This window comes from Nilaparvata lugens, chromosome 3 (assembly GCF_014356525.2).
Source record: "Nilaparvata lugens isolate BPH chromosome 3, ASM1435652v1, whole genome shotgun sequence".
NCBI lineage: Eukaryota > Metazoa > Arthropoda > Insecta > Hemiptera > Delphacidae > Nilaparvata > Nilaparvata lugens.
In genome coordinates this window covers 38,702,021-38,823,916 of record NC_052506.1, presented here as the reverse complement: position 1 = coordinate 38,823,916, position 121,896 = coordinate 38,702,021, and the positions used below count along the sequence as shown (strand labels likewise).

General features: G+C 35.3%; 3 protein-coding genes across 5 annotated transcripts; 2 read left to right on the top strand and 1 right to left on the bottom strand.

The window, feature by feature from the left end:
• Nucleotides 1-688: 688 nt before the first annotated feature.
• LOC111044731 (alpha-tocopherol transfer protein-like) lies at nt 689-54,805 on the top strand. 2 transcript variants are annotated; one of them, XM_022329946.2, is made up of 8 exons: nt 689-972; nt 22,342-22,884; nt 41,007-41,110; nt 41,995-42,148; nt 51,279-51,475; nt 52,926-53,036; nt 53,907-54,051; nt 54,532-54,805. In XM_022329946.2, the coding sequence occupies exons 2-8, from the start codon at nt 22,377-22,379 to the stop codon at nt 54,591-54,593; spliced, it is 1,281 nt and encodes a 426-aa protein (XP_022185638.2). In that variant the 5' UTR covers nt 689-972; nt 22,342-22,376; the 3' UTR covers nt 54,594-54,805. The 2 variants fall into 2 exon arrangements, with proteins under 2 accessions (XP_022185638.2, XP_022185637.2); XM_022329945.2 differs by lacking the exon at nt 689-972 and adding an exon at nt 11,161-11,278.
• Nucleotides 54,806-55,904: 1,099 nt separating this feature from the next.
• LOC111044730 lies at nt 55,905-75,283 on the bottom strand. 2 transcript variants are annotated; one of them, XM_022329941.2, is made up of 3 exons: nt 75,160-75,283; nt 67,552-67,636; nt 55,905-62,995 (listed from the first exon to the last, which is right to left on the bottom strand). In XM_022329941.2, exons 2-3 carry the CDS (start codon nt 67,607-67,609, stop codon nt 62,178-62,180), a joined length of 876 nt encoding a protein of 291 aa, XP_022185633.2. In that variant the 5' UTR covers nt 67,610-67,636; nt 75,160-75,283; the 3' UTR covers nt 55,905-62,177. The 2 variants fall into 2 exon arrangements, with proteins under 2 accessions (XP_022185633.2, XP_022185636.2); XM_022329944.2 differs by having other exon boundaries at nt 75,168-75,253.
• A 20,417-nt stretch (nt 75,284-95,700) lies between these two features.
• On the top strand, nt 95,701-98,451 carry LOC120350220. Its single transcript, XM_039422785.1, has 3 exons — nt 95,701-96,746; nt 96,803-97,041; nt 97,622-98,451. Exons 1-3 carry the CDS (start codon nt 95,701-95,703, stop codon nt 98,449-98,451), a joined length of 2,115 nt encoding a protein of 704 aa, XP_039278719.1.
• Nucleotides 98,452-121,896: the final 23,445 nt, after the last annotated feature.

Here is a 121,896-nt window from a genome sequence, read left to right as displayed (position 1 = left end):
ACTTTATATTATTAACTTCAGTAATAATATTCATTACTGAATTATAATATTTAGAATTAAAATGATGGATGGACTTCAAATAATATACTGTGAAAGGCTCAAGTGCACTATTAGCCTACCATCATTTCCTAACTTTTCGTGCCGTAGCGTATCTTTGTTGGATGTATATCACTCCTGAGGAAAGGTTTTAACAGTGAGCCGTGACAAATACAATAATACTATTGAAAATTCTCAATAGGTAGTCTAATAATAATTAATCATGTGGAAAATCAAATCCTAAAATTATTTATTCAAATGACTTTAAGTTTGTATAGACTTAAACAGAAAACATACGGTACATAGGTAGAATATATAGGTAGGAAATGAATGCTTTTAAAGGTGTACTATTATTGTTTGAAGTTGACTACCCTCATCACAAATTACCCCCTCTTTTTCCCCGGAAGTAGACAATGAAATGTAGGAATTCCTGAAGTCAACATCTATTTTACGATAGCGGCATTGCTGTGCAATTGGCTTGTCTACTACAATACTACTCATTGTCTATTGTATGAAGCAGGCCCGAGCTGAATACTGATTGAAAAAGTTGACATGTGCTCGGAAAAATGGAAAAGGAGAAGCAGGAATGCGAAGCGGAAAAAATGATTGTGCTGGCCTTAATTTCCTACGCTATGAGAACAAGTTTTGCTGTAAAACTAAGTAAACAGTGGCGAGCGAATCGCAGTTGGGCTAGGGCAGGCAAGCCAAGTTGCTTTCCCGGTCAGCGGTCTCCTCTTGTGAGTTGCGCTCTCATTGCGGCGGGTCAGTTGCCGCTTGCCGGTCTCATCTCTCCAGTCGTCTGTTGGAAGAGCTCGAACGCCTCCAGAGCAGGAGCAGCCTGTCAACTGTGTTAGTGAATAAGTTTCAAAAAGCTTCGAAAACTTTCAGTTTATAGTACTGCTGCAGTTGGGAATAGTGATTTGAGAAATTGAACCGGTGAGTTTCCTAGAATCTATTCATTCAATGATCTTATTCATTAGTAGTAATTATTTTTCGACCTGGTAGTAGATGAGATTGTTAGGCACCTAGATTCTGGTTTGCTAGTATTTATCACCCGGAGCTCCATTTTTTTTAATAACGAAAAAAATTTCAATCAATTAATTATTGGGTAAATTCTTCTTCTTTTTTGGCATTACAGTTCAGCGTGAGCTTGAGCCTCTTCAACTATCTGCCTCCATACCAAACGGTCAACTCCTGCCTTCTGTTCCCAACCTCTGACCTCCATCAATCTCATATATCTGCCTCTACTTCAACGATTCCTTGGTCTGCCTCTTTGCCCTCCACCCACCAATCTACCCTTATACATTTATTTGGGCATTCTTCGTTCAGCCATTCTTTCTAGGTGCCCAATCCATTGTAATCTCTAGGATATTATTTGGCGTACAATTTATTACGCGGTTTGTCCACTGCCTTCATTTACCTCCATCATTAATAGATTTCTTCTACAAACTTTCTTCCAAATATCCTGAGCTTGGATGCATCAGAGTTTGTGATAGGCCTTCTCCAGGTTTCCGCCCCATATGTTACTAATTGGATAAATTAATTTATCCAAAATTTACTTCACATAGATCGAAATTCCAATACAACACCAAATGAAACTTGAAGTGAAGATTTCAATTATTTAGAAATTTTTAACTAAGAAGTTCAATGAAATAGAATAAATTTTCCTCTCATAACAAGATTACAAGATTGAGGATAGAAATAGGAGCCTCCTTCATACGCCAATATTAGAGTAAAAATCAGACTATAGAATTATTCATCATAAATCAGCAAATCACAATTGATTACACAGATGTGTGGAGAAGCCAGTCTATTGCTGTATTTCCATAAGGTCTATAGTTTCAATCAGATACTCTACAAGACCTGTGGATGAGAATACTGCGTGAGGTCTACTGTTCGCAGAACTACTAGTTTAACAATATTCAACACTTCAATTTTAATAAATTGGATCAGATGATTTAATGAGAGATATATTATGTACTGGTCGTAGCCTACTATAGCATCAAATTATTTCTACCACTGAGGTGAAACAGCAAAATATGGAGAGAAATTTTCTTGAAATCATTTTTGAGAGAATACATTTTGAAAATTTAATTAGTACGGGTGGGAATTGATAGATTTAGAGATAACTTGATTACCGATCAATGTTCAAGATTTTTCTATTTTTCAAGATGTTAGTGATTAATAAATGTGAAATTGAAATAATTTCCACTTAGTTACTACTCTCTTGAACTCTTTTCCCACGATATCTAATAGATGGTAGATATAAAATTCAAGTTTCAAGACCTGGCATAACTTCAAAATAGAAAATATAGAAATAGAAAGATAGGAGTAGTCGTGATAAGAATGTAAGCCCATGGGATGTATTTATTCATGACCATGTTGAACCACCTATTTGCAGAGTTTGAACGATTCGCAGATATTTGCCAAAATAAAAGGTTATTCATCTCATCAACGGACGGTCTTTGAAAAAGTCAGAACTTGTTTTTACTCTTCATCCGTTTTAACCGGAATCTAGTTTCAACCAGTTCCAAATGAGTCCTGGAAATATATACGACATTCTTAAAGAGTTAACAGTTCACTTTTCGAATAATCATTGACTAAGATAACACAGTAAATTAAAAATAAAAAAATTAAATTCTGTAGCTCTGCTATTTTGATGAAGTACCGTACGGTAACCAACCAGAAAGGCCTGCAATGGGGAGATTCATTTCATCAAAATGATTGTGCATAGACGTCTACCATCAAATAAGTCGCTAATGAAGTTGTTTTTCACGGTACTTTTACTCTCTGAATTGAAGCTTAACGGTTTCCTCAATACCAATAATTACTCACAAATTCATATGAGTAAATTACGCCAGAGATGCATACATCCATTACACTATGATGTATTCCATTACTCCTATCTTACTACCTATACTAGTGATGAGGAGCTGCAAATTTCGTATTCTTGTGTAAATTTTCCATCGTGATGATGAAAGCTGGAAGTGTTTAGGTCTTCCACAGACCTACATTGACATTGAAATCTGAGGCACAATAGTTATAACATGAAGACAATAAAACTGGAACAGGTTAGGGGAATGGAATTGCGAAACTCCAATTCAATAAAACCTAAAAAATATTTCGTTGAAAATCCAAGAATTTTCACTTGATACTTTGCAAAAATGTACCGGTAACTGTATATAGTATATCTCAACAATGAATGAATGAATCATCATTATCTCCCTCGCGATAAAAATTCCTCATTGCAGAATAAGATACAAATTATCAAATAATTGCAAAATCTAAAGAGAAATTAATGCAGTTAAAAACATTATTGATGAGAGAATGAACTATCTATATAATAACATATTTTCAAACTATCTATACACTATACAAAAGCGAACTGGCATTGATTCATTCATTCACTCACTCACTCATTCATAATCAACAGAACTATAAATCTACTGGACAAATACGTTCAAACTTGGAACGTTTGTTCAGTTGATCTTCTAGAGGCGCACTAAGAACCGATTTGAACAAAAATTTAGATCTACATAAAATATTAAAATTTACGCCCAAAATCTGCGTTTTCTCAGCTTTTTCATGAACTAGTTGACAAAAAAAGTTCAAATTTGTACGCAGACTCAGCTGAGGAATAAACGTTGTATTAGAAGGGTTTTGAAATAACGCCTATTTTCCGCCCATGATCGGCGGCTTTTGAGCGTTTTTTAATCCTTCTCAAGAACAGTGGCGTAACCAGTCTGACTGCGCCTCAATGCTAGTATTCCTTTGCGCCCCTATGCGTAGACTCATTCACAACACCCCCCCCTCCAGAAAACCTCTCATATGACATTTGACATTACTTTGCAATTCCACACTCTTTGGATACCGTTTTGCTACACACGGCACTAGTCCAGTCAACAAAGGGTTATAGAGGGAAAAGTTTGGAAGACAGTTTTTGACCCGGCACTTCTTTTAAGGGTAGTAAGGAGGTAAATATATCAAAAGTCCCCTCCCCTGCGCTAAGGGGGTGAGGTTGGTTCAAAGGTACCATTTTTTGGTTTCTTGGAAACATCTCGAAAACTATGCATCTTATGGACATGACTATTTCATACAAAATTGAAGTTTACATAATTTTATACAACATTTACTTCTATCTCAAAACTTTTTCTATCTCTTTTACTTTTCGAGATATGGTATCTGCTCTCAAAGTTGAGAATTTTGAAAAAGCACATTTTCCTTCAATTTTTCGCTATTTTTGCTCTTATATCTTCTTGAATATTCATGGAAAAATCCATAATTTTGTGATTTTCCCAACAATTTGAGATATACGCACTTGAAAATGTAAAATTGTGTAAATAACAGCTTTCCATCCAATTTTTTGCTCTTTCAGGGCGTATAAATCTTCAACAATGCATCGTAAAAATGAATGCTTATCGTAGATTTGTAGAACATTGATTTCTCTTCAATTTGATGTATTACCTACTATTTCATATTTTTCTTTCATTGTTATAGCAGATTGAATGTAGTGGGTGAAATTTTCTTTCCTGTAACAATTGATCATTTGACAATGAAATTTGAGGGGAATGTCTGGTACAAAATTTTTGACTTTGAATGTCAGTGAAGACTAGTTGGGAGGTAAACATAGCAAAAATGCGCATCTCTAGCTCGTCTGTTGAAGTTGTGGAACTGCTAAGTTGACACTTGTTGCAGAGTTAGAAATTTAACCCCTACACATTGAATTTGCTATAGTAATGAAAGGAAAACATTAAATAGTGTAATAATACATCAAATTGAAGAGAAATCAATGTTCGACAAATCTACGATAATCATTAATTTTTACGAAACATTGTTGAAGATTTATACGCCCTGAAAGAGCAAAGAATGGATGAAAAGCTGTAATTTTAACAATTTCACACTTTCAAGAGCGTATATCTCGAAAACAGTTGAGAAAATCACAAAACTCTACGAAACAAAAATTGTAGAGAATTTATCAAGCTTCATTTTTGAATATTTAGTCATGTCGGTTGAACGCATTTTTTTCAAGATATAAACGTGTAAGCAAAACATTGAAAAATTCAACTCTTAAACCACCCTTACCCCCTTAGCACAGGGGGTAGGGACGGGGACTTGATAAGTTTATCTCCTCACTACATTAAACAGAACTGTGAGGTCTTCCAAACTTCTCCCTCTATAACTTACCCTTTTTTGAGCATTCATTGCCTGGACTAATAATTATACAATCTCTATCCAATTTGAGAAAGATTAGCCAAATAAATATAATTAGTCTAATTATAATAATTATTAAATATGGTATGGTATTATGGTCCATGCTATGGTATTGTTAGTATAACCAGCGATGAACTAAATCTATTGTTTCTCTATGGTATAACGAATACAACTCCGTGGCCAAATATATTAGATTAGATAGGTATGATAATAGGAATCACATTAGATAGACCAATAATTTAGATGAACTAAATATGGTTCCGGATACAACTCCGTGGCCAAATGTTTTAATAAACTACAAAGAGTTTTGCTTCAATTTTTTTTTGTAATAATTTTCTATAATATCAGTTTTTCACGCCCCCCCCCAGGCCTGCGCCCCAATGCACCGCATTGGTTGCATTGACGTTATTTACGCCACTGCTCAAGAACTAATTGGAAGATTATGTTCAAATTTGGTACAGAAGTTGAGTAAGAGTCTAGAAAATTTTGTTTCGATAGGACTTTAGAAATACGCCAACAAATAAACTTGAAAGTATAAACTCTAAAGCGTACACAGGTTTAGCTTGAGTGATGGCGGTTCTAAATTAGAGGATTTCATTTCTAAAGATTTCATATAGTTTTCAATACATTTTTCTACATTTCTCAAGTAAATTCATACTTATAAGTTCATACTCCACATCATTCCTGTTTCAAATTTCGAAGAACCATTACACTGAAATACTTACAATAATTCTCATAATATCTTTACCAAGTGTCTTATTAAGAAATAACTGAATATTTATTATTCTGATAAAAATAAAGATTTTCTTAAGCCTGCGCTGTATAAATCTAATGAAACTGGTGATAGAATCGAGTCTGAAAGTCTCATTTGACTTTATGACGAAAGGAAGCAAGCTCGAATGAAAAATGCAGGCAAGCGAAGCGATCCTACTTATCCTTTCTCTGGATAATCCACCCAGGGTGCCCAGCCCCCCCAAGGGCAATGGCGCATGCCCCCCCCCCCAATCCAAGTGAAATGCCCCCCCCCCCAAAGTATCCCAATTCCCAACCCTTTAGTTTCTAACATTAGTCAGTGTATGACAATAAAATTCACATCTTACATTCTAAACTTCTAATGGACATTATTTACCTTTGGTCTTGTGAGGAGTTCTTTCTGTTTTCATATATTGTAAAAATATATACCATCGTTTCTTATCTCTTTTAAAATAGAAATAAAGTATCTTTTTGATATCATTTTTGATACTAGCAGTGCACCCGTTCTTGTCCGGGAGGACTAGAAAGTACTACATTACATCAGGAAAACTATATGACAAATATTTTAATAGGATATTGAAAGATTAGTAAGGGAGGCTTTGCTTTTTAAATGTTAAGGTTACTTATAAAAAGTTGAATAAAAATATCATTGATAATTCTTTATTGCAAAAGAATATTGCATAGCAATTTTGGTACCTAAACATTCATACAAATTTGGAACGATTTTATTCATACAATATAATAATAAAAGGGCGTATAAGCTCATACGCCTTTTTTACGCAGAATGCTCTATTCGATCCACCATTTTATTGTGAATCCAATGAGACCAGATTTTTTAAAATATCTTGAAAATTGACGATGGTAGACCTGTTTTAAGATGGCTATGACAGCTGATATTCGAGTTGAGGTTCCGGTTATCTTTTTAATAAAATTAAACTAATATTAAAATAATATTATGTAATCTCATTTTTCTAATATTGTGTACTACTATGTTTGATATGTAGGCCTATTTGGTCATGGAAAGCATCAAAATAATATGTCATCTCATTTGTTTTATATTATTATTATTATATTCTAAATAATTATTATTCCTATACTTGATAATGGTTTATCACTTACTTTGATTATTTTGTAATGTAAAATGTATTTTTAAATAGATGGAAGTCAAGTTTGAGGAGAGACTCTTGATTTTTTTATGATAGGTAGCTAAAAAGAATTTTCAGTTCTGGTATTCAGTATACATTTGTTGATCATCATATATTTCAAATAATTATTGGTAGCAATAAAGGTAAATTACTTTGATCATAACCATGTTTACTTTGATTTTTTAAAACCTTTCTTGATCAAAAATGCGTTCTGGCTAAGAAGGGCGTATAAACTACCATATCTTTTTCACTTATTACAGAAGACTGATTTGTCTAATTTACTTTTAAACTCATTGAATAACTTATGAAATAGTTATAATACCTATTTTCATTAATATTACAGGGATAATAATTACAATAGCAAAAGGACACAAGAATAAAATCTTCTTTTGGCGTTTTCTCAAAACAAGGATTTTGCTTATACGCCCATTTTACGTAGACCGCCTCTATTTAATGTCGGCAAGTTTAGGTATTCTAAATATCAGGTATTTCACCGGATCTCGAAAACGGCTCTAACGATTCTCACGAAATTTAGAACATAGTAGGTTTATAATATAAAAATTCGATTGCACTAGGTTTCATCCCTGGGGAAACTCGCTGAAGGACATTAAAAGAATTTATTAATTCTAATCCTGATTAATTCCATTAGAACCAATCAGATAAGCTATCTTTTTGAGATGGTCTTCTGTGATTTGGTTCTCGTGAAATTTATCAGGATTATAATTTAACATGCTTTTGTGAGAGAAATTTTTGCATTCCTCTGGGAATCAATCTCAATCCACTGTGATTAGATAGAACCTTTCTGTATGAACTATGAATATTTATTATAATTTCTTCTTTCGTAATAATTTTTATATGCTTTTGTAGGTACTCCAGAGCGGAGCTCGGTGCCCCGATATTTATCATAAATTGGAACAGGTTGTCACTGATGTTGTGTTGTTGGTAGTATTTACTTTTTAACATTACAGGAGTAAATAACACAAGTCGAACAAAATGTATCTTTAAATGGTTTGGTTTTTGAATAAAGATATCATCTGAACAAGTACATTTTGTAAATTCTATCTATTAATACCAAATATCGGGGCACTGAGCTTTGCTCGTTATTTATTCATTGATAAACAGAACTCAATTCTTTAAAATGATTGGGGAAGGACTAACAGGCACAGACCAAAACTTTTCCTTCCCCGAATTTTGATTTATACACTATAAAATTTATAGTTGGAATATTTAATATTCCAAAAAGTAGTCGATGTTGTGATGAATTTTCTCCTCTTTTCACTCCCATAAATTATACTCCTTTTTTCAATACCGTTCAAAAATTACAGCCAATTGAATGATTATCTTTATTTTCTAATTTTTCTTGCGATTTTACTGTTATTAAAGAGTCTCTAAAATGAGTACAATACATGACAGAAACTTGCGATTGGTCTTAAATGAGAGACAATTTCATGCTCTATAAGCTGAGTTGCCTTAAATTGATCTTGGATTACTGTTTATATCGAAAAACTGTCGAGACTGTGAAAATGAGAAAAATATCGCAAATTTCTTGATTTTTGAAACAAACGAATCTTACTTCACGATTATATTTTTACAAAAATCATTCACTTCCCATAAAAGAGGAGATTCTTTTCTTCAAATCAAGACCAAGTATCATTTTGAGTTACCGAGACACACATTTTTGAATATAGAAATCGGTCATTTTTCTATGCATTGAAATATGAGCTGAAATACACTAAAGGAGGAATTTCCTTTTTTTTAACAAATTTTAGTGACATGATACATGATTTTTAACCGCCTTGACGTGCTGATATGAACGAGCTGTAGTACGATAAGATGTGATCATTCAGTCAAAAGTTATAAGTGATTTAAGTTTTGATCCTGGACGTATCCTTATGTGTGCCCCCCACTAGGAAATACTGAAATCTAAAAAGTGATTCTCATAGAACATACCCTCGTAAGGTGATTTCAGCCGAAATGTGTTTCTTTTTTGTTAGGAAGGCCATGAAAAGGTATTATAATGAAAATTTGAATTTTGGCTGTAGGACATGATTTTCTATTTTTGGGTGTATTCCCCCTCCCACCACTACTAAATTCAAAAATACCTAAGGAATTCTGTTCAGAATTAATATTGTTAATTCACGTGATGTGTGGCTTTCTATCATTACTAGAAAAAGATCCTAGTTGTATAGAGTGGAAGTGGTAGGTTTGCATAATTTTGGAAACCCCTTAAAAAAATACCCCTTTTTTTGAAAACTCTTAGCTCCGGAATCAAAAATCGTAGAGTCCTGCACGACCACTCAATTTATTGAAAATTTTATTATGTTTAATATTTTTGAGAATGCTCTTTTCGAAAAGTTCTCAATATTAAATGGAAAACTTGAAAAAAGTCCGAAATTTTGGGTTTTTTGGGAGTTTTGGGGGTGAAGCCGCCCTCTGGCGTGTCAGCAAATTTCAGATTAGAATTCAGCGCCCCAAAATACATATAGAACCGTCGCGAAAAATTCTTTCGGGCTGTTTCCTGAAAAACGATTATTTGACTGGGCTATTATACAAAACAGAAAAAAGTAATGAAGCATTACAATAATTACTTGATTACTGTGTGGTTGTGGTGAATAGGGTTTACATTTGAAAGATTGAAATCGGCTTCATTTGATATTTTTCACAAATTTTTGACAAGAGAAGTTTTTTCTTCTGTCAAATTCACTAGAGTTTGCGATGTTGTTTATAATTGCATTCCCATTTCAGAGACATTAATATCATCATGAAACGCCTACGAGATTAAAATAATTATTAGATTGAAATGTACATTACAATTTAGCTTATCATTGTGCTTTTAAGAAAATTAAGTTGCAACAGCAAGGAAACTCAAACAAAGGACCATTGAAAATTAATTAAGCAAAGGAATCAGAATAATAGTGGATGTTGAAGTTAAAATTTATTTTTGTCAAAGATTTACCTTCAAACTCATAGGCTTAGAATTACTAAAATTCCTGCATACAAAATATTATCAATTCTATTTTTCATGCTTTATATTGAGCTACACTTAGCAAAATATAACATTGTAAAGGTGGGAAAAAGTATTAAAATTAACTACATTAGGATAATATCTCTATTTAATACCTTGATTTTTTAGCCATGATTCAAAATGTTTACATAAAATATAAAAAAATCATGCCCCCCCAAAAATGTTGATGGCGCAAATTGCGCCATGCCCCCCCTTGCGGGCACCCCTGAATCCACCTGGGGTTCAAGGGTGCAGCCCTCTGGCTAGACGGAGCGAAGCGAGCCTATCGTCTAGTGTCTTAATTAAAATAATTTTCCTAGAGAGTAAAACGACAGCATTTTGACACGGAAAATAGAACTATATAATTAACATGGAAAATTAATAGTAATTATGGTTACCATAATTAAAATTCTGAGTTATGAATACTAGAAGACGTGTATCAATTGAGGCTATCCAAAAATATCACAAATTAGATTCAGCTGTCACCGATCAAGAAAGATTCATACATACCAGATAACTCTTAAGAAATACTTCATCACCAAGTTCTTCGTTTGCAATAAAATTTATGTATTATAAATGTGATGGATTGTCGTCCTTTACTTTCATACCAGTGCGTTAGTAAAACTGAATATTAATAGATCAACCATTTCATATTAATTATTAGAGGAGCATCTTTTAACTTCCCGATAATAAAAAAAATCTGGTAGAAAAATTAGAATAATCTTCCTGTAGTTCGTGCTTGGTGCTTCCAATGATTATATAAAGAAACTACATGAGAACAGTGACCATGAAGCTCGCGAAAAACATATTACATTTTTTAAATTGGTGTACTTAATCTATCTAGAGAATATATTAAGATATTCATTATCATGAGTCCGCACAGACTGTATAGGTACCATCAATAAAGTATTGCATGAAACAATTTCATGCGTCGGCAGTGACTCATTGATGCGATGTGGTAAACTCTGAGAAACGTAATTGCATGTGACATGCGCAGTCTGAAGTATTTTTGGAATCAACTATTGTTACGCAGAGAGTCACCAGCATTTTGCAGGGAAACTTCGACACGGAACAGTATGAATATTTGTCGTGATCACTTCTTGTCTCTGCTGATACTCCTTTATGAGAGGTAACATGTTCAGATAAGATATTATTCTTCATTGAAAGATCGTAGCGAAGTTCCAGTTTAAACTTGATTTGGTAAACTTATTTGATAAACTTGGTATGTTTCACGCACGATAACTAAAGGTACGCTTCAACCAATGAGCTTCAAATTTTAAACACATACTCTTGGAACCATTCTATAGATCAAGTTTGGTTGCCAAAGAAATTGACTCACTTATTCGTCCTTTCTCAAGGATATCACAAGATACTATTGAAAGTATACATGAAAAAATAGTCGTAAATTATCATTAAAAGAGACATGTTTTGTAACCAGATTTCAATCAGATATTGATTGACATGGGGTATTGAAGGAATTATAATAGAGACTTGAACGTGAACAGCATTATGATCATTGCTTTCATCTATATAAATTAAAATTATAAGAATCAAAAGCAATAAGTACCTGTACTGCGTTTTGTGATATTCTATTCTTTACAAAGTTGAAAAAACAAAACATATTGAATCCAACCAATTATGATAATATTTACTACCGTACCGTTTTCAATTATGAATAAAAAGAGCTTTGGGGAGCCAACAGAAATGTAATTTAGGTTGAATATTCACAGACTCAGAAAATACTCAAGTTATTTCTTGAAGTAAATAGCGTTCGACTTTTCTAAAATATTCAAGCTAAATATTTCACTTTGAATAAGCTATTCATAATTACTCATATTTAATCATTTTGGTGTGTTTTAAATGGATAAACAATCATAGTTTAATATTTATCGTTATTCAAACAAAATATCATTTTATTATTAGAGATTCATGCATAATCTAAATACATATAATCAAAACTTTATGTTGCATGTATTCGAAACTGTGACTCAGTTGACATTTTTCTCTAGGACCAACTAAACTAAAAATAGCTTGTGAATATCCTGAAATTTGATGATAGCGAGTTTTTGAACACAGGAGTAGGCGTGTAGGCCTACTCACTATACGCAGGAACCAGATATAGATGATAATGAATTTTCCCACATAAAAAAATGTAAAAACAAATCAACATTTCAAATAATTAATAAAGGCCTGCGTAATAATTGATGGGTTGCTAGTGAAGCAGCATTCTCATTCCTAGTTCTAATTAAGAATAGAAGGCCTTAATTGAAGTCTTAATTGTTGGATTTGACTCATACTTTTCTAAAATGACCATGAAATACCACGACTCAAATAACTTTCACGTTTTTTCAAATTTTCCCATCTCGTGATTCTGTGATGTGGTGATGACAATCAACGTAATTACTCAGTGACAGTGGGTAGAAAAATACATAGATTATATTATGAATATTGTGAGTGACTACCTAGAATAAGAAATAGATATTCATTTCGAAATACTATCCATCAGAAAATAAGGATTTTGACATCCGCACAATTGGAAAGATACGTACAACTTGAATTAAAGTCAGACTAAAATCACAAAATTTGTAATGTTTCATTTCATGAATAATGAAAATCTGGTGTGGCGCACTCACACAACTTCCCTTCCGTTATGAAAATTGATCACTTGACGCTAGTGTTCAAGCGCATCTCGAGTCTACTTATAAACAAAGTTCTGAGCCAGCTGTTGACAGGACAATAACGCTGGAGACATACGAGGTCTGCTATCTCTTCATAGTGAATCATTTAATAGAATCAACAGTTGCCAACAGTTTGCAATTGGATAATCACATTTTCTCGAATTTCGTGCTTATTTTAAATTTTAGGTGGAAATGCTATTCAACATTAATTGTAGAGATTTTCATGCTCAATCTTTTCCACTCAAAATTTTTTGTTTAAATTGTATCTGAAGTCTGATAATTGGGAATCCAAAATCAAACTTTGCAATGATGGGGCGGAACTCCTGGAATTTTTACAGATATGGGACTTGTGGCAGTTGATAGAGCTTATCAATGACTATTTCAGGTATAAATTTAATCGAAATCGTTGGAGCTGTTTTCGAGAAAATCGCGAAAAACCCATGTTTTTGACAACATTTTCGCCATTTTAGCCGCCATCTTGAATTGCATTTGATCGAAATTGTTCGTGTCGGATCCTTATATTGTAAGGACCTTAAGTTCCAAATTTCAAGTCATTCCGTTGATTGGGAGATGAGATATCGTGTACACAGACACGCACATACACTCATACACACACACACACACACACACACACACACACACACACACACACACACACACACCACACACACACACCACACACCACACACACACACACACACACACACACACACACACACACACACACACACACATAAAGACCAATACCCAAAAACCACTTTTTCGGACTCAGGGGACCTTGAAACGTATAGAAATTTAGAAATTGGGGTACCTTAATTTTTTCGGTAAGCAATACTTTCCTTACCTATGGTAATAGGGCAAGGAGAGTAAAAAATCCATACACCTAGTCAGATGTAGGCCTACAGAAAGAAGAGAAAATCACAAATTTATAAATTTGTGATTTGACGCCTTTGACGTCAGCAGCATATAAACTTTTGGGAGACGTCTGGGAGGTCTGGTGGAATACCCCTCCGGTAAAATGTGATGGGGGTCCGGGAGCCCCTTGAAAAATGGAATAATTAATAAGCAACTAAACATACAAATCTATACTGGCTTAAACGTATGTTTTTTAAATTACTATGAATTACTGAAAATTGTGGAATCGTATTACAGCATTATACGTTTTGTATAGCGACAAAATGATAACTTTATTATTATAGGCCCAAAATAGTCTATTGAAGATGGGATATGTGACTGCATGGTGTTAAACTTCCCTTGGAGTTGAATGATGGCTGCTATGTATATGATATACATCACATATGCGGTATGTGATGTTACGAATGTTAAAACCTATAAACTAATACTTTTTCTCTTAATCTATGTAGGCTTACTAATGATGTCTGATAAAATGTTACACAATAAATTGAATTGGAAAGAATTTTCATGCGATCGCCCTCCTCTCCTAAAATATGTATTTGCCAGAATAACTCTCCTTTGATAGAATCTCTTCTCCTAACTGTAGTTTATCGGAGAAATAATGTTGGAAACCCCTATAACTTCACATCCGAAACGAAGGAGAAGGAGAGTCAAACCTCAATTCAAGGGGTTCCTGAATAATACATTATTGCATGGCGTCAAATACATAGGTGACCCAACAAACATTAGATTGAACCATAGAACGTTGTTTTTGGCGTATAGTTCTTATAAGCTTCACAATATCTTTGCATGCAATATATAAAATAAAAAAGTATAAATGGAAAAAATCAAAGTACGATGGAAGTGGTGTTCAAGGGGTATACCTATACCTAATACCTATACTTAGTATAGTATTAGGTTATTCTTGTAAACAAGCTGTCTTAGCTTGTAAACACCACTTCCATCGTACTTTGATTTTTTCCATTTATACTTTTTTATTTTATATATTGCATGCAACGATATTGTGAAGCTTATAATAACTATACGCCAAAAACAAGTAGACAGCTTGTTTACAAGCTATATCTACTCTGCCAATTCATGCTGTCACATTTTGTGGCCCTTCAGGTATAACAGGGGAAGGGGCTCATTCTTTTATGAGAAACAAGAAAGATTTTGATTCAATATATGCAAAATAGCTGAAATTTTAGGCATGACTAGGGAAACGTTTGATTATATGTAGCACTCTCTACTCGAACTATATGAACTTCTCTATAAATTACTGAACTGGAAACTACGTAATTGATGAAAAAAGATATATCATTTTCAATTGAAACCTTGAGAGCCTGAATATCTCACTGTTATACGAACTGCTCACATCATTTCACTACACACTCTGCTTAAAGACGTTGACCTTGAGAGGCGTCTGCTACTCTTGCAACATGGTGCCCCTACTCTTGCAACATGGTGCCCCTACTCTTGCAACATGGTGCCCCTACTCTTGCAACATGGTGCCCCTACTCTTGCAACATGGTGCCCCTACTCTTGCAACATGGTGCCCCTACTCTTGCAACATGGTGCCCCTACTCTTGCAACATGGTGCCCCTACTCTTGCAACATGGTGCCACCTGCCAAAATAATACAGATCTGATGCGGTAAGAAATTATTTTCGAAAAGATTTATATCCAGAAAGAGAAATTATGAAATTGAGGGGACCGAAATTCATTGCTTTACTACTAATTATAAAGGATTTTTCAAGGTACCAAGCTTCCACTACGAAATACAGAGAATTACGAACTATAGAGGTCCGAATTACGAATTATGAAGTTTATGTTCCTTTTCTTAATGATTAGTCGTGTCGGTTGAACGTGTTGTTCCCAAGATATAGGCGTGGGAGAAAAAAGCTGAAAAGTTCAACTTTTAAACCATCCCCATCCCTTTAGCACATGGGGTAGGGATGGGGACATTTGATATGTTATCTACCCAACTATCCCCAACAAAAGTGCAAGGTCAAAAATTGTGTTCAAAACATTCCCCAAATTCCTTTGTTAATTAGTATATTATTGATTAGTCTAAGACTGGAGATTTCACCCTCAACACTGAAGCTACTGCAACAGTCGTAGGGAAATTCGTAAAAATGTGAAAGCTATATTATGAAAATCGAGCCTCAAATTTTGACATTCAATAGGTTTTTTATGTGTGCACCGAATTTGATGATTGTTATTAGTTGTGTTTATTATGTTCAGGAACTGGTTTATGGCCTATCAAATTCCTTCAAAGTTTACATGTAATCCTTATGGAAGAAGATTTGTGAGCTAGCCACACACAGTAATAAAAATCAGCTGTAATAATAATTGTGTCATCCAACAGCCGTCGGTAGATCTGCTTTTCTATTTTCTTTTTACTGATTCACAAAATTCTAATTCTAATTCTAAATTCTAACGACGACCAAACTTGGGCCGTAGAATTCGAAATGCCATACATTTAGAATAAGCACGGGAAAATAAGCAGCAAGGAGATATACCATTCGATTTCCCAGCAAGCTGCATTCAACTATATCTAAAAATGCAGACTGCTAAACAACTAACTAAGCATATAGGAAGTATAAATTGAGATATAAAATGTTAATACTGATTGTTGGATAATTTTCATAAGAATATAGTGCATCAGATTAAGCTAAGGCTAAGCACACCTGAGGAGGCGCGGCTTGGTGATACAAAGTGTTGATCTTATGGAGATTGCCACCGTTCCACGCCATGCCCGATTCAGTGTGTGTGTGTGTGAGTTCTTCCATCCAAACCAATAAGCAAGAAGCATCTATATTCAAAATGCTGCAGCGCGACTTCTCAGGAGTGTATCGAGCTAAAGTTTGTCATGAGATGCATTAACTATTTGGCGGTACGAAGTTCGCCGGGCCAGCTGGTGATACATAAAATTGAAGAGAACGTAATGCTCTATAAGCTTATAATCAGCAGAGATTTTCAAAAAAAAAAAACTATAAGAGCCAAAATAGAAAAAATTGAGTGAACGTGTTTTTTTTAAGTCACTCCTTCAAGAGCGGTTATCTCGAAAACCATAAACGATATAGAAGCAGTTGTGGATTTGATATAGTAGGAAATTATGTAAGCTTTTGTATAGAAGCAGTTTTGTATAGAACAGTCATGTTCTTAGAATGCGTAGTTTTCAAGTTATATACGAGAAACCAAAAAATGGTCCCTTTGAACCACTCCCACCCCCTCAGCAAAGTGGATAGGAGTGAGGGCTTTTGATATGTTTACCTCCTTACTACCCTAAACAGAACGGCGGGGTCAAAAGTTGTCTTCCAATCTTTTCCCTCTATAACCCTTTGTTGACAGGACTATAATACGGTATAGGTTGTGTGTAGTCTCTGTAAAGTCAAAGAGGACTAAGCGCTATCTGCCTTTGAATGAAGGAAGCTCTGTCCGATATCTCAAATGATGACAGTAAATCGTTCATTTCAAATATTTTGTTTGTCAGTGATTCCATGCATCGGCCTCCTGACCTCATGATCTGAGCTACTTTGGATCAAGTTTGGGATAGGATATACAAGCATATATTTTTCTTATAAAATTCATCTTCAAGATATAATCACAATATGGTTGGAAGCCACTGAGATCTCCAACTCATTCAATCAATACTTTCCGTCTGTAGGGAGCAATTGGCATGAGCTATATACATCCATCTGACCCTCCAGAAGTGAGGGATTTTGACCATTTCATTAATGCTGATTTTGAGTTGTGCCCTGTAAGTGAGCTTGAGATTATCAATATTTTAAGAAGCATGAAAGGCTTCACCAGGCTGGGGCTCTATACTTACCAGGCTTTTAAAGGACAATATGCAGGGACTTCTCTCCAATTAAACATATTACAAACCTTAGCCTAACTACAGATTCATTTGTAGATGTTTATTAAATTGCGAAGGTCATTCCAATTCATAAACCTGGCTCGAAATCAGTCATTAGTAATTTCAGACCCATTTCCCTTCTTATTTCACTTGCTTATGTTCTAGAAAAAATCCCTTAAAATACTAGTAAATACAAGTAAGCACTAGTGTAAATAATAATAACATAATCACAAGCAGTCAGTACGGTTTTAGGAGTTGCAAAAATACCACCAATGCCATTCCAAACTTCATTGCAAACGATTTCAAGTTTGTTATATGTAATTTTCTGTCTATTCATTTCTCATTACTTTTATCTAAATTTTCTTGTATTCTATGTGAATAAATAATTTGATTTGATTTCGCTTTTATATACTCGTAGAATAATGATAGGAATTCACCTTTTTATTTGTCACAAAAGACGAAGGATTGAGTCAATTTCATTGGTCAACAAACCTGCAGAATGGTTGTAAAAAAATAGTTCGAAAATTTAAAGTTGATCGTTCAAAGCATTTGATAACCGTTGACAAACACATTTAACTAATGCCAAAATCTTGTAGTCCAACTTCATCTTAATTAGCTACTGCAGTTCAATCTTGTTTCTCAAATTATTCGAAATTAGCTGGCCCGGCGAACTTCTTACCGCCAAATAATAGTTAATGCATCTCATGACAAACTCTAGCTTAATACACACCTGAGGAGGCGCGATGCGGCATTTTGCATTCAGGTGCTTTTTGCTTATTTGTTTGGATGGAAGAACTCACACACACTGAATCGGGCATAGCGTGGAACGGTTTGATAAGAAAATCTCCGTAAGATCAACACTTTGTATCACTAAGCCGCGCCTCCTCAGGTGTGCTTAGCCTTAGCTTAATCTGATGCACTATATTTTTATAAAATTATCCAACAATCAGTATTTACATTTATATCTTAATATACATATACTTCCTATATGCTTAGTTAGTTGTTTAGCAGTTTGCATTTTTAGATATAGTTGAATGCAGCTTGCTGGGAAATTGAATGGTATATCTCCTTGCTGCTGATTTTCCCGTACATATTCTAAATTTACAGCATTTCGAGTTCTACGACCCAAGTTTGGTCGTCGTTCTTACCGCGGCATTATTATTAGAATTAGAATTTTGTGAATCAGTAGAAAGAAAATGAAATAGCAGATCTACCGACGGCATAGCCACCTCTAATACAAGGCCCCGGCCTACGATATTGCAACGTCGCAGTGTAGGCCTAGAATCTAATACATGATTGGTGAAAAAGATTTAAAAAAATACCAGCTGATCTTTTTCACCAATCATGTATTAGATTCTAGGCCTACGCTGCGACGTTGCAATATCGTAGGCCGGTGCCTTGTATTAGAGGTGTCTATGCCGACAGCTGTTCGATGCCGCAATTATTATAACAGCTGATTTTTATTTCTGTGTATTTCTGCTTTGTAGATCTGCTTATTTTCCTGTGCTTATTCTAAATTTATAGCATTTCGAATTTTACGGCCCAAGTTTGGTCGTCGTACGTACCGCAGCATTATTATTAGAATTGGAATTTTGTGAATCAGTAGAAAGAAAATAGAAAAGCTGATCTACCGACGGCTGTTGGATGACACAATTTATTATTATAACAGCTGATTTTTATTTCTGTGTGTGACCAGCTCACAAATCTTCTCCCATAAGGATTACATGCAAACTTTGAAGGACAGTAGGAAAGAGTCCTGAAGTCGGATTATAAATTTGATAGGCCATAAACCTGGTCCTGAACATAACGAACACAACTAAAAATCATCAAATTCGGTGCAAACATTAAAAAGTTATTGAATGTCAAATTTTGAGGCTCCATTTTTATTTATATAGATAGATTTCCCTTGATATGAACGCTCAAAATGATTCCACATTATGATTTCTGAATTTTTCCAATTTCATGTCATTCTCTTCATGACTCTTCAGATACTCTTATCATGGTTTCAATTTTTACTAAACTTTCTCTCTATTTTCTATTAAGTTCTCTATTTTGGTTACTGAATTATTTTTTATTTTACATAATTTTCCTCATAATTATTCAGGAACTCTTCATAGTTTCAATTTACATTGCAAGGTCATGTGTCACTGTAAATTTGCTCACTGCCGTCAATTCGGAAATTGTTGACATTTCGCATGTCGATGGCAATAAAATCGACATTACAAGCCACCAATGCAAACAAGGCAGCTGCTATACTCCAATCAATTGGATCCTATTCGAAAATTAATTTGAAAACGTGACGAAAATTTTCATAATAGTTTGTCGATTTATGACGTTTATCTGCCATTGTTTCAGCTGTCAGCATTGTTTGAATGGGAAGCATTGATGCTATTTCACAAGTAATTCTGACAGTTTGGAGTGAATCTCACTTCAGTCACACAATACTGAAATTCAAGTTAACGCCACCTGTAATCCAGTTCTGTCAATGCCTACTATTACTTCGGTAATAGAAGGTATTGGTTCTGTTCTATATCTTTTGAAAACTTCTTGTTTGAATACTTTTCGGATTGAACATTTTATTGCGTTTCAATTTGAGAAACAAGCGTCTGTACTTAAGTATAAAATGCAGGACATCTCCTGAATACTCACCACAGTAGTTCATCGACAAGTCTCCGAAGTTCTCTAACTGATCGAGAAGTTATAGCACCGATGAGTACAGATATCCTGAATTAAGCCTGTGTAGCTATTGTTGGGTGGGTGTGATATCATACTTGACGGAATATTTTCTGTAGTATTTATTTTATTTAATTTTGAGGTAAGTGTGAATAAATATTAATCATACTCAACAGTGAGTGTTTCCTTCCTGGAAAAGTTTCTTGAAATACAAGAGAAATAATTTTGTTGAGCAGAAAATAATTTTGAAACAGAAGACTTGAATCTCATAAAATAATATGAAACCGGGATAAAATGGATAGCCTTTTAACAATAATATCAATTCCATTAAAATAGAAGATATTTCACAAAATATTTATAGATTGACAAAATTATTTACGAATATTAACAATACAAGATATTCTACAAAATATTCATAAGAGATTGCAAATATTAATATTATTGAGTGAATCCTTCTTCAAATATTGTTATTGCTGAATATTTGAGGCATTTTCATGTGTAATTATTCATTGCTTTACCTTTCTGATCAGCCCAGATACAAAATGTTTAATATAATGTATAGTTGAACTGTACATTTTTGTGATCATTATAAGAAGTGTTTACATGATCTCGTTTGGACTATTTTCATCAAAATTGGGGAGAAAACAGATTTGGGTTTATCCTGTTGATTCTCTTCCAATCATTGATTTGAGGTTGTGATTGTGGAATAAAATGAATAAATAAATAAAAAATAAATATACCGCTCAATTTGAGATTTGCACGAGTATAGTCTAAATAGTCAATTGGATTTTTTCAGACTTGAAAAATGATATTTTTTCCGATGTATGTGAGTAAAATGACTCAATCACATAGATTTCCATTTGAGCCACACTTTTATATCGAGTGTGTGGATATATATAGCCTATACGATGTGAAGTCTATTCCTGTTAATAAGTTTCGACGAGCATAGAAACATAATTATTCTCAATCGGGCCCATTATTTGTAATATATATATCTTAAAATCCAAGGCTATTTAAGAATCATGACTTTTTTATTGAAATCGTTGAATTTCATTTCTATTATAATAAAACAACACTGATAAACAATAATCTACACTATAATAAAGGAAAGAACTGGCTTATACACGTACGGGATAGGAAATTCACAAATGACCCATCATCACGTCTGAAGTACTGGATTGATTAACTTGAAATTTTGCATATAGACCCTTAATTCACCAAGGATGATTATCTGCCTATTTTTAATTCTTCAAGTTCTCGTTCTGTCAAGTTTTCAATTTGCCATTCTTCCAGTTTGTTATACATGTTATCTTGCTTGAGAGCAAGAAGTGTATACACTTCTATCTATATAATCCTCTCTTCCCATATCTACATTACATACAGAGTTGGTGAAAAGTCTGGAATAAGCTGAATATTTCTTTCAAAAAGGGAACTTGACGATAGGTCTGATCAGGAATCCTATTCGAATAGAAATAACTACTTTTCTGTCGTATCAAGATTTTGGTCCGCGATCTTGGAACCGTCATTTTGAATCCAACTAATTTTTTTTTAAATTGGCAGGTGGGCATCTGATAATTGATTTCGATACAGATTTTCAAGGGAAAATGAATGGTGAAAACCGCAGATAGGGAAATTCACGAATTACAAATTATGGAAATTTTCAGTTTATTTCAATTATTCAAACTTCAACTATCACATATTGATTCCTGATTCACTGAGTATCGTTATAGGCCTATTTTCAATTTTTCAATATTTCAGAAGGTCATGTTTTTAATATCAGACCCATGCACGGGTTACCTGCTACTCTATGATAATTATAATAAAATGAAGATTATTAATCTGCCGAGGATGGTTCTAGGCCTATTTCAAACTTCAATATTCCACTCTGTCTGGTTTCCAGTCTGTCAAGTTAAATTAGACACTCGCGGAGCACGGGTTACCTGCTAGTCTTCAATGAATTAATGTGGTGGTGGAACATAAAATCAAGTAATTCATCACAATTGAAAACTTTAGATAATCCCACTTGAACTCAATATTTTTTGAATTCAATTTTCTTAATTACTCATTAAGATCCTTCCAATTACAGGTGATCTTTCAATACCGAGCGCACAGACAACACTAATGATGGGAAGCAGAGCGGAAACTGACGTGTTGACAACAGACGGCTTCATCAGGGAGCCGCTGTCGTGGGCATACAACAAGGACGACATATGCAGCAGCAGCAGCAGCGACAATGCAGCGATGCATACGCGCCGAGCATCCGAGGGCATTCTGATCGACGGCGACGCTGAAGACAAGAAGTGGCTGCAGTCACCGCCGCGGAGGTGCAGTCTGGGCTCTGGTGGGAGGGGGGGTGACGCGGTCTGGGCCCACGAGGGGGGGAGTGCCGGGCCGCACCGGAGGGGCTACATCGTGTTCGGCGACCAGGCCAGCTGTCAGTTGCACTTCTGCAGCGAAACCGACATGAAGACCGAAACCGGCAACTGGATTCAGCTGGGCCAGCAGGTGCTCAAACTCGAGGACCAGGCCCAGGTGCCTGAGCACATCGAGCACAAGGCCCATGAGGAGCTTGGCGAAACACCCGAAGTCAGGAAGGAATCGCTGCATCAGCTCAAGTGCATGCTCGACAGTGAGTACCACTGGGTTTCGACCCTTCAATACATTTTAAATACAGTAAAATGCACTCTAAATTCAGCACAGTGTATTTAATTACTGTAATGCACAGTAAATACCAAAGGAACTCCTTGTTTTTATCAATTTTAGATTGTTGAATCTATAAATGAATAAATAAATAACACATTAATTTATCTTGAGTTTTGAATATTTTTGAACAGCACACTCGTGCATAAGACTCAACAAGCTCAGTATTGGTAGTACCCCTACACAACGAATTTCTCTCTTGGTCCCTTGAGATGCATAACAATCTATCGAATATAACACATACTTATTTGTTGTTATTATTACTCATGATATCATATTATAGATTAAATCACGTTTTCTGAAGCCTCTAATGCCTCTAAGCCTCTGAACCTCTGAAGACTCTAAACTGATGTATAATGATAGCCCATACCCTGATATTTATTTATAAAGAACTCAATAAACATTTAGGAGAATTGAACACATTAATCCAGCTTTGTTGTGTAATGGAATGTCAGTAAAGGAGACTCTCATTGATGAGGATTCTTGGTTCTTACCATTAATTGGAATAAGCTCTGAAATGTTGGGGAGAAGAATGGGTGTAGGATAGAATAGAGCAAGAGCAGGGTGGATTGGGCTGCAGTAGATATTATTCGATATTTATTTAATACATTTCAAATTGGCAGGTCTGACAAGACCATTGGCAAACGCAAATGATAAGGAATGAGAGGGTGACTAAGGAGTGGAAAGGGTGCATTGAAGTAGACTGAAGGAGAGTTGAAGTCTAGATTGGGAGATTGATGGCAAGTGCAGAATGAAATTTATTGAGTCCGAACAAACCCTAATAATATTCCACTCTCCACTGCGCTGGATCCAGCTACATTTGGATCACTAAAATACCCAAATAGGGAGGGAAAACTTATAACTTTTAATTTTCAATGTAAAGGTTAATTAAAGGAAAATAATGAGCTTGTGAAAAATTGGTTCAATTTTATTTTAAAGAAAACAAGATGAAATAGTGAAAATACAGACCAGAGAATTCCTGTCATTCCGGTTGCATACCTTTTTCCTTCACTCTCAGTCTTCTGAACCTAAACGAAGCAGATGAACAAGATATTTAGTAAACAAGTTTTAAGCGCGACGACTCTCAACTTGAAACTTGCGAGACTAATACCATAGAGAAACGATAGCATAAGTTCACGCTAAGTTTAGCATAAACTTACGCTATTGTTTATCTATGCTAATACACAGACATTTGTATAAAATCACCACTGTTGGTTTGTAGAAGATGAGAGTTAACAAATAGTCAATTTTGTGTAAAAATAAGAGCCCAATGGTGACGAAATTGAATCACTCATATTGTTGTAGACATACTGCTTCTATTTAACTTGTTACGGTTTGTCTCCATTCTATTAAATCTCTGTGATTCAATTTTTGACATACGGTAGTCATAAGAAGAGATAAAGATGAAGATTATCTATTCATTCATTAGATATAAATATATTTTATTCTATGCTGAATATTATTGAACGGGTAGTTTATGGTAATGCTTCCCGGAAATATTATTCCGTGAATCTGAAAAAACGACATGATGCAGGTAGGCCACACATCTTTAATTCAGTAGAACTGAAAATATTCATGGATTTAGAAGACAAGGCCATGCGTACCAATGTGCTTAGCTTGTTCCTTGATAAGTTACGCCACTTATGGGCTCTTGCTTTGCCTGCCTGCCTTGCTAGGACCGACCACCTGTCACTAATACAATGTCATCCTCTAATCGAAATCTCTGCCTCATTACATCTCTTGATGTTTTCTCTTTGTTCGCTCCACACATACGCGAATGCTCCATCTGTTGTTATCTAACATTCTTATCACGTTCCACCCACTAGGATATCCCATCATAACTGCTAATGAATTCTTCCCACTACTTCACATATATTTTTGTTCCAGTTAATATATTGTTTTAATAAATATTAAAATATGGAATCCAAGTGAATCTATTACAGAGGCCTGAGCTCTTGAGAACAAAATGCTCTTCATTATGCTGTCAATTGTTCTAAAAAATGCTGAGTCATTTCAAAAAATGAATTTTTGAATACGAGAATGTCTACATTACAATATTTCTTATACTAATCGTTAATAATTATTGTGTAGGTGCTTTGTACACCTTATTCAGACCTGGAAACTAATCTATTTCCAACAACAATCTATTGTTTTATACCTCTAAAACTATGTAAGGTCGATCTTTTATAAGATAGGATGGGCAATAACCAGTTCAGATTGAAAAAACTCTGCACAATAAGAAGTTTGTAAAAATTAAAATACAGATGAAAACCGGCTTAGAAAAGTTATATCCAATTCTATAATTACAATACTCAGATTAATCAATTCTATAATTAGATCTCAGTAGAAAAATTCAGAAAGTTTCATTTTCACATTATTTTTTTTAAATGCCACCATTTGGATAGAATAATATATTATTAGAACCTTTACGTGGGTATGATAATATAAGAAATGATTCAACTATTAACTATTGAGTGTTCATACTTTTTTCAAGTAAAAATAATCTCCCAGCCTCAAAAGATTTGGGATGTGTTAAAAAATAGAATGAAAAGAAACCATCAATATAGGCTATAATGTTGCATTTTTAATTTTGAATAATTGAATTTGATCATTGAATCTCCAGCAATAGCTCTCACGAATGAATGCCGAAAATATTCGTAAAAGTCTATCAACTCCTTCCACACCTGAAATCCACATGGTCTGTGAAGCAAGAGTAGTATGTTAATAAATTACATTGTAATAGATTTCTTTTTGTTGAACTCCGGAGTATTTGCATCATATCCATATTTGAATCAAGAAACCAGTTCACTAGTTGACCAGTAGGCACTATCAAATATGACAAACAAATATGTATTAATTGAACAGTATCTTTACTCTATGGTTCTATTATTTTCAACTATATCTGTTCTCAGATACAGTACTACTTGTACTTTTGTATAATAGGTATACTAGCTATGGTATACCGGCTACTGGTATAGGTATCTGAAGCTATGGAAACAAAGCAGCATAAAGAGCAGTTTCTATTGATATTAAGCACCTATTCCGTGAACTACTCTCTCAGAGTAAATTGGCAGAGTATTGCAACACACTCATCGGAATAATTGAGTATAATTCAAACGAAGAGAGAAAGTAACAGTGAATGCAGTAGAGTATACCATTATGACAAATCTGAAAACTCTGACTTACATTTCCCTGGAACATAACTTTTCAAATGAAGAGGAACATGAAGAGAAGAAATAGAGATAAGAGAAGAATATTTCATATATAATATGTGTCTTAATATTTTAATAACAGAAATACGCTCTAGATTGATTTTGAGTGGCAGTAATAATCCTTTTCTGTTTATTCTCCACTGAACATTGTATAACGATTATAATTACTGTAGACATAAAGTTGACATTTTAAAAATGTGAAATAATATTACGATTGAACCCCTATTGTAGCGCACACCTGTACTTTACCCATGTACATGTACCTGCACATTACCAGAGAAATACGCCCTATCCACTAAATAGGTACCAATCATTTTCAAGTGATCCAAAGTAAGGTTAAAAATGAACTCATTTTGTATGTTTGATTTAATATTGTCATTGAGCTCGATGGAGAGATGCTGAGCAGCAACTCTGTTTTTCTACTTTTGTTCACTTGCCATATTATCTACCATGGTTGAAATCTTGAAATGTCATAGTTGCAGTGTTGACTCATCGTGCCATATCTATTAACATTGTTAACATAGAATCTATTAACATTGTTATCTGTAACATAGTAGACATAGAATGTATACTATTGGCTTATCATTCAATATTCATTCAAAGCAAAATCACGTCCACTCACAAACAAATAATCCATAAAACCTGATATCTCAAAGTATTTTTCAGATATCAAAATCTACATCTTTTTTGTATGAGATTTAACTTCATATGGTATTTTTCCTATGTTCTGATCACTCAAATATTAGTTTAACATTTTCAATGACCTAATTGTCACAAAGGATCCACACAAATCTCTCTAAATCGATTTTAATCTTAGTATATCATTTATAGTTTTGTTTTATTTTTTGTTTTAGTTCAGTAGGTAGTTTTTGAGTCACATTTTGTAGGTTGTAGTGAGTATTCATAATGTAACAGCTCTTCATAGTATTTACTTCCAATAAATCTAATGTTATTGATAGTAACAAACATCACCTGTTAAATATCGACAGCAACAGAGAGGAAGTCTGCAAATACGAGGTAACCTTAAGCACTAATAATGATTTGTTTTCGTTCTAACAAATATTTGCGTTTGAAGTAGGATGAGCTGCGCATACCGGTCGGTAGTTCGTCTTCGTACCACTTCCCATTGCTTTACTACGTAGATCGTAGACGTACAGCATTCTAAATCCAAAATTAGAAATGATGTATTCTCATGTTGATATACCAGACGCATTTCAAACGGGTTTACATTATTTTATTGCCATTTTCCATTAGCACTTCTGGTTTATTCAGGAGTAAAAATAAAAAGGCTTACTTTTCAAGGGTTTCAACAGTATCTCACTTTATCTAATCCAAAGTTTTCCCCATTTTTTGTCATAATAAAAAATATTTTAAAGATTTCAATTTATTCCAACTAATGTTTCAATGCAATATGAATTCTCGCTGAATGAAAATCAGAATGATTCAATACAACGTCATCATGATTCAGTTGCTCCGAACTGATATTCATTATATCATAATCCATGGATCTATATCACAGAGAAAAGATGGCATAAGATGGCATCTTTCACCTATGCCTGTATAAAACAAAAATCATAATGCATGTTCATTTCATTAGTTAGAAAATAAACTTGTTGACCGATTTGCCCAATTAATACATGCAACGCCTACAGGCTACAAGAACAACTTATAATGTTTAAAAAGCATGCCCACTTTTAGAGCATCACATAAATTTGCATTTCATGAAATATAGTCTTATATATAATAATTACATTGTAGGCCACTTCCATAGGGAAATTATGACGGATTGAATATCGACGAGTCACCTTGGCTTTTTGAACCATTCATTAGTATAAAACAAAAAAGGGTGTAAAAATGAAGAAAATTTCATTTCAATGAGATTTCGAATTATAGATGTAGCCTACTGTATTCCTTAAACAATATCAAAGTTTGTTTTGGTGTCTCTGTCTATTTGCACTAACAATAATCTATTGGACTGTGCAGTATACTCCTCGAGAAGAATGGATTTGATTGTCTCTAAACATTTTTCTGTGCTTGTCATAAACTAGTACCCAGATCCGTTGAAAATCTGGAGCTTTAATGATTAATCACTACTAACCTAATTTCTTATCATTAAACGATAGAATGACAGAGCTGAATGCCGATTAATAAACAATCAAATTTATTTGTCAAGGTCACGCGTAAGCAGAGCGTGCAAAACGTAACTTGGAAAATAATAATATCATATGGAGAGACAGTATCAATGGACAGTAGAAAAAAAGACTGGAATTATGATGACCGTACATCGTCACAAGGAACAAAAGTTGAAGAGCAAATTCATTTCACTTTTTTAATGGATCCTTTCTAGTCTGTTGCAATCTATACATTAGGCTACTGTACCGGCGACTGATGCTTTATCATTGCATCATTTGAATAGTAAATTCAGATAAATCAAGTACAGTACTAAGAGAAAATTTCTCTTTTCAGTAATGAATGGAATACTACATGGAATAATGAATCTTCATCGATCATTGAAAAATGACATCAATTTATTTTAATAATAAAAAGGCTTACTTTTAAAGGGTTTCAACAGTAGTACCTCACTTATCTATTCCACAGATTTCCCCATTTTTTGTCTAAATGAATAAATATTTTGAATATTTCAATCCATTCCAACTGATGTTTCATTATAATATGAATTCTCACTGTCCACTTTTAGAGCATAACAGTAGATAATTATCTATTAGTACCTAGATATCGCACTTTTTCACGAAAAATAATAAACTTCAGAGAGGAGAGTAGCCTATCTAATTTTCTCCTTTCGCCATTTTCTAGTAAATTGTGACCAGGAGATTTTTGAATTCAAATATTATACTATAAAAACATTATAGATTATACATTTCAGGCAGAAAATATGATGAAATACTCGCATATTATTACATTAGAAAAAAAACAATTAAAGACATAAGATCTTCTCAATGAAGAAAGAGTTATTGTGCATGGTATTGCCAGACCGTTGATTGTTCATCTTCTGAGCTATGATCATTTTCGCTCTTGCAAAAATAATATAAAGCTCATTGATCCTATCAACATCCTGGTTTCAAGCACTATCAGAATTCGAATTGGCATTTTCAAAGCGTTCTTAGCATATAAATTGATTCCAAGTTCCTTTCATGGGCCTCCTCTTTGCTTCTCCTTTTCAAGGTTGAGACAACTATGCAGAGAGATAACTTGACAATAGTATATTTTCTTATGAGACAATACATTCATTGAATCTTTAGATACTTGATAATATAAGTTGATTCTTGTAAGATTTTCGACTAGATTTTCCATATTTTGATCCTGTTGTCATTCCCCGTATTTAATAAAATATTACGGTAATCTCTACATACATATGTAAAAGTATTTCTTGAAGGGATATTGTGAAATTGAAAATGGATTTTCAGTTATTGATTTATTGGAATGTTCCCCATTATCATGAACTAGTGAATATTGAAAGCTATTTATATATAAGTTTTAATGAATTTGAATGGCGAGAGAAGAACGTGATTGAGGGCCAACAAATGTCTGTCAGTAATCTGTGGTCATTAAAGTGTAATTCAACGATTACAGAATCTTTGTTATCAACATGATTCAGCTTGATAGCAGGTGACTGAGCACTTTTTTGAGAATATTATGTTTTTGAAAAGGATGGCTTAAGCATAAATCATTCAATATCCGACAGATCTTTTGAGCAAATCACATGTCATGTTAAACCATCTGATCGTGCATGATTGTACTTTCATATATGCAGCATCCTGATCGTCAATGTCCTTCGTCTAACCCAATCCTGGTTTAACGGAGACATTTCCTTTCTGTTAGAGGCAAAAAAGTAATGGATCTATTTTAATGAATCAACTTGAACTTAATGTTTTTGCCAGCAAGGAAGGACATTTTCAACTCACTTGAATTGTAAAGTAGCTCGTCGAAGAAGTAGATAAAGTCAAATTCTCTCAATGACTTCTTAACCACAGTCATGACAATTACTTTTTTATTTTATTGTTAGGAGGAAAAAGTTTTCAATAGTAGACTGGAATTGTGTTCTGTCTGCTTAAGACCTTCAATCCTCACCCACAGTTCAACCCACATTTGGATTGAAAGAAAATTGATTATAAACTGAACGATGAGGGAAGAAAAATGAAATATAGACCCAACTCATAGCAAGAAGGATGATTGAGTAAAAGTAGCCAATGGGAGTCGTGAACGGAAATGTCTTGTCAAATAATACAAGCAAATCAAGCTTATTCATTCGAATCTGTAATCAAACTTGATGAGGATTTTGATTAGGAAACTTTAAAAAATAATATGAACCACTCTCCAATAAGCAATAGCCCACGTTGACTGTTCGTTCGTTACTTAACATTATTTCCTAGAAAGCACAAAACACTGTAATAATGATCATCATGTTCTTGAAAGACGCCAACTTTACGATCATGATTTGCTGAGAACAATGATAAATTTATGTATGTTTTATGAGTTTGTATTCCACGCAATTATTTCGTAACCAATGTTCAACGACCTATCTCAAACGGAAACCTTTTTAAATCAATCGTAATTCACTTTGCACACTCATTTTTACAGTCACTGTATTTTTGAATTTCTCTTGAAAAATTTTCAACATGGAATCCTTGCTTAAAATGTGGATAGGTGCAAATTGCTTGGGTGTAGAGTTTCTTGTTGAAATTCCTTTTATAATTAATGCGACATTGAAATGCAAACACAGATAAACAGGAATTGATTGCAATTAAAAGCTTGATTTCAGCTTTTGGAATATCCTTCCTATCTGACATACTTGTATAAGACCAATTTTTTCTGTGACTTCATTGTAAAATGTTACGCAGGCTACCGGTACCGGATTACGTTAATTTATTACCGTGTATAAAATGTTGATAGGTTGCGATGAAGATATTTTTCTAAAGAATATCTTTTTCATATTTTTACTTTGATCATCCAACTACAACTCAGAACTCACCCATCATTCTCAAGTTGCTGATCTCCCCAAGGTCATAGGATTATAGCAGATGAAGATAGCAATGTCGATAGCAATATTCCAAGTGCTCAAAGAAGATTTTGAAGGTGAACCTAAAATTTTTAGTGAATTCATTCCAATGAATAGATCATTACTGGCAGAAATTATCAAAAAAATGCGAATAAATTACACTCCACCCGTTTTTTCGATTCCATTGTGCTTATTTTTCTATCGAATACTTCAATGACTACATTCGTAATCCATGCATAATTTTACTCATAACCACCTTTATTCAATGACTCGACTTTCAATCTATTTCAGCAACAATGAAACATGTATTGGGAGAATAGGCCGTTTGATAATAGAATTGATGAATATGCATTTTTCTGATAACTCAATCCAGAATTTACATACAATGTTTTCTAGTTGCCGGTATTAGTCTATGAGAAGTTTGTTACAAAATGTTTATAATACTTTGCAATCTTACAATATTATGTGACAATGACCTTACTGAGGGAAGAATGGTTTCACAATATTACTCCCTAGCCGGAATTGTTTTCAAACGTCGATCAAATGAGAAATGAGATAGACTTGATTACTCTCAGGATGTACATCCTTTATTATCATTAGAAGAGTCAATGACTGCAAGATTTGAATTGTGTCAATATGATAGGATTATTAGTAAGAAATACTGTATCTGAAAACGTTTTACAGCAACTAAGAACACTTGAAAATGGATCACAAAATCTTTAAAAAAAGAAGAGAATAGGTAGATGAACACTATATAACCAGAGAAAACTAACTTATACTTAGATTGTTGTATTCTATGCTGTAAGGTAAAGATATACATTCTGAATGCATTTTAAACTTGTGGAATAGATTTCAACATCTTAACAATGCGTCCTGAAATAGCATATCCTGAAGATTTTCAATCATGTAAAAGTAGAAGACATGATTATGATTGAACGGAGGGAGACATCGCCTAAGTGAAAAGCAGATTGATTGAAGAAGGCCTTGTCTGTCGAGTGAGTTTTATTGCCTTATTCAATTGGAGCCACAATGACAAAAGATGCCCGACCTTATGTCATGGATCAATTTTCATTACATCAATTTGTTCAATTGAAACTTACAAGTACGGTGGTGAGTGTACCAAATTCCTCTCCTCAATCATCCACGGAAATCCTAGCGACGTCCACGATACGGTAAGATAAATCCGACCTTTACAAATCCAAATTCAACCCTCAGAACTATTTTCCAACGATTTACCTTGCTTGTTAATCAGCTTGTATTGTATTTCTTGCAATTGAATTTACAATTCCATTACGAATCCAAGTTATTGGATTAACTCTTGGTTTAACTTTTTCACAACGTAAAAATATAAATATACTTAACAAGGAAAATATACTCAGCACCTTGTTTTTTCAAGTTTTACCGGTAGTAGGCCTACTGCATGTCAATACATTTCTCCATCGCATAGAAGATATCGAGTTTTTGTTTTCATTACTATTAACGATTCAAGGTTGAATCTATATATTTGCTAGCTAATGAACACACCTATGTGCGAATGTTCGTTCGGTATGATTGTTTATTACCTCATGAGTATAAATATAATATAGAGAAAGAGAATTTCAACCAGAATCTTGATCTTTTTTAGAGAGTAAAGTATCTTTGCAGGTCATCAAAGCTGCATTCAAAAAAAAAAAAATTTCCAAAAAAATGAATTGAGAAAAATAATATTGTTTCTCAGTTTTCATAACTTATCAGCAGATATCCCTCTCAATCTTTTTCAAAAGGCATTTTTTCTGCTATCTATGTTACGATAAATATTGTTATCTGTCTACCTATGAATTCATCACAGTCGTGGACTGGAGAGTTGATCCGTGGATCGATTTAGATACCCCCTCCGCTTACGCTACTATGCGTAGCAATAACTTTTGATCATCCAGATGATTTTTATCCAGCTATTCCAGTTAACCAGCCAGCATGTCGTTAATTTCATAATTATATTCAATAATATAACCAATAGGGACTTGAGGGTTGAAACTAATATGTGGTTAGTGTTCATGGTGAGGTAAAAACTTTCAAATGGCGAATTCAAATCTGCCAAAGTTTGCATCTTGCAATTCTCAAGTGAAGATTCACAATACTTGTCACATGTTGGCAGAGAAATATATTGTACTACACCCCTTTTAATGGGCACACTATATAGTCCCTCATCACACAGACGAATAGAAATGTTAATGGAGGAAAGTCTACTGATAATGTACAGACCAACTTTATTAACTGTGGATCAAAACGGAATAATATTAGAACAAATTCGCCACTCTCGAGTTCCCCCAATAGAGGGTAGAAGAGGCAATGTTGTGGGGCACTTGATGGATATGTCACATCGATACTGTAAAACCTCTTGGAAGGTCGAAATCATATTCTGTCGGATCCAAGTGGTATTCTGTGAAAAAACCGGGAGTCCAGTTGTGTTTCATGCAGTTGATTACGTTGCTGAATGATCATTTTGTAAGGATTAAACTTTGGTAAAGTTGGAGGTGGACTCTGATTGAGGGGTGCATTTGGATTGTGATCAGTGGAGGAGGAAGATGGAGAGGTGAAGGAGAAGAAGAAGAAGAAGAAGGAGGAGGAGGAGTGAAGTTCACAATTCACATTTGTCGGCAGCCAGTTGAGATCACTTTTATTAACGAATTTCCCCCACAGCTTGACATTGTTAGCTGCTTCATTCCAGGTTGGATTCACACCACTGCAAGCCACCAAGTCCCTCAGTTCGAGGTTCGAGAAAATCATCTCCAGAATCTCGCGAAGCAGCCATCCTGCAGCCGAAACCATGTGTGAATTTCTAGAAAAATAATGTTGAAAAAAGAGTGAATCTCCAGGTCACTTTGATTCAAGAATACAAACTCCAAACTGAAGTTTATAATTATAGTTTCAGATTTAAAAAAATGTTGAACATTATTTTCAAGCTTTATCATTGATTCATGTGCTAAAGATGTGTAAGTAACTGTGGTGATAAGAATAGTGTTAGTGTTAATATCATCAAAGCGAGCGATTTATTTATGTATTTATGTATGTTCAACGGATCTCGAAAACGGCTCTAACGATTTTGATGAAATTTGCAATATAGGAGATACTTGGTTTAAAAATTCGATTGCACATGGTCTCATTCCTGGATAAACTCGCTGAAGGACATCAAAAGGATAATAATTATTCATCCTTGGAAAAACAGCTGAGACTTTCGTCGTCTGTCGGTAATGGAAGATGCGAGTGCATGTGTGAGAATGAGACAGAATTATGTTCAGCTGTTGAACTATTGCATTCAATGATCAGTTGATCTCTCGAGAAATATTATCTGGTGAGAACTAATCGACATTATCAACATACATGATTCTTTGACATGGCCAACGATATAATTTTCATTCAAGATCTATTATTTTTTATTTATATTAACAAATATTGTAGCAAACATAGTATATCATTCTAAATTAAAGTACCTATATCAAAATTTTCATAGTTAATCATTATTTTACAGTTTTAAGTGATTAGTGAGTGTTATTTTGTTATTCAATTTGGTTTGTAAAAAATCTGAATTCTAACTTTTATGATTTCAAATGTTTGGACTGAAAATTGGACTTGGGCTCAACTCACACTTACGCGACTCAGGTCGAGAAGAGACTCGACTCTAGTCGAGAACATATGTTTTCAAATGATGACGTCGCGGGGACTAGAATCGACTGGTCTGAGTGTCACCATTTGGAAACACATGCTCTCGACTAGAGTCGAGTCTCTTCTCGACCTGAGTCGCGTAAGTGTAAGTTGGGCCTTAGATTCAAAAGTGTATAGAACATAACCTATTTTTTGGACTACCGTATTTATAGTGTATAGTTTACATCAAAATTCGGGGAAGAAACAGTTTTGGACTGTGCCTGTTGGTCCTTGCCCAATCAATTGAAAGAGTTATTGTGTTCTTTGTATCAATAAATTAATATTATAAACTATGCTTTTTTGCTTCTATGCTTTTGTACTCCGGAACGAAGCTTGGTGCCCCGATATTAAGAGTAATACAAGAAAGCATTCTCTAATCTCTTCAAAAGTGTCAAAAACATTTTCAGTAAATTAGTGTGAGAGAATTTTTTAATTTAATTTATTTTAGTCTAATTTTGTAACATGATAACAAGCAATAGATGAATACAAAGTTGATAAACTTTTCTCATAGATTAGCATAGGTACTATTAGATTATAAAAAACGTCGTATTTTCTTACATATAGGAAGGATTGGGCTTATTCGAAAGAAAATATCAGTAATTCGAGTATCCTCGGCTTCCAGCCGGTTCACCTGGTCTAAAAAATTGAAACAACTCATTGTTTACAAAAAAAAAACACAATTTCCTCAAACTAATTATCAAAGTTGCAAAATCGAATACCGATATAGCCCTCTACCTTACTGAATTAGCATCAGTTTATTCAGGATGAAACTGCAAAAGCTGAATAGAAGCCAAATGACCAATTAGAGCTGTTGCGATTGCCTTTTGAAACGCCCAAACTGAAGGAAACTGTTATTAGGTTCAAGGCTGCTTGATGATCGAATATTATTTAGCATGAATAAAGATTGTTGAAAGTGTTGCTTTTTTTCTAATAGGATTGTTGCTGGCAAGTGACCTGATGTCTGATGTTCACATGTAATCTAGTTTTCCATTGAACAGATGGAAAGTAATTTAGCAGTCAATCCAGCGCTTGTTTACCTTGTCTTGGTTCCAAGCTTATGTTATCACTTTCCATTCTTTCCATTGCAATCCATCCATGTCCGAGTGAACAACATTACTGCTAGGTTGAACTTTCAGTCTACCTACCTACCTAACTACTTATACTACACTACACTATTCTTTGATTTTTCTAAGAAAATCAGTTCTACTGGTCTCTCTACCAACATATCTTCATTTCCTTCCTCATCAGTGACTTATTTCACATTCCTTGATAGTCTCACGTTTAGCTGCATGCAGGTAACTGCGCGACAAACTCGCGTTTCTCAAACAAGGATTCGTCGTGTTCGGTGATCAAAATCAAAGCGCGAGATGGTCACGATCCATTGTTGTCGGCGAGAGATTGATTTATTCTTATCTCTTTTTAGAATCTCAGAATAAATATTTCAATCCTGAATTTCTGAAATCTCAGTTTCCTCTTCTTAATATTTCTCTTACTACTATTCATCACTCTTGACAAGTGTATATCAGTTTTAGCAATCAATGATATATTATCTTGACTTTGAAAATTTAATGACATGAATAGATTGGCGGAATTTAATTTTTGCGTGTTTAGTCTTTCAAATAAATATTCTCCAATAGATTCTCTTCCAGTTTTCATGAGGGAATTTACAGTTAGTGTATGTGATGAAATTGACTTAGTAGTGAGACAGATTTCTCCATAATTTACTTTTCCTAATAATTTTCTATTGCCCCTATCTTCCCCTTAACACACACACATTCCGTATTCATACTTTGATAATTGAACATAATTAGGATGTACAATAGCTTCTAAAGTGCTATACTGCTACAGGTGATACACAAAAGCTGTAGTATGCTAATTTGAACGAACATTGAAAGTTATACTTTTTAAAGGCAAACAGGGTTTAAAATTCCAAAAAAATATCGCTAAAGAGTACAAACTCCATCTTGGTAACTTGAATGTTGAATAAGGAAATGACCTTAATCTTATTTATTGGTTGAAACATTACAGTGAATTATCTGAAATCATAAAAGCTAAAATGACAACATTTTGAGATGGGATTTTTTGTTCAGACTATAAGAGCAATTTTTGAGGTTGGTACCGGTACCTACAGCTTACTGCATTTAAATACTTATCAGTATTATCGTGATACTTTATTGTACTTTATCAGTCGCGACCTGAAAACTCTGACATTAGACCTGAGCCAGCCAGCTCACTCGATATAATTATTATTCAAATACTTGAACTTGCAACCTGTTCAGCCATGACGGCAGCTGAAGAAAAAACTCAATTTTCGTGTATGTTGGTTGGCTGACGGTGTTGTTGTTGTGTAAATGTAGAGGCACACATAATTGCCAAGGTCATTTGCTTGCTTTGAGAGCAGCTTTCGAAATGAGCCTATTTCCGGTAGAAAGGATAAAGGTTAAGCTGTTTTTTAAAAAAACTTGACTGATTGAATCAATGCTTACAAGAAATCAATATGGAAGATTCTTTTGGAATTATCCCATAATTTGAAACATAAAATACTATATAATATAGAGATGTTAATGCATGAGAATATTTTCTCCTGTTAGATTTATTTAGATTATAGGCTTCTTGATATAACTGCAACTTCTACTAATAAGTCTCAAGAATGAGGCTCTTCTTAATATACTTAATCTTAAAATTCAATAGAATACCAAAGACCAGAACTGAGTTTTGAGAAATTATTTTCAGAAAAACATACCATAAAAAGAGATTTTTTGAAAAGCCTACTAAATAATGAGCATACATAAAATACTATGGTAAATGAAGAATAAATTAATAGCTAAATAGCCATTCAATTATCTTCCCAAAAATAATAAAAATATTCCAAGGTAGCGGCTCATCGGCCATATTATTCATGAAGTATCCATTATTATATAGTTGTATTTTGTGAAAACTATACTAAGGCTATGTCAGCTTTCCAAAAATCTAAATTTCCAGTTCGGTGATACACGAATTTTCCTCCGTATCAATGATAGCTTGCAAATGTATTTGGGCGGTCAATGTTTTGAATCGACGTTTCGAGCACAATCGAGAAGTTGAGAGAAGAGGTGGTAATTTGTTGGCGCTCTCAGCTCTCTCCTTTCTCCACATTCATCTGCCAACTGCTCTCTGCTCTCTGCTCTCTTCTCCGGAAGTGAAATCGAAAGTAACCACTACTATACTACACTGTCACTGTATCTCTCGCAACGCACTCTTTTCAATTTTCATATTCTGGACGTCCGATCTGCTGTTGCTCTTATGTAACACAAAACACAGAGAGAAAGAGAGAGATATACCTGTCAGGCTTGCACTATTTGACAACACCGCTTTTTTACAACAGATAAATATTCTGGATTACATTGATCATCCATTGTACCTTTTTCCTTTGTATGCTTTTGTATACATGTATTCAAGCGTAATCCATTCATATGCCACTGATAATCAATTATTATGTCACCTATTCCCTCAAGTAACACAATGTAACAATTTAATGCGATTACAAAAAATGGATTAGCTTACATACGGTACAGCGGTAGAGAAAGTTTTGAGTCTGTAGTGCCTTGAATACCAAGTTTGACAAAAATGAGTAAATTTACCAGCGTTTATATATCCCATTTTTTATTGTTATTTTGTATAATATAATTTCTGATATTTCTAATTTTTCTGCCATTGTTTTCAATCTCCAAAGCAAATCATTAGTAACAATGTGACAACATAATGCATCACTGATAGCAAGCTAATGAGATGTAGGCTACTTTTGATTAGAGAGATGAAGTTCAATATAATTAGAGATGATATAAAGAGATGATATAGAGATTAGAGATGATATAAAGTCAGTCATGCAAGGCCTTTAAATAAACTATATTTGTATGAAAAACTTATTCATTTTTTCCACTTCATAGTATTTTTGTTTGTTGGATTCATGAAACATATATTAAGTAAGCGTGACGGATATTCAATAAGTGCATAAGTAAAATAAATACATATCTATATGATCCCATGCATATGGGCCTACTCTTGATGACTGTCAGTGGAATACGATTTCAGAAGAAGCCAACAGAAAATATTACTTTTGTAGAAAGATCAATTGATTTTCTAATGAATATACTCGTATTGAGTTGGAATATTGAGCAAGTGGTAGGCTACCTATTTGTCCAAGTTGCAGTTGTTGTGACCTTGAGCTGAACTGTGACCCTTTGGCAGGGGCAGTGACTCCAGCCTGGCCTGGCAGTGGTCTCGTGAGTGGCAACTGGTTTATCCTGATCTCGATCAATCGGTTACCTTCACATCAATTGGTGTTTTTTGTAACAATTCAGTACAAGGCTTTCATCTCCCATTTATTATTCTTCGAAATTGGACATAAGTGACGAAATTAAAAATTATCAAATTCAGAGTGCAAGGGAAGGTGAATGGAAAATTGATTTTCTTCATTTCGAGATGGATTTGGAAGAAATAACTCAATGTCTGATATTTTAAATATAAGCAGTGACAATTTTTTGCTCGGATTGGCCAACTTAATTTGAATAAAAATTGGTTTGTCGTTTGTGAGAAGATTAGAATAAACTCCAAGAAAAACTATAAGCTGACAGCGCTGTGGCCATTCAAATGTGAGACATATTGATGCTGTTATAATTTCATAATACTTATAGTCGTATCTGTTCTTCACATCACAATAATTAGGCCTACCGTATTCAATACTAGATTGAAATTATATTATTATATATGAGTTGAATGAAAACGAAAGATTCCCAAATTCAATTTCTTCTTCTTCTTCTGAACCCATGGTAATTGAAATACCAGCAAAATTAATTAATATTTGCGACTGTTGTAACAGAAGATTGTACAGATGGTAATTTCAGTACAGTAACTGAAATGAGTGTACCAACCTTTTAATATGAATTGATGATATTCTTTTATATGAGACCATTAGAATCATAGCTCATCTGAAATATGGATGGAAAATTTATTAGAAAGTTTTAGAACTAGAAGCTCATGCAGCATTAATATCTAATATTTTACATTTCTTGATAATTCTCACAGATTAAGCAAAGGTACTAAATCAAATTAAAGATACGGTATTCTTATGTCTCTGCATACTGGCTACAATAATATTGAAGATTACAACTTATTTCAAATATTCTTCCATTTAAATTATTTCCAGGTATTATAATAATGTTAGTTTACCTATGTTAGATGCTGAATTGGAGGATAACTGTTCAATGCATTAAAACTAGTCGTCTCTCTTTTTAGGTAGGTAATTAGGCGTGGTAGAAAGTTTATGAAACAACGCTCTTATGTCGGGGAAAGGCATTCTTACTGCGAGGATAATGACACTATATTATTTGGGTTTTTACTCCTTTTGTCTTCTAAAACTATGTTTTTTAGTAAAATATAAAAACGATAGTATCAGTACAAAGCATAGTATCTAACAACAATATCAAGTCCAATGCGTCTATTTTAAACAGTGATTTCATATTATAATTTTATTATGATGTCTTTGTCTGTATGCGATTATTTGTAGTGTAAAATTTTCTATCTTTTTATTCCATCACCACTTATCAGGCTAAAAAGCCTGAATATTTCAAATTGTGTGTGCTAATTATTAACTGAACCCACGTTTCACAATAACTGAATGAATCATAATAGATATTGATACCGTAATAAATTATTGCAAATTATGTAAACTTATTCAATCCATCAAATGTGTGATTTTTTATTCTGTGAAAGTAGAATATATTATAATGATTGGTTTGTGTATTTCAGAGACATATAAATAATCCTAAATCATACATGACAGGGATAATATGTATGTGGTGAATAAGTTCCTGCTGGAACAATAGATTATTGATTCCGGGAATATCATAGTAGGCTACACTCATTTTTTGGGGTTTATTCTATTTAACCAGCCTTCTCCTCCTTCCCACTTCCACCTCTCTTCATCCTTCACGACACCTCATCCTCACCACACTTTTTCCATTCATCATTGTCCAGGCTACATTTCTGCCTAATTAAAAAAAAATTATTTATAACTAGAGGTACAATTTATTGGGGTAGGTCTATGCGAGAAAGTATTGATCAGTTTTCAAATTGAGTCTAATTATTGAATATCTTTTTCAGAGGAAAGAGAAGAACATGGACTGATCTCTCCCTCGGACAATGATTTGATTCTCCTTTCTTATCTGAGAGCTGCACATTTCAACCTGGATGGCGCATACAAAAAGGTCATTGCAATGTTTTACATTCATTCACAAGTTGAAAATATCTCTACAATATTTACAAAAAAACTTGAATACTACAAAAAATAAAATAAAATATTATTGCTCCAGCTCCAAAGCCCGATTTTAAATATTAGACTACAAGAAAAATATAAAAATAAACTACAAAATAATATTAAATAAATGTGCAAATGTGTGTGAATAGATTGGAATCGATGTTAATGTTTTACAGACTGAACTATAAACTATTTAAGAGTTGTTGAAATATGGATTTGAAATTGTGGTAGTGAAATTACAAACTTTACTGACAATTCACACAATAATTAAGTAATATTTAATTAGCACGAGTTTTTGAATATTGCTACCTACTGTGTTCCTGAGTGTTACTTCAAGTCCGCTTATTAAGAATGTCTGTATGCACATTCAACCCTGTTAAATTCATTCAGATGGAATATAATAAAATTTCTATTCCCATATATCATTGCCGAATGATCATGGCTACAGCTCAAGAAATTATTCATAGAAATATTATTAATTATTTATAAAAAAATATATCAAATAAAGAAAAATTTGAATGATATATTCCATCCTTATCCAGTAACACAATCTATACACCGTGCAAATGTGTGAGAAGAGCAATATAAGTTAACTCTTTTTTATTGAAACCTCTTCAACTTTGTTTTATTTTTGGTCAATACTGTAGCCATCTAGTTCAAAGACTAATGAGCTAATTTTTTCTATCACTTCTTCAAGTGGAATGACAGATTGGTAGCAACAAGGCTACATGAATTGATTTTTTTAGAAAGCAATATCATTAAAGGATTGGTGATTATTATTGTTTGAAAAAAATTACTGAAACATACTCAAGGAATATTGATAATTGTTTTCAGATGACAGATTACTACAGATTCAAGCAGAAGCACTTGGATTATTGTGGGAACCTCTTGCCGCAGAATGAGTGCAGAGCGTTCCAAAACAATCTGCTGACTGTTCTCCCCAACAGAGACAAGCACGGAAGGAGGATACTAGTTGTGCAGGCTGGAAGTAATTATCTCATTTTTTATCCATTAATCCTAATCATTTTCATCCATTACTGTTATCCTATTATATTGAGCGAGCAATTTCTGTATTTATATATCTGGTTATTTTTATATATGGCTATTTTTATACCTGGTTATTTATGTTTAACAGATCTCGAAAAAGGCTCTAAAGATTTTCACGAAATTTGGAACATAGTAGGTTTATAATATAAAGATTCGATTGCACTAGGTCTCATCCTTGAGAAAACTCGCTGAACGACATTAAAAGGATAATTTATCCTTGGCTGGAACAGCTGTGTATAGTAAAAAAGTGAGTAGGCTACCGTATGTGAAAAATCAAAATATCGCATCCCCGAAATTCATAAGATGACGTATAGCCAGCTGTGAAATTTAAACATGATCATTTTAGAGAACTGTGTTCTGTTTATCAATAAATAAAAATCTGGTGTGGCGCACTCACACAACTTTCCTTGCCGTTATGAAAATTTATCACCTGACGCTAGAGTTCCCGCGCATCTAAAGTCTACTATTCAAAGATCCAAGCCAGCTGGTGACAGGACAATAAGGATGGAGACACACGAAGTTTGCTATCTCTTCATAGTGAATGATTTAATAGAATCAACAGTTGCCAACAGTTTGTAATTGAAATAATAACATTCTCTCGAATTTCGAGCTTATTTTCAATTTTAGGTGAAAATGTTACTGACCATTAATTGAAGAGAATTTCATGCTCAATATTTTCCACTTGGAATTTCTTGTTTAAATTGTATCTAAAGCCTGATAATTGGGAATCTAAAATCAAACTTTGCATAGATGGGGCGGAGCTCCTGAAATTTTTACAGATATGGGATTTGTGGCAGTTGATATAGCTTATCAATGACTATTCTAGGTATAAACTTTTTCAAAATCGTTGGAGCCGTTTTCGAGAAAATCGCGAAAAACCCTGTTTTTGACAACATTTTCACCATTTTATCCGCCATCTTGAATTGCATCAGATCGAAATTGTTCGTGTCGGATCCTTATATTATAAGGACCTTAAGTTCCAAATTTCAAGTCATTCCGTTAATTGGGAGATGAGATATCGTGTACACACACACACACACACACACATACAGACCAATACCCAAAAACCACTTTTTTGGACTCAGGGGACCTTGAAACGTATAGAAATTTGGAAATTGGGGTACCTTAATTTTTTTCGGAAAGTAATACTTTCCTTACCTATGGTAATAGGGCAAGGAAAGTAAAAATAACGAGCGAAGCTCGGTGCCCCGATATTTAACATGACGCATTCAAAATGAATTTTCATTTTAAACTTTACCTTTTTAACTTTAACTTTATCTGTTTTCATCAATACTGTTCCATAGACCACGATTATCACTTTCACTTTTTCCATAAAAATATTATATTATTATAATATCAATTATTATTAGCCTATATGATTAATTTTTCATTCCAATTTTGCTATTATTATTGTTAAGGTTATTTAAAATTCATTTCCATTTTATTTTAATTTCTATCAATTATTACTTATTCCAATTAATATCAATTTCTAATTTATCACCTATTATGATCTAATTTGGAGTAAGTTACTGCTTTTGTTATTTTGATTATTGAAAATGTAATTCTAAAATGTTATGCAATATTATGTTGCAATTTATTGGCTTTAGCCTGGCTAATTTTTTTTTTGAAATTTGAAATTGAAATTTATTCATAACACTGACAATTTACAAACAAAAATGAATGAACTTTGTACTTATGAACTTATGTACTATGTACTCATGTACTGAATGAACTTACAATAATTTGAAAAATAAAAGGCTAAATTACATAATAAAATATTATCTTCTAATTCTATTTATATGAATGAAAATAGTTAAAAACTAACAAAAACATTATGTACCGTAACGTCAGAGTTATGATTAAGGTACTTCATGAGCTATTAGCTGAATTGAAGTTACCTACTCTGAAAATTAAACTATTTGACCTTTGCAAGAGACAGAAGCCATGAAAAAAATTTTAACAGAAAATCTTTGTCTATTTACAGATAACGAATTGAAAGGAGTGAACATTACAGAAGTTATTTATAGAAACCAAAAAGAATAATACAATTTTACGAAAAAAATTAAGAAGAATTTGAGAATGCATACATTTATATAATAATATATGAACTAAAGTAATAATATATTAATAAAAAAATATATTTATAAAAATCCTGAGACAGAAAAATTGTTGATTAAACCCTAGGAAGCAATAGTAGAAATTCCCAAAAGAATGAAAAAAATAATTCATGTGAAAGAGAACTCCTCAATCTCATCAAAATCTAAACTGAATAGAATGTGCTTTAATTTCTTCAAAAATGTTACCAGTGAGCCTGTGGATGTAATATGTAGAGGTAACTTATTAAAGGAATGTTGAGCACTGTAATCGTAAAACCGTTTGAAGGCTTCACATGAATGGTTTGCAAGAACAACCAAATTTCTGTCTCTCAATCTGTTTGAGAAAACTAAAGCATTCCCTGTTATCTGACCACTTCTTAAAAAGAATATTCTCAAGACCCTGAAAATATATAAATGTCTTAAAGGCAATATATCCAAGGCCTGGAAGTAAAGAAATGAATGAGCTCTCCTATGTAATGATGTCATCACTCTAATTAATCTTTTTTGTGCAATAAGTATTGAGTTGAAATTTGATTTATATGCACCCCCCACCAACAGCTTAGCCCATATTGAAGCTTGCTATTCGCAATAGCGAAATAAACAGATCTTAGAATTTTTCTAGGGCAAATGAATGTCAAATAATAGAATTTATGAAGCATCATATTCATGTGCTTTTTGAGTGATTGGATGTGAACCTTCCAATTGCAGTTCTCATCACGCTCTCAACCAAGATATTATATATTTTGCATCTGATCTATCTTCACACAAGATGTACAGAATTCATTATGATTAGATCACATTTGAATAGTACGGGAACCTGCAGGATGGGCTTTGATCTCAAAGAGAAACGAACAAATTTGGTTTTAGAACCAAATTTTTATCCAATCTAGGTCACTTTGCATCTTAGAAGTTGCCCTATCAATTTCTTTTTCACAACACAGCAGAGCCGTATCATCCGCTAAACAAGTTACTGTTATTTATTTATTTATATACACTAGGAATAAAATTGGTCCCAATACCGAGCCCTGGGCTACCCCACAATAAGGGATGGTCAAATGAGAGCTCAGAACATTCTTAACCCGAACACACTGGCTTCTGCCCACCAAGAAACTTTTTAACCAGTTTAAAGCAATGTATAAAGAATGTAGCCGAGACAAGGTTTAGCTTGCAAGTCGCGCTTTATTCAGATCACACAGATACACACAATACAATAAGATATAGATGGCACTATTTCAAGTAGGCGGCAAAATACAAATTTCTCCAACACTCCTCCTTGATTTAAATTTTTTATTATCAAAAGAAAAAAGTAAAATCATCAGATTATACATCAAATAATAATATATGGAATGAATACAAAAAACAAATAAAATCACACAATAATATTCATACCATTTCTCATTTTGGAAAATTTCTCATATGACAGAGCTTTAGTTAGAATGTCACTCAGATTTTCTTCACTTTTTTACATACTTAATTATTAATATACCTTTACAATCAAGCATCTGATATTTGTTGAGCACTTTCTTTATGAATTTTGTTTGAGACAGTTTCAAACCATTAACGCTCCTCCTGAATTCTATGCCTAGAAATTGTGATATTTCCCCCACATGTTTAGCATTGAATTTTTCTTGCAAATTTATAATTACATTTTCGGAATTACCAGCAATCAAAATGTCGTCAACATAAACTAACATATTTACATCATCAGCAATATACAAACAATAATCATAATCAGAACGTTTGAAACCAAGTTTATTAGCAAAGTTATTAAATTCATCATTCCAACATTTGGGCGATTCCCTGAGTCCATACAGTGCTCTATTCAATTTCAAGACTTTACTTTTGTCATAATTAGTTCCTTCTGGTGGCAGAATATAAACTTCAGTATTGAGTTTTCCATTCAGAAAAGCAGATGGAATATCCATTTGAATGATATTTTGTTTTCTTAATAATGCTACATTTAAAAACATCCTAATACAACTCATTTTAGCAACAGGAGCATAAATATTATTTCCCTTATCCTCAACTTGAAATCCCTTAGCTACTAATCTGGCCTTTCTAATCCCATTATCCTTATTCCTAAAAACCCATTTCGTTTCTATGGCTTTCTTTCCTTCTGGCAATTCTACTGGTGTCCAAGTATTCAACTTTTGTAATCCATCAATTTCTTTATCAATTGCTTCTTTCCATTCTTTCTGTTTGATTGCTTCTGTGAACGTCATAGGTACTTCATCTGACTCTACATACAAAGCAATCACTTCATTACACTCAGTTAAATACCGATTTGGTTTTCTTAAGAGTTCTCTCGGTCTTAGATTCAGATTATTTTCTTCCACTTCTTCCTCACAATCTTGTTGATTCATATTAGAATTTTTATCATTTATGTGATTTCCAGTACACAAGTCTTCTTCATTATTCTCCGTTTGTTCTTGATTTCTGTTTACATCATCATTACATAGTTCTCTCTCATAATCTTGTAATGTCCTTTCTCGATTTCTTTCTACATTTTCAGTACATGATTCTTTCTCACTATTTTGTGAAATTTGTTCTCGATATAAACCAATACTCACTTTTGAATCAAAATTGTCACTTTCAGGGGATTTATTTTCATTGAAAAGTGCATCTCTAGTAACTACTATTGATTTACTTACAATGTCCATTAACCTGTAATTATTTGAGTTCCCATCATAGCCTACTAGAATCATTTTCTTTGATTTAGAATCCAGTTTCTTTCTTCTACAATCCGGTGTCAATGCATAGGCTTCTGAACCAAATATTTTCAAGTGTTTCAATGACGGTTTTTTACCTGTCCATACCTCAAAAGGAGTAGAGTTTGGTGTTTGACATGTCCCTGATCTATTCAATATGTATACACTTGTATTTACAGCTTCTGCCCACAGATTCTTAGGCAAATTTCTAGACAATAACATACACCGAGTCATTTCCATAATTGTTTTATTATCCCTTTCAACCCTGGCATTTTGCTGTGGAGTATACCTAGCTGTTCTTTCAATTTCAATACCATTTGCATGCAAATAATTTTCGAACATTTTACTGACATATTCTGTTCCATTGTCTGTATGCAAATACTTGGGTGTACGACCATACATGCCCAATCAGCAAAATCAACTTGAATCGAAATCAAAACAAGCTCGTTTTGTCAAACGTGAGGGCTTGATTCAAGATTTCATTCGCATGCGTTTTGCTCGAAATGAGTTGAATTCAAGAGTCCGTTTATACATCGTTCAAGCCAGTTTCGAGATCGAAATGCAGGCTCTAATCAGGCTGGTGCTGCGAGCTAAAATCAAGATCGCGTTGCGTGCTCGATTCAGGCCCGAGATGCACGGTCGAATCAGGAATGAGATGCAGTCTTGACTCAGGCTCGAAACGCATGCTGGATGCAATCCGTCCATTCAAGGCCACCTGGCACACCTTTCACGAAATTCAAGCTCGATTCTATTGTGATTCTAGATCAATTAGAGTCGGATTCAAGCTGGATGTTTAGAGTAAATCAATCCTGATTCAAGGCCAGTGCAATCCAATATTAATGCTTAATCATAATTCAAATCTCATCCAGAATTTGAAATAAATCTGTAATTCTTATTATTCATGATTCAATTATTCTTCCAAACTAATGCTCCAATCTTACTATTGCCTTAATACTCTATTTCTATACTCAGTGGACATCCATACATTCTATATAATTATAGATGAAATCTATATATAATATATAGATTATATAATATATATATATATTATAGATTTCATTAATATATAGATTATATAGATGAAATCTATATATAATATATAGATTATATAATATATAGACTATATAATATATATATATATAGATTTCATCTACATATAGAATCTATGGATGTCCACTGAGTATAGAAATAGAGTATTAAGGCAATAGTAAGATTGGAGCATTAGTTTGGAAGAATAATTGAATCATGAATAATAAGAATTACAGATTTATTTCAAATTCTGGATGAAATTTGAATTATGATTAAGCATTTATATTGGATTGCACTGAATCAGATTATTAATATACATTTTATATTTTTAATATTATTCAAATTGAAATATTCTTTAAAATTCTCCTGTGAATGGCAAATTACTTATTCATTCTCTCCTGTCAGGGCAGTCTATAAACTGTCTCTGTAGTTGTATTGATTGAGTCGAGATCGACCTCTGCTAACCAATAAGGGATGGTCAAATGAGAGCTCAGAACATTCTTAACCCGAACACACTGGCTTCTGCCCACCAAGAAACTTTTGAACCAGTTTAAAGCAATGCCTCTTATTCCAGCCTCCCTCAATCTATGCAAAAGAATGTTATGGTCCACAGAGTCAAAAGCCTTATTTATATCAATGAACAGGCCCAAGACATTCAAGTTTTTGTTTAGCCCATTGAAAATTCCTGAACAGAAAGATGACAATGCATCCTCTGTACATTTCTTCTCAATAAAGCCATATTGGTTCTCACTCAGAAAATTATTGAAATTGAATTCTTGTTTTAACTATTTTTTCTATAATTTTTGAGAACACAGATAATAGTGAAATAGACCTATAATATTATTAAAATCCATACAATCACCTTTTTTAAATAATAGGATGACTACCACCGTCTTCAAGCATGCGGGAAATTCACCACTTTCAAAAATTAGATTGATCAAATGAGCTAGCACAGGACTTATGAATTCACAGGAAAGTTTAACGTTAAACGCTGATATACCGTCAATTCAAGATGCTTTATTTTGATTCAATTGAGAAATTATTCGTTTTAACTCATCTACACAAGTTGGGAAAAAGAAAAAGGAGTTTTGCACAGAAAGTGGAGGAAACATTTTATTATATCAGAAGGGTTCAAATTACTCATTGATTTGATCGATAAGCTTTTCTACAATTGTGACGAAAAATTTATTAAACTCCTCAGCCACTTTAAGCGGTTGCTGAACAGTCAAATGTGGATTGTCAAATGACCCAATTGAATCAAGGGCATTTTTCTCATTATTCGCTGTACCCAAAACTTTATTAATTGTATCCCATTGTTTTCGTAGGTTATTTTTATTAATATCAAACAAATTATGATAGTAGGCCCTATTGGTTTTCCTAATTGCCATATCCTGTTTCAATTTAAATGTAAAAATATCAAATTCTCTTTTCAATCTATAATTTAGTGGATTTTTCTTTACTTTTTTATATACGGTACAACCGACTTCTATGATGATGTCTCTTACATCTTTTACGTCTCTTACTCAACCGTCATCCAGGGTTTCAAAATCTTGACATTTATTTTATTTACTATACTCAATGGTGGCTTTATTTACTATTTCATGAAAAGTTTTAAAAAATATATCAAATCCATTAGACACATTCATTGTATTGAAAACTTCAGTCCAAACTGCATTTTTCAACAGATTAGAAAGCAATAAGTCCTATCAATAGTTTTAGTTTTATGATTTGCATAATAAAATGGTTTGACATTTGATAGAAAATAACTTGAATCTAAAAGGCAGATAGTTGCATCATGATCACTACGACCAGAAGATAATACATGGGCCTCAGATAATATATTGTCTCTTGACCTGAGATAGATATGATCTATACATCGATTACCACGAGTGGGAGCATTTAATAGTTGCGTGAAACCGTGGCTACTCATTAAAGTCTGGTACGGTACCGTATTCGTCTACAATTCGCGAAGATTCAAGTAAGCATAAATTTATATCGCCTATTAGCATTAAATTTTTATCATTGAATGAAGGTAAAACATCGTTAAGCTGCTCAATAAAAGTTGACACAGATACTGAATGAAGACGATAAACAGCGATAACAGAGAATTTGCGACCAGAGCCGAGATCGAGAGTAACCTTGATTGCATCGGTTAATTTGTCTTGATAAATGAATGATCCATCATCAAAAACAAAATAAAAAAATAATATTTTTAATTTTCTTTTGTATTTTATTTAATCGAATGATGAAAGATTTTTTATTTTGATTAGGCCTACGCAGTAATTATGAAAAATTCCATGAATGCAATAGGCTATATGGAATATATTTTGTGAGTATATATACAAACTCATATATGTATAATTAAATAATATTATTGAACAAAGAATGAAGCTCGAAAATACCTAATGTGTACCGAATTTGATTTTGATTTGTAGCCTCCAGTAATAATCTAACTTCAATCTATTGGATTATTATGGAGTTTAATAGTGCCTTAGCCATTAGTGATCAGGATACACGTTGCTGCCCAATTGCCCCAGGGCAATCATATCACAGTAACACCCCAGAAGCTCTGTATTATTTTTTTTTTATTATGGTTGATATTATGTTATTGTTTCCTTGTCCACGTTTACGATAAAGTTGTAAATAGAACAATGATTCTTATAAACAATAAATCTTGCTTCATCACACCATTCAATTAGAATGAGTCAATTTATCAATTCCATATTCATATCAGCTAGGTACTTTGATTGCTTCGGGAGTCTTTAGAATGATTGATAAGATTCAATAACTATTATTTTTAATATTAGAGAGTAGTTCATCATAATAGTTTTGGTGGAAAAGTATAATGAATTTATTGCTCTTCATTTTTGTTTTCCATCACGAACTGCTTACTATTAAATCACTTTTTGTTAGTAAAAACCTATTTTTTGTTAATCGATGACAAAAAAGTGAATTAATGTTTTATTGAATATTTTAATTGATTATTATGAATATTATTAATCGTTGAAAATTTGATGTGGTAGTGGCATCCACCAGTTTCCAGCTGCAAATAATGCCCAATTGATTTTAAGACTAGTGCAAAATATTGATAAGATAAATTTTGCTTTCGCATTTTGGAAGTACGACCCTTGAGTCTTGACCTACTCAAGATTAGAATTGTGTATCTCTCATTACCGAACTGGTATTGTTCTACTTTCAAATAAACAATGATTTACTCAGTCGGTTGATTATTTTGCAGAGACATGGGATCCAAGCGCATGCAGTGTGAAAGAGTTGGTGAGAGGAGTGATGATGATAGTGAAGGCAGCCATTTTGGAGCCGGTCACTCAGATATCGGGAGCCATCGTCATAATAGACGTCAAGGAGCTGGGCTACACACAAATGAAACACCTCATCTCCTTATCTTTGGCTGAGATGCTTGTTCATTGGGTTCAGGTAAGCATTATTATAATAGATAAGTTCTAAATTAGCCAACTATCAATATGGTGAGTGTATTACCTACTCAAGATATCCTCTGATTGATATGAAATTTGAAGAGAAATCATGGGGTTTTAAACAATTTTCCTTGAATCAGAAGTGGGCGTTTGTGGAAACAACATGAATCTAGAATTTGGTACAGTATTGATTTAAAATACCAGGGAAATACTTCCACTTTATCAAAAGGCTTTATTCCTATGTATTTGATTGATGAAAAATACAATAGTCAATATTATTTATGATATTATTAAAACAACACAAATGTTTATTAACAAAATTAAATCTAGAATATTAAAATTTGAAATTTGGCTTTATCTAAAACTGACTGTAAATATTCGGTTGAATAGCAACGAATATGCCTCGAATAATTAATGTATAAAATAATTAATGCCTCGAATTCAGTACCGAACTCATTTGAAGTAATCAGGAAAGTACCTTTTTATTTTTTAGAGAGACAACTAGGCCTACTGTATTAATTAGCAATTGATTTTGTAATTTAAATAGCCTACCGTACGATTAATTGTTTATAGTAATACAGTGACGCAGGGAAACTGGAAATTTTGATTGTTACAGTTCGCAGAACTTTAGAGTCGGGAGCTCGAAATTTTGCACAATTGATGTGAACGCATTAACATTTTTTAGTAATCATGTACCATTGCTCATTTGACTGGTGGAGAACATGCTATAGCGGTGATAGTAAAAATGGTGATGCAAATACTGCACAGAGAATATTTTTACAGCATTAGCACATTATTTTGACGTTATGAACGTATTCCTGTGGGGATATCTTAGGGCAAGGTGCACCGTACACTCCTCTATAGATATATCAATTGAAGGAAAACATTAAAAAAGGTGGAAAACGGTATAATTTAAGCTAGTAGTGATCTGAGCAGTTCAACATATTTAAAAACTCAATACACACCTGTAATTATTGGATTAAGGGTTTCTTTTCTCGTTTCTTTTTATGAGGGATAATAGGGATTCAGGGTTTCTTTTCTCTATTCTTAAGGAATCCTTTCCTTTCATTTTCCTTTTTCCTTTGTCCTGGTACCCCCAGAAGAAGGAAATTTATTATAGAAAATATAATGAAAAATACACTTTTAAAAAGAGATCTTACAAACAAAACAAATGAAGAATAATAAAAAAAACAAGAATGACAAAAGATAAGAAAAATTCCTTTTCAGTGGAAAATTTCAAAAATTATAAACCGGACGAAATATAAATTCTCCAAAACCTTCTAAAGAAGGTTTGACTGGAGGAGTCAAGTTTTACATTATATTAAAAAAACCATAGAAATAGTACATTGATATAATCAATAATAATATAATAATAATAATAATTTAGGCATTTATTATTGGATATTTATTTATTGGAATTTTATGAAATCGAAAACACTTGTTATTTTCAGGATTGCTTCCCCACAAGATTGAAGGCAATTCACGTTGTGAATATCAACGCTTTGTTTGGGATGGTCTTGAATGTGTTCAAGAAATTTTTAAATGAGAAGTTCCAGAAGAGGGTATGTTGAGAATATTTCATTAACATGCTTTGTATAGTTTAATACAGTACATTGGTTCATGATATTTGCTTGCTGAATTCTAAATGAATAGGAAAGTGTCCCTCAATGGAACCAGATAAAATAATGTGCTCACTCTCTTTGTGAAATACTCGAAAATATTGAAATAATAATACAGTATTCAAATAATAATAAAATATTAAAATGATACTCTCTTTGTGAAATACTCGAAAATATTCAAATGAAATACTCTCTCAAGTATTACTTGGGACTCTTGGGAGGTCAACCAGAAGTTGACCTGTTGAAACAGACTTGGCAGTAGTCTCTCTAATTACTGATCTAAGATTTAAAAACATCGAATATAGGCCTACTGGGCAGGGCATTTTCTAACAATTGCATAACCAGTGATTATAAATATATTTCTAATAACTGAGAACAGTGACTATAAATATACTTCTAATAACTGGAAAGTGAATTTTATAAGAAGAGAGGATGATGGGTGGCAACTAGAGACTCGTTTGGGCTCGATGACTTTGATATTTTTTTTCTTAGTCTGCGATAGGGAATAGCCTATTCATATTTATAATAATTCTTTTTAATCAATTTATTGTGCCAACTATTCCTATACTCTGTACTGAACACATCTACTAAAAAACTTTCGAGTTTTTTCCAAACATAAGCATTTGATTCAGCATTTATTTCTATTTAATATGTGACGTTCTTATAAAAACAAAAATTTATCACAGGACATGAATTGGAATTTTCATAACTTGTAAAATGAAAATTCCCAATTCAGCAGTTATTCGATAATAAAATTTATTTAATATAGTAACTGATGTTAAATGCCCTGAATCCTGAATGAATTTGTTATAGGTTATTGTACATAACAAGCCAGACACACTGGGTATTGAGAAGGATCTGCTACCTAAGGAGTTAGGAGGAACGATATTGGAACTACCAGAAAATCACGGAATGCTCCTCCACAAGCTGCTATGCATGTACCAGGATAAATATGAACGTGAGTGGTTTGAAACATATACTTCAATCAATAAAAACCCCCATTATCAAATATAAATTAATGAGTTAAATTGAATGTATTGAATTAATTAGAATTATTTTGTGAATTGATTTAAAATTTGGTCAATTAAAATAGTACCGCACTCAAGAGTTAATGTAGTAGTCAACTTATAAGGTATTGATTTATGCAAAAATGGTAGCCTACAATTGCTACGCATCTTCATCAAAACTACATTTCTGATAAAATCTAGGCTGAATATTACAATAACGCAACACTACACTTGACATCCAATTTCTTTGATTTGATCATTCTATTCAATTAACAACGGTGTTTTGGTTAATTATTGTCCTAATAAAATTCATAATATAATTGCTGTAACTCTACATAACTGTATTGCTATTGTAAAAAATAATTCAATTTCGAGAAGTCAAATAAATTTTTTTATCGTTATAAACATATATATTGTTTATTAATTTACAGAGGTGAGCAAATGTGGATACCCAAAAGATTCAGAGAAGAAGGAGAGGAGAGGATGGTTCTGAGGTTGGCAGATCGTGACATTGAGGAGTTCATCTATAAGAAATGCAACCACTATGACAGTCATAGGTTAGGATGAGAGGCCATTGTAATTATCGCATCATTGAATGTCTAGTATGTAATTTTTGTGTGTAAATGTAATATTTTGTACATAATTATAGAGATGATGAATTATGTATTATTTTGTAAATTAAATATGATGAATATTCATACTCAGCGAATTGCATTTTAAACCGAATTTATTCTCTATAAAACTCGCTCTAAATCTTTTACTGAAAAGTATAGTAAATACAGTGTCTCACGAAAGGTGCAACAGGAAAATTTCTATATGAGATTTGCAAAAAAATGATTAGTAAAATTTTCTTATATCAAACTTTGTTATAAGTCTCTCTTTTGAGATAGTTATATAGATTTTTCAATACTTGTGAAAAACGGCAATAACTGGAGAACTATCAGTTAAAATCTCATTCTAAGGATATGTTTGGAAAGAATGAGAAATTTACAATATTCATATAGTTTATTCCATTGATTGACGTTTTAAAACTTTTTATGAGCGTTCAAACTGTTTGAAATTTGGCTTTGAACTCGAACAATGTACTTTTTCAACTTTAAGCGCAAATAAATGTTCGAAAACGTCAAACAAAGGAACATATGATATATTATTGTAAATTTCTTCCTCTCTCCAAACATATCCTTAGAATTAGATTATGACTAAAAAAAATATATATATATATAACTTATATCTCGAAAACTAAGGTCAATCAATATAAGAAAATTTTACTGAACATTTTTTATAGCAAATTCCATTTAGAATCTATGGTGTTTGGCTGTAGCACTCTTCGTGAGTCATCCTGTATATTTCACACACATTAAATAATCTAGTTGCAACTACAGTAACTATATAGCTACGGTTATAGTTACTGTAGTTGCAACTAGAAATTTGATGAGTCAAGTGCTGCCTAATTGTTAGGCTTGTGTCGCCGTGCCGTGTGCTATTCGCACCGCACCGGTATCAAACAGTGCACAGCACACACCGGTGAGAATCGCGGCACATTTTTCAAGCTGCCGCGACAGCCGCCGCCGTTCAATTTGATGCGCTTGCAGGTAGTCAATCATTCATAAATAAGAGCGACGATCCATAATATGTGTGTTGCATCAACACGGTACTATCATATTGAATCTAATCATAGCTAATAAGCTATGTTGCCTACTTAATTTCTTGCAACTTAAAAACAAAATTTCTGAAATTTTAATTTCAGCTCAAAATGCTGAATAGATAAAAATGATTTACATGGATTAATTGATACATATAAAAATTACAATGGAAAGAATCAACACACTTTATTATTTAGCTTTACATTCTATTAAAATACATATTATAAAAAAACTACAATGTATTCTAGCGCACAATATAAAATGTCTCCTTTTCTTATTTTTTTCAAGATATTATTGTATATTATTTGAGGAATCATCTGCATTCAACTCAAGTGTATTTCTGGGATATGAATGAAAAATATCTTTAAAAACTACATAAGATAACAAATTGATAAAATTATTAAAAACTTATCCATTATTTCTAACATTAAAAAATCGCCATTTCATATTGTAAGATTCATTTTTTCAATATACTAATTCTTATAACATTATATTCACTGAAAAATCTATCTTTTACTCCTTTGATTTGTGATAGGTAACTTTGAAAGGATAACTCTCAATGAGCTCTATGAGAACAAATAAATCTGATGGTTTCTTGATCCATTCCGAGCTGCTTTGTATTAACACACTTTTCTTATGTATTTGAACACGACATGCAGTCAATTTATTAAGTAAATAATTAAAAACTTTTACTTACTGACTGAACTACTGTTGCTACTGTCTAGGATGGTGGCTTTATAAATTTCAAACTGTTAAATAAAGCAGAACAGTTTGAAATTTATAAAGCCACCAGCAACAGTAGTTCAGTCAGTAAGTAAAAGTTTTTAATTATTTACTTAATAAATTGACTGCATGTCGTGTTCAAATACATAAAAAAGTGTGAGAACAAATAAGCGGATAACACTCTTTATCATAAGTTTTCTTTAAAAATAATATTTTCATTTCCGATTGATGCATTCTATAATTTTATAAGTAATATTGAAGTAATATATATATTAAAAAAATTCTATTCCACTCATTTTTTATGCATTAACATCAGATGTAGTGATTTCAAATTCGATTATTCAATGGTATTCCAAGGCAAATCAGAAAATGATACGCTGATTCAAATTCTTAAAACCTCAAAGCAGCACTAATAAAGCTCTCGTTACGTCTTTGGTTGTAGAGCTGTATAACATTAACAGAGGTCACAATTTGAAAGTCAAATAATTCTATATTATATAAAACTAAGTATAACATCAACCAGTAGCCTAATGCAAATTTATTATCACCATACTTAATGATATCCAAGGAATGCAACATACTTATAAGATATAAGACACATTTGACGCTCTTAAATTTTCAATATTCCATTACCAATTCTAAGATGAATTATTCTAACTCATAAGTAATATTGAAGTATATATTACAAAATTTAGATTAACAAGAATAAATATAGCTCCCGAATTCATAACATAATGCATTACTTATTATTAGATGAAATTCTTGATGAATAAAGACAAATTTCAACTCATTAATATTACATTAGTAGAAGAGGCCAGGGGAAAAAAGATGAGGGTCCAATTTTTGTCGGTTTTGAAATAGAGGTTATTTCTTATAGACTTGATCCTGTAGAATCTGATAGGCTATCCATTTCAGGCAAGAAAGATGAGAGTACAAAGTTATTGTAGTCTGAAGTTTTGCAGGTCTGGGGAAGAAAGATGAGGGCGCCAGTGAATGTGGGAAAAACAGATGAGGGTCCAAGAGCGTCCATTGGCTGCCATATGACCACTCTGTTGCTTGTACAGCTGATTTCAGTGTTCGTTGCTGCTGTTGAGGTTATGTGTTGCCTGAAATGGAACTATTAGCATTGTGTTCTCAGTGATCTAGTGTTATTTTACCCTTAGCTTTGAAGTTCTATTAATTTGATAGCATTATAGTGGTGAAAATGTCAGATGATGAAACAGTGAGTAAACCTGCTAGCTGCAAGAAACGCAAATCATTCGGTAGGATGACTGATGTTGCAAAGAAATTGTGTTTAAGTAGTCATGAGACCGGCGAAGACTGTCATTGCAAGAAACTCAAGTGTTTTGAAAGTGTTACCCCTGATATCAGAAGAACTTTAATATCAGACTTTAATCAGATTAAAACTTATGTCAGTGTATCTTTGTGGACTTATTGCATGCAAACCAGTTACAAGACATCGTCCCAGAAAACGATGCTGACTTTCATTCCTATTCTTATACCTACAAGGTAAGAGCCTTAAAGAACAATGATCTTTGTGAAATACCTGTATGCTACAAGGCTTTTTTATCCCTTCATGGGATCACTGCTAAAAGAGTGCAGACCCTACAAGAAGCACTCAAAACTACCGGTAAGGCTCCCCTTGATAAACGTGGTAAACACGAGAACAGGCCCAAAAAAATTCTTGAAGAAGTAGCTGATTTGGTTTTCGAGCACATCAAGTCATTTCAAGCAAGACAATCGCACTACAGCTTAGCAAAATCCAAGAAGCTGTACTTGCCCGACGATCTTAATGTCAAAAAAATGTACAATATGTACAAGGAAAAGTTTCCAGATCACAAAGTTTCATATGAGAAATACAGAGAAATATTCAATTCGAAATTCAACATATCTTTTGGATACCCTCGCAGTGATACCTGTAGTTTTTGTGACGAAGTATCGGTTCAAATTGATGCATTAAATAACAAAATTAAAAAAAACCAATCCAGATTTGAATGAGTACAAGGAGTTGAGTGATGAATTAGAGTCCCTGCAAACAAAAAAGGAGGTACACTTACGCGAAGCAAAAACTTTCTATGATCGGAAAAGAGCTGCTAGACAAGAAGCACAAAAGAACCCTCAAAAAGAAGCTATTGCAATGGATTTTGAAAAAACCTCCCAGTTCCTAATATTCAAACTAATGATGTGTATTATCGTCGACAGTTATCTTTTTACATGTTTAACGTACATGTGTTGTCCACCGCAGAAGCAGTGTTTTACACATATCCTGAAGTTTGTGGAAAAAGGGGTCAGACGATGTGTCATCTGTACTTTTTGACTTTATCTTCAACCACTTAGACCCTCAAGTAGAAGAGCTCACCATTTTCTGCGACTCGTGTGGGGGACAAAATAAAAACTACACAATTTTTCGATTAATTCACTACATTGTACATTTCATAAAAAGACTAAAATCAATAAAACTCGTGTTTCCTGTTCGGGGACATTCGTACTTAGAGTGCGACAGAAACATGGGGTTAATCAATCAAAAAACTCGAGTGGAGCTACCTAGTGAATGGAATAGTGTCGTGGAAAGTGCTAGGGCCAAACCATCACCGTTCAAGGTTGTCTCTTGTGATGATCAGAAAATGTTCAAAGCTTGGAGTAAGTTCCTTTCTGATATCTATGTTAAAAAGTGCCCTTTCAAAAGTCGCCCAGTCAGAGAGTGTGGTAATTGATGCAAAACGCAAGAGACTGTCATTGAAGGAAGGACTTTTTCATCTTGCAGGGCAATTGTATTTTAGTAAACTGCCCATTTCCGCAGCAAAGTTCAAACACTTACAGCATTTAAAAATATTTTGCTCTGGAGCTGCACAAGAGTATTTCAATAGTCTGCCACATTATTAATTATTTTTCAAATTTATGGCCTATTTCCTTATATACATGAATAATATGTAATACATTTCGACAACTTGTTTCACAAGCACATTGAATTTTTTTGGACCCTCACCTTTTCTCCCCGGAACAAAATATGGACCCTCATCTTTTTTACATACAATGTTCAGTACAAAATATGGACCCTCATCTTTTTTACATACAATGTTCGGTAGTAAGTATTGTAAAATATTAAATCAACCTAATAAATTAGTATTAAAAACCATAAAGTGTAGTTGCACTAGTTAAGCAATATGCATTTTATAGCTTGGCAGTGGAGCTGTATTGATTTTTTTATTGTGCAATCAACACAGAGTCTTGAAAGTTAATATTCCATTTTTCTCAAAATGAGTTCGATTGGACATTCATCTTTTTTCCCCTGGGCTCTTTTTATTAAATTTAAAAAGCTTATATTTTTTTATTTAAAATTTATTATATTAATGATAGTTTTATTTCTGTTTTTATGTTTTTTAAGATTAAGTAATATAGTAGAAAAATAGGATAGAAGGAATAACTAGGATAAATAGAATAACAAAATAGGCAAGAGGCGCCTTTCTGAAAACTAGAGCACAGCCATTTCATCCAGCTACAAGATGTGGCAAGATACTAGTACATCAGATGAATAAAGAGCTTATAATATAATTTATAAAAAATAAAAATGTTTACTCTCTCACATAAACCACATAATATTACTTTAAAGCACAAAATATATAAATTTGATTCAGATAAACTGATTAAGAATTTATAATGTTGGTTGTTGAAATTAATTCTACATGTAGGAAATGAAATTAGTAATAGCCCGTCAATAATATTGTACAAATTGTGGTAGAAATTGTTATACTATTGGAGGTCATTTACATGAGTTTTCCAAGTTGTATATATTAATGTGGAAAATGTTAAGTTTTTACATATTCCTTTCTGTTCATTTTATTTACTTGAATATTTTTTCCTTTTCCACTCAGTTAATCACAATAATATTTTATTTCCACATAAGTTATCTGAAATTATTATCTAGTTAGACATTTATTTATCATATCGATAAATTTAGAAGTAAGCAATTGAAATGGAAAAACGGATTAAAAAGTTTATAGTCACAAAAGTAGTATCAGATCTTTTGTAGGGAAAATAAAATAATGTATTTTACGTAAATTAGTGATAATAGGTTTGGGTTTTAAAATAAATAAATTTGGAAATTATGGAAAAAGATATAACTACAAATTAGAAACAGTTCTGCATTACTGTATCTTTATATGAAAAACATTTTTAAAGAATAATATGATATAAGCTGGAAAAATACTGTATTGTAAATTTATAATTTGTCTTAATAAAAACAAGCTTCGGAAATATTATATACCTCCCAAAATGCATAAAATAGTGAATTCAGGTATTTAGTCTCTAAATAAGGCACAACAGCAGCAAAAGATTGATACAGTTTCTTCTACCATTAGCCCTAATCTATATTAAAATCAGATATATATACAGATATAAAATATTATTCACGGAATTTAATAAAATTTAGTTGGCTTGGAAATAATTCCAAAACAAAACAAAACTCGACTTTGGAAAAGTTATATTGAATATCTAATGATGAATTATGAAGATTATGGATGAATGAAATGAAATAAATAGGGGGAAATCTATAGGTTCAACTATCAAAAATGATTACGATCTTTTGGATCTTAATGACATTTTATCGCAAAGAATAATTTCAATAATGTACAATGTAGATCTATTCCTTTATAGATACGATAGAATGAAGTGAAAACCTCTTAGTTTCCATCTCAGAGGAAATACGAGAGACGACAAGGATGAAGCATAGCAGCAGGAATGCCTGAAGTCTAGACAACTTAGCAAAGCCATCACATTGTAAGGCATATCAAGTGGTTCATAACTGAATGGCGAAGGAAAACACATAATCAAAAATAATAATAATAATAATAATAATAATAATAATAGAGGAACTTGATTATCAACTAAAACATATGTTGACCTTAATTGTTTAGAATAAATTTGCACTGTTAGCTTACATTTCTAACTAATGTTAATAACAATTCTATCGATCTATCTAGTAAACATAGCTAAAATTAAATCAGGTTCATCGTAAAGATTGAAGTCTACTTTACAATCTTCAAATGGGATTAATAGAATATTTTTAAAACAAAATTATAAGGAATTCAAAAAACTAAAGATAGGAGCATGACAATATACAGAGTTGGTTTAAATTATGGAAACAGCTTAGTATGAGATATCGATTTTCGGTTTTCGCCATTAATTTTCTCTTTAAATTCTGTACCAAAATCATGCATAATACACATACATATTGAAAAAAATTTAGTTTGATTCAAAATGGCAAATCCAAGATGGCAGACAAAAATTGGGAAGCGACAAAAAGTATTTTTTTCACAATTCCTCAATGAAACCTACTGCCAAAGTCATTATCCTTGTTAAAGAAATAGTAAGCTGTTTCCATAATTTTCACCAATTCTGTATAATATAATAATGATACCCATCAACAACAACCAAAATAATATAACAACAATATCTAGTACCTATAAGAATGTGTAGATATGTTATATAGCATAAATAAATACATATTTGGCTCTCTATATGATGATATTATTAAGATAATAAACTGATTAAATTATCAAAAATACGGTCTAATTGAACTTTGGAAGTTCTGTTTTATAATTTGGTAGGTTAATAAATAAATTATGCAGTTTCTTACGAATTATAACTTGAGAAAAAGTGGAGCATTAGCTTTGACAATTAAAAATTGATGAGGAAAAAAATATATGACCGCCTCAATCGCTGTGATCATCGAGTACATCTCTAAGGCAAGATGGTCGGATTTCACTGTACCCACTCCCTCTCCTAATTAGAAACGCTTCCCTCAATGTTCTGTGTTTCCATTTTTTCATTAAAATGAAGAAGGCACCAATCATAACAGCCGATGAAAGTACAGTGGCGACAATCCATACATTTGTGGAGTGGTTAGCACTGCCTGACCCATGATTTGCAATTTTGACACTGTTAGCTTTCAAGTTGTAGATGGGATGCAATGACCTGTCAGATTCAGTCTCCGGTTTTCCTGTTTCCGGATGCTGACTTTCAAGGCGGGGTTCAGCATCTCGTTCAGTTTCAATTGTTGCTTTTGGATGAGTAGGCATACTGCTAGCCGGGTGGGAGTCAACTACAATCAAATGGTGGTCTTCACGGACTTCCTTCACAGCATCACCGTCATGATGTTCATTGGTTGTTTTTGATTTTGTTTCAAGGTGGCTGGTATCATTATGCTGAACTTGTCGATCGGCATCTTTTGTAGTTGTTGATGGGTTTAAAGCTGGGCTTGCTACAGTTTCCCTAGACCTAACTGTTTCAGGCGGTGACATTTTCTTACCGCAGCATCTTACCAGACATCTATCATCAAACGGAGCGTCACAAACGCACAACTTACAAAACATTTCATCACTCAGACCCAAATTGGTGGAAAGTCCATGAGGTGATACAGTTTCCAGCGATGAGTTACCATTCAAAGCATCTTTTTGCGCGTTCAAATTTGTAGTTTCATTATGTTCATTGTGAATAGCTTCCTGCTTTTGAAGCTGATCGCCTGGCAAACCTAAATAAATAACAGATTTCGAATTAGTTATGAAATATTATTTGGACCAGTTGTAGATGAACAGAAAACAAAATACGCCAATATAATTGTAGGGGAATTACAGAATAGATTAATGAACGTTACTGTGATACATCACATGATGTGCATATTCCATCGTTATTAGGACACAATCAAGAAAGAGACGATTATTGAGAAGTAAAATAATTATAATCTTGGTATGACAATAAAAAATATATTTGAAATTTCAACCAAGTGGTAAGACAGGCATTACCCACAAAACTCCTTCATAGATTTTTAAAAATCTGATTTATTATTCCCATGCAATTACCAAATAGATTCAAATAAAATCATACTAAATGCAAACGCAAACAGTAGCAAACGGATAAATGCAGAAAAACGGAGGACAATTCCCTTCCCAGGTAGAATGAAATAAAAATTATCAAGTATTCATTTGAAATGTTTAATTTATTCATCACAACACGATGTTTCGATTATTAATAGCCATTTTCGAGTGGATATTTTGTCAGTAATTTTTGATGTGGAACTACCGCAGCATGTTGGCTGACATTTCTCATCAAAAGGAGAACGGAGTGTTTGATTCCCACTTAAAAATGGCTACAACAGTCGAGACATGTCGTGGTGAATAAATAAAAAAATTTAAAATGGTGCTAGAGCCTGGATGAATTGGAAGTAAATGACTGGAATACTTTGTGATAAAAGAATGAATGAAAAACTTAGGAGGAAAATCTATAAAACAGTCGTGCGGCCCACGTTGACATACGGAGCAGAGACCTGGGCAGTTAAAAAAGCCCATGAACACAGACTGGAGGTCACTGAGATTAAGATGATGGGGTGAAGTTGAGGCGTTAGAAGGGATAGAATCCGAAATGAAATAATAAGAAACAGAAATATCAAAGAAAATACAAGAAATCGACTGCAGTGGTACGGACATGTGGAGGGAAGGGAGGACGATTATGTGGGAAAAAATATCTAAGTAGTCGATCTTTTTTCCCCACATAATCGAGTCGAAAGACACAAGGAAGAGGGGAAGACCCACCTAGGAAGAAATGGGAGAATTGTATCGTTCAAGATCTTGCAGAGAAGGGACTAACACCAAACAAAGCCCATGACCGAGACTCCTGGAAACGACTGGCCTGAACGCCGACCCCACCTGAGTGGGAAAAGGCTGATAATAAGTAACAGAAGAAAAAAGGGTACTAGAGAATTTTTATTTCATACATTTTAGCAGCCCTAAAAGGAATGAAGGAAGAGATTCATTAATTTAATAGTCTTAACAGAGGGCTATAAATGAAGATTCAACAATCAAAGCCCTTTATGGAGAGGTAATTTTGAAATAATCAAGGAGAGATAAGAATATCGTAAGAGTCTAAATCCGAGAATATACTGATATAAAATACTAATAGAGTTTGATTATAGTAATATTTGAATCTCATTAATGAAATTTCAACAATGAACATAATATAATCAAGAATTTAGTTTAAGATGAAATGGATTATAGTAAGTTATGTTCAATTTAATATTTTTTAATTGGAAGGTAAATGATAGTTTTATTCTAATGAGCTATGAAATCAATCTCAAAGTATTAATTTCATATTAGGACGTTTAGAAATAATGAAAAACAACACTTTTCAAATGAAAGGCGACATAAAAATGTTCTTTCAAATGTTATAGTAACAAAAAAAGTATATTATTAGGCTAACGAGAACATTAAAAATCTCATAGTTGTCAGTTTGCAAGTTTTCGAAATGAATGAATGTCCAATATACGATAACACTAATTCTACTCACTACATCTGCTCATTCTCTGTTATCATTTGACCTCTCTATGTATAAATCTTATAAAACCTTATCAATGCAACCTAGAATGGAAAATAACTAGATGGTAATCATTTTAACAAAATACCATAAACTTTGATCCACTTGTATTATTAAATATTAATTTTATGTTGGATCAGTCATTTGTGTGTATTCAACCTTAGTTTAGTCCCTAACTAATCTTGTTCACGATTTTTTCATATTTCTCATTATAAACATACAGGATGGGTGAAAAGTCCGAGAATGGCTTCATATCTCATACACAAAGGTAATTTGATGGTGGGTGTGATTGGGGATCCTACTCAAATTGAAAATACTACTTTACTATGACTTCAAAAAACTGGTCCGACATCTTGGATCCGCCATAATATAGTATGATACTTTCTTTTTTTAATAGGAAGGTGGTCATACGATACATGATTTCGATAAAAAATGAATAGTGGAAACCGCACATCGATATCTCAAACCGTCCAAAAGATATTCACATTATTAATCAATAATATTCAAAGCAGAAAGGAGAGAAAAAAGTATGACTTCAAAAATCTGGTCCGCCATATTGAATGCAACTTTATTTTTTTAAATGGGATGTTTGTCATGCAATACATGATTTCGATACGAAATTTCAAAAAAAAAAAAATGAATGGTGAAGACCGCACATCGAAATCTCAAACAGTTCAGAAGATATTCACATTATTAATCAATACCACTTATGTATTTCATTTCTGATATGCATGATATTGATTAATAATGTGAATATCTTCTGGACGGTTTGAGATATCGATGTGCGGTTTCCACTATTCATTTTTTATCGAAATCAAGTATCGTATTAAAAATCTTCCTATTAAAAAAAGAAAGTAGCATACTATATGGTGGATCCAAGATGGGCGAGAAAGGCTTATCTGAATTGATGTGCTCGATTATATAAATTATCATGTATTCTATAAACAGATTCATAGATCATGAGAGAAAACAATTATGTGAAGTCATATGGAATATTCTAAATCTATTTCAACTATAGAGCAGCTTACAAAATATCAGCGGCATTTTGAGCGCGTTCTCTAGCCCGTGGGCATATACAGGGTGGGTGAAAAGTCCGAGAACGGCTTCATATCTCATACACAAAGGTAATTTGATGGTGGGTGTGATTGGGGATCCTACTTAAATTGAAAATACTACTTTACTATGACTTCAAAAATCTGGTCCGCCATCTTGGATCCGCCATATTGAATGCAACTTCCTTTTTTTAATAGGAAGGTGGTCATACGATACATTATTTCGATAAAAAATGAATAGTGGAAACCGCACATCGAAATCCCAAACCGTTCAGAAGATATTCACATTATTAATCAATACTATTCAAAGCAGAAAGGAGAGAAAAAAGTATGAGAACGGCTTAGTATCTCATAAAAGATTGTGATTCCAAGGTGGATGTGGTTGGGGATCCTTCTGAAATTGAAAATACTACTTTACTATGACTTCAAAAATCTGGTCCGCCATATTGAATGCAACTTTATTTTTTTAAATGGGATGTTTGTCATGCAATACATGATTTCGATACGAAATTTCAAAAAAAAAAAAAATGAATGGTGAAAACCGCACATCGAAATCTCAAACCGTTCAGAAGATATTCACATTATTAATCAATACCACTTATGTATTTCATTTCTGATATGCATGATATTGATTAATAATGTGAATATCTTCTGGACGGTTTGAGATATCGATGTGCGGTTTCCACTATTCATTTTTTATCGAAATTTTGTATCGAAATCATGTATCGCATGACCACCTTCCTATTAAAAAATAAAGTTGCATTCAATATGGCGGATCCAAGATGGTGGGACCATATTTTTAAAGTTATAGTAAAGTAGTATTTTCAATTTGAGTAGGATCCCCTATCACACCCACCATCAAATTACCTTTGTGTATGAGATAAATGAAGCCGTTCTCGGACTTTTTTCTCTCCTTTCTGCTTTGAATAGTATTGATTAATAATGTGAATATCTTCTAAACGGTTTGAGATATCGATATGCGGTTTTCGCCATTCTTTTTTTATTGAAATTTCGTATCGAAATCATGTATCTCATGACCACCTTCCTATTTAAAAAAATAAAGTTGCATTCAATATGGTGGACCAGATTTTCGAAGTCATAGTAAAGTAGTAGGGTACTGTATTTTCAATTTGAGTAGGATCCCCAATCACACCCACCGGCAAATAACCTTTGTGTATGAGATATTAAGCCGTTCTCGGACTTTTCACCCACCCACGCCCACGGGCTAGGGAACGTGCTCAAAATGCCGCTGATATTTTGTAAGCTGTTCTATAGTTGAAATAGATTTAGAATATTCCATATGACTTCACATAATTGTTTTCTCTCATGATCTATGAATCTGTTTATAGAATACATGATAATTTATATAATCGAGCACATCAATTCAGATAAGCCTTTCTCGCCCATAAAGGATGAAGTCCAACAAACTCGATCTGTATAGCCTAATGGTTCAAAGAATTGTGATGCAAATTTGATTAGTTGATTGATGAAAGCAATCGATAGTTGTCGTCGAACATACATACAAACTCATAAGTAGACATCAACTCGAGCCTCAAGTCAACGAAGGAACTCGATACGCTCGTTTAATAAGCTTTAACAAGTAGGAACTCCCTACGTTAGATCAATTGACTACAAAAAATATCCTTGAAACATAATTAATTGTACTCACCTTCGCTGAGCAATGCCGTGCATATAAAAACACACAGTGTTAATAGTGTATCCTTCATATTTTTTAATATCGTCAGTGGAATCACCTGAAAAAAATATAAAAGATATGTGCACTTATGGGATTGCCAAAAGTTAAATTATGGGATTGCCAAAAGTGAAGCTGAGCAGCCTCGTTCATATATAATAACCCTTCAAAATGGATCAGAGTTGAGTAGAGATAGATGGCATCATATATAGATGGCATCTCATCCATACTTCTGATACTGCAAAATCAAATGGAGATGAACAACATGCTCAAGATATGCCAAGCAACTGCCACAGAAAGCTTTATAGACTTAACTTTTAAAAAAATTACTAGTAGTTCTGCAAACAGTAGACCTCGCTCATGAATACAACTTTCAATCTAATGAGAAAGGCCAGTACAGTAAGTACAGTATATTGTGAAGATTTAGCCATGTTATCTATTATTTTCTCCATTGAAAGTGCTAGAGACACTGTTTGCAGGGACACTGGACTTATCAAGGAGGTACCTTTATATCGTCTCCATATTCACAATATAAACATATATTACAACTTTTCTAATAATTAATTATAAGCAATCGGTCAACTGACGGAAAAATGGAATATGCAGTAGGCAATTTAGATGATGAATCGTCTCACAGACGATGGTGAGATGGAAAATGATTCTAAATAAGATGGGTTTGTTGGTGACAATGACAGGAGGTTGCAATGCTGTTTTTCATGAAAAGTGGATTCAATGTTATGGCTTGTTATGCCTATGCAGAATGTTAATGCTCACAAATTGGTTTCCGATCTCATACCAAAAGGAAAACAAAAGACTTGACACTGTAGAGCGACACAAAAATGCACAAAAAATGCATACAATACAATAATTATTGTACCTGAAAAACTGAAAATTCAGTTAAAAAAATAACTAAAATAATAAGTGATAGTTATGAATAGAAGAAGTTTGAGATTACTAAAATAGTTGTTGATTTATTAGTTGATTAATTTTTATGATTATAAAAATTTTCCACAACTAAAATAGTTGAGTTATCTGTAACATAGATAATAATAGTTATTTATGTATTGATTTTTACTTTCCTTGCCCTATTACCATAGGTAAGGAAAGTATTGCTTTCCGAAAAAATTAAGGTACCCCAATTTCTGAATTTCTATACGTTTGAAGGTCCCCTGAGTCCAAAAAAGTGGTTTTTGGGTATTGGTCTGTATGTGTGTGTGTGTGTGTGTGTGTGTGTGTGTGTGTGTGTGTGTGTGTGTGTGTGTGTGTGTGTGTGTGTGTGTGTGTATGAGTGTATGTGCGTCTGTGTAAACGATATCTCCTCTCCCAATTAACGGAATGACTTGGAATTTGGAACTTAAGGTCCTTCCCCTATAAGGATCCGACACAAACAATTTCGATCAAATGCAATTCAAGATGGCGGCTGAAATGGCGAAAATGTTGTCAAAAACAGGGTTTTTCGCGATTCTCTCAAAAACGGCTCCAACGATTTCGATTAAATTTATACCAAAAATAGTAATTGATAAGCTCTATCAACTGCCACAAGTCCCATATCTGTAAAAATTCCAGGACCTCCGTCTCATCTATGCAAAGTTTGACTTTAGATTCTCAATTATCAGGCTTCAAATACAATTTAAACAAGAAAAATTAAGTGAAAAAGATTGAGCATTAGAATCTCTACAATTAATGTTCAGTGACATTTTCACCTAAAATTGAAAATAAGCACGAAATTCAAGAAAATGTTATTATTTCAATTGCAAACTGTTGGCAACTGTTGATTCGATTAATTGATTCACTATGAAGAGATAGCAGACGTCGTATGTCTCCAGCGTTATTGTCCTGTCACCAGCTGGCTCAAATCTTCGTTTATAAGTAGACTTGAGATGCGCGTGCACACTTGCGTCAGGTGATCAATTTTCATAACGGCAAGGAAAGTTGTGTGAGTGCGCCACACCAGATTTTTAAAAAATAATTTATCCAATTAATTTGATAAATCAATTTAATAATAATAATAAGATGATTCAATTTAATTATTCTATATAGTCATAATGATATATTATTAGAATAAGATAAAACAATTAGTATTGTCTGCAAAAAAAATCAGGTCAGAACGAGATTTGAACCTGGGTCCCACAATGAGATAAAATACGCTCTAACCACCTTGGACACCAAGCTCTGATAACAATGATTGCGAAAAAGTAGGAACATTAGTTCCTGTATCTTCAAAGATACGAAAAAGTAACTTTTGAGGTTAATCTACGGTTTTTTAAATATTACAAAAAAACCGGAGGTCTTACCAAAAATTGTTACACATACGTTTCTGCGCCTTGTTTCAAAGAACTTGAATACCAAATTTCATCCAAATCAGACAATAACTGCGACTGTAACTGCGTTACAAACAGACAAAAGCCGATCGAGTTGAAACTAAGACATCAGCTTCGCTTCGGTCAAATATTCAAAATGGCGACCATTTTAATTTTTTATGCCAAATTTTACGAAAACCGTTCACTTTACAGAAAATTTTCAAGAGATAAAAAAGGTAGCAAATTCTATCAAGATTTCAAGGATACCTTATTTATTAAGACTGGTCGAAGAATAAGAAATTAATTCTTTTCGTACTGCATGCATGACCATGAACAAACAAGATCAACTGAAAAACATTGTAAAATCAGCTGGATGGCCATATGGAGCCATACCGAGTTTCAGAGCTCCATCTTAAATACAATTGGAATTGAAAATTTAATATTGATGTTTAAATGGTGCAAAGTGGTCATGCATGCAGTACGAAATAATTAATTTCTTTTTTATTCTTCGACCAGTCTTAATAAATAATGTATCCTTGAAATCTTGATAAAATTTGCTAGCATTTTTTTCTCTTGTAATTTTTTTGTAAAGTTAACAGTTTTTGTGAAATTTGCAATAAAAAATTTAAAACGGCCATTTTGAAAATTCGCATCGAAAATTTTCTATTTTATTTTTTAAAGTTGAGTCTTTATATAATAGATATTCATTCCAAATTTCAGATCAATAGAACATTTCGTTCTTGAGATAAGAAGTGAAAAGACAAAATAGCAGCTATAAGGATAACCGCTGAGTCTTGGACACTTCAAATACGACATTTGTTGTCTCCTACCATCCAGGAATGTTCGACACTACTTCTGAAACACTCTGTATATTGTTTTCAGAGTACATTTTCCTTTGTGTAAATATTGTAAAATTTTATGATTTTCTAAGTCATCAAAACAGCTGTTCTACAGGTAAAACAAAAATATCTTGACTATGTGCTCTTTTGAATTTATAAACTGCTCTACCCAAAGACCTTAAAGAGATGCATCTTTGAGGTCTTTGGCTCTACCTACCTACCTCATGCACGAGATACATTTCTCAAGGATGGGGTGGACCCCCTGTTAGTTCCCCAGGAAGGATACTCATGCCAGTTGATAGAGCCGATAAATAACTATACAGGGTGTGAATTTAAAAAAAAATTGGTCAAGTTATTTTTGAGAAAATCGTGATAGAAATTATTTAACAAAATCCATTTTTCTCAAGAATATTACGGAGCTCCTGCAATTTTCCCAGAAATGAGACTTGTCAGTTGATAGGGTTTATAAATATTTCTATCAACGGTATAAATTTGAAGAAAATCGTTAGAGCCGTTTTTGAGAAAACCGTGAAAACATAGTTTTTTAGTCATTTTCCGCCATTTTGAATTGAATTTTATTGAATTAATTATTCTCATGGTATAAGGACCTTAAGTTTAAAATTTCAAGTCAATCGGTTAATTAGGAATGGAGTTATCGTGTTCACAGACATACACACACACAGACCAACGCCCAAAATCATGTTTTTGGACTCAGGGGACCTTGAAACGTATTAGAAAACTTGAAAACAGGGTACCTTAATTTTTTTTTGGAAAGCAATACTTTCCTTACTTATGGTAATAGGGCAAGGAAAGTAATAAGAAAATATTTTTTAATAACGTGTAACTTTTTAATAAGTCAATTATTAATGGTAAAATTTATTGGATTTTGAATAGGATAAATTTCTCTACAAACTGACTGTATTGCAAGATTTTTATAGTGAATTTTTCAAAGATATATTAAAGTAAAGTGAAATGTGTAGTTGTAGGATGCGAATTGCTTGCTACTACAAGGTGAGGCTGAACCGACTATAGCAATATATTTCGATTGTGCGATAGCATCAGTACGCTGCTGACAGTGCTTTCTATTTACATTTTTAGAATAATCAACACACTGTAAAAAATAGAATGGACGTGAGACTTATCTCCGATACTTACTCCTACAACACTAGAGGCATTGCTATTCAGCCGCATAGCATAGGAGGAAGCTTTTTGAGGGTAAGCCTAGTTATTCAGGCTGCAAATTTTATAAGCTCCCTATACATTTAAAGCGTGAATCCACCAGCATTCCTCTTAATATATTTAAAGCCAACCTTCAAAAATATCTGAATGACAAAGCCTAGTACACGGTGCAGGAGTATTTGGAGAATACTTGAGGGAATTAGTCGATTTTAGTAGGCTGTATTAAATATACATTTTATATTTGTATTAATTTGGCGACGTTCAACTGTGTGCTAGTAAGTGCACTGTGTTGAATGAAAAAAAAAAGCATCAGTTGTGTGATAGAGTTGCAAATCTATTACTAATCTAGAAAGAGTTGCAAATCTAGTCGCATGATCTATTTTTGTTTATTAATAACATGGTCTATATCAGTGCGTAAATTTCTTTAAATTATTGTTTACCTGTTGTTTCACGGCGTTTTCAACTTGGATGAGATTCAGATACAAACATTTCTCACTTGACCTACCTGAATTATTATAAATGATCCGTGCGTGAGTTTTGTGAGTGCCAACTCCATAAACACCATTCTTTACACATTTTATTCTTCAATAGATCAACACGATTTTACGTGAATTATCACGTACAAAACAGTTGTTTATCTGAACCCACCACCAGGTCTATCATTATTGTCACTGCTCTGTCTTTTACTGCAAAACTATTCTGTGAATTACAACTTTGAACTTTGATCGTTATTTATCTATAACCCCGAATTTTCATTTTACTTTCTCGTACCAATTTTTGTGAATGATCTAACTCCCTTACCTTTCTCGGTCGATTATACAGCCTACTGACCTACTTTCTTAGTCATACAGCTCTGTTTCTTCTCCCCGCCAACACTTTTCCTTTTCCTTACTCATTTATTTCTTTTAGGAGCTTAGGGCTCTCTTAGGTTTTGTTTTTCCTGTGCAATTCCATTTCCCTCAGAAATAATCTCTTAAAGCTACAAGTGTAATTCCTGGTTACTTAGTTCGACAGTGAACAACGACAACACTCCTATCCGAGGATTACAAGATTCGTTTCCTTCCCAAAAGCGTACTAGGACCAATAATATGAAAACCATTTTTTAGATAATTCCAACGAGGATCATACTAATAAGATAGCTGACGACTACTGTATTGAGAATGAATCTGACAAAGTTTATTACAGACAACGCCGCTACTGTCAGTACGTGAGGTTTGTGAGATGCAATGCATGCTTAACAAACTTTTCCAACTATTTATCAATAAATTCGAAACTTGGAAAATTCAAGTGAAAATCATATATCAAATTTACAATGAAATGAAAGTTGAGATCTCTTTTGTTAGAGGAAAATGTTGAGTTGAAAAGTCGTTTAGCTCTACCAAAGTCTGACAACACAGTTGGAAAACATTTTATTCACTGTAGATGCAAACCAGCTGAAATCAACAAAAGTATTTGAAGATAATTTGAGAAACTCTTTCCTTTTTGTACAACCAGGTGTGATGTCATTGTACAATACAGAGGACTTCAACGAGGTGCCCCATCTCCCAGACAAGATGAATGCTATTCATCGTATTACTGAAGAAAGCAGGTCAACTGTAGTTCGTTCGTCCAGAAGGAAAAACTTTAGACCACTGACTCCCAACATCATTGATCCTAATCATACCAAACACCAGTTGCCTTATCCCAATAAATCAAACATGTCAGCAGCAGATGAAAATTGAGAGAACTATCTAGCAAGGCAAAGATTGGATGCAGGAAGAACACACCATGGCGTGTTACGAACCAAACTAAATCTATTTGTGAGTCGTTTTGCACATAACTCTACAACACAAGCACATGAAGAGTTGTTGAGAGAGTCAGTTGGTTTGACTTTTGCCTCCTGCACAAAGCTCAAGTCCAAGTTTCATTAGTGTTATAGCTCATTTCATATTCTGGTTTGGGCTCAGTGTTTTCCAGAGAATCAAGTTCAATTATTTGGTCAGAGAGAGTATAATACTTGAACTGTTCAGTTCAAGATGTTTCGGGATGAACGAATGATTAGAAGTTGCGATGAAATAAATAGTTACTAAAGTTAAAATAATGGTTATTTCGTAAAGGAATTTGAAAATAATTCCCTGAATTATTTATTTTTTTAACGCCCCACAAGTACCTTTTCGTGGATCATTATATTTTGATATTTATAGTATTTTATTAGGTATTGAAAAATGTATGTGTATTTTCATGCAATAAATTTGAATTTCTGCCGCATCCTGTATTTTGCTTAAATGACTAACGTAATGTTTTTGTATGATAGGATTTTATAAATGTGTCGTTCTAAGATTCCATGAAATGATAAATATAAGTTAATCTCTGTTGTGTCATATTAAAATAAGTAAATACTTATGTAAATCACCCAGTAATTTGCATAGGAAGAGATGAGAATGATAAATTGTGGATTTGACACGGTTATGTATGATTTTTCATATGAATAGTCAAGTCGGTTTCAAGGTCTAGCTTGCACTATGTCTTTGCCTGGAGTATGTTTTATAAAATTGAGCTGACGGTAACAAATGCTCAAACTAGCGCTAGGTATTTACTACAGACTTGTAAATCTATGCTTGTCCTGTTTGTGCAAATTTTAGTGTCAGCAGTTCAAAATAATTTCCTGAATCTGGCTCCTGGAGGTGTAGAGATTCGGATACATCATTTCGTTTTAGCTCATTATGTGTACAAAAACGTCTTCAGCCTATATTATAATCACTTAGTTTATAATACATTTTTGCTTTCAAGTTTAATTAAATAAGCTACCGGTTGGCCTATTTTTGTGTTTCTTAAGAAAACAAACAAGCCACCATACTAGACTTCAACATCGTCTAAAAATGACAGGATAATACTGTACGAAATAAGTCTGAGTTCATATCAACACCTACAAGACTAAACACATTTAAACAGGTTCGTTACCGTACAGGTTAATAGGGAAAATATAGAAATCTTCAATAGAAAGAATTAGAGCTCCAAGTGACTAAATAATAATTGGAATGATTCCCTCACTTGCTGGAACGAATAAATATAATAATAAAATTTTGTAATCTTTTCAAAAGCTTGATCACAAAAGAATAAACAACAAACCAAGAATTTCTAAGTAAACACAGTCATCAACCTTGGACACATGGCATTCCATGTTTCTATAGCCTAATATAAAATGGGGCCATCAATTGAATAAAATAGTAAAATGACGTAAGCAGTCTTAGAATTTCAAAAAGTACAAAATAAAAAAAGTTACAAACCTTTATACCTCAAATCAAATCCCGTAAAAAGTCACATGAAGAGCAAAACAAAACCCTCGACATTGATTGTGTTCATGGGAGGTTGCGGTGCATGTACGGTTTCGGCGAAGTGAGCAGTAACCAGTAACTGGTGCTCCCACCGAACGAAAATCATTCACCGTTTTTCGCGCGCACTTTTGAAATTAAGCGTTTACAGAGCGGTGTTGACAAAATAATAAAGGTGTTATCAGTATAATCGTTTCAGTTATTATTTGTTATTATTGTATCAATAATAATTATTAATTTATAATTTGAAAAAAAAAATTATTATACAAGCTTGTCCAAGCCAATATTATTTTTTATGTAGGTTGCAACAGACTTTATCAAAAATGTAATGCTGGCCACATCAGTTGAATATTACTATTACTTTCCTTGCCCTATCACCATAGGTAAGGAAAGTATTGTTTTCCGGAAAAAATTGAGGTACCCCAATTTCTAAATTTTTATACGTTTCAAGGTCCCCTGAGTCCGAAAAAGTGGTTTTTGGGTATTGGTCTGTATGTGTGTGTGTATGAGTGTATGTGCGTCTGTGTACACGATATCTCATCTCCCAATTAACAGAATGACTTGAAATTTGGAACGTGAGGTCCTTACAATATAAGAATCCGACACGAACAATTTCGATCGAATGCGATTCAAGATGGCGGCTAAAATGACAAAAATGTTGTCAAAAACAGGGTTTTTCGCGATTTTCTCGAAAACGTCTCCAACGATTTTGATTAAAGTTATACCTGAAATAGATATCGATAGGCTCTATCAACTGCCACAAGTCTCATATCTGTAAAAATTCCAGGACCTCCGTCCCATCTATGCAAAGTTTGATTTTAGATTCTTAATTATCAGGCTTCAAATACAATTTAAACAAGAAAAATTAAGTGAAAAAGATTGAGCATGAGAATCTCTACAATTAATGTCCAGTAACATTTTCACCTAAAATTAAAAATAAGCTCGAAATTCGAGAAAATGTGATTATCCAATTGCAAAGTGTTGGCAACTGTTGATTCTATATCAAATGATTCACTATGAAGAGATTGCAGACCTCGTGGGTCTCCAGCGTTATTGCCCTGTCACCAGCTGGATCAAATCTTTGAACAGTAGACTTGAGATGCGCGGGAACACTAGCGTCAGGTGATCAATTATCATAACGGCAAGAAAAGTTGTGTGAGTGCATCACACCAGATTTTTTTAGACAATGTTATCTTATTACAACAAAGCTGAAGTATTGATTAGTTCTTATAGAAGCACTAGGCTAATCATTTTTTCCCTTATAAAGTTTTTCTATTAATTAATGATGGCTCGTGCTGTCATTAATGAAAATTTGACTACTTTTTCTATGTAATTAGTGTTGATGAATAACACGTTTTATGGAATATTAGCAAAATGTTGATAATTGAAGTTTCTTAATTCTTGTCTACTATCCAGATCTATCTGGATAGATCGTGGCCTAGGAATAATTCAACAAAATATAGTATTCCGACTAATGGATAACATAAATACATCTTAGTATAGTAGAATAGTCGATAAAGCTAAAAAATAATAAATTTACCATCCAATAATGAATGAATTTCTTGCTTTTCGACTATTCTGTAAATTATTCCATCAATGGAATAAAATTCTTCGTACGCCTCATCCTTTTCTAGTTGACCGAGCAAAGTGAGGTCTAAGATTCAAGTTGACGGTTTGGCATTTCTCTTAATGTTTATATGTTGCGCATTTACGGCGAAATGCGGTAATAGATTTTCATGAAATTTGACAGGTATGTTCCTTTTTGAATTGTGTGTCGACTCATATAAAAGGTTTTTGGAAATTTTGCATTTAAAGGATAATATAAAAGGAAAAAGGAGCCTCCTTCATACACCAATATAAGAGTAAAAATCAGACTATAGACTTATTCATCATAAATCAGCTAACAAGAGTGATTACACAGATGTGTGGAGAAGCCAGTCTATTGCTGTATTTCCATAAGGTCTATAGTTTCAATCAGGTACTTGTGGATGAGGATACTGTGTGAGGTCTACTGTTCACAGAGCTACTAGTCTATAGATTTTGGATGTGAAGATTTTGTGTGTGTAACCTGACATAACAGCAGACAACCACCGCTTTAACTCTCGACCAATAAGAAGCATTGATCCTGGTACCGGTTTTGTGGAACATACTTTTTGAGCGGTGCAAGTGAGCATGTACGCGGTGCAAGTGAGCATGTACGCGGTGCAAGTGTGCATGCACCACTCCACTCTGTTCCAAGATGGCGAACGGTACCTCAACTGTCAAAAGCTTCCACCGAACGCATTCCCGTGTCCTTGATCGAAGTCGTACATGTACCGCAGCCTCCCATGAACACAATCAATGATTGCCTTTTTCACAGAGAAGAGCAGAGGACGCGTTTTTACGAGTGGAGCAACTCCTCTCTGTTGGCACTGGCAGCCAATTTCAGTTCAGTGCACACTCTTGTGAGTATCGAGAGCGTCTCACTGTCGAGCGACGTCAATTAGTACTCAGAAATTTTCGCGGCTTGGGCAACTTGGCCATTAATCGTGATAGGAAAGTTCTGATTTCGAATTTTCAAAGTTTTTTGTGATACCGGATGTCAGAAATTATTATAAAAATCACAATAATTGAAGGGATCAATTATTCATTGGCAGTTATAAATGAATTAATTAGTTAATAACTAAAATATCGAGATAAAACAAATGAAGAGGAAATAGTACAGAATTTGAAAAAATACCTTTTACTTCTTTTTAAAATACAATAAACCTCAAAATATTATAAAACCATTAAAATCATTTGAAAGCACTTACTCCCATCTCCAGGTGAAAATTCAAAATGAATAAAAATCAGTGTTGACTTAGTATTCAAATCATTAAACATTAAAAACCTTATATTATGTTTTTATAATTAACAAATTGATAGACATTGTTTTGATAATCTTGAATTAGTCAATACTGATTCAAATTCATTTTATTTTGACATTAAATAATACAGATTATTAAAATAAATATTCTAACTTAAGTTAATGACACTACCAGCATAGCCTACAACTTGTGCGCTGGCAGTGAGTTCGAACAACTAGGTACTGCAAACAAGTCAATAGAATGAGAATAGAGCTCATTTGAACCACTGAAATGAATGAAATCACGGAGACTAGGTCACATCTCAATCTTTACAAATGACAAGACAAAGTAACAAAATTACAAGCAAATGATGAATTCAAAAAGATATGACATCTTATATTATGATGTTTATTTATTTGGAATTTGTACCTGAAAACGAGACAGAAAAAAGTCCCAAAATGTATAGTGCTTTAAATTATCAATTGTCAATATTGTTCCTATAATAATTCAAAGAAATATATTGTTTATTGAAAAATGGTACAGTACTATTTCCAATTCTATATATATTAATTTACAGTATATATTTTATATATATATATATTATATATATATATATATATATAATATATATATATATATATTAAAACAGGAGACACAAGACATAAATAGATTGAAAACACTTAAAAACTTACATTAGAAATGGGGGAAATTTTCGGAAACTGAGTTTCCTTCCTCAACCTAGCAGACTACAGTTTGAAATGGTCGTGTGACCACAGAGTACGCATGGAGAGTCAATTGTAGCAGAAGACACCACAGATTATTGCATGGTGCAGATGGATGGAGAGAAAAAGGGTACAGATTCAGGGGACATTATGGGGTATTTAGGGGGCGGTTACAAACGGGATATTTGAGATTTGAGTGGGTTATGAATAAGGAAAGGTGTAGCTTATGTATTGATAGAAAAGAGGAGATTTAAAATTAAAATCAAAAAAGAATTAGACTAAAATTTATTGGAGAAAGGAATTGTACAATTGAACTTGAATGAGATTTATTTTTCATTTTTATTGAACATTTGATATATATTTGAATCTCCTCTTTTCTATCAATTCATAAGTTTTCAATCTATTTATGTCTTGTATCTCCTGTTTTAATTTTTATATATTATATATATATAGACTGAGTAAGAACATATTGCAAATCATTGTGCGATAGTACATTGAGCAGTCAAGACCATGATGCTCTGCTTTGGAGGTAATACATCTGTATTGAAAAGTGACTTTTACCCACCTCTTGATACAACCACTGGTGAATGGGAAGTTGGTCTCATCAGCTTCACCAGCTGTAATTCAATACCAAATGTTGAGGCAGGCTACAACAATACACTGCACTACTATGCACCAAAACTGTCAAATTATATTGTGGAGAAATCAGCGACAACTGACCTGGCACTGACACATCAGGAGCTAACATCAGTTGACAATTCAAATATGATAAATCATTGGTATGGTTATGCACTTAATCACAGAGGAAAGAAACACTACACTATGCTTATTCCGTGACTTAATGTTGGAACCAGAGGTAATAGATGGAAGATTGGAGTGGAAGAAGAAGAGAAGAAAAAAGAGGATATTGCATTCAAAGTGATGCCAGATACGAGTGCTGAATTTGGGTCAGATCTCCAGCATATATCATTACCAGAGGACAGTTTTGTATTTCAAACTATTGCCACTCTGTTTAGAGCGAGGTTACATAACCGAGGCATACAGTTCTCATTGGCTGTCGATCCATCGACCTTGAAATGTTCAGTTCTGAGCAATGCCAAGTTAGATTTCAGCCCAGCCAATTCAATAGGACATTTGTTGGGATTTAGTGATAAACAAGTTGTAAAAGCCAACAAGGAGGCTAAAGGCGATTTTACAGTACAAATCAATAGACCTAATGTACTGCATATGAAGTGTAACATTGTGGGTAGACCCTATTCGAATGGGGTCAAGGATCACGTGATCTACAAGTTTTACCCAGATGTTGATCCAGGGTATAAAATGATTGTAACTGTGCAGAATACATCTATTTACCTGTGGACGTTTTTAACTGTGCAGAATGCATCTATTTACCTGTGGACATCAAGCAGATTGGTAACATTACATTGGAGGTTGTTGATCAGAACATTACTCTGCATATATTACTATATATTAATATTACTCTGCATTTGAGACAGCGTAAGTGAGATGGTGCTATTATTCTCAAAGTGGAATCAGGGATTGGATGTGGAGGCAGCAATGTCTCCCATGGAGGGCAGTCCAGAACCTAGAAAAAAAGATAAAAGGAGTGCAAATGTAGAATGTGTCATTTGACATTCAACCTCTGTGAGGTTAACATCGAGGAGCATTAACTATCTGAGGGAAAGAGGCTGTCAAGTGAGACAACATTAGCAATGGGAGTTTTGGATGTGATAAGGAATGGACCTTCATTGGACACCAGTATCATTGGCTATGAGTACCACTCTCATGCCCCCTATACCACAAGCTTCAATGCCAACAATGAATTGAGGATACCAATCCAGCAACAGGACATTTACACACTGCCATCCAAGAGCTATCTACATCTGGAGTATACAGTGCTTGGAGCTGCCAATGCTGCTGTGGCTGGAACACCGTGTGTGTCTGGATTCTTTGCCGATCGGTTTTCAGAGATACGTTATGAAATCAATGGTGTGGAGGTGGACAGCATACGTAATCTGGGTATCACCAGTATGATGAAGAATGCTATGACTACAGCAAGATGGAAGCAGCCAGCTACAAGTTCAGCTCAACCACTGGTTTTGCCAATTTTGCTGCAGATGGTACAAAAATGGATGTACCTCTACGATACCTGCTGGGCTCTGCCAAAGACTATAGACAGATTCTGTTGAATGTGAAACAAGAGCTGGTGTTGAGATATAGCCCTAATTTCAATGACTGTGTGAGTGTTGCCGGTGCTAATGTTATAATCACAAAGCTTTTGTGGAGAATGCCATATTTAGAAGTGGCTGATGATGTAAGAATGTGTCTGCTACAGATTGTGCAGAATGACACACCAATCAGTATACCATTTTGACATTGGGAATTGTACGAGTACCCAACCTTGCCACAAACTACAAAACATACATGGACTGTCAAGTCAACAACTCAGCATGAGAAGCCACGCTACATTGTAGTTTGCCTGCAGACTGCAAGACGAGGTGTAGCAGCAGCTAACAGTTCAAATTTGACAAGTGTAGTATGAAGGATTTTGGAGTGTTTTTAAACATCAAATACTACCCATATGAGAGCATTGATGGCAATGATAATTGTGTCTACAACATGTATGCAGCTTTCAATGGAGTCTACAATCATGATAATGCTCGCTCAAGTAAACCTCTGCTTAAGACAGGAGCTATAAGCACTGATAATATAATGTTGTTTGCTTTCGATTGCTCCTGCCAAAATGAATCACTCAAAATTGGAAGTGTCGATGTGAGGATTGAGTTTGAAGCTACAAACAACATACCCGCCAATACACGAGCCTATTGCCTAATGATGCATGAAATGATTAAAGAGTACTGACCATTGACTGGTCTAGTTCAGTCAGCATAGAGAGAATATAAAATACTAATGATCTGGATTGTGCAACTCATTGTCATTTGGAGCGTTGAGTGATACAGTCATGTTCAAGTCGGCTACTGTTACCTTCCCTACTAAGGAAGATGGAGAAATAAGTGAAGGAGAGGATGTGGTAGACAAACCGTTGATGAAGGATGCTTCTACAAGTACTACCGACCTACATACTGCTTCTGATGATGATGATGGCATGGTATCTGAAGACCGTAGTGGAGACAACAACTTTGCAACATTTACACCGAGAAGAGCTAGCAACATTTTTGGTCCACTACCACTCTACCTGATAAAATTCCAAGAATTTGAAGGACTGGGCCATGATTTCATTGTGAAGGAGATGGCAGTACTGGAACGTGATGATAATTATCATGTAACAACTCATCACTACTTTTTCAAGCCACCCTACCCAGATATGCTGTTGAAAGCTAGTGCGGTGCTTGACAACAATTGTCTACATCAAGCTAAACATGGACTAAGATGATCGGTCAAAGGAGCCGGTCAACAACATCTTCCCTACAAAGCTCTGAAACCAATTGTTTTGTGATATGATTGGACGATGGCTGGCTGACAGCAACTTGGGACAGTCAATCAAGATCTTTGTCTATGGATATGACATAATCACTCTATTGGACAAGCTGCTGCAGCTGGATGATAAGGAGAATATAGAGTATGTTGACTTGACATCACCCTATCTCTACTATTAGATTCCGAACCTGGAGAGAATGATAAGGACCAGCACTGGACATGGAAGCTACTGCCCAGAGCATTACCTACTCAACTATGTGGAGTCTGTGCAGAAGAAGCTGGCTGGATCAAGGAAGGAGCCTATGGATGCACCACTACTCTGTGCGCTCAATATTGTGAATTCAATCCATGATTGGATTATGAAGACAATGCTTGAAGATAGATATTTTTGTCGTAACCTTTTCATGTCAATAAATAAACATTTGATTTAATTTACTGTTTTATCATTCACTTTTACCCTCACCACCATCATTATAGGCTATATATAAGTGGAGACGTTTGTCTCTTGAACATCAGTCAATTGCTAACTGTTGATAATGTCATACTTTAAAGGTTATGTTCTGTTTGGCGATAGCCAATGAGAGCCTTTGGATACTATCTACAGTCTCAAGTATAGTGAAGTACCTAGCTGTTGTAAATTTGGATAAAGTCTATAATTGGCAAAATTGGGATGTCAAGATTGAATTGATCTTTGATGATCGTTCATCCCGAAAGTATTGGTGTGAATTTGAATGTGGTGACAGGAGTCTAACTCTTATCAGCAACAACAGGAAGGTAACCTCTGCAGGATTCTCATACTGCAGAGATGATGGACGTGTGAAGAGATTAAGAGTTACTGAGGGCTGTTCAGGAGACCCTGCTCTACTAATATCTATCTACAGTGCTGCTTTTTGGGATAGGTACTGTACAAACTGATGGAGTATGCATCATTTCAGAACGAGTGGAAAGGTCGGCAGAGGTCTATCAGGAAACCACAAAATATAGAAGAGGATTTTCAATGACTAATATATATTCTGTTTTATATTGGAAAATAAATGCATATGGGAAGTGTAATATCTCGGGTAGCTAAGATATTAAGATATTAAAGAATTGTTTTTACCAAAGTGTAGACGTGGTTAAATAAGGCTAAAGTTTACTCTATGAAAATTTGTTATATTTAAACATTTGCTCTTCCAAATTTTTACATCAATTTTGGCTCTACTCTGGCTGCCTAGCCTAACACAAAAAAAAGCATTGAAAGAGATTTGGAATGGTACAAACAGACATGAAAAAACCTATCGTTATGCAAAGAAAGTTCGATCGCCCCTTGTCATTTGAGTAGGATTAATATTCGGGACTCACCCATAATGAAGACGCCGAAGAAATCCATTAACGATGATTTTGGTGATCCACACTCCCGAAAAGAATTGATGTCTGAGCGCGCTGTGTTCGCTTCAACGGTTAAAACAAGAGTCCACGGAAAGAATGCAATTTTTGTCTCAGGTCCGACTCTTCCTAGGCCTACACGTGGAAAACTAGACTACGGCAGGGGGGGAAGAAGAGCCGGAAACTGTTGATGGGATGAGTGGATGGAAACTATCTTTCCCAGGCTGGGATGCAAGCTAGGCAGTTCCCAACCCTGAGAAAGATCCTCACCTCGTCCATCGGTTGAAAAAATGCAAGCTTTCCATAGCCTATGCCAGGCAGCCAGCAAATAAAATATTACGTTCTAATTTTCACAAATTTCAATAATACTATTTTCAATTGCTTCCATTACAGGAAGAATAAAAATATCGTTTTCTCTTCTCTACCCACTAGTGATAGGTATAGTTGAGTGTTCAGACTTCTACATACAAAAAATATATCCTCTGGTTCTGTTGATACTGACCTTTAATACTTACTTACCTTTACCGCTTTGGATTCGAACCTGGAACCTCTGACTTGGAAAGCTGACATGCTAACCACTACACCATAGAGGATTTATGTTTGAAGACTGAAATTATATAGAATAAGATACTTCTTCCTACATTACTAATGATAAAGAGGAATTGAGAAGTGAGTCATGATGGGGTGACATCATCATAGACCTGTTGAAACAGGAAAAGTTATCCCCACCACCACTTTTCTCTGTTTGGTATAAGAAGGCTTGTCAGCACTGAGAGGTATTCAGTCTACTGCAACATGTTGTCAAACAGTGAGCTATGTCTGCGGGATGCAGTGATTGAGCTTGAGGAGGAACTACATAATCACGGTATTATCTCATTGACAGACTTTTTCAACGATGCAGGACATTTGGAATCATGTCCAGATCATGAGTCTTATATTTGTGCTTGCTCCAGACTTCAGGATAAACGACAGGCAGTTGTCAATGCAGTAAGCGTGGACAGCGTTCTCTATAGAAGAGGTGATATTCACAATCCATTGGAAAATATAGCTGTCAGCAATGGATGTGTGCATCACTTCCTGACTGATGTCTTCACCCACACTATGAAGAATATCAAGGATGGAATCAACAAAGTTATAATGCAGCATTGCCCGCCTGGACTTCCGATCAAGTGCTGTTTGATGACACACAAGTGTTGTTAAAGACATTCTTCGAGCTGGGACACAGCATGGTCACCATTGTGGATCTCCAACAGATGCCTGACTGGAAGAGCAAGGATGTGAAAATTGTACTGAACTTTCTTGATACACAAGAACACTATTGGTGTGAATTCAAATGGTGTTCTCCAAGAACTGACTCTGCTAGGATTGGGCAAGGAGAAGATTATATTTGTGGGCTTTTCACTGGTTGAGGGCACTGATCGGGTTAAGAGATTCAGGATTGAGGATGGAGAGTCGGGTGATTGATCCAGCTTTTGAAATAATAATTTACAAGGCAGTTGCCTCCAGAATTATGTACACACCTTACAAATTCTATGACAAAGATGATGATCTTTCTTGTGATGTACCTGATGGACCATGCAAAGTTCAAGAGCATGAGGAGCTGCCAGCTGAGAGGTATCATAGGACCAATGATTATACAAGAGGAGAGAAGCTGTTTCATTTGTATATTATTTTCAATAATTGAGATTTGTTAATAAATACTATATACTTGCACATTTTCATTATTATTCAACAACTTCCTTATCACTGGGCTATAAGTACATCATGATGTCATACATACCAGTTGAAACATGAAAACTTTCCTGTTGAGTCATAGTTGTTCTATTGAAAAAAGTTATCTCAACAAAATATATACATTGTGGTGTAACGGTTTACAAACAATTACACCTACACTCTACCTACCTACACTCCTTAACCAAATATCCTACATCCCTATATATACAATGAAGAATCGAACCCAGGTCCTTATGAATAATTCAAACCCGAGTCCTCTAGAATGGAAAGCAGAAGTGCTAACCACTACACCACGGTGGATATCTATTTACTTGTTGTTTATTATATATACTTTAACAACTATATCCAAGCACATTGCAGCTTCTAGTGAGCTGTAAGTGAACACTGACTGAACAGTGACTAAACACTGACTGAACAGTGACTGAACATTGACTGAACACTGAGCAGTGACTGAACAGTGACTGAACACTGACTGAATACTATTGGATGCTGTTCTGGGAAATATAACTGGGAAAATATATCCCTTGTGATAAAATTATTTGATCACACTCTAGAATTCATATCTGAGACTCTTGAAAGCATACATGCTACCCATTACACAGCAGAGGATATCTCATTACTGTTTGGATATTCAAGCTCCTTGTATATTCTATAGAATGATCACTTCGTCTTACATTACTAAATGGGTGAAGAGCATTTGAGGAATAAGAATCAGCAATTCATTGCTACTTTTATTGAACATATACTATTTTATTGAAGATCAAAATGGTGGTGGTGTGTCCTAGGATACTTTTTCACAAAGAGAAGTGTGTGGCTGTGCTGCAATGTGCTGAAACACTGAGTTCTAGAACTGAATGGGGGAGATGTGTCTTTTATAGCTCTTAACTGAAATGCGCCTCCAGAGCTAGCCCAACACCTGCTTGTAATTTTCAATTCCATTCTGAACACCCAACACTTCCCCTCAGAATGGAAAAAGAGCAAATTATTCCTGCTCCTAAAGCCAGGAAAACGCTCCACCCTACCATCCAGCTACAGGCCAATCTCCATACCCTGCTTTTTCTCAAAGCTTTTTGAGAAAATGTTTCTGGAGAAACATAAAAGAGATACACTAGATAGTATGATAAGGCCAGAGCAGTTTGGATTTCGTGCAGGTTGCACAAACACTGCAACTAATGAAATTCTGCTCTCAGTTATCAGATTCTTTCAACAAGAAAGAGCACGTGACTGCAGTCTTTATAGACTTCAAAGCAGCCTTCGACACTGTGTGGCTGGATGGACTACTCTATAGGCTTTCATCTGTCTTTCCACCTTCAACAATAAGACTCTTCAAGTCATACCTTACTAATAGGTATTTTGAAGTTCATACCCACACCCCATATTCAGTAAACTCTTCAGCTCTCACCCCAGCAACAGCAGGTGTCCCCCAAGGATCTGTGCTTGGACCTATTCTCTACTCCTTCTTCATCAATGACATGCCATCTCTACCTTCAGTTCAAACAAGTCTATTTGCTGATGACACCACATTCCACTCGACCAGCATGAATCTGAATAGGGCGGCCAGGAATGTTCAAGAGCAGTTAAACCTGCTTACATCCTGGAAGGTAGAGATTAATCCAACTAAATGTGTGGCTGTCGCCTTCTCCCGAAAACTTGAACTTCCTCCCACTCTCAAAATCCTTGGCCATGCCCTGCCATTGTCCCATACCATCAAGTACCTAGGTGTAACTCTGGACAGAACACTCACTTTCAAACAACACAAAATTCAATTTGAAGTGAAAATTCAACACTGTCGTATGCTGTTTGTACAACTATTCCCCCTCCTTGTCACCCCTTCACTCCCCCTGAAATTTTGGCTGCTCATATTCACAGCCATCATCAGGGCATACCTGATCTAAGCCGCCCCAGTCTGGTTCCCATACCTATCAAAGACCAATAGAAAACGTCTATTTGGCCTTCAAAACAGACTCATCAGAACCATCTGCAACCTTCACTATACTGTGAATAACAGGTTACTCTATGAATATGCCAGTACCCCTCAATTACTCAACTTCATTCAGCTCACATCTCAAAAGCTTCATGATACAGCTTCTATCTTGTGGCGTACATCAATAAGTCAGATGTATGAAATACCACGACCAGCTTAGACCTACAAGCCACTCCCATTTCAACAATGGTGGCCTGATTGACAGTAAGCAGTTGGGCTGTAAAGGTGCCAGCAGCTGATTGTCAGTCAGCCACTGTTCACAGTACTAAATTCCCTAGGAGAGAACCCTTCTCCATTACCACTTCTCCCAAAAAAGTAGAGTTGGCAAAAAAACCATACATATTTTCACTTTAAAAATATATTTTGAAAATGGGATGGAAATTAAACTAGAATTAGAATATCAGAAATTAATGAATTAGAAAACGAAAAATTAGAGAATAATAAATAAATAAATAAATAAAGATAAAATTGCCAAGCTCTACTAAAGGTCTTATATATCAGGAACCCCCAACTTCAGCACTGTTATTACTTTTAGTAATAAAATATACAATCATAGAGCTCCATAGCTCAAGACACTGCCGAGTTAGGGTGCAATGACTCACCCTCACATGTTCCACCAGCAGCGTAGCTTAACTGAACACTGATGGTCCTCCCACTGTTGTGAACACTATATAACACTCCGGAGTGGGTGGGAGGCTTTCTGATTTATTTTTCATTATTGAATTTTATTAATATTTTTTCAATTTTTATTTATTTTTGATTTTTCATTATTAAATTTTGGTCTATTAATTTTTTTTTCAAGTTTTGAAGTTTTGACCTTGACCTTGCTTGACCTTGACCTTTGACTTCAGGTTAGGTTAGGTTGGATTTTTAGTTAGGTTAGGTTAGGTGGGGAAGTCTGGCGCATTTTGTCCTAGACTTCTCATTTTTATACTAAGTACTACTATTGTTCATGTAGACCTTTCTTCCAGAAGGGCGTTGGCGGTTGTGCGTGCGTCAAACTGGTAGGAATCTACAAAAAATTGACACCCTGGCTCAATAGAGCAACTTAGTTCAAAGGTAGTTTACAGAGAATAACTGTGATGAAAGGCAATTCATTCTTTTTAAACATAGACAGCTCATTTGTCCCTTGCAGTTGAGAGCGGTTTCGCATGTCAACATACAATACGATATAAAGCTTAAATATTGTATTAGGTAAATAAAACAATATTCTTAGACTTAGTATGAGAAGCAGAAGGTGATTTAATTGAAAAATCAAATATCTCAAATTCCAAATCAAATCTATGACTTGCATGAGTATAACGACCACACAGCTGCACACAATAATGAATGTGTGCAGCACATTATAATCCTCCTGCCCATTACAATTTCAGGTCACCAATAATATAAAAAATTCCCTGATTTAATAATATTTACGGAGAAAGATCTCTGTTCTACATACTACCCTTCCTTTTCAACAAACTACCTGCAAACATAAGAGACTACTCAAAAACAGATGTAATAAACAATTCTCTCTCGATTTCAATTCAGTAAAATCAAAATGAGAATAAATACAGTGATAATAGAACTCTGAAATAAACACTTAATATTACTTATTATCATTATTTGAATAATTCCCAATAGGCCTGAGTTCGATGAATTTTTTTTCAATTGGCCTATTTTGCTGGTTCGAAATTATTTTATCTGCTGTAAAGTCACTGCCGCCAGTCTGAACGACTAATAATTTAGTAATAATTAATATTGTTTAAAGTATTTCCTCCTTTTTTCCTTCCTCAACCCCTTTTAGTTCTTGATTAACTCCTTATTTGTTTTAATTCTAATTATTATGTTTATTATAGTTTCTCATTATGATTGTAATCCTTTTATTTCATTTCTTGTATAATTATTACTCTTGATTCACGACAAGCTATTTTATTTTATTTATTCTTAATTTTAATTTAACGTTGTGGATAATTTTGTTTTGATCTGGCACCTGTTGAAAAACCCACGGGTTTAGCAGGACCCAACAATGTAAAAATGTTTTTCAAATAAAATTGATTGATTGATGTGTTTCCAATGTTCTATTCTATCCCAAAAACCTCGTGTTTTCTGTTAGTTTTCCAGTTTTCAGTTATTTCCGCCAAATTCTATAATCGAACAGAAAAATTGCTCTTGCCTATTATTAAGATTACGAAATTCTTAATAGAATGAGATCATTCAAAACGTACTGTCTTCAATGAGTACTGAGTTACAATTTTTCAAAAATAAGTAAAGTTTTAAGAAAAAATGAATTTTGATGAATGCTCATTTTTCATCAACAATATCCTCCGATTTTTACCATTTAAATTTATAATTCAAAATTCCTTTGGGCGTAATTTTGTGCTCTACAATTTGACACAAGGTAGAGCGCTCTTTCTCATATAGATTTTCAAGTACACCTGATAACAATTAATGCTCCTTTTATTTTGGAAAATACCTTATTTTTAGCTTCAATGATCATCACCAGCAAATCCATACTCTTGTCATAACATTAATATTTCGCACCATGCTATAAGTTAGATCATGTTCTATAAGAATAAACCGTTAGATGCAGGGAGAGGCGTGCATATAAGGACACCTCAAGGATCAAAATTTCAAACACTCACCACTTTTGACACAATGATCGGATCACATCATACTACACCTCATTCTTCTCTGCTTGCCAAGGCGGTTCAAAAGTGAAATGCATCATAGGTGAAATTCGATCGAAAAATAGAAAATTCATCCTTGAGTTTAACCAGTAATTCAATTCACAAAAAATGACCAATTTCCATATTCAACGCTGCGTACCGTATCTTGTGAAATACTCCGGATAAAATTTCAAAATCTAGTGAGGATGTGGGAAAGTATATCCTCTTCCCACAACAATGGAGAATACTTTCGATTTCAGTACCATTGGAAAGTTACAGCCAATTTTTAAAATGGTGATTCACGTTTTTCATTTTTTTCGCGATTTTTCTGTTAATCAAGAGTCTCTAAAATGAGAAACATCATAGAAACTCTTGATTGATTCCAAATTGTAGACAATTCCATTCTCTACAAGCTCAGTTGCCAAAAATTCATTTTGAATCACTGTTTCCTGGACCGTTAATACAAGGGAAAGTATATTTGATTTCATGATTTTTTCAACAATCTAATCTTACACTAGGATCATATTCTCCCATGAATCGTTTTCAGCAACTAAAAGAGGAGATTCTGTTCTAAAATTCAAGATCAAGTATTTTTCTATAATTTATCTGAATATAGAAATTGGTCATTTCTTTGTGTACTGGAAAATGAACCAGATATTTTAGGTATATTTGGGCCATTCTGTATCTTGCACAAGGAAATCTTGAATGAAAAAATTGTACTTATCTTATGTATCCAAATTGAGAATTCAGATCTACAATATAAAATGCAAGCACACCCTCTTTTATGTCTATAGTTACTGAACAATAGTAACTGTAGTTTTTCCAAACACCTCTTGGGGGGGGGGGGGATCTGGGCGATCCGCGCCTGTCACCACCTTCTATAGAAGATAGATGTGATTCACGTTTTAACATTATATTAGTCCAGTCAATTTAGACATGAAAAAGATTCAATATTTTATATTCATTGTAGTTCTGATTTGTTAGGGTTTGTATGCATAAGAGAAGTCCAGAACCAATTTTCGCATGCAAAATTTCCTTGTACAGAGTGGCCCAAATACCTAATATGTATGGTTCATTTTCCAGTTCTGAGCTATTACCATCAAATCCAGTCATTGGACAAAAAATCCTCTCTCTCCTTTTTTACTGTATATAAAATTCAGAATAAAATGAAATCATTCGGACCTCTCTGACTTCAATGAGTTCTATCCTACAGTTTTTCCAAAACGAGTAGAATTTCATGGAAAAATCAATTTTGATAAATTTTATAGTATTTAATCAACAATATCTTCCGATTGTCACAATTCAAAATGTATAATTCAACATCCTACTAGGCGTAATTTTGTGCTCTACAATCTGAGAACAGATAGAGCGCTCTATCTCAAAGATTTTCAGGACACCTCAAGGATCGAAATTTCATTCATAACTTTTGATACAATGTTCGGATCTTCTCGAACGCTCTTTCTTTTCGGAATACCTGTCGGGAACAGGCAATTTCCCAGTGGCGCCATAACACCTGAACATGGTAGCGACTAGAACCGGAGCCGGAGACAGTGGAGATACGACCACCGAAGATTCGATGCAGTCAACCAGCCAGCACACCGAGTCTACATTCGCCGGCTGGCCTGCACAGACCACTGGTCAAACCGACAGCAGCACGACGCAGCCGCCCGCTTCCACCAGCGAAACGGGGCAACGCAGCCACCCGCCTTCACCAGCGAGCCCGCTCGACCAACCACCCTGCAACCCAGCGCGCTGACCGTCAACCTGCCTGCTCCACCGTCAACCTCTAGTCACGCCACTACCGCAACCAGCAACATAGCCAACTTACCGGCTCAAGCCGTCAGCTACACCGGCAACCTCAGCCAGCTGACCAGCATAGCGACCCTGCTACCGTTCTTCCGTGGCAAGCTCCATGAAGACCCCATCACCTTCATGCGACAGTGCACCGAGCTGCTACAGGGTCACCACATTCCCAGCTATACCTGGGTCATGCTTCTAAAAGCGCAACTACAAGACGACGATGCCGCCGCCTGGTGGAGAGACTACGGAGAATTCGTCACCACCTGGGAACAGTTCCGTGACCGACTTCAGGCCGTTTCTCGGGAGCCCATAAAATCGCAGCCGCTCACACGGAATTTTATGGCACCACCCACAAAGTGAACCAGCCAGTGGAGCGATTCATCCGTCAGAAGCTCCAACTACAGCAGCGCTTAGGAACCAACCTGGCTGAAGACGAGGTGATCGCCCTGCTCATCGGTGAGCTGAGTTCCGAGCTTCGCACCCTAGTTCGAGCTGCTCGTCCCACGAACTATGAAGAGCTGATCATGATCGCCAACGACCTGGAAACCGACCTCAACAGTCGACCAAAATATAAGCCGCCTCAACCTACGGCACCCGCAGGGCCACCCCATCGAGAGCCGCCGCCGAGGTTCAACTACAACCAGCTTCCTCAGTGTCATTACTGCCCGGCCAAGCATTTTCATCGCGACTGCCCAGAACTCGCGAAGAAACGGCAGGGAAACGGCGATACTGGAGAGACTCAGACTCCACCCCTCCAGCACGGAAAGTAGGAGTCCACTACACTAACGATGAGGTGCAAGACCCGCAGCGCCAGCCTCACAGGTCACCACCCCAACTACAAGCGATAACCGTCACCGAACCAGCCAGCCAGTCATTCCTTGGTCACGCCACCGTGGATCCTGCCAGCATCACCAAGCCTCCTTCCAACGTCACCGAAGACCCCTCGCTCTTCTCGGCTGACGGAGACTCTCCACGGTACCTAGCAGCCGCACCTCCACGGGCTATCAAGAATGACCCAGTACCAGTCATCACCCAGGTCACCGTCTCACAACAGCAACCGCGTCCGGCACACCCTTGCGCATCAACCACCCAGCCGTCACTCATGACCGTCTCACTCACAATGGATTGATCGCCTACCTGTCACGGCACCGTAGACCCTGCTAGCGTCGCTAAGTCTCCTTCCAATGTCACCGAAGACCCCTTGCTCTTCCCGGCTGACAGAGACTCTCCACAGCACCCAGCAGCCGCGCCTCTACTGGCCCGCGAGAGGACAGCATCACCAGCCGACGATGAGCGCGTCATCGACCACCAGCCTGGGGAGGAACATGCAACTGTGACCCACACGCACCCGCCACCTACCGGGTCGCTGTCATGGATGGAGTCACCAACACTGCCCCAGCCGCAGTCAGCCACCAGGTCACCAACACTGACCCAGCCGCCGTCAACCAGAGATGGACACTCACCTGGTTGACAAGTTACTAGAAGACACGCCCAGCGACCAGCACCGACGGTTAACAGTATTACTGCAACAACACGCAAAATTGTTCATGGAGCAGATGCACCCTCCATCACCACGGCCGCCACCATGACAATTCAACTCAACAGCTCAGAAATACGCAGCCAGCGGCCTTACTGATACTCACGGGAGAAACTGCAAATTATCGAGTCCGAAGTTGCCGCCCTCAAGGAACGCAACCTGGTAGAAGCCAGTGATTCGCCTTAATTCTTAATAGAATGAGATCATTCAAAACATACTGTCTTCAATGAGTACTGAGTTACAATTTTTCAAAAATAAGTAAAGTTTTAAGAAAAAATGAATTTTGATGAATGCTCATTTTTCATCAACAATATCCTCCGATTTTTACCATTTAAATTTATAATTCAAAATTCCTTTGGGCGTAATTTTGTGCTCTACAATTTGAGACAAGGTAGAGCGCTCTTTCTCATATAGATTTTCAAGTACACCTGATAACAATTAATGCTCCTTTTATTTTGGAAAATACCTTATTTTTAGCTTCAATGATCATCACCAGCAAATCCATACTCTTGTCATAACATTAATATTTCGCACCATGCTATAAGTTAGATCATGTTCTATAAGAATAAACCGTTAGATGCAGGGAGAGGCGTGCATATAAGGACACCTCAAGGATCAAAATTTCAAACACTCACCACTTTTGACACAATGATCGGATCACATCATACTACACCTCATTCTTCTCTGCTTGCCAAGGCGGTTCAAAAGTGAAATGCATCATAGGTGAAATTCGATCGAAAAATAGAAAATTCATCCTTGAGTTTAACCAGTAATTCAATTCACAAAAAATGACCAATTTCCATATTCAACGCTGCTATCTTGTGAAATACTCCGGATAAAATTTCAAAATCTAGTGAGGATGTGGGAAAGTATATCCTCTTCCCACAACAATGGAGAATACTTTCGATTTCAGTACCATTGGAAAGTTACAGCCAATTTTTAAAATGGTGATTCACGTTTTTCATTTTTTTCGCGATTTTTCTGTTAATTAAGAGTCTCTAAAATGAGAAACATCATAGAAACTCTTGATTGATTCCAAATTGTAGACAATTCCATTCTCTACAAGCTCAGTTGCCAAAAATTCATTTTGAATCACTGTTTCCTGGACCGTTAATACAAGGGAAAGTATATTTGATTTCATGATTTTTTCAACAATCTAATCTTACACTAGGATCATATTCTCCCATGAATCGTTTTCAGCAACTAAAAGAGGAGATTCTGTTCTAAAATTCAAGATCAAGTATTTTTCTATAATTTATCTGAATATAGAAATTGGTCATTTCTTTGTGTACTGGAAAATGAACCAGATATTTTAGGTATATTTGGGCCATTCTGTATCTTGCACAAGGAAATCTTGAATGAAAAAATTGTACTTATCTTATGTATCCAAATTGAGAATTCAGATCTACAATATAAAATGCAAGCACACCCTCTTTTATGTCTATAGTTACTGAACAATAGTAACTGTAGTTTTTCCAAACAACTCTTGTGAAGTGGGGGGGGGGGGATCTGGGCGATCCGCGCCTGTCACCACCTTCTATAGAAGATAGATGTGATTCACGTTTTAACATTATATTAGTCCAGTCAATTTAGACATGAAAAAGATTCAATATTTTATATTCATTGTAGTTCTGATTTGTTAGGGTTTGTATGCATAAGAGAAGTCCAGAACCAATTTTCGCATGCAAAATTTCCTTGTACAGAGTGGCCCAAATACCTAATATGTATGGTTCATTTTCCAGTTCTGAGCTATTACCATCAAATCCAGTCATTGGACAAAAAATCCTCTCTCTCCTTTTTTACTGTATATAAAATTCAGAATAAAATGAAATCATTCGGACCTCTCTGACTTCAATGAGTTCTATCCTACAGTTTTTCCAAAACGAGTAGAATTTCATGGAAAAATCAATTTTGATAAATTTTATAGTATTTAATCAACAATATCTTCCGATTGTCACAATTCAAAAATGTATAATTCAACATCCTACTAGGCGTAATTTTGTGCTCTACAATCTGAGAACAGATAGAGCGCTCTATCTCAAAGATTTTCAGGACACCTCAAGGATCGAAATTTCATTCATAACTTTTGATACAATGTTCGGATCTTCTCGAACGCTCTTTCTTTTCGGCTTGTCAAGGCAGTTGGAAATCATATCTCATGAGTCAAGTTTTATTGGCGCCTGCCAACGTGGGGCCACTCACTGTATGGAGATACAGTAACCCCGTTACCACTGTCAAAACTTTTTTTTTTCAAACAAAATGTCAACCTAAATTTTCAACTAAATGTATGTCTTAAATTTTTCATCTAAATGTATGTCTTGAATTTTTCACGCAAAAAAATTCGAACTTATTTTCTTTCAACAAAATGTGTCTCTGAATCTTTCAATTCAGAATACCTGTCTGGGAACAGGCAATTTCCCAGTGGCGCCCATAACACCTGAACATGGTAGCGACTAGAACCGGAGCCGGAGACAGTGGAGATACGACCACCGAAGATTCGATGCAGTCAACCAGCCAGCACACCGAGTCTACATTCGCCGGCTGGCCTGCACAGACCACCGGTCAAACCGACAGCAGCACGACGCAGCCGCCCGCTTCCACCAGCGAAACCGGGGCAACGCAGCCACCCGCCTTCACCAGCGAGCCCGCTCGACCAACCACCCTGCAACCCAGCGCGCTGACCGTCAACCTGCCTGCTCCACCGTCAACCTCTAGTCACGCCACTACCGCAACCAGCAACATGGCCAACTTACCGGCTCCAGCCGTCAGCTACACCGGCAACCTCAGCCAGCTGACCAGCATAGCGACCCTGCTACCGTTCTTCCGCGGCAAGCTCCATGAAGACCCCATCACCTTCATGCGACAGTGCACCGAGCTGCTTCAGGGTCACCACATTCCCAGCTATACCTGGGTCATGCTTCTAAAAGCGCAACTACAAGACGACGCCGCCGCCTGGTGGAGAGACTACGGAGAATTCGTCACCACCTGGGAACAGTTCCGTGACCGACTTCAGGCCCGTTTCTCGGGAGCCCATAAAATCGCAGCCGCTCACACGGAATTTTATGGCACCACCCACAAAGCGAACCAGCCAGTGGAGCGATTCATCCGTCAGAAGCTCCAACTACAGCAGCGCTTAGGAACCAACCTGGCTGAAGACGAGGTGATCGCCCTGCTCATCGGTCAGCTGAGTTCCGAGCTTCGCACCCTAGTTCGAGCTGCTCGTCCCACGAACTATGAAGAGCTGATCATGATCGCCAACGACCTGGAAACCGACCTCAACAGTCGACCAAAATATAAGCCGCCTCAACCTACGGCACCCGCAGGGCCACCCCATCGAGAGCCGCCGCCGAGGTTCAACTACAACCAGCTTCCTCAGTGTCATTACTGCCCGGCCAAGCATTTTCATCGCGACTGCCCAGAACTCGCGAAGAAACGGCAGGGAAACGGCGATACTGGAGAGACTCGGACTCCACCCCTCCAGCACGGAAAGTAGGAGTCCACTACACTAACGATGAGGTGCAAGACCCGCAGCGCCAGCCTCGCAGGTCACCACCCCAACTACAAGCGATAACCGTCACCGAACCGGCCAGCCAGTCATTCCTTGGTCACGCCACCGTGGATCCTGCCAGCGTCACCAAGCCTCCTTCCAACGTCACCGAAGACCCCTCGCTCTTCTCGGCTGACGGAGACTCTCCACGGTACCTAGCAGCCGCACCTCCACGGGCTATCAAGAATGACCCAGTACCAGTCGTCACCCGGGTCACCGTCTCACAACAGCAACCGCGTCCGGCACACCCTTGCGCATCAACCACCCAGCCGTCACTCATGACCGTCTCACTCACAATGGATTGATCGCCTACCCGTCACGCCACCGTAGACCCTGCTAGCGTCGCTAAGTCTCCTTCCAATGTCACCGAAGACCCCTTGCTCTTCCCGGCTGACAGAGACTCTCCACAGCACCCAGCAGCCGCGCCTCTACTGGCCCGCGAGAGGACAGCATCACCAGCCGACGATGAGCACGTCATTGACCACCAGCCTGGGGAGGAACATGCAACTGTGACCCACACGCACCCGCCACCTACCGGGGTCGCTGTCATGGATGGAGTCACCAACACTGCCCCAGCCGCAGTCAGCCACCAGGTCACCAACACTGACCCAGCCGCCGTCAACCAGCCAGTCACCAACACTGCCCCAGCCGCAGTCAGCCACCAGGTCACCAACACTGCCCTGGCCGCAGTCACCGACAAGGTCACCAACACTGCCGCCCCAGTAGTCAACAACCACATCACCAGCCCTCCACCCAGCCAAGCACTGAACCTAGATAGACGGACAGACTCTACCCCGGATCCCTGTCATCCTCACAGGTAAACAACTACACGCTCTACTCGATTCAGCCGCAACGCACAACTTCGTGAGAGCTGCCCACCTCGACCACGGTACACGGATCCAACTGCTGAAGCTACCTGTACTGCTGGCCAACCATCCCACTAGCTGCGAAACGGCCATACAAGGACATCTGGAACTCCAGATCCAACAGCACATTCAAAATATTCCCTTCCTAGGTCTACCTGACCTACACGAAGACATCATCTTGGGACGACCATGGTTTCGGGAGAATAAGGCAGTGCTTGACTTTGAGCAAGACAGGCTAATCTACGGCAAGACGCAGCGAGACACGGTCTTCTGGATAGCGCAACCACCAGTCTCAGTAGAGATGGACACTCACCTGGTTGACAAGTTACTAGAAGACACGCCCAGCGACCAGCACCGACGGTTAACAGTATTACTGCAACAACACGCAAAATTGTTCATGGAGCAGATGCCACCCTCCATCACCACGGCCGCCACCATGACAATTCAACTCAACAGCTCAGAAATACGCAGCCAGCGGCCTTACCGATACTCACGGGAGAAACTGCAAATTATCGAGTCCGAAGTTGCCGCCCTCAAGGAACGCAACCTGGTAGAAGCCAGTGATTCGCCTTACAACTCTCCAATCATCGTTGTCCCCAAGAAGGACGGCACATCACGGTTCTGCATCAATTACCGATGGCTGAATTCCATCACCGTTCCAGCCACGGCACCGCAGATGACCCTACAGGACGTCATTCGAAGCCTGGGAACTTCAAAAATATTCAGCTCACTCGACCTACGGATGGGATACTGGCAGGTACCACTCGCACCCCAGTCTTGACCTTACACAGCCTTCACCACTCCCTATGGCGAAAAGCTACAATTTAAGGTCATGCCTTTCGGCCTACGAAATGCACCCAGCTGCTTCCAATCCATGATGAACAAGGTACTGAGTGGATACGTCGACAAGTTCTGCTACGCTTATCTCGACGACATCATTGTGTACTCGGATACCTGGGAAGAACACTTACTCCACTTAGCCAAAGTGTTTGAACGGTTAAATCTATACAATCTCTCTGTCTCAGCAGCAAAATGCCAGATCGGCCACAAGCAACTTGAATACCTCGGTCACATAATCACCTCCGAGGGCAACCAAACAAAACTGCAGGCTATCCTAGCTGTGACTTCTGCCCAACCACCCACAACCAGAAAGAAACTGCGAGAATTTCTCGGAGTAGTTGGCTGACTACGAGAATTTTTACCCAACGCCGCTGACGTTTGTGCGCCTCTGTCTGAGCTACTTAGCACGAAGACGCGATGGAAATGGTCACCAACAGAAGAGACAGCTTTCCGCCGCCTACAAGCATTGACCGCCAACATCCAACCACTCTGTCGACCAGATTTCTCCAAGACCTTCATCCTACAGACAGACGCCAGCAAGGTCAGTATAGGGGCTGTCCTATACCAAGAAATCAACAATGACCGTAAGGTGATCGCATACGCCAGTGCCAAGCTGAACCACACGGAACAACAGTATCACAGTAATGAACAAGAGTGCCTTGCAGTTGTCTGGGCAATAAAGCAATATCGCCCTTACCTGGAAGGCAGGCCATTCATACTCCGTACCGACAATAAGGTGATTACCTGGTTACAAACTGCAAAGGACAGCCGCGCCAAACTCACTCGAAGGGCCCTGCTCCTACAAGAATTTGACTTCACCCTAGAACACTGCCCGGGTAAAGAGAATCAGTTTGCCGACGCACTGTCACGGCAACCCGACAACGAAAAAGATGAGGAGACCAGTCAACAACTAGAACGAACCATGCCTCCCGACATCCTGCCAGTCACCAGTGAACCCGCTACGCTAGCAAGCATCGCAACCGAAACTGAACTGTTAGAAGAGATTCGGAAAGCACAGGCCACAGACGACCAGATCAACGCGCAGGTGCAACGATGGATGGAGATCAAACCCCGACCGTTGGAGGATCAACCGGGAACTGATCAAGTATTCCTCACCAGTTACCACCTACACAACCGACTCTGGGAGAAGAAGACACGCGACGGTTGGCGAATAGTCATACCGCCCAACTTTCGCACCCAGCTACTATTCCGCTATCACGATGATGATCTAATGGGACATCCAGGCTATGCCGAAACCTGCCGAAACATCGCTACATACTACACTTGGCCCCGTATGAAGGTGCAGATAACTGCGTACGTACAAAATTGCCTGCTGTGTAGCTGCTCAAAAGCGTACAACCGGAATCACGAACCTACGTAACGACCGCGACAGTCTACTAGACCATGGGAAACCGTATGTCTCGATCTGATGGGCCCCTACCCACTCTCCAAGCAAAGAAATCGATTCATATTGGTCATCACTGATTCTTTCTCCAGGTGGATAGAAGCCTACCCGCTGCCTCACGGCGACGCCAACACGATTGGCCGCACAATGGATACGCACCTGTTTCCCAGATGGGGATACCCAAAAATCCTACTCTCCGACAATGGCACTCAGTTTACGGGGAAACTATGGAACGAACTCTGCCTCAAATGGGGAGTCTTACACTACACCACGCCAATTTATCACCCCTGAGCCAACCCTACCGAGAGAAGGAACCAGGAACTCAAGAAGGGACTACGGATCCGCCTACAAGAACAACACCAAGAATGGGAGAACCAACTACCATCCGTGCTATTCACCCTGCGAAATCGACAGAACACGGCAACAAGATACAGCCCCAGTCAAATCCTGTTTGGCCAAACCCTTCCACGGCCAGGGGAATGGAGCCACTGGCCCGAAAATCAACTCAAACCGCACAAAGACCATATTAACCAGCGTCTACACACGCTAACTGCAATCCAACGCAAAGCCATGTTGAACCAAGAAAATTATCTCAATAGGAAGGGAGACCCAATAGCCGAGACACAGCCTCGTTACCAGATCGGCGACCAGGTGCTCACACAGAATCATCAACTCTCAAACAAGGCTCAGAAATTCCACGCGGGCCTAGTACCCAGATGGAAGGGACCATATACGGTCGCCCACAACCAAGGAGCTGTCTACTGGATCACCCGTGACAACGAGACCATCAAGGTGTACAAGACTCAACTACGCCCGGCTCCAACCACCGACCAGCAACATCTCTTGGAATAACAACCCACCTGTTGGGGGAGACCCTTCTGGTCTTATTTCTGTAATTATTGACCACAACCCACCTGTTGGGGGGAGACCCTTCTGGTCTCACTTCTGTAAAATTATCGCCCAATGGCACTTTTGTATATTTTGTAAACATTGTATCTTGTTTTTTGCAATCAATAAATTCTCGCCGTGGCTACCTCAAACGGGGGGGGGGATTGATACCTCCCTCGTGTTCGCTACCTTTCAGCCTGCCGCTCTGCTCTGCTCCCCACGCCACACATCAACCAAATGAGTGGTTGACCCACCCGCCACCAGGGTGTGCCTCAGTCGCCGCCACCCGTTCCTGCGTTTCTATTGGCCGAGCACCGCCAGCCAATAGCAGTGCAGGTGAACTCGGGGACTGTGAATAAAAGGGGGCTACTCAGCTACCCTCGATAGCACTTGCTCACTAGCAGCCTTCCACTGAAGAGCCAGAAGAGACCACCAGCCGAGACCACTACCAGAGACCACTACCAGCCGAGACCACTACCGAGACCAGGAGCAGAGCAGCGAACAGGCCAATGAGGGAACCACGGAGAGACTAACCGCAACCTGAGGTGTCTTCCTTGTCTACTACCCAGCCGATGCCTAGGAGGAACCGAATCCAGAAGAGGAGGGCCCTACGTCGGCTTCGCCAGGTGGAGGAGAGGCTGAGGCTGTACACCGCCGCGCCAGCTGCGCCCCAAGACTTAGCGCCCCAGCCTAACAACTGGCGCGCGGTTCTGGATGCGCGGGTTGGGTGCCGAACCGACATCGGAGTGTGTGCAGCGGAAGCCTATGACCCTGCCTGCCCGGGGTTTGACCCCTTATAAACGAGGAAGTGGTCGAGGAGGTCCTCCCGGCGGAGAGTCGGCACGACCTCTGGCTAGTAGATCACCCGGTCAGCCCTCTCCGTAGCCCGGGTAAACCAGAGTGGAGACTGCGAGCCATTGACTTGAGCCCCTGCCGGCCTGATCTCGCACCAGACGGACCTGCCCGGGACCCTCGCGCGGCGTGGTATCACGCCAGTTGACAACTACTAAACATCTAGCCTGCCTTGGTCCCTTTTAGGGCCACCAGCAACAATCTTGGTCCCTTTTCAGGGCCACCAGCAACAAACTTGGCCCTTTTCAGGGCCACCAAAAGCCATTTTTTTTTCAGACAGTGGTAACAAAACCCCTCGCTCGACCCGACTGACTAGCCCAATTGATGAACGAGCCACACCTTCCGCCATATCAATTTTGTAAGAGAAATGGGAAATTTTTTGTTGAGTGTACACTGTACCTCATTGTTGAGTGTACTGTGTATATTCCATACACAAAATAATGACAATTTATTCATTCAATGCTGCATATCTTATGAAATAATTCAGATATAAAATCAAAATCTAGTCAAGGATGTGAGGAATTTCCTCCTCTTCTCACTCCAATCAACAATACTTTCGATTTTTCAATACCATTAGAAAGTTACAACCGATTGAAAAAGTGACGATTGCAGTTTTACAATTTTTTCGCAATTCCAATGTTAATCAAGAGTCTCTAAAACGAGGCTCATATATGATAGAAACTCATGATCGGTTCTAAATTTTATCCTATAGGAGCTCAGTTGCCTTAAATATTTATCTTCAACTACTGTTTTCTATCTAAGAACAACCGATATTGTGAATATGAGGAGAATATCTTCAATCTCTTGATGTTTTCAAGTGATTGAATCATACTGTGCGTCCAAGTGAACTATGAATGAAAATGATAAAATCAACAGCATTTTTTGCGTTTCAAGTTTCATCAACATGGTCGAATTTGATTAGCAGATTCAGTCACAAAGTTTCTTCTAAAAGGTCATGAAGATTATTCCAAAATCGATTTACGATTTTAGTTTTGCTCTTTATTGCTTTACTTATAATTGTGTATTATATCAAGCAGAGGAAATACATTTACGACAAAAATACACATACATAATAACAGGGGTAGGTAATAATCTTTTTAAAGAGTATCAATCAATTTCCTCCTTATCATAATATACAATGAAACTGGATGTTATTTTACTGAATGCTAAAAATATAGTGGCTCTTATAAGTTTATAATGAGAGAAATTGATTGAATTTTCAAATTACTCCCTCTTCCCCAATCTCCTACTAGACAGCTCGCCTAACAGACCACTATGGGTACAGTGCATGAAAAAGGTTGACAACCAATACCATGTATTCAATGAAAACAAAAAGCAACTGAAATAATATTATTTTTAATGAGCAGTTTTGACATCATTTATTAAAATCATTTTAGAACAATAATAGAAAAATACAATGCTGCATTACACAGCACCTCAAGAACATGTCATGATTAAAATAATTCTATGATCTTTCTCAATTTTTAAGTTCAAAATCGCAATTGTGGATTAAATTAAATCGATTTAAATTTTTTCAATTATTGAATTGAAGTACATAATGTGATAAAGATTGGATTATGCTACATTTTTATAATGGACAATAGTTTATCTGGTCATCTGGCCACTGATTCACTTATTGTTTTCTTGTTCTTATTGATTACAAATAAAAATTAATCCACTTTGTCATTGGAGACATAGCGCTCATGCGATCTGGAGAGTAGTGATTGGAGTAGCAAGTGATTAGAATAAGAAAAATGAATGTCTAAAGTGCGAGATAAATTACTTTTAACACGGCTCTTTCTCGAAGACGGAGAGGTCCAATGCTCTATCCTCCACTAATCACTCCCACTACCTAGCAGCATTCTCCTTCTTTTGTGTCTGAGTGAGAGAGCTTTGTAACGCGACGCGGCAACACTCCCCTCCATCTATTGCTGGCAATGTTCCAAGTAGTGTACTGGTCAGCAGGTATATTGGTTTGTGTATGTCACAGAGATGTTTTCATCAAAATTGCGAGGAACTTAGTTGTCGGGGAGACAGGTTGGCGGCGACCCCATGAATATGATCTGGCCCTAACATAGTAGAAGAATGAGAACTTCCCTTAAATAGAATGTATATTATTTGAAGCTTTGATTAGAAGTTTAACAAAAAACGTAGTTATGTTTTGTTTGTAAGCTTGTTGGATATATTTTTTTATTAAATGTCCAAAGGTACACACACACAACTTCTATAAATATAGCCTAATCGATAGGAAGAAATAACTAGCAATAAAATAAGAAAAATTATTAATAAAAAAGAAGAAAAACCATCATACTGCTCTTCAACTTTCCATGAATGTTGATAGATGTAAATTTGCTCTATTTCGCTCCCAGCTAATGGAATAGACAGGTACAACATAGGTACCTAATTAATTAGAGAAATATAAAATATTATATTAATATATAATATAATTTTATGAATAAGGATATGGGCTAAAGCTGCTGAATTAACACCAAAGTTGTCAGAAAATAGTTATTTTACAAAAAACGTTGCTGTTCTTTTGAATAGCAACAGAGTGGAAAACTTGTTGCCACAGAATTTGCTTAATAGAGAGCGTATAGTCAGCGTGGACTTGTAGAGGGGAAAGATTTTGTTCACAACTTTTTCAGTGTTTCTCATACTAGTTGGGAACAAAACTTTTGTTCAAAACAAGGATTTCTACAAGCTTAAGACAAAATGTTGCTGTATTTTCTTAAAAGATGGCCGCAATTTGTTGCCATCTCAGTTGACAACTCTGGTGTGAATGCGGCCTATAACAGTGAATGAAACAACTTAATTATTGAGCGTAATTCAAGTTTATTGTAGAAAAGCTTCATAACAGACATATTTAGCATTTAGTTACCTATTAGACTTCTAATCATAACATAACTAGTTTTTGAAAACCTATTAGAAGTTAGAAGCATGGAGGTTGGTGGAAGAGGAGGCATTGAGGTTGTTGGAGGAGGCATGGAAGTCAATGGAGGAGGAAGCATGGAGGTTGGTGGAAAAGAGGAGGCATGGAATTGGTAGAGATCGTACGCACGATGGAGAAGTGTTCATAGACTTACGAATGTGATGACCCATGTTACCTATCAAAGTGCAAATCCCTTGTGGAGATAGGTGGAGCCCGTCTCTTGAGAGGAGGCTCCGGATCACCTCAATGCCACTCTTGAATACTCGAATACCCTATCATTATTGATGAATCGACAGTATTCCAATCTGTAGAATAGAAATAATTGGCTTTATATTGTATGTGACCTGAGTAGGGGATGAGAAAATTGGTCCTCACAATAATATTATCATTCACCCAATTGATAATGAAGAGAGTGAACATATAAGTATGAATGAATGGACAAACATATTTATTACATGTAAGATGCAGTAGATTATAGATTAATGAAACTATTCAGATGGAAATAAAATTAGAGAGATACTTGAAAAAATATGGAAATTTCATTTCATATCCTAATGAATAAACGCCATAATTATTATTAAAACAAAAATTCAAAGTTACATGTTGTAAATCACCCGGAAGACTTCTGTTACTGCAAATATTGGCAGCATATCCAGGTTGGTTCACATAATTTTACTTTGGATTTTTGTTTGATAATAATTATACACTTGATCAATTGCAAATACATTCATTGACCGAACGTAGTGAGGTCTATGTTTCAACTCGATTTGCTTTTATCTGTCTGTATGTAACGCAATTACGGCCAAACGCGTTGATATAATTCGATGAGATTTGGCAGGAATATTCATTTTTCAACTGTGCGTCGATGTATACACAGGTTTTTTGAAATTTTGCATTTTGAGGATGATATGAGAAAAAAGGAATTCCTCCATACTCTGATATCACTATAAATATATCATCTACTTTGAAGATAGGATCAATCAGACTACCTATAGAATTATTCATAATCAATCAGCTGACAAGTAGATTGATTATTCATTGCATCCATTACACAGATGTCTGGCCGTGTCTGTTTCTATAAGGTAAGGTTTCAATATTTCTTATTATGCGTGCCCATCAGTATCAATATTCTCACATTTGAAAAACAAATTAAATAGGTGATTGAAAATAAAACAGAAAATGATTAAATAAACTGAATAATGCTAAAGAAATTATAATATTCTTGATTGAAAAAAATTAATTTTAAAATAGTTGAGAAATATTTTAATCAGATAGATGGAAAGATTATCACGAAACTGGACAAATCATCATATGGAATACAAATTCAAACGTGAACTGAGTTTATTAACATAAGTGAGTTTTTAATCTTGAAGAAAACAAAAAACAGTTTTGAAGAGTATAAATTATGATTCAACTGTGAATTGTGATTCAACTGAATCAACTAGAACCGGTGACATCAGATAATCATGGATGAGAAAACTGCGTGAGGTCTACTGTTCACAGAACTACTAGTGAAATATCTTACCCATCACACATTTGCCTGCACAAGACATTCGCAACAATTGACTTTCCATTCAAAACGTCGATTCGCTCATCTTCATCACGTCCACAATTTTTGAACTCACTCACAGCCCTCGGCAAGATTCTGGAAATGTAAATCAATGCTTTGTTGAATGCTGAATGTGAATTTTCTTAATCAGGTTCAAAAGTCGATGTGCAATTGTTGCTGGCCGGTCCCTGGTAGGGACATTTTTGTCCCCAAGTAAAGAATCATGTGTGATCTGTGTTTTCTGAGATTTGAACCTTAATCACGTCTTGAATTCTCCGTCCTGATACGGAGTCTACGGTAACCTAAGGAAATACGAATGTTTATTGTATTAATCTATATACCCAAATCTAGTTTACATTAACCAAGTTTATGTATATTTGCCATCAAATTTTAAGTAAATACCAAGTAAATTACAGATATTTATAAATCTAAAATTAACGTATTTTATCAAAAAATGCACGTTTTGAGAATAAATAAATGAAACTTCATGTAAATTATACATATGTAGTATACAATTTGAATTTATGTAAGTATTACGTCAACATTGTGTATTCATGGATGTAGAATTTACGTACGGTGGCCAACCGTACCATTCACTGAAAATTAATTGTATGAAGTTTAATATACATTGTTCGGGCCATTTTTTTGAATTTGGCATCGATGACGATGGCTGCGTCTGTTTTGACTTTCCGCCGAGACGAGCACTGTTGGATCCTGCGCTGTGTTCTAATTTTTTCTATTCCCAACTGGTTCTATTCTGCATGAAAGTCGACCCTGACATATTGTAATATTGTTCTCGTCGTGCTTTTAACTCGAAAACTTTTTGTATTGAATGTTTAATGTGTGTGAAAAGTTTGTGAAATCAGCGTCTAATAATTCATTGTATCGAAATAGCCCCATACTATTGGAGTTGTGGATGGAAGAAGAAAATTCTCTACATGAAAATTTTAAAAGCCTAGGTAATTACAGTAACCCGTCTGCAGTCCAATTTCTATCCTTCCTGATTTACTCTTACACCTTAATAAATAACTTCCAAAAGGCTAAGTACAGATGTCAGAGAAAATAACTGGAGTAATGCTCTCTGTTATTCATACATATTTTCTTAATTCATTTACAACTCTTGAATCAATCAAAATTAGTTTGTTCTCAACTGTGGTAAAAACATGAGTACGGTACCGTACTTGAATATTCAACTAGAATACAGTCCTAGAATACATTCTATGCTATCAGAGCTGTGTAGTCCATTCTATGGTCCACCGACCGGGATAAATTAATTTGTAATTTGTTTTTCACACACATAAAACATCAATTTGTTTGTTATTTGTCATTGTAAGCATGTCCAAAACTGGTCTGGTCGATGCTGAATTTGATTTTTTGTAGCTAGCTTCTAAAAGCAAGCTTCTTGGTATTTGTTATTTGGTTGAAATTAAACTCATGGTATTTATTTTCAGGGAATTTAGTAATAATTTGCTTAAATTTGTTTTGTTAGAATTGTGCAGGTTCGTTGCAGGCATAATTCTGTTGAATCATGTTGAATTTATTTATTTATTTACAATGCAAATGACACTAATGTAATAACATTAAAAGATAAAATAATGAGGTAGTCCTTGTGCTATTTTTCTTTCAAATTTATAGGTGACAAAGTCCAAGATAAGGTTAGAATTTCACTTGTATAATTTTTATAAAATTTTAGTCCAAAATAAACATTAAAACTATTAATTTTGAATTTAGAATTTATTAATTTTGAATTGGACAAACAAGTTATGTTATCGCTTGTTAGTGGATTGCTTGAACAATCTTATCTTATCATAGTTATAGGATTGTTTCAAGCTATGAAATTTGTGAATTGGTAGTCAAAGTTTCAACTTAGTCTTGTTAGCTATTGTTTTTTTTCATTCAATTTATGTTTTGAACACACTCTCGTTATTTGCTCATTTGTATTGTTTGGGCTAGTTGGTTATGATTTCCATATTATATATTATTTGAACTCATTCTTGTTTGTTTGTTGATTTGTATTGTTTGGACTTATTGTTGAGTGAGTTTACAGTAAGTGAAAAATTAAAAAAGCAGATCAGAGTGCATCGCACTAAATTGCAACAATTGTATGCAAGATTACAAAGAATATACAATGTCAAAATACATTTCTGGTCCAAAAATCGCTGATCAGTTTTTGGTATTGTATCAACGTGTGCCTCAGACAGTGTCTGACTATGAGAAGACAGAGTTAGTCCTCAATAAACTTGAGTTAGAACTTGATGAGGAATACGTGGTGTCTTTCAATAATTCACACTTGGATTTGTTACAGTATATTGAAGTAGCTGCGAACAATCTTAAGGAAAAAGAGGTGGCCGATTTGGTTCAGTCATCACATTCAGGACAGGCAACTAGTTCTCAGACTGTCGTCGTCTCAGAGTCGGTATTGCCGAAAATAGATCTTCCAAAATTTGATGGAAATCAAACCCAATGATCGGTATTTTATGAGCTTTTTAAAACCGTGGTGCACAACAAAAATCTAAATGAACAGCAGAAAGTTCAATATCTTGTGAGCAGACTTAGTGGGCAAACATCTCCTATCTGTCGTCATCTGCCTCCGTTGGCCAATAACTACCAAGTAATTTGGAAGACATTATTGTAGCGTTATAATGACCCTAGGGCACAAATAGAAGCCTACCTCAAACAGATTATTGAATTTCGAGCTATACAATCTGAAACTAAAGCTAGTTTTATTGTAATTTTAGATGGTTTTTGTAGTTCGATTACTGCATTGAAAAGGTTCCAAGCTGCTGATTTATCAGATTCTATTTTTCTCTATCATGGACTAAAATTGTTGGATGCTAGTGCTTGTTGGAACTTTGAATTGGCTATCCGAGACAAAGAGATGCCGACCTATGGCGATTTTGTCAGCTTCATTGAGAAACAAGTGAAGACTCTTCCTTTTGATGAGAAACCGGCCGAATTTAATTATTTGGAACACAAAAAGGATAATAAATCGAAAGTGTTAGATGTCTAGTTAGATGTCTTCTGGGTTTCTCGTGCTGAATTCCGAGTGCTTCTTCTCTTTCTTCTTCTTTTTTTTCTTCTTCTTCTTCTTCTTCTCTTCCTCCTACTCCTCCCCCTCCTCCTCTTCTTCCTCCAACTCCCCCTCCTTTCCTTTTCCTTCTCTCCATCACCTCCTATTTCTTCTCCTACTCCTCATCCTCCTACTCCTACTCATCCTTATCCTCTTCATCCTCCTCCTACAACTCCTCCACTCACTCCTCCCCCTTTCCATTCTCATTCACTTCCTTCTTCTCTTCATCCTTCCCATCCTCCTCCCCATTCACCTCCTCGTTCTTCTCCTTCCTCTTCTCCTTCATCTTCTTCTCCATCTCTTCACCTCCTCCTCCTCCTCATTTTTCCCTAGTCACAATTCCACTGCACAGCGACTTTCCGAACTTTCCGACTTTCCGTATTTAGGGCTTATGTTAGATTGATCAAATGATCTCATGTTAGATCAGAAAAAAAAAACAAACTTAATAATAAGTACTATTCCTAATAGGTTTGATAGGCCAGAATTGAATGAAGCAATCAATTCGACAAACAAATCAATCCATAATACAATCAACAGCCTAAAAAATAAGAATTCTAAACAACTGGGGATTTGTTTTCTAAATGAAAGGCTGAAAAGACATAACTTCACTAATCATGGGTTGCATCTAAATCGATCTGGCAAAGTAATCTTTTGTAATAGATTGGCAGAGCTGATTGAAAGCCGTTTGCAATCCTCTGGTTTAAAAACAGTCAAAAAAACAAATAACGATTTTTTAGTAAATTGGCTCAAAACAGGGAAAGGGAAATAGCTACAAATGCTAGAGATAGAGTAGCACAAGATGGTAAGTTTTTAGTATTTATCATCAAAATATTCAGTATCTTCGCAACAAAATTGACAGATTAGAAGTATTTCTTAAACAGGAGGATCCTGACATTGTTATTTTCACAGAGCATGGCTTAAAAATAAAGGAAATAAATCAAGTTAGGATTCCAGGCTATTCACTGAGATCAGAATTTTGTAGAATAGCTCATAGAAGTGGTGGTGTATGTATATTCACTAGCAATGCTAAACATACCCAAACTTATGAACTGGATTTTGTTAAGAGATTTTCTGTTGAGATGGATTTAGAGGTGACGGGACTAAGGTTAAAAATTGATGATCGATTTGAGGTAGCAGTGTTAGGTATCTATAGGTCACCAAATGGAGACTGGCAAAAATTTTGTGAGCTGCTCCATACACTTTTGGAAATTACAACCGCTCGTTTCACAAATGTTATAGTAGTAGGAGATTTCAATACCGATTTTGCCAGGCAGGATAAAATGACAGAGGATATTAGAGATATTATTAATATGAATAATTTAGAAATTAAGGTCCACGAATATACAAGAGTAACTCGAACTTCACAGACAATTATTGATAATATCCTCACAAATATAGAAGGTTGTAATGTCAGGTTAGGTAGCTCAGATCTATCAGATCATAACTATCAAATTTTAGATGTTAAGTTGCAGGGCCAGAATCCAAGCAGAAAAAAAACTTTTGTGAAGGAAATTCAGCAATATGAGCTAGGAAATATAAATTGTTTGAAGCAGGAACTGCTTCAAGAAAATTGGAGTAGTGTTTATAACAGTTGTAACCTAAATTACAAATATAAGCAATTCATTGATACTCTAAGATTTCACATTAGTGTATGCTGTCCAATAAAAAAAGTCAAAGTAAAAAGTAAATTGAACAAAGTAGATGAATGGATAACTGAAGATATTCTTACTCAAAGAAATATTGTTAGGGAAGCTTATGAGGAATTTAAATTAGTGAGGGATGTTCCGAGTGAAGTCAAATACAAATGTCTAAAGAAAAACTATGCAAAAGAAGTGAGGAAAGCTAAGTGTAAGAAAACAGCTGAAATATTAACAGATATGCGACTTGTGACAGTTGATAGAGTTTATCGTTGACTATTTTAGGTGTAACTTTGATCAGAATCGTTGAAGCCGTTTTCGAGAAAATCGCGAAAACCCCTGTTTTTGACAACATTTTTGCCATTTTAGCCGCCATCTTGAATCGCATTTGATTGAAATTGTTCGTGTCGGGTCCTTATATTGTAAGGACCTTACGTTCCAAATTTCAAGTCATTCCGTTAATTGGGAGATGAGATATCGTGTACACAGACGCACATACACTCATACACACACACACACATACAGACCAATACCCAAAAACCACTTTTTTGGACTCAGGGGACCTTGAAAAGTATAGAAATTTAGAAATTAGGGTACCTTAATTTTTTTCGGAAAGCAATACTTTCCTTACCTATGGTAATAGGGCAAGGAAAGTAAAATGTGTAAAGAAGCTTATTACAGAAATAAATTCATAGTTAGAGATGGTAAACCAAGGAAACAGTGGGATGTAGTAAACGATATAATCGGGAAAGAAACTAAAAATAGTAACAATAAGATTAGTCTCAAAGATAGAAACAATTTGAAAGAATCGCCTGATGATAAAGTAGCTAAAATATTCAATGAGTTTTTTCTGAAATTGCCAAAGATTTAAGGAATAAAATATGTAGAGATAGAGACAGTATCCTGCAGAATGACGATGCCATTAAAAATAGTTTCACAGATAACTGTAATCTGAACTCTATTTTTTTATTTCCTACAAATATAACTGAAGTATCATCCGTAATAAATTCTCTCAGCAATAGAAAGCCCCCAGGTTTTGATAAAATAACACCAATTCTCATTAAAAACATATCTGAAAAAATATTGGAGATACTAGTGTATTCAATAAATTTTAGTATGGCATCGGGAGAATTCCCACAGGACTTAAAACTAGCAATAATAATACCATTGCACAAAAAATTAGATAAACTCGACCCCTCCAATTACAGACCAATTGCCTTACTATCGATATTTTCTAAAATCTATGAAAAAATTATAAAGAAGCGTCTAGTTAATTTTCTAAATAAGAATTCATATTTCAGTATTAAACAATATGGATTTAGAAGTAAACTAAATACTGAAGATGCCTTATTGTTTTTTCTGGATAAAATCTATAATGGTCTAAATGAAGGATTCATATGCGCAGGACTCTTTATTGATGTCATGAAGGCTTTTGATACAGTCGATCACAAAATACTGTTGTATAGATTAAATAGCGCAGGCATTAGAGGTGTGGCTCTGAAATGGTTTGCTTCCTATCTCATAGGTAGAAACCAGTGTGTTGAGCTTACCAAGGTGGATGGGAATGAAATAGTAAAAATTAAATCTCAAAAACTGGAGGTCCAGGCTGGAGTACCTCAAGGCTCAATTCTGGGTCCCTTACTGTTTCTGTTGTATGTGAACCAATTACCAAAAGAGTTAAAAGATCACAGAGCTCTTTTGTTTGCTGATGACACATCGCTTATCTTTAACAATTATTTATTAGATAGTCTAGAAATAAATGCTTTTACTGGAGTACAGTCAATTGTCCAATTCTTGAAGCAAAGGCAATTAACAATAAATAGTAAGAAATGTCAATTCCTACAATTCAAAAGTAAATATAATTCAGTAGAGGATAGAGAAATAAATGTGTTTGTAGAGGAAAATGAATTAGACCAAGAAGAGAAAGTAGCATTCTTGGGAATTTTATTGGACAGGAAATTAACATGGCATCCTTACATTGAGAGGATATGTAATAAGATATCATCTGGGGTATTTGTCCTGCGGCAGCTTGCTAGGCTGAATGATAAAAAACTACTGTTAACTGCTTACCATGGACTTATACTATCTCATATTAGGTATGCTATTTTAGTATGGGGTAATTCATCTCAACAAAATATGGACAGGGTGTTTAAGATTCAAAAGAAGGCACTCAGATGTATAGAGAAAGTGAATAGGTTAGACTCTTGTAGGCCTTTATTTAAAAAGCTTGGTCTATTAACTGTGCCATCTTTGTATGTATATGAAGTTGTAATGCATGTGAAAACGAGTGGTGTGATCCAGAATTCAGATGTTCATGAGTATAATACGCGAAACAGAGCAGATTATCATATAATGGGTCACAATAGTAGGTTATTTGAACAAAAACCAGATTATATTGGTAGGAAATTTTATAACAAGCTACCTCAAATCTTGAAAAGTAATGATGATTTGAAGATTTTCAAAAAACAAATTAAAAAATATTTAGTTGATAGAGCTTTTTATAGTGTACAAGAATTCCTTTCAAACCTAAACTAGGTTGAACTACTTAGTGTTAGAATTATTATGTAATAACATGACTTGTCTTATACTCCATGACTGGAGTCTTTAGGACGTAATCTTTAAAAAAAAAAAAAAATTGTAATCTAACATGGAAGTCACATGTCATGTATTTGAAAAATAAACCTATGAAATGCACAAGAATATTTTATATGCTCAAATCTATATGTCCCCCTGATGTGATGAGAATGTTATACTATGCTTTTGCTGATTCAAAATTACAGTATGGGTTATCCATTTGGGGAGGAGCATACCATACAACACTCAAACCATTGATGCAGAAGTCATTCATCCGCATGGCTTGTAATGCAGGGTATGTTGAACATGTAAGGCCTTTGTTTAGAGCAATGAGAATATTGCCATTCCAAAATTTATATAGCCTATTTATAAAGTATTAAAGATTTTCTTCGATAGAGCCAGCACTGAACGAAGGTGTGAAAGACCTGGATTAAATTATATCTTGAGAAATCGATTGGATGTGAATATCGCAAGACCAAATTTTACTTTATTCAAAAAATGTTATTCCTTCTAGGCTCCAAAGTTTTATAATATACCCCCTATTACACTAAAATCATCGAATAATAAACACACTTTTCTTAAAGAAGTGAAGGAGTACCTCATGCAATTAGAGGATACCAATACTTTTTTCATATCCCTGATATAACTCAACCTGAAGTACTTTGCAATTCAATGTCATTATATCTGCATATGGTCTCTTACACTGAATTATTGTGCATATACTTTGTATTTGTATCTTTATGTTTTTCCCGTGGAATTGCTTTATGTGAAATGATTTCATCATTCATCATCATACCCCTTATAGAGTTAGAGGTTAATTTCATATGATAAATTTGGTAGTCAGTGTATTTTAAGAATTGTATATCCTATTATAATAGCTTATTTATGTGAAGTCTTCTTTGTTTCTTCTAATTTATGTCATTCTAGCAGTATATTTGTAATATTTAGAGACCAGTCGGTCGCATCAAATTACCCATCTACGTAGTTCTTAGCTCTAGTTTTAAGACTTATGCATACCACCCCACACAGGCTAGGCCTCGGAGCGTTTATTGTTTTATTCATTCTTATAAAAGAATCTTATCATTATTACTGTACATTTCTATGTTTATTTGATAAGAAACAGATTTTCTTGTTATTGTACTAGTTTTTGGATGAATAAAATCTTTTTTATTTCATTTCATTGCATAACTTATAAATGATGTTTTTGGGTTACAAATAGCGCAATAAGTATTTGCCAAATACATTTTGATATTTAATGCATTTGTTATTTATACTTTTATTTTCAGCCTTTATCTGCTCCTTATCTTTGTCACTCTTATCAATAATATGCTGTTACTGACTTGGCTGAATTTTCAAAACTTCTTACATAGTAGCCTCTAGATATCGTATTTAGATTTTGTTCTATTATTTAGTTATATCCGATGATGTTTAATAAAACACACAGTTACAAATTTAAACATTACTTTTGTATCATTCTAATAACTCGCTCAATTTTATAGTATTTTTATAATAAATTTGCATCACGTTTTTCAAACTTTTTAAATAGTTATTTTAAATTTCGATTCAATTATTATTGTAAAGCCTCAGTAGGTTTTCTACAGACCAATAAACTTAATTGTTATTTCATCCCGTTTTTTATTGGCGCTTACCTTATTCAGAAATTTAGAGCTAATTTTCATTAATGGTGATGAGATTCAGGTTGATTAATGATAGCTACAACTTATCATCATTATTCAATTTAATAACATATTATACCTAAAGTCCACTTGCTCACCTCTCAACTAAGTCTATCAGTTTATTTGAACTTGATTTGATTTTTGTACATTGAACTTTGTTTATTCAATAAGTTAACTATCTCGGAGTTGTTTATATTAGAGATTAATTGGGATTAGTTTATAATTGTTATTAAGAAAAAATTGGCAAGGCCACCCTTGTGCCCCAGTCAGAAGGGCGTAGAATATAGTGCCTTATTTGGACATCTGTGTTTTCTCTGCTCCACCACCCCAACCCTACAGACAGATTACAATTAATAAGCTGCTCTGTCGAGGAGCAGCTTACTGCAAATTGAAATACACTCTGTGATAATGAGTGCAATCTACATTGCATAGAGGGTGTAACGGGGCTGCGGTAAAAAGTTAATGTGCAATAAATTCTGTTTGTCACATTCTCCGCACATAGATATATGCCCACACGGAAGAGCAATGTGCGTACATTCATTATTTAAACAAATGAGGCAATTGCTCAACCGTGGGGCTGCAGCTGGCTGCTGCAGGGATCCTCTTTGCCTTCTTCAGCGGTGTCAGGCAGGTGGCCTTACATGCTCTGCTGCCACTGGAACCATCCACTCAATTTCCTGATCAACGATGACCGCCTCCTGGAGGCCGTTGAGCTGTTGGATGAATCCGATCTATGAGGTTGTCAGTACAATGGCTCAATGTTGTCAGGAAATTGGTGACAGTAATCTCTTAGCGAGTGCCAACCTGATAATATTACTGTTTGCGTCATGACCACTCCTTGCTCTACGCACACGTTGGGGATCATCCCTATCAATCCTTTGCAAATAATCAAATGATGATCGCTCCACACACAACTCTCAGTCTTCCTGAGAAAAACAATAATAATTTATATAATAACTTGAGCTCCAAAACAACGTCATAGCCCACTTAGACTAATCTGGTGACAGCTAGAGATGGGTATCGATACATCGATGTTTATAGTTCGATGTTTGTCACTTATCGATGGTTTTACCTAGACATCGGTCATCCGATGTTTTTTCCAATTAAAAAGTAAAAACAATTATATTTTTTTAATTTAGAATGACTTAACTGTGAAGATGACAAATCTTGTGAACTAGAGTTGATGTATCATTCTAGTCACAACCCGACTTCAATTATTCGAAAGACTGTTACTTGAATACCACAAGTCCAAAATTGCTGAAATTCCAGTTAGTATATTGGAACAATAGCTCCAGATAAAATTGTAGTCACTTTAGAAGCTCTTTTTGTACTTTTAAGTATTTCGAAATTTATAAAAAATATGTACCAATAACTCAATCAACTTCAGAAATGGAAATAATAAAAGCCTTTCAATCAGAGAAGAACTGATGGGATTGATGAAGTTATGCACTCAGCATAATTATTTCAAATTCAACAATAGATTTTTTGAACAAAGAGAGGGGTTGGCAATGGGGTCACACCTCTCACCACTCTTAGCTGAATCATTTATGGATAAGTTAGGAAGTAGAATTATTGAAAATAGTCATTTCCAAGATAAAATTGTTTACTGGTTTCGATATGTTGATGATATTATTTGCTTATGGAAAGGAAGTAACAGACAACTGGCAAATTTTCTTTCCTATCTGAATGGATTACATCAGAGTATAAAATTCACTGTAGAGGTGGAGCAGGATTATGTATTGAATTTTCTAGATTCAAAAATAGATCATAGCACTGGTTTCCACAAGTTTTCTATTTTCAAAAAACCAACTCATACTGAGATGTTATCATTCCTCTTCATTCTTGTCATCTTAATTCTCACAAACTTGCTGCTTTCAATAGCACGGTCTATAGAGCACTAACAATACCTATGAGCATCATGATTTTGATATTGAGATCACTAAAATTAAACTGATAGTTGTCACAAATGGGTATGAAGAAAGTATGGTGGATAGATTATTGAGTAAAATCAACAGACACATTTCAATTGATTCTAGCTTTGTAGGCTCAAACAGTAAGGAAAAGACTTGGATAACAATCCCATATTTAGGACTTTTATCTTATAAGATAGGTAGGGAATTGAAGAGGAATGGATTTCATGTTGCTTCCAAGACCAAACAGATTTTAAATAGTCTATTTAGCTGGAATAAAGACAAAATTGATATTTGGGATATAAGTGGGGTGTACAAACTTAAATGTGGTGATTGTAATGCTTGTTACATGGGTCAGGTAGAAGTTTCAAAAGTAGAATTAAAGAACACATCAGAGATTGGAATAAACAAAATGGGGAATCTAACTTTGCAGAACATTTGATAACAAATAATCACAAGTTCACAGTTGAGGAGTATGTTGAGTTTCTGCATGTTGATAAGAAAGGCAGATCTTTGAATATTCTAGAGGCTTTAGAAATAACAAGTGTAATTAAGGACAATTCCCAATATAGTTTAAATGACCAGATTCATTTCAACCAATACAACACTACGAATTTAGTTTTATCATAACATTGAAAGCATACATTAGTCAATAGTTTTTCTATTTACATATGTTTTATTATCTTTTACTTGTTTCCTTGATTCTTATTTTGTACTGGAAATAAATTTTGTTATCATGGCAAGTCTGTTGCTTAAGCCGCCATTTTGTGACACCGTTAAGTGGGAGGAGACTGTCTAGCTGGGCCAATGGCAGGCGTTCATGCCCTTGACCAATAGCAGTACTCGCCTACTAGTATAAATTCTGCTGCTCTTGAATTTAGCTTTAGTTTATCAGAGATTGACAATGGTGTAACAACCGAAACCGGCTCGGTTGTCCCTCTCGCCCTCTTCATCTCCCTTCAGGCGTCCACTGATGATAAGCTGTGCATAGTTTCCGGGTCTCTAAAAATTTGAAATTCCGATCGCAATTGAACCAAATATATATATATATATATATATATATATATATATATATATATATATATATATATATATATATATATAAAGCAATATATTATAGCTATATTATAGCTATATTATAGCTATATTATAGCTATATTATAGCTATATATATACAAATATGATAGACAGTTAATTATAAGAAACTTGATTATAAAATTAAAATAAAAATATTCTGCAGTCTACCAAAACATTTCGATTACACACCATCACGCACGGTATTCTACAAGCTGAAACAAATGGAAGATTAATTGCAAATATCTAACTCTATTGGAAATTAACCTTGCCTTATTTTCGACTTCCAATACATTATCTGAACACATATGCAGGCAAGGAGGCTATGAAGAGATTTTATCATTAAAAACATTTGGAAAAATTACTACATAGAATTTCCTTTTTCAGCAATGTCTTATCAGTGAGTTGAACAGACTGATATAGCACATAAATTGAGCTTTGTGAATTTTTTCTTTAAAAAAATATTATTTCAACTATGAGCTTACCTCAAGGCATCTTCATTCAATATATTAGCAAGTGGCAAGTCTGCCTCCTCTTGCGCCCGCTCCTTCAACTTCACCATTATACAGTTTTCCAGCTTTGCTGGTTGATGGTTGTGAAAGGGTCTGTTGTGTGTTGGGTGAATGGAGCCCCCTCCTCCAACCCAATCGTCACTCTGGCCATACAAACTTATTTACTTTTTCTGTGCACTTCAAAATTCTGAAAAATGTAAATTCAAAATATTTTTCTACTTAATTTTATATTTCTGGCAGAATGTAATAACACACTGTATATTATTATGAGCTGTGGATTCATTCAAAAATGTGTGACGTTCGATTTTACTTCAATATAAAATATTACTAGCCGGCAGGCTCGCTTCGCTCGCCATATCCGTCTAGCCTGGGGGCTCGGCCTCCTAGACCCCCGGCTGGATCATCTGAAAATCTGGCATTCTTCATTCTTCAATGCTCGGATCACATCGTACTGCACTTCATTCTTCTCGACTCGTCAAGGCGGTTCAAAATCATGCATCATAAATCAAATTTGGTCGAAAAATGGAAAATGTATTGTTGAATGTACTCCAGATGTCACACCAAAGAATTATATGAGGACTTTAAAGTGTTAGGCAGCTATTTGTGAGATCTGCCTTAATTTACATGCACTCTCACCATAATCAAATTTTCAACAATACAATAGATCATAGATACCCCACCAGAGCATCACATATAAACAATATACAGACTCCAAGATTAAATAAAACATGTTCAACTACTAATATTCACTACCTGTCAAAAAAAATACTTAGAAACATACCTGACTATCTCAAAACAATTCAAAATTACAGATCACGCCAGTATAAGCGACTTGTTGAAAAGTGGTTAATTATAAGTGACCAAGAGGAGTCTGAACGCGTGCTTCTCTCTGTATATAGGTGGGGAATGTGGAACTTGGTAATCTTGTCTATGGTCCTTTGGAATCCAAGTCCATAGTGCTTTTTTGTAGCCAGTGTAGTTTACTGTTATAATATTAAATTTCTTTGATTAGATCGTCCATTGTCATCATCATTCATTTTAGGTTTTTAAAAATTCGTTATAGCTTAGTATTTAATTGCATTGCTAGTCTATAGTGTATCTGTCTTTTTAGTTTTACTAATTTTTCAGTCATTAATTCTGGCTGTTTCTGCAGCCAATTATTTGTTTTTTTTCCATAATGTTAGCATTTATTCATATCATATTATTTTAATATGTATTTTTCTCAAATTTAGTTTAATATAATATCAATTTTCATAATTTAGTTTATCGATTTTAAATTCAGCGAATTACGCCAGGCCCTCACAAACACAGGCTTAAGCCTACATGAGAGTCTCTCACAACGTAAGGATATATATATATATATATATATATATATATATATATAAATTTAATGTACTGTAACTGTACTATGTGCAAGCACCTTCTGCTTGCCACGTTTCTAACACTAGTCAAGGCTAGTGTTGTTCTTTGCCTGTCGATGTGGATATTGTCTCTCTGTCTTGTATTGTGATGATGAATGCTGCAGTTCCTTTCAAAAAATGAGTAACTCAACAAAGAGTGAGACAACAATAGAAATGAGTTAGTCTCAACAAAGCTGCAGTCAAAAATATTGTTTAAACATTCTCTCCAAATTCCTTTGTCAATTGATCTATTGTTGCAAAAATAGAGATTTCACACTCAACACTAAAGCTGCTGCAAAAGGTGTAGGGAAATTCGTAAAATTGTGGAATTATACATCAAATTGAAGAGAATTTGATGCTCTATAGTAAGGTCCACGTTATAATGACAGTGGATAAAGATAGCGATGCCGATTCTCTGAATTAATTAAATATATTTCTACACTGTCAAAAACATAATTGGCATCGTTGTGGACCTAGAAATGGATAGTACCACCGGCTTTGTCGAATGATAGACAAGGATATCAAAACCAAAGTTGATCAAATACTGTCATTATAACGTGGACCTCACTATATAAGCAACAAGGATTTTCCCGTCGATTTTTAAAAAGTTATGAGCAAAAATAGAAAAATAAAAATTGGTGGCAATGGTGGAATGTCACACCTTCAAGAGCGGATATCTCGAAAACTAGAGAAGATATGAAAATGGGGCTAAATTTTACCGCGAGAGCAAACTCTGTATCTAAAAAAATAGCAAAAATTGAGTTGAAATCTTCAATAATAGCTTGAATACAGCTATCTCCCCTGGTGACCACAGACTGCATTTTAGGTGTTTTCAGATTATCATATTCAATGTTCAAATTCTTTTATAAAATTTGGGCTTCCCAGCTTCAACTTTTTGTCCTCTTTCAAGTAAAAAAAGTTGAGTCGATATCTTCAAAAATAGCTTAGATACCGTACAGAGTTCGCTCGCGCGGTAAAATTTTGCCTACATCGTTTTTAAGTTTTATGCGAGAAACCAAAAAATAATAGCTTTAAACCACCCACACCCCCTTAGCACAGGGGGTTGGGGTGGGGACTTTTGATATGTTTACCTCCTTACTAACCTTAACAGAACTGTGGGGTCAAAAATTGTCTTCCAAACATTTTCTTCTATACCCTTTTTTGAGCATTCATTGCCTAGACCGGCCTTATTACACCGTTGCAGAATACATCGAGGAGCAAACATACACCCACCTCAGATAGCGGCTAGTGCCGTGGAAAGCCCCGTTCAAGGGACAATGACAATTCCCCGGTCAGCAGATTGCGATGAAAACAACAGAAATAAAAATGTAAGTAAGAAAAGACTATAAAATAACTTTGATTTCTCTGAACAAAACAAAGGGCCTCCAGAATGGGGTCTATAGCTATTGATCTAAAAATTTAATTTTAATGGACAGAATGATAAAACATAAGTGTAAAAACTAATTTATTATATTTATTAGGCTATTTAATATCACAAAAGTTTGTATTACCTAGTTTTTTAGTGATACAAGATTGTACCATTCAGCTTTCAACATAGATAACACTTTTCTTCTTGACAAATTATCATGTAACTGTAGTAAAGTCGCAGTAAATGCAATCTAATTGCAATAAAAAAAGAACTATTGAAAATTTATAACTTGAACACTCTTGAACTTAACCTCTAAACCTAAACCGTTTTTGCAAAAGCACCAAAAGTGTACTTGACACTAAGGAGCGACACACCAATTTTATGGCGCATGTTTTTAGTATTCAATTATTGTACTTCATAACCGCTCTTTCATGATTTCATAGATACAGCACAAATTCGAGCGAGACTACTACACCTCAGAATAATTCTGTATCCATTTAATCTGATGCACTAATATAGAGCATTCCTATTGCTTTCTCTC

Excerpts from the sequence above, each read along its gene's own strand:
- LOC111044731 (XM_022329945.2), top strand. Across the intron at positions 42,149-51,278 it reads ACTAGTTGTGCAGGCTGGAA|AGACATGGGATCCAAGCGCA; the intron begins GTAATTATCTCA and ends ATTATTTTGCAG. Across the intron at positions 54,052-54,531 it reads GTACCAGGATAAATATGAAC|AGGTGAGCAAATGTGGATAC; the intron begins GTGAGTGGTTTG and ends ATTAATTTACAG.
- LOC111044730 (XM_022329941.2), bottom strand. The coding sequence starts at position 67,609 with ATGAAGGATACACTATTAACACTGTGTGTTTTTATATGCACGGCATTG. Across the intron at positions 62,996-67,551 it reads CACGGCATTGCTCAGCGAAG|GTTTGCCAGGCGATCAGCTT; the intron begins GTGAGTACAATT and ends TTATTTATTTAG.
- LOC120350220 (XM_039422785.1), top strand. The coding sequence starts at position 95,701 with ATGGTAGCGACTAGAACCGGAGCCGGAGACAGTGGAGATACGACCACC. Across the intron at positions 96,747-96,802 it reads CCACCCCTCCAGCACGGAAA|GTCACCACCCCAACTACAAG; the intron begins GTAGGAGTCCAC and ends CCAGCCTCGCAG. Across the intron at positions 97,042-97,621 it reads CGTCTCACAACAGCAACCGC|GTAAACAACTACACGCTCTA; the intron begins GTCCGGCACACC and ends TCATCCTCACAG.